Source organism: Uranotaenia lowii, chromosome 2 (genome assembly GCF_029784155.1).
Source record: "Uranotaenia lowii strain MFRU-FL chromosome 2, ASM2978415v1, whole genome shotgun sequence".
Lineage (NCBI taxonomy): Eukaryota > Metazoa > Arthropoda > Insecta > Diptera > Culicidae > Uranotaenia > Uranotaenia lowii.
Window position 1 is genome coordinate 225803997 of NC_073692.1, and position 143198 is coordinate 225947194.

General features: G+C 39.4%; 9 protein-coding genes across 19 annotated transcripts; 4 read left to right on the forward strand and 5 right to left on the reverse strand.

Moving 5' to 3' along the window:
* Window positions 1-822: 822 nt before the first annotated feature.
* On the forward strand, window positions 823-65355 carry LOC129744031 (E3 ubiquitin-protein ligase lubel). 8 transcript variants are annotated; one of them, XM_055736347.1, is made up of 22 exons: window positions 823-1161; window positions 13625-13720; window positions 13796-13952; window positions 22372-22520; window positions 23042-23215; window positions 32184-32343; window positions 32412-32626; window positions 32773-33219; window positions 37762-37960; window positions 38022-39476; window positions 39884-40248; window positions 40329-40616; window positions 40803-40880; window positions 55269-55667; window positions 55742-55855; window positions 55917-56397; window positions 56528-61590; window positions 61650-62222; window positions 62285-62632; window positions 62697-62869; window positions 64184-64352; window positions 64969-65355. In XM_055736347.1, exons 1-22 carry the CDS (start codon window positions 1156-1158, stop codon window positions 64996-64998), a joined length of 11139 nt encoding a protein of 3712 aa, XP_055592322.1. In that variant the 5' UTR covers window positions 823-1155; the 3' UTR covers window positions 64999-65355. The 8 variants fall into 8 exon arrangements, with proteins under 8 accessions (XP_055592322.1, XP_055592321.1, XP_055592324.1 ...); XM_055736346.1 differs by lacking the exon at window positions 64184-64352 and adding an exon at window positions 64453-64621 and having other exon boundaries at window positions 64969-65354; XM_055736349.1 differs by lacking the exon at window positions 64184-64352 and adding an exon at window positions 64453-64621 and having other exon boundaries at window positions 55269-55664; window positions 64969-65354.
* LOC129744032 (uncharacterized) lies at window positions 65102-77917 on the reverse strand. 2 transcript variants are annotated; one of them, XM_055736355.1, is made up of 3 exons: window positions 77783-77917; window positions 77540-77714; window positions 65102-65724 (listed from the first exon to the last, which is right to left on the reverse strand). In XM_055736355.1, the coding sequence occupies exons 1-3, from the start codon at window positions 77860-77862 to the stop codon at window positions 65374-65376; spliced, it is 606 nt and encodes a 201-aa protein (XP_055592330.1). In that variant the 5' UTR covers window positions 77863-77917; the 3' UTR covers window positions 65102-65373. The 2 variants fall into 2 exon arrangements, with proteins under 2 accessions (XP_055592330.1, XP_055592331.1); XM_055736356.1 differs by lacking the exon at window positions 65102-65724 and adding an exon at window positions 73023-73090.
* A 166-nt stretch (window positions 77918-78083) lies between these two features.
* On the forward strand, window positions 78084-80445 carry LOC129744694 (isocitrate dehydrogenase [NAD] subunit beta, mitochondrial). The gene is made up of 5 exons (XM_055737345.1): window positions 78084-78303; window positions 78439-78486; window positions 78548-79132; window positions 79202-79411; window positions 79906-80445. Exons 1-5 carry the CDS (start codon window positions 78262-78264, stop codon window positions 80134-80136), a joined length of 1116 nt encoding a protein of 371 aa, XP_055593320.1. The 5' UTR covers window positions 78084-78261; the 3' UTR covers window positions 80137-80445.
* On the reverse strand, window positions 80361-81715 carry LOC129744695 (uncharacterized). The gene is made up of 3 exons (XM_055737346.1): window positions 81151-81715; window positions 80748-81088; window positions 80361-80684 (listed from the first exon to the last, which is right to left on the reverse strand). The coding sequence occupies exons 1-3, from the start codon at window positions 81597-81599 to the stop codon at window positions 80530-80532; spliced, it is 945 nt and encodes a 314-aa protein (XP_055593321.1). The 5' UTR covers window positions 81600-81715; the 3' UTR covers window positions 80361-80529.
* Window positions 81716-81848: 133 nt separating this feature from the next.
* Window positions 81849-94234, reverse strand: LOC129744693 (trifunctional enzyme subunit alpha, mitochondrial). 3 transcript variants are annotated; one of them, XM_055737344.1, is made up of 7 exons: window positions 94137-94234; window positions 94007-94053; window positions 93839-93938; window positions 83629-84476; window positions 83389-83568; window positions 82742-83331; window positions 81849-82685 (listed from the first exon to the last, which is right to left on the reverse strand). In XM_055737344.1, the coding sequence occupies exons 3-7, from the start codon at window positions 93909-93911 to the stop codon at window positions 82064-82066; spliced, it is 2313 nt and encodes a 770-aa protein (XP_055593319.1). In that variant the 5' UTR covers window positions 93912-93938; window positions 94007-94053; window positions 94137-94234; the 3' UTR covers window positions 81849-82063. The 3 variants fall into 3 exon arrangements, with proteins under 3 accessions (XP_055593319.1, XP_055593318.1, XP_055593317.1); XM_055737343.1 differs by having other exon boundaries at window positions 94007-94078; window positions 94137-94196; XM_055737342.1 differs by having other exon boundaries at window positions 94007-94181.
* On the forward strand, window positions 94084-107965 carry LOC129742365 (uncharacterized). Its single transcript, XM_055734258.1, has 3 exons — window positions 94084-94183; window positions 101125-101391; window positions 107409-107965. Exons 1-3 carry the CDS (start codon window positions 94084-94086, stop codon window positions 107789-107791), a joined length of 750 nt encoding a protein of 249 aa, XP_055590233.1. The 3' UTR covers window positions 107792-107965.
* Window positions 107966-108232: 267 nt separating this feature from the next.
* Window positions 108233-110875, reverse strand: LOC129746642 (conserved oligomeric Golgi complex subunit 4). Its single transcript, XM_055740434.1, has 4 exons — window positions 110695-110875; window positions 109600-110622; window positions 108413-109545; window positions 108233-108355 (listed from the first exon to the last, which is right to left on the reverse strand). The coding sequence occupies exons 1-4, from the start codon at window positions 110782-110784 to the stop codon at window positions 108313-108315; spliced, it is 2289 nt and encodes a 762-aa protein (XP_055596409.1). The 5' UTR covers window positions 110785-110875; the 3' UTR covers window positions 108233-108312.
* Window positions 110876-111291: 416 nt separating this feature from the next.
* On the forward strand, window positions 111292-113494 carry LOC129746643 (uncharacterized). Its single transcript, XM_055740435.1, has 2 exons — window positions 111292-111849; window positions 111962-113494. Exons 1-2 carry the CDS (start codon window positions 111435-111437, stop codon window positions 113461-113463), a joined length of 1917 nt encoding a protein of 638 aa, XP_055596410.1. The 5' UTR covers window positions 111292-111434; the 3' UTR covers window positions 113464-113494.
* Window positions 113495-113596: 102 nt separating this feature from the next.
* LOC129746644 (ATP synthase mitochondrial F1 complex assembly factor 2) lies at window positions 113597-114744 on the reverse strand. Its single transcript, XM_055740436.1, has 4 exons — window positions 114551-114744; window positions 114282-114478; window positions 114111-114221; window positions 113597-114049 (listed from the first exon to the last, which is right to left on the reverse strand). The coding sequence occupies exons 1-4, from the start codon at window positions 114621-114623 to the stop codon at window positions 113618-113620; spliced, it is 813 nt and encodes a 270-aa protein (XP_055596411.1). The 5' UTR covers window positions 114624-114744; the 3' UTR covers window positions 113597-113617.
* Between the last annotated feature and the right edge of the window lie 28454 nt (window positions 114745-143198).

Below are 143198 nucleotides of genomic sequence, written 5' to 3' on the forward strand. Positions count from 1 at the left end.
AGATAAACAACGAAGTTGGTTAGCTCCTTTGGCACATTTTCGAAAACATGTGATCTTCATAACACTCTTTTGCTGTAATTGTTATTTTACAGGCAGGCAAGCAAATTCAAGATATAAATATGCGCTAAGCACGTATTAAACTGCGCACTTTATTTGTGGCTAGTGTCAAATAAGTGTAATTTCTGTCATTAAGCTACACGCTAACCAACTTTTGGTTGAACTTTGTACGGATAACTGTGCCTGCAAAACATTGCACAAAATCAATCTTTCAACGCAACGGACAATAATATCGAACATATCAGTACTACCTCTACCAATGGTCGATATGGGATTCTTTTTAACGATCGATCAGTTTTAAATTATCCCATTCAAAAATAGCAACTTAATATTATGCAATAAGTGTTTCGAAATCCTGTACAACCACTGTACATCTTATCTTTTTTCCTCTTTTCTTTTCTGCATTGTGCAACCTGACCAACCATACCTATAAACTCTCAGATTGAAGATCATGAACGACCACAACGACCATTCGGATGTGAATAACAAAATCGCAAAAAGACACGCTTTCGAGGAAAACAAAACTGAACGAAAAATACCGATCGTAGCAATGTCAGAATTTCCTTCCGATCGACCGGGAAAAGCGAGTGCAAAAAGAGAAAGCGGAAAATCCGATCCGAGGGGTAGCCCGATCGTTCAAAACCAGAAGACGACAGCTTCATGTCCAACCCTAGAGAAAATTTAACCGACTGATCAACTGACTGACTGATCGGGAAAACGTTGTCGCTTTTCTTTGAGACACACGGTGTCAGTCCGCTTCGAGACGTCCGGCTGTGTGCGCGCGAAATTTCCTGCGTTTCTCGGTTGCGTTCTTGGTGAAGTTATATAAAAAAAATAGTCCTGATTCATCCCAAGAGGAAAAAGTTCTTTGGTGGAAATATTTCGACCTCCAGTCCTGGATCCGCGGGCCAGGCATTGGTAAATTGTTCCGTCGAAGGGATTTCAACATTTTGCAAGTGTTTCGGCAGCGAAATCGAGTGCAGATCCAGAGATTTTGGAAGATTTTCCTTCAAATCATTGTGACGACCAGTGGCGAAAATCGGAAAAAGTTATTTTTATTAATATAGTGCTCCCGGGAATGTACTGCGGGTTAATAAGATGAGTGTAAGTGTGTGCATACGGGGGTTTATATAAATAGAAAGGCGATCTCTTCATCGCCAAAAAGATCTTCAGTGTCGTTTTTAGAGAGCAAGAATCAGTCGCCGTTAGAATTGAAGAAACCTACAGATTGAGCCGTGTACTCGTGTTTAGTGGAAAACGCATTCGAAGTGCTTTTGGGGAGGTTTGAGGTTTTTCAAGAAGGCAAATCGCGTGCTCGTGTGGCGATTTTCGCCTAGCTGGAATGGAGGTAGAATCTGGTGTGTGGTTATGCAAAACCATGCGAACGAGAGGCGCCGCCGGATGATTTTCGATCGTAATTTTCGTCGACATAAAGCAAGGGAATGCGGAAAATTGGTCGTGCTTTCGAAATGTCAACCGGGTGCTCGCAGGCAAATCAGAAGTGTGTTGGATTATGACTTCATCGGACAGTGAAAAAGTGATCGGATTTCGTTGATTGGTATTAGCAATGACTTAAAAAGCTGATTCTTCTATAAGTGCCATCAAGGATGGTTAATATAATTAATATATTGAAGATTTTTACATGAAACCAGTTATAAGTTAAGAAAATCAACAGGTTTTAAAGTCTATTTTTTTCAAGTTGTTAAAATATGAGTATTGATTTTAATTAATTTAATTGCTAACCGCTTTAATTATAAACCAAAAATAACCTCGGTGATTTCGTTAAGTTAAAAGGTTTTGCAATTTCAACCAAATTGTAGGGTTTAATTCAATCCTAAACATCACTTTAAACTTTAAAACGTCTCTCTGGTATGTCAGCAATACTATGATGGACTTTTCTACTGAGCTTAATCGAAATTGTGTTACTTTATTTATTTGAAGCCTTGCTAACTAGAATATTTAAAATAAATATATTTGATTTAAATCTGATTAATATTAGAACTTCCTAACGCCATACCATCATAACTAGAGGTGATAGACAAAATTTTAAAGAAGAATTTAACTCAGGACACAAACTTCACGAGAACCAGTTCTTAAAGCATACACAGACTCAAAAATGCTATTCCCTGAGTGAAAGTACGTCAATGCTTGTAGCAAAAAAAGGCATAGCAAACATACGTGCTGATGGACAGATATGCAGTCAATGGAGTTCATTTGTTTCAATTATATCATAACCGGCTCATACTTTTTTGATTAGAATTGTATCTATAGTAGGGGAAGGTCTTCCATACAAAAGAAGTTTATATGATCATTTGAGATCCATTCTAGTAGGGGGATAGGGAAAACAAATCAAGCAAATGGAACCAAATTTGGCATGGTAAAATATTTGGAAACGAAAAATGTTTACATTAGAAACACCGCCCTTTTCCTGGGAATGGAGAAGAATTTTTCGGATAACTTTTTAAAAATTCGTTTATTTGAAACGGCTCGTACCGGATAACTTGAGAACTTATCAAGCAAATGGAACCACATTTATGTCAAGGTATTCACATACGAGAAACGTGTCTATGATAATTTTGATCTCTTCCTTCTTGCAGTAAATAAATAAGCAGATTGTAAAGGACTTCTAAACATTTTCCATTTTTTTTCATAAAATGAGAACTAATCAAGCACATTGGACGGATAAAGCGCAAATGGGAGGAGATGGATTCAACAAAAAAAAAAGCTCAATTCTATATGACTGTACCACTCCAAAACCTTGATCCATGATGAATAAAGTGATGACATGTGATGAAAATGCTTCTAAAAAAATACTACTCTCTGGTAATCAACATCTATTAATTTCTTTATATTTTCTATAATTTTCATAATTTTGGAATGTTCTTACTGGAAGAATATAAGTTTCACCGATAAGCCAAATAAATTGAATAAAAATTTTAATAACTTAAAAAAAATGACATAAAAATAAATAATAATTGACAAAATTTTCTCACATATCATGCAGTTTTGGAAGGTGTATCAAAGCACACCGGGTTAGTTAGTAAGTGTTGATAAATGGAAGATAACAGAATAGATTTTGATAAATATTGATAAACTTATACAGAATGTAGTCATTGATATTCAAAACTTATCATATACTTTTGTTGATTTTCATTGTAGGAATATTTCACTTTATGAAGAGTTGACAAGCTTATTTTAAGTTATTGGGTAGTTTCGACCAATCATCATCTAGCAGTAAATTTAGACCAAACCAATGATTCCGATTGCTGATTAAATTCAACAAAAGTAAAGCAATCTTTTGTTATTTTTTTTCTTAACCTGCCAACCTTCAGTTTTTATCATATTTAATTGATTTCATAGATCAATTAAAAATAATGCAAAATTGCAAATTATTTTCGTCATTTTAAGGTAATTTTTTAATAATTGTCGCGTGAGCTTTCATTACGTCGTATAAAACAAGTGGAAACAAAGAGTTTTATTACGAAAACTGACATAACTTAGTCGCAACTTCATTGCATTTAGAATAGTTGTAGCTTGGACAACATATTCTATATGTGAGATACAAATTTTAAAGCTGTTTTGATAAGTTTTGCAGCAGTTTTCTGTGAATTCTTGAGCTTTCTTTAACTCGTATGAAAGACTTAAGGGGGGGGGCTTAGGGTCTAACACTTTCAAAAATTCGATTTTTTTATTTTTTTATTTTCTTATTGTAAAACATTTCAAGAATATTGTGTCAAATTTTCAAGTCAATTGAAGCAAAACTGTAGAAATTATAGGCCTTTATCTCCTCCTATCTAATACTGCAAGAAAGCAAGAGCAGAAGCTTCAAACGCGTTTTTCTCGAAAGCACATTTTTAAAGTCCGTGGACATCGTCATTTGAAAACTACTTATCCGATTCTTTTCAAATTTGGAACACATTTTCTACATATAAAATTAACATAGAATTATAACAAAGAACAAGAAATATCAGCTAAAGTAGGGGAAAGTGGGGAACCGTAGGCCACTTTTTCTTTGATCCGTATCTTCTTCATCATATAAGATGAAATTAAAAAGGTAAATGGCATGGTTTTCTACGTTTTTAAACGTATCATAATAATATTCATTTTTTAAAAAACTTCATGCCTTCAGTTCTGACTGCTTAAAATTTTTCCAAAAAGGGGTGAAAATTTTAGGCTACTATGCCCAAAATAACCAAACAACATGCAAAGTTTGTGAGTTAACGCAAAACTGTAATTGCATTACTCATTTTGTTATGTATAAGCAATTTCTAATGAAGAAATAAAAAGGTGATCCAAAAGTTTCAAAAACCTGTCGCGAACGTTATGGCGAAATTCCTTATTAAGTATTTATGTTTGTTTCTATCGCATTCATTATTTATTTTTAATTTTCTTAATATTCCGTCTCACGACATAAACATAATTCCTAAAACTCACTCGGTCCATGGCAACCGTTCTTCAATTTCTCGGACATCCTACATACGCAAGATTGGTTTAACTACACCAAAAATAATCTGCACGTAGCGGCTACGTGAAAAACTACATAATTTTTATCCAATTGATTTTCACGTAGATGCTACGAAATAAACAAGCAAACGCTTTCCTATAGGAATTGGTACCTCATTTAAGTCATCTAAAATTTACGTGAATTTCTAGTGAGTTCAACGCGATGCGTTTATGAACGCTACTGGAAATGTTTTTGGTATCGAAATGAAATTTTGGTTGATTTTTTTATTTGTTTTCATTTTTTGTTGATATTTATTGATAAAGATAAAAATGAAACAAAATTAATTGTGAATAACATTTATTACCACAATTTTCACAATCATATTGAACCGTTCGTCAAATTCGCAGCAAATTTAACATCATCAACAGGCTGCGTTAGGATCGAAAACTGAACGGGTTCCGAGAATTAACTTGGAGCTGGAGCATTTTTGAATTATTGTGCCGCTCTCCTAAAAAGAAAGATTACAATGACTTGGATCCACCCTCTTTAATCTGAGACAATTAAATTTACCGGGATATGCGACGAAGACGCCATATCCGAAATTTTTCCGTTGACTCGCTTACCTTGAGAATCGGCGGAACTTCTAGGAACTTTCTCCGAAGCTGGAAACAACACAATTCACAGCTTAAGTGAAATTAAATTTTGAGGGGGAAATAGGTACACTTACCTCCATACTCTCGACGTTCGGATTTGTGTTAGAATGTCCAGAGAGGTCTTTTGCTCGTCCTCCGACGCTGGATGTTCTTGAGCTGCAGCATCTAATCACCGCATTTTCACAGCATAAAGAAAACAAAAAGTTAGCTAACTGACATCAATTCCTTTTTCCAATAAGAATTTGCTTCCACCACTTAGACTTTACGTGAAATTCATGTGTCAGTTACATGGAATTACAAAGCACACGTAGAATCGATGAGATGCATCAAAAGCTTAGTTTACGTGAAAAATTCCGTATATTTAATTTCAAAATTATTTTGGGTGTACCTCTCTCGTTTCGCTTCTGCTCTACTCGTTACTACCGGATTGGCAGCGAACACCTGTTTTGCAGGACAGTCGTCCGCCATTCTCGCAACATGTCCTGCCCAGCGTATTCGGCCAGCCTTCACCCCCTTCTAGATACTGGGTTCGCCGTAGGATCTCACGGCTGGTGTTATTGTCTGCGGTCACCAGTGAGCCGAGATAGATGAATAGATGGTGCGTAGAGACTTGATGTTCAAAGATGCCCATTTATCAACAGTTTCGAACTGGATTGCGCATAAATACGCCTCAGCAATTCTACTAAACGCGAATTCATTCCCAAGCGTACCATCGTGTTGAAGGAATAACCGTGGTCTATTCTGTCGAACGCATGGTCTAGGTCACATGAAATTTTTGGACCAAAAAATTTTTTTTCCTTGAAAATAGCTTGCTAGTTTTACATTTTGATACAAATTTGGTTCATTTTGTATTTTTTACGTGTAGTTTTTAACACAAACAAAATTAAAAAAATATAAAATATATAAATTTTATGAAAATTTTTGGACCCAGAATTTATTTAAAATCAAATCTTTTGAAAGTGGACTTTTTTTAAAGATCGCGCTTGCGGAACCTCTAAACATGATTTTTTTAGTCAGCTCCATACAAAAGTTTGTTCTGCACATCCTAATCTACCATTTGGAGGGTGAGTCCCCAGATTCCCAGAAGTAATGCAATTTTGGGACACCCTAATGTACAGCCCCTGCTGTTCGCAATGTAAACTTTGCTTGTCTAGATTTCAATTTGAAGAACGATGCCAGCAATTCCGGAAATCTTCGGTCAAAAGATTAGGACGTAGTGACCAAAATCCTCGGCCGGGGAATGAGTGAGGGAGCCGGATTGCAAATTCGAACTGTAGCGGCCATGTGATCTTTTTTTTATTAGTTGATCACCCAGTTGGTAAACCCTGTTCACGGATTGCATTCCAAGGCACGGCGAACCACCGCGTCCTCCCAGTTTGCTACTCTGGGTCAATGTGTGCAATTGGTGACTCACACCCAAAATAATCTGCACGTCGTGGCTACGTGAAAAACTACATAATTTTTATCCAATTGATTTTCACGTAAATGCTACGAAATAGATAAGTAAACGCGCCCCTATTGGAATTGGTACTCACATCTAATTTACGTGAATTTTTAATGCTTGCAACATGGTTTGACGCTGAAAGTTACGAGAAATTTTTATACAATCGAGGTTCCATTATAGTCAGCTATATCGTTCCTTTTAATTATTATGATATTTGAATTATCAATCGTATGACCTTTTTTCCATAATAAAGAAGTCATTCCAAAATTTATTTTTCATTGTTTATTACACAATCTACTAAACATACAATAGTCACTGCTTTAGAATCCAATCTACTTAAAAATATGAAAACTTACTGTTTGAGTAACTCCTGCTTCTAGCCACCAAGCCCTTGTTGTTCCGGATTTCCTCCTTATTCGTCACCACCAATTTCTGGCTCGAACCTTTGTTCAAGCGGGGGTGAAGGTTGCGCATTTGCCAAGTTGCTTTTCCGGAAACATCTGTTGTTTTTCCTGCTGCTGTTGTAGAGTGAACTTGGTACGGTTGTTGCAGTCTCTGTAAAAGCAGAAAAAACCTCGATTGACATAACTTTTCCTCTCCTGTAATTTTGAATTACCGATAGTTGCATTTTAAGATTTTCCCAAGCATGTTGCTGTGTTGCTGTGTTGAAAAAGGAAATGTGTCTTACAAGTCACTGTGATTGTATCTGGAAAATAATTATACAAGTAATCAATAATAATAAAAATAATTAATACTCACCTGAATATGTTCTGGCTTCTGGCGTGTTGGGTTTTCCGGATGCTCATCAGAAGGACGATTTTGTCGACGGTGGGCCTCCCACCGAACCCAACAACGTCAACGGTCGTCGTCATTATCGTCGTCGAAATATTCAATGTGCATTGAATAAAAACACCTTCACTAAATAAACGACTCAAAACGTTTTTATGAGAAACTTAAACAAGCTGGTGCTTTTTGATTCCACCACGTAAAATAAAAAAAAGTGCCATTGCGGGTTTCGCGTTCAACGGCGCGCCGGTTTGCTGTGGCGCTTATCGAGATTTTTTTTGGGCTACAAAAATAAAAATTCTAATCTAAGTTTGTGGCATATCGGCAAATTGATAATCTAATTAGAGAGCAATTATGATAGATATGAAAATTGATAGGTGGAAAGGTCAAAGCTAGAGCGCTTTGGGTAGAAGAAACGAATAAAAACAACGAACGAACAAAAAACAATAAGTAGCAACCATCTGATGTACCTGAACAAGTAGCACGCATCGATAGAATTGGTTCAGCAATCAAAACAGCACTTGTGAGCGCTGCTTGTGTGATTTTTTGCCCGGTCGGACGCAACCTCATGTGTTCGACCCATCTGGGCTGGTTGTGGGTAGCAATGTGGCTTCTTCGTCACTTACTACAAACAGCCAGCAGATGCCGGGTAAAGAATCACACATTCAGTTTCATGCTGTCGATAAGAAACAATGCCCTAAGCTCACAATTTCACCATCTATTCGTTTCTTCTACCCAAAGCGCTCTAGCTTTGACCTTTCCACCTATCAATTTTCATATCTATCATAATTGCTCTCTAATTAGATTTTCAATTTGCCGATATGCCACAAACTTAGATTAGAATATATCCCAGCGGCGATCAAAATAAGATAATAAAAAAATAAAAATTAAACAGATTCGAAAGGCTGCCTTTTATTCTTATAAGAAAAATGATCACACGCACGAAAAAGTTGATCAAAACGTAATTCAAGACACCCACTTAGAATTTACGTGAATTTCATGTATCAGTTAAGGGTTGATATGTGTTAGTTACGGGGAAGTAATGTGGTTGCTACAGGACGTACGTAGAATCGATGGGATGCATCAAAAACTTAGTTTACGTGAAAAATCCCGTAAAATTAATTTCTTTATTATTTTGGGTGCATGATACTCCCCCTTATTCTGCGCCGCGCGTGAGGTGACGATAGTCGAGTCACCCGATTCCAGTAGTCGCTTTAGGTGAGAAACGTCTTTTAGAATTTACTTTTTGAGTTATTATCCTAATCTAGTAGTCACCGTGAGTGACAAATCGTATGCTCTGTCACATCGGTTTTGGGAATAAGGTGACAAGACTCACGCGACTCCGACTCGACTCGACTATCGTCACCTCACGCGCGGCGCAGAATAAGGGGGACTATGTACCCCTACACCATAAAGTCCACCTGGGGCCTGGGGGCAGGACATGCTACGAAGGCTATACCCATGATGGGAGACCATACTCGCGCAAAGCTCTTCACAGCAATACTCATTTATTCGTACTTCTTCAGCAAATTTTAATCCCCCCCCCTACTGTCACGGGTTGGAAATCCGTTCGCCGATACTCGTTACCCGAGGCCCAATTCGGCCTCTTGTCACAATTTGAGGCTTAAGGATCGGCGCCTCTCCTCTTGACTCGAGACCTTCTTACGCTCATCCCTCTTGACACAATTCGAGACGATAACAACTTGCCTCTCCTCGTGTCTTGAGGGCCCTTTTTCGATCCGTCTCTTGACCCAATTCGAGACGAGAACTACTCGCCTCTCCTCGAGTCTGTAGATACTCACATCACCTAAACGTGTTTTCCGTCTCAACTCTCGATCTCCACATGTTTACGGCTCAAGGTCCTCTGCCCGTCGTGAGTCAATCATATCCGCGAATCGGGACCAGGAACCTCCCCAAAAACAGACCGATCAAAACCCGCTCGAACACTTGGTCGTCCCGCATATCGGGGTCGCGACTGCCCGATACGCGTGACGACCCCTCCCACTTGCAACTGGGCACTGGTACTAGGACACCTAGTCGCACCACGTTTGTGCCGAACTCGGTACGCAGGCTGTCATCGAAGCCTGACAGTACCAAGTGTGACGTGTAGTTCGCTTAACAGTACACCTGCAGGTGACGAGTCTGCAGACACGTTTCCACGGGGAGGTGAAACTACTTCGCAGAGCTCGGCCATGTAGTCTGAAACACAGCAGACGTGCAGATCAGCTGTTCTCAGCTGGTTCAGGAGGAGTGCTGACGTAAAAACGATTGAGCCTGTATGTGGCATTGTGTGCAATATAGGTGTGTCCTGGGATGCCGGATCGTACTGCTAGCTACACATCTTGTAGCTGAAGCTGTTGGATTGTACCCGTGTGTACGAATTCCCCGCAATGATCGCTGGTATGCCGCTAGCCTTTGTAGATCAGAGCAGTTGTTTCTCTACCAATTGAAACATGTCATGGTATGTTTCTCAACACTACCATGCGAACCGAACGAGTTCCTGTCGGCATACCACCAAAAAACATCTTTTCGTCCCAAAATACATCTCGGATTGTGTGAACTTCACCGTAGGCTTGCAAGAAGTCAGCAACTCGCTGGTTGGTGATGGAGCGAGTAAAATCTAACAGTCTTACTTCCACTGCTTCATCCTCCATTTCGATACGTACTTTGTACAATTACGCTTTGTAAACAAGGGATTGTTTGTCATCGTGATCTTGTACGACACGCTGAGCGAGTTCGAGGTCATCGACCCCCACTTAAAAACAACCAAGACCCCGCCAAGGGCGGTTTGGTTGTATTAGAAGGACGTTTTCGCACTTCAATCCAAGTTCATGAGCAATGAATTTATGCACGTCTTCGTGGGTAGGCGACTTTGGGCCAATGAAAAGTCTATACGGAATGTGTTCTCGCGACGCCCCATCGCGAAAACACCATGCGGATTTCCGATAGTAAAATGTCTTTTAAAAGAAGTCCGTGCTCGACTTCCGAAAGCAACGATAGAAAAACCACATCAATTTGATAGAAAATATCAAAATCGGGATAAATAGGAAATTCATCTCTTGTCAACCCCTCAACAAACCCCATTTTTTTGTATTCGATATTTTTTCAAGTTTTCTAGATTTCTCGATTTTGTGCAATAGATATAGGTCGTATCCAGTTTTGTTGCATACTACGTTTTGTTCAAATTGTTCTTATTTATCCTACCTCCCTCGTGATGTCTCAACTCCAAGTGAAGAAAGAAGGATTTCAATTTTTTTTCGGCTTGAATTTCTTTAATTTCAGGAAATTGAATAGTTCCACTGAGACTTCATCCCGTGATGGAAACTCGTATTAATTTGTCTAAGTGCGCGAAAATGAATAAGGATCAATCTCAATGAGGACGGTTGTTATCACTGAGTAGAATAGAAAGTAATAATGTGTTTTACCTTTCTTAGAGACTCTTTAAACACTGAGCGCTCATTCATATATTTAATGTACATTTTATACTGGAGTTACTGGGCACGTTTTTATATATCTAATGCTTTTGTTTTGACTTTTTGTTTTAACTTTTTCTGAGTTTTTTTTTTATTGAACGACTTTAATAACTTTTGCAACTCTGTTGAAGATTGTAAATTGTTTTGATTTACGCATTAAAAACACCAAAAAATTGGATGAACGAATTAGAACCCCAAAATAAGTAAAACACATAGGGGGAAGTGTTCCTAAATGCGCATATTGAGTAATATGCGCATACAGCCGATTGACGATATGGCTGGAGATTCTTCATATCTAATCAGTGCAGTTTGAGAGTTATATGCTTTTAAAACATGGCATGAAGAAATTAAATTGTTATATAAAGTCGAAAAAATTTAAAAATTCAAACAAGATTTTTGTCAGTTTTGTTATAATATATCGAACTTTAATTATCGTGCGTACAGATTCTGTGAACAAAAATTTTAATGGGTTTTCTTTCTTATTCATTTGGAAATTAGAAATTCAACAAATTGAAGTTTTTTGCAAAGTTGTAAATGATAAGATTTTGGAATAAGAGACAGTTTCTGAATGCCCATATCAAGGCAGGTTAAATGCCTATGTCAAGAAAAATAGATTAGTTCTATAAATTTTTTACTTTTTACCATTGAAACATTAAATCTACGCTCAAATCACGATCATACAGCGAAAAACGAAGAATTTCATACTGATCCGATAAAAATACGATATGAACAAAATATTACCATGAAATATGGCCATATGGCATACCTACCTATGATTCATGCAAGAGAACTAGTGATGTAAAAAATTTCACCAAAATTTCAGCCTTGACGTATGCTCTACATTCGTTTCTACCACTTTCAATTAAATAATATCAAAATATTGCAAGTGTTAATGAAATATAGCTAAAAACATAAATATGCGCATTTAGCCCGCCAGTTTCGGAAATCGGCTATTTTGACTTCTTTTATTATAAAATTATTTTCACAAAAACTATAAGAGATTTTAACAGAAAAATTGCTCTAACGTATATAAAACAGATATCCGCTCATGTGTATATAGTTTTCAGACTTCTATCTATTGGAATATGGGAGAAAATGAGTGCTTTCCTTAATATGCGCATATAGCCCCCCTCTCCCCTACAGCTCTAAAGTTCTTGGTATCACAGAAGAATGAACATTTTGTTATCCTGTGCTATGTTCAACAATTCTTTCCCTTATGAAATATTGTTGAAAAGGAAATTTTTCAAAAATTACATGTCTGTGTTGAAGTCGTCAGTCTCTGAGCTACTAGCATTTGCGTTTCACCTTATGCCAAAGCATACCTTTAAACGGTTGAACAAATATAACACCAGACGGACCACAAGGAAACGAATAAAGTTGCGATGAGCTAAAGAAGAAAATTGTCGCGACAGTTTAATGATGTGCAAGTGAAATTATATGCCAAGATGTCCAATGAAATCGTTAACATACTCTGATTGTTGTATGCAAGTAGAGAGTATTAAGTTAAGACAGAGAACGTTACGCCTTTGCCTCCTGAGTTTTGCTGTTACAGTAGAGCTAAAAGCCATTGACCAGCCATTGAGGAGTAGAACTATTGAATATGATGTAATATTTGATTTAATTGAGAAAACCAAAATGTGTCCGTATCCCAACCTAACTGTTTTCTAAATTCAACTTTCTTACCATGTATTAAATGTTCTTAATTTTTTTCCTTTGAAGTTGCACAAAAATTTCAACATAGTGATTAGTTTTAGAAATATGAATGGTTGTCATAGAATAATACAATTATTATATAAAAAAAGCATAATAGTTTCAAAAACTACTCGATGATAAAGTTATATTCAAGCAATTACTTAAAACAAACACACCAAACTTCAAAAGAAAAATGTTCCCAGTCGGAAAAGTCAAACAATGTAGGTCACGTTTGAACGAGCATCAAGCGGCAACGTTACAGATTCGTACTTTATAGTATCGCAATAAGATTATCTAATTTTGTACGTACGCTCGCCGGTAGTTGATTTTAGAAGTCAAACGCGAAATAAATTAAACACAAAGAGATGGAGGAAGAGAAACGCCACAAATAGATCGGTCAACCAAGGCGTAAAGAATAAGGAGCAACTTCACTGACGGCAGCTTTTCGCTTTTCTTCTTCTACGAACGAAATGCATTGGTGTGAAGGTTTTAAGTTAGTGTGATTTTTTATGTTCTTCATGAGCCGGCTTTTCCGATCGAGTGCAACGTTAAGCGAGAAAAATGGCACGAGATCAAAAAGTTTCGTTAAGTTTTTTTTGGCCTCTGGGAATTTCCGCCAACCGGCGGCGGTGGCGTCAACATATTCGATGTTTATTTTTTATGTTTTCCTCCTTTTTCTCTCAATCTGGTGGCGAAAATTGTAAATAAATGAGCAATTGACACACACCCACATCTAGCCGAGTAAACAATCTCGAACAACTTGTGGTTCTTTTGGCCAGACGGCTCGATTCAGATGCTGTGGTTTCAATTTACGCAATCCGGTGTTTCGTCTCGTGAAAAAGTATAATTAGCTTGTGTACAGCTTACAATGAACAACGAACGATAAGCATTGCTAAAACACGCCGCGGCTGAGAAGTATTTTGTTGACCCATGTAAATAAAAAGTAACGACTGCGTTTTCCACTTGATACTTGATCGACTCAAGCGGCGAGGATCCTTGAAAAGCAGCACCGGTTCGCGCCTAGATGATTATCACTTTCTTTATCTATTTTTCCGATATATTTTTTTCGAACCAGGGTAACGTACCGCTAAGATCTTCAACTCCGACCAATATGTCTAACTCGAATCTGGCCTCAAAATTCCGCTCCGGTCGATCGATGCCTTCGTGGGTGGTAAGAAGCAAAACAAACAAAATGGATCAGACCATCCCAGTGGATAATCGTGAAATCGATCATTTTCTCTTGCAGACCAATAGCAGTGATCGGGTTGGCCCAGCACCACCACCCCCACCAAATAATATGAACAAAAATTTTAACAATGCTGATCCCGAGTACGAAGTCATCGACGTTGTCAACCAGCAACAGTACTCCAATTCTCCACCGCCGATTCCATTGAAGTCACAGGGTAAGTCAATAAAATACTTTCAATTACCTACCGATTTAACTGGATTTGTTAACCTCAGACTCAACCTTAACATTATGGACTTCAACCTTCTCGAAATGATTTCTAAGGAATAGATACATAGCATAGCATAGCATAGCATGGGGTGACTACACACATCTTGATACACATGGTACAACCAATGATCAGAAACCAGCAATGCCAAAATGAGAATCTGGATTCAATTCTCATTTCAAATGTTGATTTTGAAGATTATTGTGGTACCATAATGCACACCGTGACAAGTCAATGTAATCATGGTAGGAAAGATCTGAAACAGCAAATTAAATCTTTAGGTGCAGAGAACTCATAAGACCCATGAAGTTGTTTCAGATAGGAATCGGAAGGGTGCAATTGAGGAAATCCTACTTGGCAGATAGGATTTATGAATGATAGAATGAATGAAACATGAAACAATCTCACCAAAAGTCCCTCGTCGTCCAGGACTGTTATTATGACATAATAAACGATTTGTCATCCGTTGCGGTACGTTCTTCTCAAATTTTTCAATCGAAGCAACTCAATTCTTCCTCCCGAGTGCCAATTCGTAAACATTTGCCCCGTCCAAAAACCTTTGGAGTCGAGTTGACGATTATCACCGTTGTTTTCACATTTTTTAGCAGTTCAGCTTATCATTGAAGTCGTGGGATTTAACAAGATCAACACATGTTTGAAAAATATCACTTTCAGGTCCATTGAGTGAAAAACAAAGTCCAAGTACTGGCGCGAAAAACAAAACCGAAATCAAGCAAGGCTCTTACAACTCCATGAGGCAAATTTTAAAACCTTCTGTAAGACACTTTCCTTAAGTTTGGAGCACTTTTTTAGTAGACATCTCTACTGTGGAAATCCATCCACACGTTGATACCACTTAAATTCAGTTTATGAAGATTCACTCAATTAAATTACAATTAATTATTGGAATTATCAGCGAAGCTAAACAAAAATGCGTGCGATGTCAATCTGTCACCGCCTACTCCTCCATGATTTCTAAGGAATAGATACACACAAAAATTTATGAGTTTTTCTGTACTGAAAAGTTTCACAGTATCTAATTCTAAAATTGTTAAATAGGGCTATCAGAGTCTAAGACATAACTAGTTATGAATAAGAAATAATTATTAAAAAAATTACATAATTCTGCGGAATCATAGCCCTTTATCTAATGTAGTTTATGTAAAGGGTGTCCACGATGAAATTGCCACACACAAAATTGATTCATTTTCATCCGATTGCCATGAAACCTTCAGGGATTGAAAAATAACTAGAAAACTTCATTTTACCATTTTACACGTATTTTATTTATAGTCCATACGCCAATGCCCGCACCTTGGCCTTAGGGCAGAAACACAGTGCACGTGAGCGAGCGAGCGAGCGATTTTTGAATGAACCTGAAATGAATTTCGCGTGAACATTTTTCAGGATCGTTCACAGTGCACGCGACGAACGGGATGCGATTTACACTGAGAAAAAACTTTATGGATAGGAAGGAAAATAATATTTATGTGAATCAATTTATAGGGAATTGAAAGAATAATTTTTAAGAGGTTAGTTTTGTTTAAATCATTATGAAATAATTCGTATGTGACATTCAATTAAAATTTTTAACAGCGTCATAAAACCATTCAATTATTTTTATTGCCGAATCCACAAACCGGAGTTTTCATCGCTATCAGCGCCGGCGACTTTCACTGACGTCAAATCATGTTGACCCGACAAATCCACGTCACGTGACTCGCAGAATAAGCACCAAAGATTTTATTTCAAAAGCACTTTAATGTAAGATAAATTTGTTCTAGAGTCATATTTATTATTTAATCCTTGCTCATGTTACAGATTGAACAAGTAAAATTTACCTTTTTCTAAATATAAATGTTCTGTGCACAGCAGTTGAGTGTTTTCTTTGGTTACAGATGTTAGGATGCTATAATTTTTTCTAGGAGTTTTCATTGTGAGTCCAAGCAACTGATTATGATCTGGCAGCTGCGTTTCTTTTCCAGTCGACATATTTTGAACTGTATAATCATGATTATAGTAATTTAAGATGAAGTTCCCTTCATGATAAATAACCATTTTTGCAGCTAGTACTCAAAATATTTTTCAGCTAATCTACTCTTGTTTTAAATATTTGAAACAATATCCATATATCAATTTCTCTAGGAGAAGTTATTTTATTTGTTCTTAAAGAAAAGGAGTATTTGTTTTTCGAAGAAAATTATTTTTTATAAACCATCTTATTTATTTTCAGACCCGAATGACCCGGGTGGTTAAAAGGTCTCTAATAAATAATAATAATAATAATAATAATCTTATTTATTTTGGCATCAAAACTTCACGTTCTTAAATTATTCAAGCAATTAAAAATGGAATGAAAAAATTTTGGATCGTGCGAGACCTGATGACCACGCAATTTGTCACCGGAATCTCCAAAGGTTTCAAATAATTAGAGAAAAAAAAACGCGCGCCGGTATATGGAATATGCATCTTATGCAGCTTGGTGAAAAAAATAAATTCACAGTGTTTAAATTTTCCCGCGAAGTAATGTGTTTTTTACAGCACAAAGAGCACAAATTCACCGTGCCGCAAAATAATACGAATTTCTCTTCAGAATTTGCTGGTCACCATTTCGTCCATATAGTGGACAAACGACAGGTATATGCTGGAAAAACTTTGTCATAGTTGAAATTGACCTCTGCTTCGAATTTATTTAAAAAGTTAGTCGAGGAAAATCGTTTCTTTTACTATTTAAAAATAACGCGATATATTTACAAATAAAACTGCCGAGAAATAATCTCAGTGCAGGTTCATATGAAGTTTGGGTGAACCAAAACAAATTATTCACGCGACTGCTGCGACGGATAATTTTCCGAATGGTATTTCGCGCGATAGTACGAATCGCGTCGCTTGCACTGTGAACGGTCTCACAGTTTTCAACGTTTTCAAATGAGGTGCGATTCTTCGCGCGAATCGCTCGCTCGCTCGCTCGTGTGCACTGTGTTTCTGCCCTTAACGTACGTAGGGGGAAGTGTTCCTAAACGCGCATGTTGGGTAATTTGCGCATACAGCCGATAGACGATATGGCTAGAAATTCATCATATCTAATCAGTGCAGTTTGAGGGTAATAAGCTTTTAACGCATGGCATGAAAAAATTAAATTGTTATAGAAAGGCGAAAAAATTTAAAAATTCAAACAAGATTTTTGTCAGTTTTGTTAGAATATATTGAACTTTAATTATCGTGCGTGCAGATTCTGTGAATAAAAGTTTCGATGGATTTTCTTTCTTATTCATCTGGAAACCGGAAATTCAACAAGTTGAAGCTTTTTGGAAAGTTGTAGATGATAAGATATTGGAATAAGAGACAGGTTATGAATGCCCATATCAAGGCAGGTTAAATGCCTTTATCATGAAAAAAAGTTTAGTCTTATAATTTTTTTACTTTCTATTGTTTAAACATTAAATCTACGCTCAAATCACGATCTTACAGCGAAAAAAGAAGAACTTCATACTGATCCGATAAAAATACAATATGAACAAAATTTTACCATGAAATATGGCCATATTGCATACTTAACTATGTTTCATGCAAAAGAACTAGTGATGTAAAAAATTTCGCCAAAATTTCAGTCTTGACGTATGCTTAACACCCGTTTCTAGCATTTTCAATTAAATAATTTCAAAATATTGCAAGTGTAAATGAAATATAGCTTAACACATAAATATGCGCATTTAGCCCGCTGGTTTCGAAAATCGGCTATTTTGACTTCTTTTGTTATAAAATTATTTTCACAAAAAGTGTAAGAGATTTTTACAGAAAAATGGCTCTAACGTAAAGAAAACAGATGTCCACTCATGTGCATATAGTTTTAAGAATCCTATCTATTGGAATATGGGAGAAAATGAGTGCTTTCCTTAATATGCGCATATAGCCCGCCTCTCCCCTACACCTTGTACCTCTCGTACCTTCTACACACTTAATCTTTTCTCCTGTGGTCGGGAAAATTTTGTCCTGTATTTTCAACAGCTGAAATTACAGGACGATTTCAGGACACAAAAACAGCTCAGGAAAACAACTGTCAAAAGCACCTGTAGGTGCGAAACAGTATTATCCTGTAATTTGCAGGGAGTTTTGCAAAACACCTGTAAGTTCGTAAGAATTTCCCCCTGTGATTTTAAATGAATTCTGCTATCCTCTACCCTTTCTCTTTTAATTTTAAAATTCAACCAAATCGCTGTTAAATAAAAGAAACGTTCATAGCGTTCAAAACAACATGAATTTATTTTCATTAGGTAAATTAAAAAAACACATTTTCTCGCAAAGTTAACACATTTTCACCATCACAATTTACACCACACAATCAAAACAGGTGATCTGTAATTAAAAAAAAAACAAATTAAATTATTTTCAATGAAGCACTGGATGGCAGTGAAACTTACCGATGCTTTATGCGAATTTGGTTTTTGAATCCTTGCGTTTCGTGGTCATGTCAGCAAACTGATGCAAGTCGAACCGGCCAAACACGATCCAAACCGGGACAAGCGGCTCGTCCAAAAATAAGTCATCAAACTATCTATGGGTTCCATCACGAGTTTTGCCGGAATCGGGCTGGCATCAACTTCATTTAAAATAAACAAAACGAACTCAATCGAAATAATTTTCACTTCGCGCGAATAGCGTCCACCGAACAATACGAACAACAAAAAACGGCAACCGAAAAATGGATGAACGGTTGAAAATTTTTCGCGGTTAAAATTTTCTGAAGTGGCGGAAAAGAGAAAGGAGATTTGACAACCAATATGTTTAACGTGATTCAGAAAAACACTGTCCTGAATTAATGGCGTTTGTTGGGGTTCCTGTGGGCACGTAGAAGTTTCATCAAAAATCACAGGAAAAATGATGTTCCGCGTGAATCGGGTGGGTGTTCATTCGAATTTCGGGAAAATTAAACTATTCCCCTGTGATTCGAAGAATCAATATCCCGAGGGGAATATTTGCAATCTTAGTGTGTACGTCTCGGTGGTCGAGTGGTTAGCTCGGTAAGATGGTAATCACTGGTCCACTGATGGCATGGGTTCGACTTCCATCTCGGTACTGGGTGTTAAATGTTAATCTTAAGTTGTCCACATCATTTATGCAGTCTGAAAAGCCTAAATCGGCTAAGACGGTGTACAGTACCGTTCATAATTGTATAGAAAATGGAAGCACGCACTTTGTCACTTCGACTTTGAACTTCCATAACTTTTTATTCTGAAAGTATTTTTCGATCAAATTTTTCTGCGTTAGATAGATCAATTATCACACTATTATATCACAAAATGAGCTTTCTGGAGTTTGTGTGCTGAGATACAGCAATTCTACGAAAATCGGGCTTTTTGGACTTTTACCATTCAAACTGCAATATCTCAGAAACTACGGTACATTTTTTATTGAAATTTTGCAGAGTGATTGTTGGAATATTAATCTCGCATGTCTGAAGTTTTTGAAAAGTTCTATCAATGTGATCAAAAGTTACGAGAGGTACAATATTTCAGGCATGAACCTAGAAATGCGATTTCTATAGAATTTTGAACGAATGTTTCCATAAGAAAATCTTATTTTATGTTTAACAACAATCTATTTCAACCAAAAAATCAAAACATTATCGCGAGATTCTGTTTTCAAAACACAAATGGATCATTTATTCCATTTTTTCTTTTCTGCATTCCTTTTTCCAGACATTTTTTTGACTAAACTGTGGATGGAAACGATATTGTTCTCATAAATCGTCAAAAACTGTATAGAAATCGCATTTTTAGGTACATGCCTGAAATATTGTAACTCACGTAACTTTTTATCCCACCGATAGAACTTTTCAAAAACTTCAGACATGCTAACTTAATATTTCAACAATCACTCAACAAAATTTCAATAAAAAATGTACCGTAGTTTCTGAGATATTGCAGTTTGAATGGTGAAAGTCCAATAAGTCCGATTTTCGTAGAATTACTGTATCTCAGGCCACACTAGTGTAATAGTTTATCTATCTAACTCAAAATTTGATCGAAAAATACCATCAGAGTAAAAAGTTATGGAAGTTCAAATTCGAAGTGACAAAGTGTGTGCTTCCATTTTCTATACAATTTATGAACGGTACTGTATGTCTAAAAAAAAACCGGCCATAAGATTCTTCACAACCTGTGAATCAACCGTTTTTTGCATGTAAACCCATACTTTCTCCAGTTCCTCGACTGGAGTTAATCGCCAGTTAATCGCCCTGTACTTCTCGATGGGGTGGAGCTCCGGAGTGTTGGGAGGGTTGAACATTTTCTTCACGAATTGACCTTATTGTCCCCATACCACTTCAGCACTTCCTTGGAGTAGTGGCATGAGGCCAAATCCGGCCAGAAGATTGTTGGGACGTTTTGGGCCTTTATTAGAGGAAACAGCACTCTTTCATGTACACCTGTCCGTTCATCGTGTTTTGGGTCACGAAAGGAGCACTCCTCTTCCCACACGTGCAGATGGATTGTCAAACCAGGAATTTATTCGCAAATTTGGACATCTTCTGAGTGCGGACATGCTTCGGAACGCTGAACTTATCCTTGGCCGTGAAAAACAGGTTGCCGTGGATCTGTTCGAAGTCGGCCTTCACATATGTTTTGTCGTCCATGATGCAGCATTCAACTTTCGTCAGCATGTTAAGGTACAACTTCCTAGCACGGGTTTTGGCGGACTTATTCTGCTTCTCGTCGCGATTGGGGGCCTTTACCTTGAACGTTCGAAGCCCAGCCTTAGTTTTGGCCTTCTGAACAAAACTTCGGCATATTTAGGTACAGCTTCTTAGCCACATCCCGAACGGAGGCGTTTGGGTTTCAGCCCCAACTACGCGGTTGTAATTTTTGGTGTTATACGGAATACTTTTTCCTTCACTTCTGGGCTTCCGATAAGTGGACAATCGTTCCGCATGGAATTCACGATTCCCAACGTTTAAGCGATAGAACGATGCGAGAGATCCTTATTCTCGAGATGAATGTGCAAGATTTTATCACGCACGAGCTATTCTTTCGACTCCAATTCCGCGAGTTTTGATAACAGGACTTTAAAACTTGCAGGATGTAAACAATGCACTATGAGCCAAATCCGCCAAATTTTTGGTAAATTCTACCCAACGGTTGAAAGTTAGAGCAATTTCATAGTGTGGTCATTTCATCGTGGACACTCTTTATTATGTCAAATACGATTTTTGATTTGCAAAAAGGACCTTATTCTGCACAAGATGAAGAAACTTTGCTACCATTTTCGCTTTGGAAGTATTTTTTCTGATCGTGTTGATGTTTAAGCTATAGCTATGCGTAAATTATTTCAACCGTTTAATCTGCGTACATACGTATCCTTTTATTGAACGCTACCAATCTCCGATGCAAAAAGTTCCAACACCTCAAAATTTGAACAACAAAAAAGACAACTACAGGGTGTCCCGTTATGTTTAAGCACGATTAATGAACAGCATAAACACAATTTAGGAGCAAATCATATTTTTTCACTTTTATGTTTTCTATAGTCTTTTTTTACATTGATTCAATAACAAATAGATTTCAGTAAATCGTAGGCTAGTGATCGAATTTTTTATCGAAAACTGCTCTTTAGCTTCAGCACAGACTTATTAGCGATGATTTTGACCAGTTTTAGTCAGTTTTTTGCGAAGTTTTCGTAGAATCTGCAGGCTTCACATGTTTGTAGAAAACTGATGGAAAATCAGGCCTTAACAGTAGGATAAATTATCTTGAGCCGAACGAAATGGCTCAATTCGACGCAAATCTGAACAGTTGATCAAACGGTATGGATATGGGTTATATCCAAACGATTTTTGTTTAGTTTAGCGGGAAGATCTTGGTTTCTGCTTGGTTCTACTTCCAACACAACATACTTCCAACTTTCTTTCCCCTCTCAAACACATCTTAAAAATTTTTTGGAAGCAAATTTGCGATCTTCCTTGTGCACAGACATACACAGTCTTTTTTTTCCAAATTGCCCAGATTTTCTATCCTCAAAACCTGGCATCCCTGCTTGCTAATAAATATTAAATAATCGAGATAAGCTAAATCTTGCCAGGATGCCAGGATTCTTGAAGTAGATCTTATGCATTACACTTCTGGTTCTAAATAATGAACTCTAAAACATGAAGGGCATTTGGATGGTAGAAATAGAAGGAATTTGAAGCTTTCTTTTTTTTCTCTAAAAATTCGACAATATATTCGACCAAACATTCGGTCAAATTTTGGTTTCACCGAATTTGTAAAAAGTTTCGAGATTCGGCAGTTTGCCGAATACTACTATTCGGTACATCTTTACGTTATATTGTAGTAAACATTTTATAAAATTCACCCTTTCCATCTCATTTCAGATATAAAACGCATGACTGTGACGAAGTGCGACTTATGCGGTTCTCTGTCACCGGTTGTCCGCTGCCAGCAGTGCGATCAGAATACGTTCTGTGCATCCTGCGACGATCGCTATCATCGTCATCCCAAACGTCAAACTCACATCAGAACGGTAAGTTTCATCTAGAGTTAGTTTTGTGTATCTATAAGCTTTCCATCATGGTTGAAAACAAAAATCCCTAATGTAAAAGGGAGAAAAACGCTTGACATTGCCATCGCCAGAACACATCACAGTACTTCCTCGTTCTCTCATACCGGCTTTTCGAACGACACAAGAAAATGCCCCGAAAATTTGGCAAATTGAAATGCACCAACGTCAGCAACACCACAAATTGGCATCGTCAACGTCAACTCATGACCATATTGCGTTTAAAATAAATCAAGCTGCATGAACTATTTTCGGAAGGGTCCATCTTGCCATCAAAGGACATAAATCATGTCAACCACGTTTCAATGAACATTCCGCCACGAGGGTTTTTTCTATGTTTCATTAGTAATGTCTCGTGTTTATGCTGAAAGCGCCCAAAGTACATACAACATCAAAATCATCACCGTAGAAGCTTTTCTAGTCATATCGTTCTTGTTGTTCTTCTTCTTCTACTTTCCGTCACTTGCCACCTCATCGCCTCGCAGCCCGTAGAACCGCAGCAATCGGTTGCCGCTCCTGTCGAGAAGCCACCACTGCCCCCGAAAGGCGAGGGAGGCCCAGGTGGTGGCCCTCTGCCGCCACCCCGGAAAAACAAACGTCCCGGAAGTTTCCATTTTCCCAGTCCCTTGTTGGGGCGCAGAGATCAGGACCAGGACCAGGTACGCTGCTGTAGCATATCTTGAGACGTTTCGAACTACTTGTTATGTACTACATCTTGCTGCAATTTTTTGTTTTTTGGTTTTTGAAATTTGTTCACGATTAGTTGATTCTGCATTCGATAATTGGCTCTATATGTTGTAGATAAACGAAAAATCACCGTTTGCCATACTTTGCGAAGCATAATATTTGCCAAATTAGGAAACTCCCTTTACAGTTAACTTAATGCTTCCGCGCAGCAGTTTGCATCTTGAAGAGAATAATACTACAAAAGCTGATTTTATATTTTGATCCATAACAAAATCTAATGAATCCTTACACATTTTCAATCATCATTTATTAGGAAAAATGTAATTTTTAAGAATTCGAATTATTGTTCATTAATTTCTTCACCCCAGAATTTTGTAATTACCAGCATTGATGAATACAACAACTATGTTCCAAACTTAACCAGCATGTGTTTTATTTATCAATGCTCACATCCCTTTTATTTTTTTTAAAGCATTTTTTCATGAAAAACGTCTTGCTTTTGCACTAACCCAGTAATGCATTTTACGCAACCATTATATTGTACGAGTGATAGCATTTGTGAATGAAAAGTTTAAAACATGGATAATAGAGTGCCCCAAATTTGTATGGGAAATTTAAAACTTGTGGAATGCGCTGCGGGCTAAAATTGATCCTCGGCCTAGTACAAGATTCCATGCCAAATTTGGGCGAGATCGGATCACGGGAAGGGTTCGCTCAACGAGCCTAAAGTTTGTATGGGATTTTGAGACATTTTGTTCGAGAGGAACATGAAAAAACAGTTTTTTTATTAATAACTCTGGTTCCCTTCGGCCGATTGCTTTTGAAAACGGGTCAAACGGGACAAATATTTCAACCCAGAACTGCATTTCGATCAAAGTTTACATAAAAAAGTTATCAGGCTTCAAAAATGAGCTGAAATTTTTAAGGATGATATTCATCACTCGACCGGAACACTCCATTTGAAATACATGCCATTGTGTCAAATCATGACTGATTTAGATTGTTGTTTTTTTGTGTAATATTGTAAACTCTAAGATTTTTCAAATATTTGGTCGTGGTTGTGGATAATATTCACGTGATAGCACAGATGAAGTGATAGTTCGGGGAGAAGTTCAGGTGAAACTTTAGGGAATTACTTGATCCCCATTTCTTATTTTCATCATATTTTCAAGTGAAAATAACATCCCAGAACCCCGTTTTCGCTGTAAAGTACGCGTAGCTAAACAAAAAAATTCATCGTTGAGGACAAATTTTTGACCGTTTTTTTTATTTGCATAACCACAGGAGCTAAGGAACATGACTTTCAGTACTTTTTCGGTTATAGGACTGACTCAAGGCTACATTTCTTTATAATTCTTGTTAAAATTGTTTCACAAATAACTGAGAATTTTTTATTTTCGAAGCATGCTCGGTAGCATTTATCGATTCATTTAAACGTAATACATTCATTAAATCAGCAATTCCAAACATCAACACAATTTAAACCCTTTTTTCAATCAACAGCCAATAACATAATTAAACCTTTATTCTTGATTCAAAAAATGCTATCGCTAGAAGAATCTTAAAAACGAAAGAAAACTATAAATGGAATTATTTTTCGAAAAATTAACATTTTGGCAGCATTAGAAATCCTTGGTCCATGTGTTTTTCGATCTGGTGGTTCTGATTCCATCCATTCTGTATTGATTTAAAAAAAAATCTAAGCTAGGTAGAAGAGTTGAAACATGAACCTCGCCAAAAGGTGTACAAATATGTACAATATTTACTTTTCGTATAAGTTGAGTTATTTCAGTTATATGAGAAACAATTTCAAAAAGAGCTATTAACAAATGTAGCCTTGAGTCAGTCTACGATGTTTCCAAATTAAGGAAAAATTGGTTAAAGTGTGGCATGCCTTACAACCGAAAAAAGTCATGTTCCTTAGCCCTAGTGGTTATGCAATTTAAGAAAAAAACGGTCAAAACTTTTATCCTCAACGATGGAGTTAGGGAACATCCATAAATGACGTAGCTTTTTTTGAGTTTTTATACCCCCCCCTCCTCCCCTCTCGTAGCATTTCGTCACAAAGTCATAGACCCCCCCTAGATAAAAACGTAGCTTTAATAACCCCCCCCCCCCCCCCATTTTTAAAAATCGGTTTTTAATTTTTACTTTTATTATCAGCATTTTGCAAGAATAATACAAAAATAACAAAAAAAGCGAAAGAAGTTATAAATGGAAGTTTAAAAAAGCATATCAATCAGTCAAAAAAAATCAAGCTACCTTTCAACAAACAGGATAGCTAGTAAGTATTCAATAAGTTGCGTCGGTCCAAATTATCTCCATTCGGGATTCCAATGAAATCGTTGGGCAGCTTTCCTCCATCGTCTGTTCGGCTGGAATAATTGCATCTGCGATGTCAGCTGCCTCCACCCACTCTCTATCGTCCTCAGGAGTGATGACCAGCACTTCTTGTCCTCTTTTGCCTACAATTCGCTTTGGACGAATCTTTCTATCCGAGGCTGGGGCCTTGTAGATTTTGCTATGCTCCTTTTGGAGAACATTTGAAGCAAAATATAAATTGCATTTCTTGCATGTACGCTCCTTGATACGCTTGAAAACAGTCGGGCATTAGGAGTCAAAAGCTACATGTTCAGACTGGATTAAATTAGGCATAATTTTGCTCAATTTTGATTTTTTTTTCGATATTTAATTAAAGCTACGTAGCTTTACTTGAACCCCTACCCCCCTCTCGTCACACATCGTCACACAAAGTCAAACTCCCCCCCTCCCCCTCAAATGCTACGTCATTTATGGATGTTCCCTTATGTAAACTTTAATCGAAATGCAGTTTTGCGATGAAATATTTGTTATAGTTTAGGCTGTGGTTTAGGCTTTAAGAAACCCCGTTTTTAAAAGCAAACGGCCGAAGGGGATCAGAGTTATTGATTAAAACTGGTTTATGATGTTCCTCCCGAACAAAATGTCTCAAAATCCTATACAAACTTCAGGCTCATTGAGCAACCTCTCCCGTGGTCCGATCTGGCCCAATTTTGGCATGGAATCTTGTACTAGGCCTAGGATCAATATTAGCCTGCAGCGCATAACTTTCTCAAAAGTCGGGTCATTTGAGCACTCTAATGGATAAGCATCCTGCGGCCCACTGACAGCACCCATTTCTTAAAACTGGCTCTACCTTTCTGTTGCACCAAAATTTCCTTAAATAGAAACTTATTAAAAATCAATAAATTATGAGGTAGTTTTACTAAATTATCGTCATGCAAGAAAAAATGCTTATGCGTACGTTATGCTTATGATACTTACACAGCCAGCTTTTGTCAGCGTCCCGGTGAGTAGTAAAAGTACATTTACTAACCATCTTCAATCGGCCGGGCCCTCTGTGCAGTTTGGTTTGGAGGAAGATTTGAAAATAATGCATGAATAAAAAAAAACTTTAAAAAGCAAGTTTTATTCGATACCCATAATAAGGCACAAAAGAAAACTCATTTGTCATCAAAAGCTTGGACTGATTTTATGTAAAAACAAACATTAAATAGTAATTTAAACCTTAATAAAACGGTTAGCTTCATTTGTATAATGAAAGCCTCAGTTACAATGTAGAAACTTATTTTTAGAGATGGTTAAAATATTTGAAATTTTTCAAGAATCTGGTAGATTTTGAGTATCGATTAAGTTTGTTTTAAGAAAATCTTTAATTTCTTACAAAAGAATTCACATCGATAAAAATAAATCAAACTATCAAAGATAAAATAAAAGATTAAAATTTTGTTGCTAGCTTGATTCAAATCGAAAATTTTAATTTGAAATTTGGCTTTTGAGAAGACTGTGATAAATAGTATACAATACATTAAAAAAATATGGAAGTCCCTGCAGATTGGATGTGGATAATTTTTTTTTTTTGCATTATACGAAAATTGTAAAATAAACTCGAAATCTACTTTAAATTTGAAATTTTCAGCTGAATTGTGACATTGATTCAAAAAAATTGAATTGTAGAATTTAATCCACAAGTTTGCGAACTCCTGCGATTTTCATCCGCAATGAAATACTTTCTTGATATTTTTAAATTGATTTAAAAAAATTGAACGACTTGAATATGAATATCTATTAATTTAGAATGTTGATTTTGCATCCTAATTTTGAACCTTGAATTCAATATTTGAATTATAAATCTGTTTCCGAATGTCAACATTATTTCTAAAATGTAAAAACACGATTTCTAAATCTTAATTCCAGGTCAGAATTTCAAATACAGTTGATAGCGTTACTTGACGTTTATCAAAAAAAAATGTACCAACAACTGAAATTTGTGTCGTAGCCTTCAATCATAAATTCAAATTCTGATATTTTGAGGATTCGATCTGAGCTCACTAATTGAATTATTTATTCTGAATCCGATTATTGAATCTGAATTGAAATACAAATTTTGAATGATGACCCTGATTCTAATTTTCTAATCCTGAATCAAGGTTTTAAAGCTTTGTTATATTTAAACTCCTCATACAAAGTAAGTCGAAGAACTTCGAATCAAAATATGAAACAAAAACTCAGGATGATTCCTAGTTTTCTTTTATTTATTCTAACAAAATAATTATTTTCCAAAAATTGAAAATGAACATGAGTTTTTGAAATCATGAGTCAAATTTTGAATGAAATGCAAAATCAAATTTGAATCAGGATTTCAAAACACCAACTATTTTCTAATGATGATTCTTACTGAAAATGAAGAATCAAGAAATATATAAATAGAAAATAATTTTGATTTTGGAAATATGAAACCACAACCTCCAAAATTTTTTTCTTTATTTTTAAAAACTCATCTAATTTCCAACCCCAAATTTGTTTGATACCCTTTTTCTTTTCCATCTTAGAAAGACTTTCTTTGAATCAGGCACCAATCAATTCAGAATATTTTCATAGTGATCAGAGTGAGGGTGAGAAACCAAAGTGAGAAACTACTGGACAATTTCAGCCATCTTAAGAAAAAAAAATTGTATCGCCGCGTGCTTCCGTTACGGCTGTCTTATTTAAAATTAAGTAGGCTGAAACGTTAAGAGATTGATATTTTTTGGCTCAACAACCACCGAAAAATATCAACTTAAAAAGATAACAAACAATAATTATGTCCGTTATTGAAAGTTTGTTCAAAATTTGCTTTTGGTAAATATTGGCTGCAGGCATCACACTTGAAATTTTATGTGTGTTAAAAGATTCAAAGTTGTACTTTTTTGTCAATTACATACAATTAAATTATTTAAAAAAAAAACTTGTTCGGGGTGTAAAGGTCAATTTGGTTATTGATTACAAGTATTTAAGATTAAGTTTTCAAATCGATTTTCAGAAACTATCTCCATTCTCAATTGTTATTCGAGTTTGAAAAGCTGTAAAACTATAATTGGTAACTATCAATTCTTAGTTTTAGAACTTTGTATTTGAATTTCATGTATCTATAAACTTTTTAATCCGTAATTTATTAAGTCAGCTTTCCAGATTTTTTTTCTGTACGTATGCAGCCTGCCGGACAAATCCGGGCTTGGTTTTTTAATTTTAAACTCAAAACCAAGTAATATTTGGGCAAATCAAGCCAAAATCAAGCTATTATCAATAAAAATGCAAGAGAAAAGCTGAAAAATAAACACATGAAAAATTATTTTTAACAAGACACATCAGCGGTGTTCAAATATTATCTCACGAGCCCAAAAAAATGCATGCGAATTTATTTTGCTAAAACAAGTTGATTTTTTTTTCTCGATATCGGGCCCGAACCGGAAGTTTCTCAATTTTCACTTTGAAAATCCGGGCAAACCTGGTTAAAACCGGGAAATCAGGAATGTAAATGACGTACCGTAATTCGGGGTAGGATTGATCACTTTTTTTTTAAATATTTTTCGATAAGTTTTTCTGATAAGAGGAATGTGGCATGTTTTATATTTTTAAAACCATGAACGTAAAACATGGTTGCAGAAATTCATTAGACTACTTTAAATTTTATTCAATAATCGATTTCGTCTTTGTTAATAATTTGAGGCTTTGAAGTAACAATGATCAGTCTCTATTTTGACGGTTTCAACGAGTTTTTTTCATCATAAAGGATACAAAACACCTTCATTATATTTACAAATGCTAGTTTATCAATTGCTAAGGCAGTTCGGAACAAACTCAAATGATATAAAACTAATCATGAAACTCTGAAATTTGTTGGTTAAAACGTCTCTAATAAAAAAAAATAAATAAATAAATAAAAAATCTGAAATTGAAAACAACACTTTCGGTGGCTCAATATACTAAATTTTTAATTTTTGGTCCAATGAATTCTGAGATAAACCATACTGAATTTCGGTGTTTCTTGGTTCAGATTTCTTCGCGGTCCAAAAACAACAACGGTCCTTAGGCCGAACAACAATTTAAATCTAAAGATTGACAATGATGCTGCATAAATTAAGGGGCTAATTTTTTTTAAATATTTAAACTTATAAAATTTTAACTACAAAAAAAATTTGATTTCATTCAATTCTCTAGGCCCTCGCACTATTTCTCTTTTATTATTTTCCATCAAACTTTACCATTTGATGAGGTTTTTATTTAATTAACTGATCAAAATGTGTGGCTAGCGTGAATATTTTTAATTCCAATTCCATCTAAAGATGCGAATTTATGTGCTCTTAAACTTTGTTAAACAAAGGTTGTTTTTCTGTATCAGCGTGTGAAAAACTATTTACGATTCAATATCTATTTAAAAATCACAATTTAGGTTAGGAGTCTCAGAATCCCTTTCATATGTATTTGAGAATCAGTGCAACTTCCTCCCGTTGTCAGATTAAGCTCAGATTTGGCACATGGCTTTCTGATGATTCCATTTAATCATCTGAGTCTTTATTGCACGGATTTTGATTTTCAAGTAGGTATTCATTAAGTCGATAAATTATACTCAAAATATCCTAAATTGTGATTTTAAACGAGGATTGAATCATAAATAGTTCTTCACGCGATAATACAAACGACATACTTTGAAAAGTGGATTTTTTTCAAAGATCGCGTTTGCGGAAACTCTCAAAAGAACATTTTTTAAGTTGTTCCAACAAAAGTTTGTTCTCCACACCTTAATCTATCATTTGGAGGCTAAGTCCTCAGATTCCCAGGTATTACGCACTTTTGGAACATTCTAATACACAGATTTTGGAAATAAATAATTTGATTTTAGTTTTTGTTGTTTAAGGGGGGGTAGGGTCTAACACTTTCAAACAATCGATTTTTTTATTTTTTTATTTTATTATTGTAAAACATTTCAAGAATGTTGTGTCAAATTTTCAAGTCAATTGAAGCAAAACTGTAGAAGTTATAGGCCTTTATCTCCTCCTATCTAATACTGCAAAAAAGCAAGAGCAGAAACTTCAAACGCGTTTTTCTCGAAAGCACATTTTTGAAGTCCGTGGACATCGTCATTTGAAAACTACTTATCCGATTCTTTTCAAATTTGGAACATATTTTCTACATATAAAATACCAGACCCCAACGTTTTTCTTTTTTGATTTTTCTACTTTGGGGCGATTTTAGAGGTGAAAAATGGCGGATTTTAAAGTGAAAAATCGTAGTTTTTACTTCAAACAGCCACAAAAATTTCATAAAAATATTTTTAAGTTAAGTAAAAACGTTGGGGTCCAGAAAAACATCTATTAAAAATATTTTGCTCTGATTTTTTGACTTCAGACGATTCTGTGCTGAGATACGGCATCCTCGAAAGTGCTCCGTCACCGGCTCATTTTTCAATATTTTTCTACGAAAAAAATACTAAATGTTCTTTTAACAATGCTTTGTATAATGCAAAAAAATTGAATACATTTGTTTGAACGATAGCTCTAGAAAAAAATCGTGAAAATGGTGTTTTTTTATACCCGTTAGACCCTTCCCCCCCCCCCCCCCTCCCCTTAAAACAGTTTTTCTGTCTGATGTGTCAAAAACAGTGAAAAGCTAAAAACTGTAAAATTAGGCTTCAAAAATGCTACTTTGCTATATATTATGCTATATATAATCCCTACCGCTTATTCCTTCAGTATATGCAATTTTAAATTTTTCTTCTGGACCAATGAAATTCCGTGAGCCAGGTCACAAGATTCAATTATCGGTTTAGCACGATTTTATGAATTTTATTCAAAAAAATTATGTAATATTTGCGCAGTGAGCTAAAGAGCCGCAGCTTTATACCCAAAAAGCAGCAGCATGTGACTCGCGAGCCGCAGGTTTTCGACCTATGGCCTAGAGGATAGTATCTTTGTCTTCTAAGCCAACGGTCATGAGATAAAATCCCGGTCGTGAAATAGCTTGGCACACATGAAGATTGGCGGTTTTAGCATTAGTAGAATGCTAGCCGTGTATACCTTGGAATTGTACGCCTCAATGATGCAGCACATGCATGTGGATGGATCATTTCAAGGGAACTTAGATTGCACTTGGAGGTTCTACCTAGAAATGTGTGTGCTCGTAGTGCTACCGGTAAACAATAGCTACTTCAACAATTCATAGCAAAGTAAAAATAGTAACGCGGGGTAATACCATAATAGATCAACTAAATGGTCGCAGTGAATTCTCTCCTCAACAGAAAAAAGGACGAGTGTATGTGCAAAATCAAATAATTTGATTATTGTTATTGCCACGCTTTAAAGCATGTTACTAGTTGTTCTTCTGGTTCGATTTCATTTTGTCAAAAGCTGTTAAAAGTTGTTAACAAAAATTGCCAAAGTATATTCTCCCTTATAAATCGTATAATGTACAAATTTAGGAGTCTCAAGAATAATCGTAACGCATGGCTCGTTTTGGCTGAGTTCCAACTATTTTTTTTAATTACGAGAGCCAAAGTAACAATCTTTAATAGCAACGAGCCTAATGTGGGTTTTACTTAAGTGTGCATCGTGATTCTATTAAAAAAATACTTCATTTTCACAGAGCATCCCTACCACAGTATCTCAAGGAATGACCTCCCAGAAGCCACCACAACCTCCGCCTAGTCCGGCTTTGTCGCTGCGAGAGAAGATGAATTCGCTCAAGCGATTCATCCACCCCTCAAATAGACCACTGCCAGACCCCCCGGAGAACAAAATACACTGTGAGTTTATTCTTGTGACCCACCATAAAGGAACAATTCAAAAATTTAGTTTTTTTACCTACTTGTAGCCTCGAATTCATCGTTGGACACAATTTCAAAGCAAACCGCCTCTATGGGAATAAAATCCGTTTCAAGTACCATGGAAAAGATTAAAAACAACACGGCGGCCACTCTGGACCGAATGAACATGCTACAGCAACGCTATCGTCAGCACCAGGAAGCAATGAAGGCCGATAGCGACCGTAGTCGTAGGGCCAGTCTATCCTCAAATATTGATATGCAGGTATTGGTTTGTTGGGATTCATCACTTGAATTTATTTCTACGATTTATTTGTGGTTTAAGCTTTATCTAATGATTTACTTGCTTTTTATTATGTTTTTGTGAATTCATCAAATATTCTCACCATGGTTCTGCTGTCATCAACGCAGAATATTCGTACAAAACCGCCAAGCGTATCATCAACACTCCATCATTACCAACAACAGCAATTTCATCATCAGCCCCAGCAACCGTTCCAAACGCGCTGGATGGAAACGCCGACACCCAGAATGAGATCTGGCAGTGTGGCCTCGGGTATCAATCTGCTTCCCAACACTACTAGCAGTACGATCAACAGATTTAGTAGTAACGCTTCTTCGCCGATTCCACCGTCGGTTGTCGTGTCGTCCAGTGAGACCAACACCAGTGCCGCCAATTCTGCTAATAATCCTTCTTCCTCGCAACAGCGTGCAGACTTCAACGCTAGTCCCGATTCAGCGGCCATGTCCCCAGGAAATCCCCGAAGCACTTCGGTGTTCAATCTCAACAGCTTTCAGCAACAAGGGCAGCAGAATCCGCAGCAGCCCAACATGTGGGGATTCAGTCCACTGCACCAGGTAAGTTAAGCGTTGAACGCAAAACATCATCATCATAATATGCAAAAGTTTCATTTACACTCCCGGCGAAAGTTGTGCTTTTGATAACTGTAGAGATATCTATTAAAACAGAGTACTAATTGTATCGGAAATTGAAAATATAATCACATTTATTCTCGTCAAGTTATGTAGAAAAGGTCAGGTTACAATAGTTGGATTGGATTATCCATCCGTCATATTGACAACATTTTCCTAATGATTTCTTATCTGTTCAACTGCCAACAATTCCAGTGAGCACTACGAATTCACTCTTCGTCGATTCTAGAACAACAGGGAATTGACGTTCACTCTCACTTGCGACTCTCTGTTATTGCCTACATTTGATACGCGGTTCGTCAGTCCGGATCAACCGCCGCGGAGTAACCATTATCGATGTTCAGTCGATAGTTTCTAACAAAAAAAGGTTGATCGTATTCGTGCCATACTCATACGACTTATCCTTCCAACGACTGAACGACTCATCTAGTGACTCGATGCCCGACCTGCTGCTTAGAAAGACTACTTTTTGTCAACCGTTTCATACGTAAAGGACGACACTCCTAGTTATCATACTACGTACACGACGTAACCCTAAGATCCACTTTGTAGAAGGTCTACTTAGTCTTATATCTCTATAGCACGCAACTTGTGTTCCTCTGTTGCGCAAGTAGACTCTAAACCGAACGGAGACTCCATCAGCACGAATCCTCTTCTGAGAGAGTAAGGCGAGAAACACAGTTGATGCGGTTACGTGACTTTTCGCATAAACGATCATTTGGAATAAATTTTGCATGAAAAAGATCATGCGTTTTTGTAATGCAATGTTACTTTGTAATGTATTAACAAAGTTTCTTCTCTTGCTTTTTTATTTTATTTTTATTCTCGGACAGGGAAAGCTCTCTGGAATAAAGCTCTTTCCAAGCCTTTTCTCTAAAAGGCACAGCACCGTATCAAAACAGTTTAACAATTTGTTTACAATGTTGTTTTCACAGAACGTAAGAATATTACAGGGAGCAAATTATCGCCCTTTGAAGGGATGCTTGGGGTAATTAATTTTTCACAATTTTCTAAAAATATATTGAAAATATTTGCATTTCTTTTTAGCGTAAAAGGTTTGGAAGCATTGTGGTTGTGGCGGGGTGTTAAGGTGATCGGTGGGTGCGGCTGGTTGAGAAGGTTTGAGGCAATGGTGGCTAGGTGGAGGGGCTATAGTAAAAGATAACATTTTTTTACCAATGTGGTGCAGGGATGCTAATGAAGAAAGTGATTGATGTTATGCTTGCAAATTGATAATAGTTGGTATTTGAAGCGGTGGATGAATACGAGGGTTCGAAATTTCTTAGCACCTCGTATGGGAAGCACTGAGTTGACCATGTCATACGGCAATCTAAATACAGCCTTAAGCGCTCTATATATTTTGCATAGTCTGCAGCTCTCTTAGACGACTGTTGCTGGCTTTGCCCCATAGTGATACAAAGTATTGCAACCTCGAATGACAGCCAATGGGTTGGAATAAACGCAGAAATTTTCCAAATAGCCGCACAGACTGGAGTCAATGTTCTTTTGAGGTGCTCTATGTGGGCTGTCCAGCTTAAAGTATCGTCCAAATGCAATCCTAAATATTTGAACTCGCGTACACGTTCAATTATCGTGTTGCCTGTACTTATCGACGGCAGCTGTGGTATACAGCAACTTCCGAAATTGAATAGCATGTACGCAGACTTAAGTTGAAGTTTTGATGGAGGGCTTCCAAATCATTTCCAATCCATTTCACTATCTGAAGTTGATTGCTGTACGAGATTAGGGTATCTCGTACAGCCATACAGATTCATCAGTGTGAGATCGTTGATAAATACCAAGAACATCAGTGGGCCCAGGTTGCTACCCTGTGGTACTCCTGCCGTTATGGGTCTTTTGGCGCTTGATGCTCCTTTTAAGGACACATTTTGTCGACGAGCTGTTAAATAGCTTTCGATTAACCGTAGGGGCTGTCCCCGTATCCCATGGTCGATCTCCATGACAGATCCCTAAGCCATCCTTTTCGGAGAACTAGCACAGGGGAACCCTTTGATGCTAAGTGTCATCGCGGTAAGGCGTCCAAAGCCTGCCAACTTTGGATGATCAGTCCAGAGAAGGACAGCAAAGCTTCCTCAACAGACTCGGAAGATTGTTACCGAAACGGTACCGTTTCAGCTGGATTTTACTTTCTTTATGGATGCCGCCAGCTACACTTCTTTCCACAAACAGCAGCTCTTGGGGCAGTGGAAAGGAAGTACTTGGACTTGGAATAACTCGAAACCATCTCTATGGCTAAGTTAATAATTGTTCACTTATGATGTGTGTGTTGTTATGAGAGCCTCATCGTTTGCTACGATGAGACAAATCTCAACACCTATCCTAAACACACACAAACATCTGCAGTGTCCTAACTATATTCGGCGACTCCTTTTGATGATGGGGCTGCTCCTCTTCAACGACACACACCGAACCTCAATCGTCTCCTTCATCTGCACGATGCTCTCGCCCATGTTGCAGCTTGACTACCCACCAATGCACCGGTCCGACGACCTCCTTATTGATCTGGCTTGACGACTTTCCATTGCAATCTCGACGCTCTTCCTGCGGCTAGAAGCGTACCTTCCACCTCGATGCCTCCCAGTGGTTCCAGCCCGACGACCTCCATTTGGCTTCCATGACATCGGCTTGACGACTTTTCGTGTTATCCTGCTCGTAAGTCCTTCAATGGTCTCCGGTCCGACGACCTTCCAGTGGCTCTGGCTTTATGACCGCGTCGTGGCCCCAGCCCAGCGATCTTCCATGGCACCGGACCGGACCGATAACCTCCCAGTAGTGGCTTCTGGTTCGTCAACCTTCACGTTTCCTGTTTCGACTTCCTACCAGTTGATTCCCGGTCCAACATAACCTTCCACGGTTCCGGCTCGACGATCTTCCTATGGTTTTCCGAATCGTTTTTCTCCATTGGCTTCTCTGCTGGATGAATATCCAATGCCCTACATGCTTGTAGAACTCATTCAATTTTATTCTATACATTCTTGTTTATACTAATACTAAACCATCTCTATGGTTAAACTAATAATTGCTTAGTTCTGATGTGTTCTTCGTCTTATCGATTGCTACGGTGAGACAAATCTCAACAAACTTTGTCCCTAGGTTATCGCTAGGTCTATGTGAGCGCCTGCTGGTTAATTCAGCGTCGCGTTCTCTATCATCATTTAGATGGCGTCTAAGTCTTTTCAGAAACTAAATTGTTTGTTCGTCTTTCATCCTCTCCTTATCGGTTGAAGAGTCTCTTCTCCGACACTCCATCGTTAACTGAGATATTGTTAAAACTTACAATGATCCCGCGTCGATTTTTGGCGCAAAGGGCATTAGTGAAGACTTCCACCGTTGACGATCCGGAGCCAGCGTCTCCACTTAGTCCCAGTCAAGACTCTCGTCGACAGTTCGGTTTTGGACGGCTAGGCTTTGCCGCCTCCAGTTTCTGGGTCTGTCTCTCTTTCGATGTTCTTTTGGATTCCATTCAAACATCTCTCTGCAAATCTCGTTCTCATCTCTTCGCCGCGTGTGTCCAATCCATCTCCACTTACGTTCCTTAATCTCGATTTCTAGCACCTTTTGATGACACTGGCGATGTAGTTCCACGTTTGAGATTCAATTGCTAGGCCATCAAGCACGGATGATATTTCGCAGACAGCGATTCGCAAATACTTGCAAATTTTCGCGTCGTTATCGCATATGGGCACCAAGTTACGCACCCGTTCAGCAATACGGATTTGACGTTTGAGTGGAAGATTCGAATTTTCGTTCGTAGAAATATCTGTCGTGAGCGCCAGATGTTACGGAGACTTGCAAATACAAATCGGGCATTTCTTATCCGGGATTCGATATCTTTCTTGGTACCACCATCAAGCGTTATCTGGCTACCAAGATACTGGAAGTATTCCACTTTCTCAACTTGTTGCTCAGCTACCATGAAACTGGAGGAATTTTCTGTGTTGATCTCCATCGATTTGATATTTCCGACGTGGACTTTGAGACCTGCTGCCTTAAAGCTTTCGATGTGGTCGTCGAGTTAGCTCTGCATATCCGTTTGTGTTTGGGCGAGCAAAACAATATCGTCAAGGTCGTTTAGTTGCTCCGTTGTTGAAGGATTCCACGGCAATTCTCGGTTCGGGGCACAGTCTATCGACCTACTCAGAATCTCATCCATGACGATGAGAAAAAGAAGCGGGGATAAGATACATCCCTGTCTCACTCCAGCAGTAACTGGGATTGGAACAAACACCGTCGTGCAGGACCTTGCACGAAAATGCCTCGCACTGTGCTTTGATGAAATGGACTAAATTCTCTGGAACTCCTCTACGTCTAAGTGCATCCCAGATGTTTTCATGGTTAGTTCGGTCGAATGCTTTTTCGACTGATAGAGCTGTTATTTTTTTCTGCTCAATCAATTAATACAAAGTACATTGAACATACAACATTGTTTTGTTTTTTTCCCAATAGGCTCAATCAATGGCTCACTTCAGCCCGATGCACTGGAACCAAATGAACCAATGGATGCCAAACCAGTCACAGAATGGCTCGAACATGAGTCTCAATTTACCGTCCTCGGCGCACGATCAATCCGGTTATCCCCCGGGATGGAACAACCCTTGGGGCGGAATGTACCCCTACCCGATGGGAATGATGCCGATGATGCCTGGTAAGATTTGGTATTGATGTTTTGAAGAATTTGGTTTAACAGAGATGTTTTCTTTCAACAGGAATGGCAATACCTCCACCCCGTTCTCGTGCCCATTCGCGATCACGTGCAGCTTCGCCGGCGTTGAGCATCAAATCAAGAAAGTCGACTATGTCGATGCGAAATTTGAACAATCGAGGTTCCTACATTAACGATCTCACTGATGACGAAGATTCGGAAGAGGAGTTCATGAGGTCTCGCGGAAGACGAGATCGTCGTCAAAGAGTCGATTCCAATAGTAGCCTGGACTTTGACGATCCCGAGCCGAATGCTTTTATGCGAGCTTCAAGCGCTAAACACTCACGTTTCAATAGAGATCGTCGGGGAGCTTCCTCAGCGAGGTCTTTGATAGACTTTCCGACTTCGAACAAAAGGGACGGTCATCGGTCCAAATACGATCGTGAAGAATCGTTCAGAGATCGATTCGAGAAGATATCGATGTCTTCGCCGCGTAAAGTAACTTCCGATTCGTTTACTAATGATTCCGATGGTGAATCAAATCGACGTTCGAACAAGAGTCGGTCAAACAACGAAAGTTTCAGTTCACCGCGAAAAATAACGTCCGATTCCATGACTAACGATTCGGATGCTGATTTGGAGAGACGTCGTATTGCTAGACATCAAAAAGCACCAACGCATCAGCAAATACCAAGAAAGATAGCTTCAGACTCTTTCACAAACGATTCGGACGCAGAGTTCGAACGACGCAAGCAACAGAAGTTGAAGACTACGATGAAACGTGTAGAATCGGACTCTGCGACAGGTGATTCCGAAGCATTGCGTGAGAAAACCAAGGCCACACGCAAAATATCCGACACGGAAAAACCTAAACTAACAAAATCCAAGACTACTAAATCTGCTCCTAAAAAGATCGGATCTGACTCTCTAACTCCCGATACAGATGGCGAACAGAAGCGGCGATTTACGGTTAAGAAGACAGTCAAGAAAAATTCCAGCACCGAGTTCATTCCGAATGATTCGGATATTGAGTTCGAGCGACGTAAGGAACAGAAGAGAAAGAATTCAGCTTACAGCAATAGATCTCCTCCGTCTGTTGCGTCACCGAAAAAATCTGAGGAAGATGAAGAAGAAGAAACGCACCAGAAAACGGTAGAGATCAAGAATCACATCAATGATACTAAAATTGAACCCCTGAATTTCGCCGTCGAAGAATCTCCTCCTCCACCAGCTCCTATCGTTGCACCTGATCGCGATTGGGAGTGCGAGTTCTGCACCTACATGAACGAAGCAGGGGTCAAAGTCTGCGCTATTTGTTGTAAAACCGCCACCATTGCCATCGTAGCTTCGAAGCAGGATTCGGAAATGCCTCGATCACCTCCTCCGGATGTAGTTCAGGAACCTCTGATCGAGAAGCAATCGGTCAAACCACCACACCTAGCCCTGGCCAGCGATGTAAACAAACCAGCACCGATTGTGGCCACCACTCCAACGAAAGAAGTCGATAACAAGAAGAAAGGTAGGATTCGCAAAATATCCTTTTGGCCCGGCACTAAAGCGAAGTAGTTGTTGTTGCACCCAGTTAGTCCAGATAATCAAACAAAACCTATACTAGATATACCCTGAAGAACCCATGATTCACGTTGTAGATACCAAATAAAAATAAAAACTAATCACATTCAACAAAATAGAAGCATTTTGTAGCACCGATCAAAATAATAGAAATCAGAAACCGTTCCAATTGTCTAATTATTCGGAAGTTTAAGCCTAGAAAGCGTGTTTGTGTTTCATTGAGTATAACAATTGCATTTGTTTAGTTTTGTATTTTGAACCCGATGAGTTGCCAATAAAATACCGTTTTCCAAAATCCAAAACCCGAAGTTCAGAGTTTTAATGTGCCCTGTTTTTTCTATGTTCTCGTTATAGACTGTAATCGTGATGAAGAGCAAATCGGTGTTGATGAAGTTGTTGAAAGATTGGAAAAGAGTTTCGAAAGTCTTGTTGAGGAAAATCAGTATGAAAACCATGAAATTCGAAGAGAACCTCCCATCCCAATTCGCAGCCAGTGTCCGAAAGGTGGTAGTGGTGAAATAAAACAGAATTTAGAAAGTGAAGTAGTGAAGGATGTGAAAATGATCAGCAAAGACAAAGTGTCCACCGGTTGTGGACCATCTCCACCGAGAGATGCTTCCATGGAGAAGTCATCACCCGTATCAGAGACCAATCGTCGAGTTTACACAGTTCACAGCTCAATCGGAACATCCCCACCACCCCAAGATATGTCGACACAGGTAAGTTTCCTAGCAAACTCATTCTATCGAAAGATCATGCTCGCAACATAGCCCATTTCCCTTCTCTTGACAACACTCAGACATACGACACAGTCGAAAATCTCCGCGAAAACATTCAACCGCCACCTACAAAAACGAAGGCCGATAGTCAAGGGCAACCCCAAGGACGGGAAACTACAACTGCCGACCCTGACCTGACCCTTCAGCAGCGATCGATGCATCAAGACGAGGATGCTCCTGGTACGACAACTGCACCGACAACGATCTACCAGCGATCTCATTCGGTTGCAGCAACACCTCAACTATTGCAAGTTCAAATCGGTTCTGGTCCCGGTAGTCTGCAGAGTTTCCCGAGCGACGAGCCACAGGTTCGAATTGTGACACACAATCTATTTTTGCCATCGTCGCAAGCCACGCTAGATTTCCTTTACTCGATCTCGAAAGAAAAAAAATCACACACCGCTTCTCCTCCTTTACTCCTTTTTTCTATTTTCGCTATTATGTCATCGCATCGCATCGTATCGCACCTTGGCTTTCGAACGGCTGCCCACTAGAATCTACCGCTTCTTCCCGCTGATAGACCACTAACCGCAGAAGATATTAGACAATTCGTCATTTGGCAGAGGCGACAAGTAACGACTGCCGAATTAATTAATTACATATCTACCTCGGCTAATGTTTCGTTACATTTTTGCGTCGTATTTCGTCAATTGCTAATTATACAACCTTCGACGAGAGTATGTCCCCAACAAACGCGTAGCTAATCGCATGTCGCCTTTCCTGTTGACTCACACGTCATTAAAAATCGTTTGGCTTTAAACAATCAAGATGAGTGTTATAACTTCTAGCCTAACGTAACTAAAGGTGGAAGCGAAAGAAAATTACAGAAAACTATCCGTAACATTGGATTTCATTGATATTTCTTGATACTAGAGACATTTATCGAACTTTTGTATGACTTTAAAATACCTTTAAAATACATTTATATTAAGCGTTGGTGATTTTTTTTTGTTTTGGCTAATTTTTGTTCAATATGAGCCTTGAAGCCAAATACAAAACCCTCGGTTTCTTACTCTCTGGAGCCACAGTTTATAACGTTGAAAGACTTTCTATCAACGAACTGTGCTAAACCGCTTAAAACAAATGAAAATATTTATGATTGATATGCCACCGATGATTGTTGTTTAATTGAGAATTTAATTTAAATAGGGAAAAACTGTACAAGTATGGCCCATACATTCTTTCTCAGAAATACTCAAACCTATGACTTCGAATCACATTTATCTTCATTTATACTGAAGCAAACAAACTTTTTCATCAATTATAAGATAAAAAGTTCACAAAAACGACTTTAGTTCTTAAAAACAGAAGAATTAATTGAATCAGCGTGAAACCTGTTATTTTTCATGTTTAAGTTTTTATGGTAAACTGGCCAGGGCAATCTGATGAAACTACAGCTTATGGTTTTTCCACTCGCATGCACTTTCGGAAGTCTATAAATATTTTGATGTTGTTTTACCTTATACAAATTTTAACTAAAATCAATCATATCGAAATTGGGGCAGAAAACCTACAAGACAACGTGTTTTAGGCTCAAATTTTGAAAGCTATTAACATTTGAGGATCAGTTCACTCTCTGCCTTCGAGCCGACCAGTCGCATTTTAAGAGTGTGCTTATTTCGGATCTAAAAGGCAACTGATTTTTATTTGTTGGATGCGTGAGTCAGTGAAGCGGTGATGAGTCCTTCACCAGGAGACCATCCTGGGCGGACTGTCCCAGAATGGATGGACACGGAAAACCTGCGGGGGAGACTTTATTATATGTTTTTACGTGCTAAACCAGGTTATACGCTTCCCAAAAACCCGTTCGTGATTGGGAAATCAGTAGAGGAACACGCAGGAAAGGTGGAAGGAGGCTACTATGAAAAACGCAAATCATGGTATGTCATCAAAATTCGTAGCAAGGACCAAGGTAGGAAGTTATTCACTCTAACTGCGTTGAAAGATGGTACGCCCATCGAAATTGGTCGCCATCCAGAGCTTAATTCGCGAAAATTTGTGGTTTTGTGTAACGAAGTGGATGATATGACTGAAAAAGAAATAGAGGTTGAGCTTGCTCCCCAGAAAATAACAAATGTTCGTCGTATCACTAAGAAGACTGCTAGTGGCATCGTTAACACACCAACTCTGGTGTTGACGATTAATTGTACTGTTGTACCGGAATTCATAAATTTTGGATTACTAAGAGTTCGAACAAGGCCCTACTATCCGCAACCGATGTTGTGCCGGCAGTGCCTTACTTACGGCCACACTAAAGCAAGATGTCTTTATCAGATGGCGTGTGCAATTTGCTCTTCTAACCACGGAAGCGCAAATTGTACCTCAAAGGTGAAATTTTGCCGAAATTGCAAACAAAACCATTCTCCTACCGATAGGTCCTGTCCAATATGGGTTTTTGAATCTGCTGCTTTAAAACTCCAAACCGAAAAGGGAATAACGCTAACAGCCGCACGCAAAATAGTTGACAATAATAATTCCAACTCATCGTATGCCGACATCGTAAAGAAACAAATTGAAGCACACAATCTGCACCGAACAAAACAACCAGACCAGCAAGCGCCACAACGAGAAGTTCCGATCCAACAAGAAGAAAATCAACAGCAGCAGCAAACAAGCAAGGAGATAGCGAAGAGAGATCGCTTCACTGCAGCCACCGCAAACCCAATTCCCGTGTTGGATGCTGATTCCCCCCCTAGGAAAAGAATCACATCACAGCCGCCCCCTCCCGTGCCGACAGAAAATGTGGAAGACAATCGTCTACCCACAGTTGGAGACAACTGTCCAATTCTGACCCGTTCACGGAGTGCAAATCGCATCAAAACTCATCCTCATTCCTCATCCCTTCCTAAATCCTGACCTTCCGTCGATCCTCCCCCCACTTTTGCTTTGTATAATTGACCCCCGGCCCTATGAAACTTGTAAAAGTAAATGGCCTTCAATAAAGAACTATTTGAATTAAAAAAAAAAAAACATTTGAGAAAACCCAAAGATCAAAACATAATGCCATTCTTTTTATTTGCTGACTCCCAAATTACGATATCAATGCATAATTATAACAAATTTCGTCCTTGTTCGAGTTAAAAAGGTGCACCAATATTAGACTCGAAAAAATTATCTGTTTGCCGTGATATCAGGCAAGAAATTGAACTTCGTTGCCTACCTTAAGGCGGTTTATCAGTAAGGCTATAAAAAGTGCATTTAGAAAGCGAAATTTTCGATAAGTTTAGCAATAGTATGATGCCAAAGTATGTTTAGTTCACAGAAATACGATGAACATGTAATTAAACATTTTATGTTTCAATCATTACATTCCTTATAATCAATGTTTCATTTCTTAGGGGCCGTTCAAATATTACGTAACGCAATTTTCGAGCATTTTCAACCCCCCCCCCCTCCCCCCTACGTAACACATTCGTCTCAGAATTTCTGAGGAAAATCCACAAAGCGTAACAAGTTGCTATACCCCCTCCCCCCCCCCCCCCTTAAAAGCGTTACGTAATATTTGAATGGTCCCTTACCACCCTTTCAGTATAGTGCGTTCTGTGCACTAGTTTTGGCATTCTGCCCTGCGGTTTGTTTTCTGGCTGTTCAAATTTTTTACAAAAATATAGTGTTTTTATCATATTTTTTCTTTTTGATAAAACGTGAATCTGATCCCTGAAACGTCGTCAACTTTCAATTTGGTTCTTAGGTGATTGGTATCGCTGTAAATATCGATTATGCTTAACTGCTGTACAGTTTTCCCCTATCTATTATTTTAAAAAAACAGAAACTTTACTCAACGTCCGACGTTTCGGATATGATCTTGCTATTATCAGAGAATCTATAATTTTTGAAAATCGGATGAATAATTGGTGTTTTACAATACGTTTGACAGAGTGTGTACTTGATAATGTGCTAGATGAAAATATATTTCTGAAATTCTAACAACATTACAAATGCAATATTTAGTTAAAAGTTATGCTATAAAATATTTATAAACAGGAACATGATTGTCATAAGATAAGATGATGCACATGGTGTCTCTGGGACAAAAATTTAATTTTCGAAAATTAGCAACGATTTTTGTCAATTTTTGCACCATTCAAAAGTCCTTTCATTTTGTAGTCGGTGCTGCTCTGACTTTGATACTGTGCGGCTTAAAAGCGCCACTCCGGAAGGGAGATCGCACAGCTAGGTTTGCCCGGATGAGACTCCTTTGAACGAGTCGTATGCATTGCTCCCCAAATCGAGGAGGGTCAGGACAGCTAGACTACGGAAATCTCCGAAACGACCAAACTCAAACCTCCGCCTAAAAGTAGCGAACGTTTGCCAACTAGAAGCGTGACTAGCAACGCCTCAAACCGACCCAGGACTCACGATGGTTCGACGACACCCATACCCGAAGATTCTCATCATTGGACAATCTAACGTTCATCCCAGAAATTCTCCCGAGCCTGGAAGCGTGGTGGACTCAGAATTCTAATGCGCAAAGCGCAGAGCGAGCAAACGAAATGAACAACGACCGAAGCGAAGTAAACATCTCTTATCAAATTCAAAACTCAATTCTGGCTAGGGTTTTGGATCCATTGTATTTTAACCAATTACTAAAGGGTACATTTGGTAATTATAATTATATTGGACTTATAAACATACTTTGTGTAACAGACATTTGAACATTTTCTGCTATCCTGTTCGATACCTAGCCGTGTGCCATTCTACTACCTAACTCTCAGTGCTCTTGCTCGTCTTCTCCCCGGGGTGATATTTAGTTTGAAGAGGTTGGGGCGGTCATAGAAAGGGCTTATCGACCGATGTGCCTCGACAACCTTATTTCGAGGAACGGACCATTTGTCAACCGTTCAGATTGCAAATCAGATTTTTATGATCGATGAATTATCATTGAAAGGTATCCTCCTTTAAGGACGGACCCTCATGGAAAGCACCTACTTGTTTTGCTGCTGCTGCTGCCGATGATTGGGACGACGGTGATGCTGATTGGCTGCTCTCGCTTCCAATGAGTGGTTGGTGGAGCGGTTAGTCGGTGACTCTACCGGATGTATTTGACGTTGCCGGGGTTGCAAATACACCGGATATGCTTCCAGTGTGACCAGAAGTTCCCAGCCTTCTTCTAGTCGATAGGGTGACGGATCGAGCTTGCCGGTTTTTTGACTCCAGCGAAGAAGTTTAGCCCAACGGGCTGGTGTCTCGGGGTGAAGTGTGCAGCAGGGGCTTGCCGATGATTATAATGGGATCGTTTGCTTTTTGTCAGGCACTAATAATTAACTGCTTGGCACACTACAAATGGCTTATTTCTAACGGAAATCTACGAAAAGAACTTTAAAATTAAACAAGAAACTCTTCCTTCACTTAATAAATTAACATACAAAATGAAACCCGAACAAAACGCGCACAACCAAACTCGTGGGCAAACTGGGGCTGAATGATCGGTTGTTAACCCTCAGTTCAGAGAAGGCGCCATCAGACCTAGCTCCCCGGAACTTCGTCATTACACGAAACCCTTTGGGAGATTCGGGTTTTGTGAGCACGATCTAGTTGCTCATTTTTGCTCCCAGACCCCCATATTTCACTATCCTGCTCCCACAAGACCGGGGAGATACATCCCGAACTCGACCTCGGGAAATTCTCAATCCAGGCCGTAACTCTATGAGAAAGGTCAACTATCATTGATGATCAACGTTATTTCTAATTGCAGCGCTCTATCAAATTCGACTCTACTGATTAACTGATCTATTTTTAGAAGAAGTTAATTATTTTATATCTAAATATTAATTAATAAATAGTAACAAACTAACAATAATATTGACGTTCATGAATAAATAACAACTCATTTAATAAATAACAAATAATGTATTGCATAACAAATAAACTTTACAAATGAAACATGTAAGTACCTTGTCACATGTTTCATTTGTAAAGTTTATTTGTTACAATTTATGCCCATTGCGAAGCAGTGGAAAGTTATAATAATACCCGGTATTAACCCAGATACTTCCAAGGAAAAATTCTGAAATGTTTATCATAAAGCTTCTCACTTAGCTTACTTTGCGAAATTGGATGTTATTTTGGTGCAGTAACCATTACTTGGAAAGTTAACAAAATAATAAACATTATCATTATGCAAGACGTTTGTATGTAATAAAAATGAGGAGACGATTTTCTCTATTTTACCTGTTCTGTACATAATATCCTGCCTGACTTACATGTTTCGATAAAAAAAATTAAATTTGTGGGTGTTTATCCTCATATTCTTCTTATTTTTTTTCGAATTCGGTTTACATTATTTTTGTCCACCCCAAAGGTGATAAGTTTGAAATTCAATACCAAGATTTAGATATTTTAAGCCCGAAAAATGTGAGAGAATTTCTTCACTGCCAACTCTCACCACTGAACTTATGTAAGAGAAAAACTAAAAACTATTCTAGATATTATTTCACAGGGCCCCTTTAGTTGTAATATTTTAAGTTTTCATTCCGATTTTCTAGTTTTGATTTCTTTTTAAAGATCTTAAAAATTCTATATTTTCCCCCGGGGGCCCGGGGCAATTGACCTGCCTTCGCTCCACACTAGCTAACTATACATGAGAAACTCAGAAAGAGTTTATAGCGAGCCCAGTGGTTTGAGAGCGTGGTTTTACACACACTTCAAACGAGCAAAAAACGTAACAACCCATGAACCTACTGAGCTTTCCTTATACGAGAACAGTTCTAAATAGCGACGTTGCCATGGGATTCATCAACATGCTCTCTAGCCTAAAATTTCAACACCTATCAAGCTTTCTCCTATTGGCGCAATAATGCCTGTCTATCCACCTTTCTTTCAAATTTCTATAAAATAAATAAAAATTCTCTCTAGTTTTCATTCAGCCAAACATGCCATTAAAATTATAATCATTAAAATAACGGCGATTAAAATCTTATAACAAACTTTTTATGCTTCGTATAATCTTTATTTAAGGTGGCTGTATCCTCCTCCTTCAATCTAATGCCCTATTTTTGGTCATATACTTCTCTTTTAAAAGAAACTGGGGGCAATTTAGTGGATACAGCTGTTTCGAAATTAACAAAACTTGATTATTTTTGAGCAACTTAAAAGCAGTTTGATGGAATTTCTGCAGGCAAAACTGACAATAACGAAGTAAAACCATCATGAGATTAAACTTAAAGTATAATCGGTTAGTATGGATAGTAGGTTGCGAAGGGTACATACAAGATCATATTTTAAGGCTTTTAAAAACAGCGAAAACCAAAGTTTTTGTTTTGAAAATGGTTGTTTTTTTTTACACAGTAGCAGAATCTTGGCAAATTATAAATAAAATACGAGTAAAATGGCAAAATGAAATTTAATAGCTATTTTTCAATTTGATGGCAATCGGATGAAAACATGAATTTTGCGAATCAATTTTGTGTGTGGCAATTTCATCGTGGACACCTTTTATGATCATGCAAGGAAAATAAAAAAAAGGAAAAAAATTCTCTTTTTGCGAGGTGATTTTTTCCCACCCAGCTTTTTAAGTAAATTTTACCTTTTTTTCATTCAATCCTTTTACCTTTTTACCTTTTTACCCAATTTTACCTTTTTTCAATTCACCTAGCAAAAAGGTAAATTTTACCTTTGTCGCATTCACCTAGAAAAATAGTAATTAAAACCGATTTAAACTGATTTGAAAGGTAAATGTTAGCTGGTTTGGTTGGTTTCTTCAATAGAAATAAAACTAAATTCGTTCGAAAATTGGTATTTATTTAAGATAATAGGGACTTTAACTTTTATAATTAATGTTGGAATGCATTGCCGTGTTAATAGAAAATTATTGTTGAGCCAAGTGTAGGCTAACTTTCTATGCCAGGTTCGTGGCAATTTGACTCAGTGATCTTCGTTTTGCTTCGTTGTCGGACAAATACTTTTGCTTCCTCACGGTTACCTTCTTAGAGTCCTTCCGAGGAACCTTGGCCGCTGAATCCTCTTGCATTGCGTTGAAATTCATATCCTTTTCCTTCGATTGATACGGTTAGGTCCCGCTTTTCCTGAATGATCTGTGAGTAAGCTACGAGGTAAGTTTTACCTTTTTTGGATTCACCTTATTATAAAAGGCTTACCGTAGGCAAAGCTACGAATAAATGTTTCTCAAAACTTTAAATTTAATTTTGATTTATGATTTAGGCAACATTTTACCCCACATTTCCCTATTACATTGCGATCAGATTTTTATATTCACTTACGGCATCCTCCATGAAAGCGCTGCAGCGCACTGTGTGGCCACGGTTCCGCTTCATCCTCTGCCCTGATGTGGGCAAGCTTTCCTTCGCCGCCTTCGGTGCTAGTTTCGGATCTGCTGCCGCTTTCGTTTTGCCCAAGTGGCCGATGCCACTGATGGATAGCAGCTTGCGCTGCTGATGACGTTCGCTGGGCAACGCCAATGCTGATGCTGTGGTGCAAACCGGAAAGCAGCTTGTGCTGCTGGAGCTGATGCGTCTGGGTACCACCGTCGTTGCTGCTAGCTGACCTATTGAGTGAGCGCGGTTTACGCTTCCGTTGAAGTTGTGCGGCCGACCAGGCCACGGATGCCACAGCTGACAGTGCGGCATGGGAAATTCTGCTGACGTAGTAACCGACCGATAGCACTTGGGCCACGGAAATGATGGTCGAACCGAAAAACCACGATTGATGCTGATGTAGCGAGAAAATTCCTGCTGAAGCTGCTTTAATCTGACGACACCAATCACCTCAACTGATGCTGCTGCGGACGCAGCGGATTGCGAGCACCTCGGGGACCGATTTCCCAATTGATTCGATCGACAATGGGATCGAAGACGTGCAGCTGGCACCGCATGTGGCGATTGTCCTGCCGAAACCGCCTTAAATTGTGCTGCTAAGGCACCGGAATAATCCCAAACAGGACGCTGTACAATGCTGAAACTGCTGGCGCAGTGGGGACGAAACTGGAGATGATGATATTTGGTTGGTGGCCACCCTTGTGCTGCCACTGGTACAGCCAATTGGCTGCTGAGAAGCTGTCAATTCGCCCTGTGGACGATTCCACGTCGTTTCTGCTGGCACTCAGTTTTGGCCACCACTTTGGCCTGTCTGCCGATATTTTCCTTCGGAGTTTCTCTCCGCCGGAAGCAAATCGCCGTGTGGGAGCGATGTGATGATGAAAAACTGGGGTAGAAATAAAAAAGGGGCCCTGCGAATGCGGGACACAATTTGGTCACTTCCTTTCCTGACCGATATTTAGAGATTTCGAGGGTACTCACTTTCTAGACCCCTTTTCTTGCGTCAAATATTTCCCCGATGCCAATCGTTCCAGACGTGGCGGAGGATTTATTCTTGGTTTCCCCTATCGGATCGGCGTCGATCTTTGCTCGGCCGTTGGTGGACCTCAGAAACGGATTAGATAAGCGGTGTGGATCCGCTTTTTTTTCCCGTTCCTGGCGCTCTGTAGCGGATCGCGAGCTTCTTTCTCCCACTTTATGCCCGATACTCGGCGCACACGCGTTTTTTCCGACAGCAAGCACGCTGTCACAACTTTTCGTCCGAAGCTATTAAATTTCTCCCGGAACTGGATCTGTCAAACGGAATTTTTTCCTTTTTTCGTCCCTGTAGGAATTTGCCGTCTTTTGCTCGAATTCTGTCAAACCGTGCTGGTTTGTGTTCGAATTTTTTCCGATCAGGGATGAGATCGGTTTATGTTGTACGCTTAATGTAATTTAGTTAAGGGATGGGTTTTATCAAAAATTTTGTTGCCATTCGCTCATACCGTATCGGAAGTTTCACGACTAATGCATAATAATAAAACTTTTATGTAACAACCTTTTTTCTAGGTGGATTGTACCTTTTTATTTCGCTCAATTAAGACGAACTCCACCTCACTACGAGGGAAGATTCACCTTTTTTTAATTCATCTTTTTTCTCGGTGAGTTGTATTTTTTTTCACATTGATTCAGGTAAACTTTACCTCGCTGTGAGGTGAGTTTAACCTCGAAGAGGTAGAGGTTACCTTTTTGGCTTTCACGAGCGTTCACCTTGCTATCTCGGCAAATTTTATCTTTTTATTATTTTCCGTGTACAGCCGAAGCCAAGTGCCGAGCAAAACCGGTTCCCAAATAGCAACACTACTGTGTAAGCAGAAGAAATCCCGAAACGCACAACTGAAGTGCATTTTTTTCCCTTCTCTTCCTACCACAGTAGGCAAACAAACAGCACGAAACGATATTGCTTCTTCTTCTCCCTTTTCTTGTTGGGAAAGAACCAAGCCTACTGAGTTGCTTTAGCGCTGCTCCCCTACACTTAATATGTGATGATTTTTATCTCTTGCTCTCACCCTGGCGAAGCGTTCTTTGCTCTTTGATTGGGTGTACGCCCGGCGTCTTAACAGAGCAGGGCAAGTGTTTCAGAACGAAAAGTTCACTGAGTTGCATTTTTCAAGCCGCTCGGGGAGAAATGGGCAACCATGGGAATAACTTTGACATTTTTCCACAAAATAGGAAACTTCGAGGTTAAAATAATGGTATCAAAGAGATTAATGATTAATTAAGGACAGAATCGAGTACAGGACTATCTTTACGAATTTTTTCGGTATTTTCTTGCGGTAATTTCAATTTCAGAAGGCATTTGTCTTGATTAAGTTTAGCTTTCGAAATCAAAGACGTCACTGTGTTTCTTTATACCTAAAATTGGTTGCGTTCTGCTAAAATTCGTGAACGTTTCCATGCTCTGTATGCAAAGTCTCTTTTTATGATTGCCATACCTCTATTGAACCAGCTGTTAAAGCAGAACTTACTTAATTTGAAGGGAAATTCAATATCGTGAATTTAAGTGAGGAAATTAATAAGTATCTTAACATCGGGGTCATTTGTGCTAAAAAAGTGTCACTTTGCACATTAAATAGATATTCGTAAAGCTCATGCGTGTAAAAATGCTTGCAGTTGCGAAACCAGAAACCATTCTACTCCTCATTTTTTTTTTTGGTTATTTTAAGCAACGAGTCTGATTTTTTTTGACATTTTTAAACGTTTACTTGAAAGCAGCATGACAAACTGGGCAAAAGGCTACCAAAAATCATATTTTTTCTTCAGGTGGCTCCAGAGAGTCATAAGTCTCATGTCATGTCAACTTTTCTGACTAAGGAGTGTATTAGAAAAAAAATGCAATACTTTATTTTGTGAATAACTTTTGTGGCCTGGATGGAAATTGATGAAATGTAATGTAATGTTTACATGTGCAAATTTTTGTGACGTTCTATTAAGTGGATTTTGAAGAAGTTTATGTCCTATGAATAAGTTTATCGACTTTTATTTTTGAGCACCACTCGCGCCATCTATAATGTATACTAGGAGCTACCTCTGATTACGTTTTCTATTTCCTGAAGCTTGACTTGTAAAATAACTCAATTTTTTTTTTTAGTTTGGTCGAAGTTATGACAAATTAAGCATTATATTTGACTTTCTATCGATCCCCATAATTTTTTTTGCGTAATTTCACGATTCCAGATCCAAATAAAATAGTGTATAAACTTTGTGGGGCCTATTGAAGTGCTATGTAGGAAAAACGGTTGCACTTAGTGGTAGTCTTCTTTGTATATTTAGAAAATCGTTCTGTCAATTGTTATAAAACATTGATTGATTTGCAGCATCCACAAATCGTCGGCCTCTTCGTGTACTAGACATCATTTTTTTTCATTTTATCTCCTTTTTAACTCCGGAAAATACAGGAGAGATTTGTCAGCGAAAAGTTTCTGGCTGGAAACCTGACAGGTGCCCGCTCAAGAGTTCGTTTTGCTGTCCATAACGATTTTTTTCTTTCAGAATATCTCCCCACTAGTGGTTCTTATATTTTGTGCACGATTTGACCACCGCATTTTGTTTATTTTACCGGTTAGCAGCTTTTGCCTTTTAGAAATGAAGTCAGGCTTGTTTATTAGTCAGCTAGATAAACCAGTCAGAAAAATTAACCTTTTTTTGTAAATTCCTCCATTGAAAGGTTCGGATTCCGCTTAATAAAACCTTTAACATTCTCTAACTTTATGGAATCAATCATCTTCACTTTTATTCCAATTCTAGCTCACTGTTAGATCCTCTAGAACTCCTTCATCGATTCACCATATGAACTTTGGTTGAAAAGTTTACTTCCAGCTGTTTTTGGGTCTTCCACTGAAACTTTCCTAGATTTTTCTTTTTCTTGCCCAAAAAATTTTGTCAATAAGTTTCTGTATTGAACGGTATCTCAAAAACCACTTGACAGATTGTCACAAAATTTTGCACATGTACACTAGACTGAGTCGATTTGGGGTCATTTTTTAATTTCTCAAACCCTGGGGTCTTAAAAGCTTCGTCTTGATCCAAAACTCATCCACGATTTTTTGCAGAATTTTTAAGTAACGTTTACATGAGTAAATTTGAACTTTAAGGTTTGTATGGGAAAATTTAATATTTTGCACTGAAAAATCAACATCGTTTCTGTTTCATTTGTGGAGCCGAGCCAGCGGATGGTTTTTGTGCCAATTTATCAAATTCCTAAGGGAAATTTTCCGCTGAACAACTTTGTCGAAGACCTTAACTTTGTATCTCATTAGGCAAAAAAGTTATAAGCTGTTTAACAGGGTAATGTCTTTTGGCATTGATGAACCATTAATTCAATTGACATCACTGCTGGAGCCTCGCGAAGTATAGCATGGAGAGTAATCATGCAATATCTCGATAGGTACCCTGCAGTGATGTCAATTGAATTTCATGTTTATCAATGCGAAAAGACATACCCCTATCAAACTGCTAATAACTTTTTTGCCTAAAAAGATACGAAGTTCTGGTCTTCGACAAAGTTGTTCAACGGAAAATTTCCCTTAGGAATTTTATAAATTGGCACAAAAACCATCAGCTGGCTCGGCTCCACAAAAGAAACAGAAACGATGTTGATTTTTCAGTACAAAATATTCATTTTTCCCATACAAACATAAAAGTTCAAATTTACTCATGTAAACGTTACTTAAAAATTTTGCAAAAAATCGTGGATGAGTTTTGGACCCGGACGAAGCTTTTAAGACCCCAGGGTTTAAGAAATTCAAAAATGACCCCAAATCGACTCAGTCTAATGTACACGTTACATTACAAGATAGCTTTACTGCAAGTTTAATCAATTTCTCTCCATGGATTTAAAAGTTATTCACAAAACTAAGTGTTGCATTTTTTTTTTCGAATACACTCCTTATCGGTTTGCATGCTATACAGAAGTAATCAAGAAAATAAAGTATTCGTTTTTTGTGAAATTTTCAAACTGTGCAAACAGAATGAGAAAAGTAATAGCGTCAAACGGGGCATCATACAAAAGCAGGGTTAGATGTAACATTTGTATACCACAACACTCATTCAATTTTTATTTCAATTTACTGAAATATAGTTATAATTGAATGATAACAAATTGATGATGACATAGTTTTTAACATCGTGAAAGAGTTTTTAGAAGTTTTTGATTCTCATAAAAATTAAAAAAATCGAGAAATAGATGTACACATTTTTACATTTTTCGATGCTGTAGAAAACTTTACCTCGTATGACGGATTGGTTTAATGATATCACATACAAACTTTATATTGCTTTCATTATCCAATACCGACACTGTTAATGTATAAATATTTTTCGAACAATCACCAAATTTTTTTAAAAAAATATTTCTATAATTCAGTTAGCTGACTGGGGCAAAATGCAACAAAATGCAAATCAGAACTAAATCTCATAAATCGCGTTCTCATATGCTGGGATATGATTGTTTTGCATTATGCGTTTGTTAACATTAAAATTTCATCAACCCCAAGATTTATTTACATGATTTAAGATAATAGAATGTTTTGAAGTATTTTTTACCCCTAAATGTATGCTGCAGAATAACACTTTTTTCGTCAAAACATTTTTGACTGAAAAAATATAAAATTTAATTCGAACAAAACCAAAAATTACTGCAATTAGTGCTTTATTCGTTACGACATCACAAATGTATCAAAAACTTTAAATTTTTAAACCTTTTTATTTGATTTTTCATTAATTACAGAGTTTGTTGCAACTAACCCCTTTTTCTTAGTAGGGTGAAAATCGCATGTTTTTGTAAATTAAAAAATAACTGGTAAAACCAATAATTTTTCTAACTACGTCAGTTTGGTGTCCCATCAACCTTAAAACTTTTGATGTACAAGAGGTATGATTATCTGTAAGCATTAAGATTTTAGAAGCCATTGAAATTGAAAAGTGTTGCATGTTGCCCCAGTTGACGGTATTGAAATAAATTTCGAATACATACATACGTACATGACTGACTTTTCAGTTCATTTTCCTTCAAAATGCGGAATTATGGAAATATAAAGATATAATCATAATTTAAAATTACATTAAAAATGATTAATGTACTCAAATTATTAAGATTATAAACTTTTCCTTTCAAATAATGTTATATTGTTGGCATGTACCTAATTTTCTCGCATTTATGTTTGATGTACATTAATGCGCATTGATATAACACTATCACGCAACAAATAGTAAAATAAAACTAGTGCCAACAAATGAGGCCCTTTTGGCGTCAAGTGCGTAATACAACAATCAAAGAGGCTTGTCAAGAGATGAATGAACTATTTCGTAAACAGTGACGAAATCAGTTTGATTGCAAACTATGAATAGATGTTTTTGTAGGCGTGCCCGTTACAGATAGTTAACAGTTTATAAAACCGTTGCTTACAACTGTTTCATTTTAGTTGTCCTTCAATCGATGAAGAGATTCATTACATACAAAGTGAACAAAAATAGCTTAGGATATTTTAAGACAGGTAACGAATTAATATGTTTTGTGTTCATCAGCTTTGCAAAGGATTCTTATCAACAACGCGTCACTAATAATGTTGTTCATAAAGTTGTGACTCATAACATTTGCCTAACAACAGTGGAACTATACGATCACTTTAGAACTGATTCATCTTGCAGAGTCTTCCACCGACTCCGCACAATTTTAACCCACAAACGCGGGATGCGTTCGAGCAAAGCGCACCGTACTCATTGACATCTGTATCGCACACACCATTATCGTCGAACCAGTACACTCAAAACGACGATGGCATGTCCTACCTGGACCGTGCCATTCATCAGATCATTCAAACAGCCTCGGCCAGAACCAGTAACTTCAGTTCGACTTGTCCACTGGATCAACACAAGTACCGAGCGATGACTGACCTGAGCCAAATCGATATGAACATGAAGCCAAAGCCTCATCAATCGACACCTTCACCCTCAAGCAACGTTCATCATCAACAACAACGATCATCGACATCCGTTATGAATGATCCCTTCCAGCAACGGAATGTGGGAAATCTTAGACAGGCGGTAGTAAATCTTTAATTATTTTTTTAATTATTGGTTTTTGTTGATGTGCTTTGATAACATTGTGCTTTGATTCGCAGACTGCCAACAACATGAGTGAGGGACCGGAAGACGCTACTGCCCGTCTAATGGAGTCACTAGGAATTGAAGAGCAAAATCAACAAGGAGGTACAGAATGGATTGCTCTTTTGAAGGTACGTTTTTGGTCCTCCTAGTTGAGTTTTTAATTTATTAAAGATTGAACAACATTTTCAGGAAGCGGATCGCTACAAATTTACGGCTGATGAACTCAAGGCGGCTTTGCTTCACTGCAGAGATAAACATCCAGTTCATTGGCTCCGAGACAATTGGTTGAAGTTGATCGACACCGTCCAGACGTTGGCAACTAAATATGGGCACGAAAAGCGGGAAAATACAATCGGTACCATCTCGACTTCAGAGGCTCGCGAAGCTCTCAGACTTCATAAAGGTAACATTTGGCATGCCATAACCGAATGTATCGAGCAACGGCAGCGCAAATACAACGAAATAGCGTCGAAAGGCAATTTTACACGTGAGGATATTGTAACAAGTCTAACGGCACATCACGGAAACTTGGAGTTGGCTCTTTTAGAGCTTAGCAAAACTCAGTTGAAACCGTTTCTCATGCGCATTTGGGGTCCACCGAACGGAGTGGACAACGATTCTGGCAATACGTTGCTACAGCTGGCACTGAATGAGGATCGGAGTGGAATCAGTAAGAGAACTCATAAACACCAACCTTAATAATCCATATTGATCAAATTATTTTCTTTCCCCATATTTCTTCCCTTAATTGGTACTCCATACACGAAACCTCCTCGACATCCTTGCCCGGACCCTTCCAGGCACTGAAATACAGGAGTTTATAAGTGCCCATGTAGAGAAACAGCTGCTATCAAATAACGAACCTGAACCTGAAACAAAAAATGTGCCAAATTTGTGTAACGGAACTAGCGCAAACAGTCAAGAAACTGCAGATACTCGCGAAACCAATGGCAATCAAACCAATGGCACTGAAACTCCAGAAGCATCTAACAACGTTGAACAGATCCCTTCCAATACTGTTATCCTGCGAGACATCGAGAAGCTCATCGATCAGATGGAAAAGAACCAGGCTAATCAGAACGAAGAAGTTTTGAAAAACATCCAACACCTGCTGACTCGACTAGTTCAGCACAACGAATCTCGACCGGGATCGCGAGCATCGGTACGTTCTGATTCATGTGAACGTGTATTCGTCAAGAGTCCCATACCACTTCCTCGACAAAACCAATCATCGATCGTCGACGAAACGAAACCCATCTACGAAGACGTGCGAGACTTTATGGCAGAGAACATACAGGAAATACTGCCCAGTCTTGTGAGCCAAGTTCGACAAGAGCTGGAGACAGTACCAATACGTAAAGAGAAGACACTTGAAGACGATATCCGTGAGACATTAATAAACGCCGAATACTCTGAAGCAGAATACTCGACCATCCATGATTTTCCATTCAAAAGAGACATCGAAACCACTGACGACTTCCCACAACAGAAGAATGGAACACGTTCGACAGCATCCCAGGAGTACGATATAGAATACGCGAACATACAAGACTTTTTATCGAGAGCAGTACGCACCGAGAAACTCACCAACGAATTCGAAAGATTCCGTTCCCAAAACTACATCTTTGACAGCAGTTCGGACGAAGCAAGACATACTGCGGAGTCTGACTATTACGATATTGTAGCAGTAAACCAGCGAATTCAAGATTTACTTGACAAAACTAGATCCAGAGAGAACTTACAAAGCCAACAGGAAACCTTGAGCCAACCAGCTCAAGCCGTACCTCAAGTGGAACCTGTTCAAGAGCCCATTTACATGAACACGGCCGAAGTGGCTGCGATTATGGCAGCTGCGGCACCAGAAACTATCGATAAGAAGCAAGGAAAAACAAAGCGTCGCGTGTCAAGAATACCGGCAAACAAAGACAACCATTTCCAGCGGAGACCAATCAAAAGTTCTTCTGAGAGTGACTTCGAAACTGCGATGCTAAGGCATAGGTCTCCGGTGCCCGTAACCCACATAGACCACGTGGAAGAACTTCGACATGTCGTGGACAATCTGGAGAAAATACAACACGAACTTGAAACGACTGCAAATGATGCAGAAACACCCCAGATAGAAACTGAACAACCTGCCTTTGAAATAATTGCTCCTGTGATTGAAACTGCTGCTGTAGAATCTGAAATAGTTGAACGAGTTGAAGCTAAACTTGGTTTTAATCAACCGGATGATTTAAAGCTGGAAGAAACACTTTCGACACCTGAAGTGGTTGTTGAAGATGAAAGATCCGAACCCGTTGCTGAATTGAGCCAACATGTTCAAACAATTAGTATCGAGACAGAAAAAGTAAATGAAGTAAATGAAGCTTCCAAAGAGCCTAGAATAGATGAAAGATCTGAACCCGTTGCTGAATTGAGCCAACATGTTCAAACAACTAGTATCGAGACAGAAAAAGTAAATGAAGCAACCAAAGAGCCTAGAATAGATGAACCGGAACACCAAGTAGCTGCTGCTCCCTTTAATCCTATCGTAGACGAAACTAATCTGGTTCCAAGCCAACCACAAGCGTTACAACAAGCTGAAGAAATTCCCAAAGCTTCTGAAAATCAACCCGTCACTCCAAGCCCTATTATAGAAACTCCCGAAAATACTTCAAGTGCTAACCAACCTGAAACACCCGACACCATTCCATTAGAAAGTGCCTCGCAATCCCCTCCTAAGAGTCCTACAGCACCGACAAACAACCAAGACCAAACCCGGGAAGACCTGTCCAGTTCATCGCTAACCAAACAATCTAACAATCTGTCGGATTTGGTGCTGGATACCAAACGGCTGATCCAACAGATGAAAGATGAGATTGCCTCGGACATGGCTACCATGGAAGACGAAGACGAAATTTACGACGACGAGGAATACTTCGAGGGCGATGAGTACGAAGAGTGGAGCGAGGGAGATGAAAACGTCGAAGAGTGGGATTCGAACGAAGAGTACGACGTGGATGAGAACGGTGATTTTTACGAGTACGAAGACGAAGACGATGATGGCTCAGTGATGTTCAGCGAAATAGCTCCGGAAGATGTTGTTCATCCGGCGTCGGTGGAGTTGATTTCGGATGAAAAACCGGAACTACCGAAGATAAGTGCTGCACTGATCCGAGAGATTGAACGGAACAGTGCATCCGAAGTCAGTGACTTGCCGTTGGATAGTGATTTCAATGATGCAATAAGTGTGATAGATGATTCGGCTGAGGAGATTTCGGAAATTTTGAATTTGGCAGTTGGGGCACTCGAGGGACCTCTGAGTGTTGAACCGGAGGAATTATCGGAAGCTGAAACGGTCCATAATAGTCCCGAGGCAAGCGAGATTAGTGAAATAACTGTGTCATCGGAAATAACGGATGCCACTGATAAAACGTTGGTAGCGGAAGAAAATTTGAACCTCACTATGAAGAATGTGCAGTCTCTGATGAATGCCAAAGCCGTCATTGGAGGGTTTATTCGAACGGCGCAGATACACGAAGGTCAACTTCCAGTTGAGCCGGAGATTCCAATCGAAACGAAAGAGACTCCTGGAGCTGTTATTAACAGTAGTAATGATACAGAAGCTGTACAGACTAGTTCAGCAGAAGTTGTTCAAGAAGGCAAAGATATACAGACTGTAAGGCCTGAACCTGAAATCCAGGTTTTGGAACAACATATCCAGAAAGATCATACGCCTGCTGACCAACAAATTCAGGGAGCTCCCAATCCAACCCATGAACTTGATGCAACAATTGAAATGTTAAACAATGTAGCTAGAGATTTAAGTGCACAACTAGAGCAAGTTTCTCCGACGCCACCAGAAGAAGAACCTAAAGAAAGAGTTGAAAACCAGACAATTGCTGTTGTGCCAGAGTATGCTACCGTAAACAAAAACAACAAAACAGGCTCCCTTGACGAACCAAAAGAGTCTCTGCAACCCTCCAATGAAGCACCAGAATATGTAAACGTAAAGGAGTTGCAAGCGATGTTGGCAGAATCGGACGAAACAAACGACGCGGAACAATACATGATCAGCGGATATGAAGAAACTCCAGAACAAACAAATGAGCCTACCGATACAAAAGTTCCGAATCAAGCACCTTCTATAGTAGTGGATGCTTCAGACCCAATTATTGAGGGGATCAATCAACCGCAGACGGCAACGAGTCTTCCATTGCGTAGAGGCTCTGAGAAACTTGACGTTTCTATTGTTTCTGAGATCACAGAAACGGCTTCCATTGCGAACCTTGAATCTTCAAGCTCATCGGCTGTCACCGTTGTCATTTCAGCTGATCAAACACCGAGTGTACCTCAAGTTGATTCAAAAGACATTACAGCTCTAAAACCAGAAAGCGTTGAAGGAGAAAATGTCGAAGAAATGGCAGGTTCAACACCAGACATTATTGGTGAAGAACCAAAACCACTGGAGGCGGATCTCAAAAAACAGCAATCCAATACAGTCTCTCTAGAAAGAGGACAAATTGAAGCAACCAATAATGTTGAAATTGAAAGTCAACCTGCTGTAGCATCATTGGAACAAAATGCCAGTACGTCTTCAGAATCTATTCCTGGTACGAGTCAAGTTCACACAGTTCAAGAGACTCAAGACGTCCAGACTTCCCAACCTAATACTATATTGGAACAAGTGACTATAACTCAAGTAACAGATGTTGCGATTTCGTCGACACAAATAGCTCCTGAAAGTCCCGGAATCCATCAAACGAACCAAAATGAGCTAAAAACAAGCGAACCCGCTATAAAATCCATCGAGCCGACAGAAGCTACTTCATCACCAACCTCATCAACTATTCAAGACAATTTGCCGTCCCCTCGAATAGCAGATAGTGCTAAGAGAGAGACCAATGAATCCCCGGTAGTTCAGAATTCATCTGACCAGACAGAGCAATCTCAAATCATCACCAATGGAGTTGTTCATGCGACCAGTCCAAGTGCAACAACATCTAGGGAGCCATCTGAAGAGCCTTCAAGTTTCATAGAGATAAACCCATCCCAAGTCATCATTCATGACCCAGCTAAGCAAACATCTGCATCTCAAACATCAAACATTTATGAAAACGTAGAAATAACACCTTCTACTAAACCGGCTTCTTTGAAGGCATCGAAACTAGCTTTGAAGATTCCACCTTCCAGCACCTCTAATGAATCATCAAGCAAAAAGTCTTCATCCTCTCCATCAACACCGCCAACTCCGTCCAGCAAAAAGATCACCACTAAAACCACAAAATCCAAAACCAAAACAACAACAGCCTCAGATACCACAAAATCGAAAACATCCACCACATCCGATTCCTCCAGTCGCAGAAACTCTCTTCGCAAAAATTCGATCGGTACACCGTTTGGCCCCGTGCTGACCAATACCGTCAAGAACATGCAGAAAGAGTTCCTCAGCAAAGCTCAGAAAGAACCATCAAAGACAGTCACCGCAGGGCCATCGAAACCAAAACCATCCAAGCTGGTCCAACCGAAAGCATTCACTAATAATAAGCTTACTAAACCTGTACCACCCACGCAGCAAAACGGCGTGAAGGCATCTACTAGCACAGCCACTAACAGCAAGGAGTCTACGCCCGGCTCGCTGGATCCCGAATCGGGACCAAGTTCTAGCAAGGGAACACCCGGAACTTCTCGGGAAGGTTCCCTAACGTCGGAACAGCGTAAGAAACTACGCAAAAAGTACATGGAAACCTGCTTCAGCGATGACTACATCACCTCGGATGATGACGATGATCCAACTATGACAGTGACCGAAAGCGTTACCGAGAGTTGGACGATCATTCGATCTCTGGTAAAGCCCTATGAACCCAATGAAGAACCACTAGAGGTAGATTGTCTGTTTTTGTTTCAAATTGAGATATTTTAAAGGCTTTTTCAAATTTGTAGATTCAAGCTCAACGTCTACTGGAAGAAGGTCAGGTGCAGTCCTATCAGCAGGCCGAACTTGCAGTTCAGTTGATTGAAATGCGATACGCTCAGGATAATGCTATCTGGGCAGCTACTCAGTGCCACACCATTGAAGAGGCCAAACATCTACTTCAGAAAGAATGCGAACTCTGTCTCGGTACCTTCCCGATGAACGAGATCATTTCGATGCTGAAGTGTACTCATACCTGTTGTTTAGACTGCGCGAAGGTTTATTTCACCGAAGAGATCATGCATCGTTCGATCACCAATTGCAACTGTCCGTACTGCAAAGAACCGGACCTCAACAACTCAGCCGTCACCGAAGACGATGTTCTGGAGTACTTCTCCAATTTGGATATTCTACTGAAGAACATCGTCGACGAGGAGGTTCACGATCTATTCCAGCGAAAACTACGGGATCGTACACTAATGCAAGATCCCAACTTCAAATGGTGTGTCGATTGCTCGTCCGGGTTCTTCGCACGACCAAGACAGAAGCGACTGATCTGCCCGGATTGCGGATCCATCACATGTGCTTCCTGTCGCAAACCTGTGAGTTACACTTCAATTTTTTCTGTAAAGATTTTCCTTTAATAAACGTCATAAATTTCTAGTGGGAATCCCAGCACGAGGGCCTCTCGTGCGACCAGTTCACCGCCTGGAAGGAGGCCAATGATCCGGAACTCCAGGCCCAGGGTGTAGCGCGACACCTGCAGGCCCACGGTATCAGCTGCCCGAACTGCAAGTTCAAGTATTCGTTGTCCCGTGGTGGGTGTATGCATTTCACTTGTACCCAGTGCAAGTTCGAGTTCTGCTTCGGCTGCAACAAACCGTTCATGATGGGCGCCAAGTGTGACGTATCGCCGTACTGTGCCAAGTTGGGTCTGCACGCACATCATCCGCGGAACTGTCTGTTCTATTTGCGAGACAAGGATCCTAGGGATCTGCAGACACTGCTGACGGTATGTTACATTGAGAATGTACACCGAAATTTCAAAAGTTCATCATTTGTTTCGAACCTCACAGATGCACAGCGTGACGTTCGATACGGAACCGTCGGAAATTTTCAAGCGGGAGTTGCTGGCAAACGAAGGCAGTATGATGAAATGTCCCATTCCATTGCAAAAGGAAACGCCAGCCGGGCTGATGGATACAATCTGCAACGGAGAGGTTCCGGAAGGTTACGCCGGACTGTGCAGGTATTTTGATGTTGTTTCCGTGACAAAATGGCTTAGTTAAAGTTGATGGAACAGTCACAAAATACATAATCCGAATTTTGAGATTGGTAGCAATGCAGTAATCGCTCCTGGTTATAATCTAATGGTCAAAATCTTAAGTAGCTTTCTATCCACACATGATTATGTATTTTGCGAATGTCTGCTCCATTGTCCGTTAGATTCCGTTCATTGAGTTGGGAGCGATGAAGATTTTCTTGCTGGATGTTGAACAAGGTAAACCTTAACAACGTGTCTGAAAATTCATAGAAACTAAAAAATGATGACATCACAATTTGAATTCATGTCCGATCCTCCACTGTCTTAACCATTCTGGAAGGTTAGGTAATGTTAGAAAAGTTGGGGAACTAAAACCATTAACCACCAACAATCAAAAATTGGGAAACTACAACCATTGCACAATGGGCATACAAAAACAATCTCTTATTCCACTTTCTAATAATTATGAAACCTTCGTAAAAGCTAAAATTTGTTTCACTTCTTAAGTTTATTTGAATAAGAAACAAACACCACCCAACTTTATGTAAAATTCTTTCTAACTTTCTAGCTCTCGAAATGCATTGATAAGATATGTTGTCTTGTCAGCCATTTCGTCAAACGGCCGTAGGCACATTAAGGAATACGTTTCCCTACTGTAATTTCATGTATGCCCTATTTACACAAGAAAAGGCAAACAGTACATAAGTTAATTGATTCCTTATTTGATTTCTCACTACCTAAACACGAGTTTTGGCAAAGAGAAAATAAGATATTTAGTATGCTAGAATGCCCTTCGAACTAAACAATGTACCTGTAAGTTTCCAACGCATGATGAAGACGATTTAACCCAGTTGCAACAAAAAATGTATGAAAAAAAAAATGAAAATCGCATTTAATTTTTTTTTTTCTTGATTTACATCACTTCCTACTGTTTAAAATGATTTTTAGGGGGAAATAAAAAATCATAAAATGAAGAGTTAAGATAAATTTAAGATTTTTTCAGACAATTTATCGGAATTGCAGTCGGGCTTAAGCAGTTCTAACGAGCTAAAAGAGCGTATGAGAGAATGTGAAGCAACGACAATAGCAATCGCTAGCACAACTGTCTTCTAAAGTATCTCTATCTAGATCCTTATCAAACTGATGGGCGTACCTTAGGAAAATTTCCCCAGTTAGTTTTATTTAGAATTTGTTGGAGATATAAATAAGTATTGTAAGAACAAAACGTAAACTTAACCACTCATTCTGATCGAGATCCCCTCTCTTGCCATTCTTTGCCCATTCGTTTTTTTTCTCTAGCGCTCATTACATTGAATACTTAAGCCTCCTGATAACCCAAAACTGCATCGATCCGCTTTCGATCCTGAACACCGATGATCTTGAGTCGCTGGTCAAGCGGGCCAACAAACGGATGCCCCCGCGACCATTCGGACTCTTGGATGGAATCTATCGGGATTATTTGGCGCAGGTGAGCTTGGGCTAAAGGCCGGCCATTACTAAGAGTGTGTTTTCTTTTCTTTTTTCTTCCTTCTTGGTCTCGTCTCCGCCCGGGTGCCCCTCCTTTCCAGAACGCATTACGTCGAGTATCTGGTAGGGGTGGTGTCCAAGGCACAAATTGACCCGCTACCAATACTGGACCTGACCGATTGTGTCCAGGAATTGCGTAGGAGGGGCATAGCGCTGCCGGAACGCGGTCCCTGGGATACTGACGAAATCTACCGCGAAATGTGTCAGAAGGTGAGACGGCGTCATCCGAAGGTTTTAGACCTTCAACTAGCACCCGTTCATTTCTAAAAGATACTAACCTAATTAACCCGAAAGCGAATTGGTTCAAAACTTATACTAGCATTACGCCATGAATGATATGCATGTACTGCATTTGAGACTTAGTTCTAGCTATACAACTACTAACAGAACTCAATCGCACTGGACATGAAGCGAACGCAACCCGACAAGTAAGTCGATTGACGACTTTTGCATCATTCTCTAGGATCTAGAAACTTTTTGCATTACCCATTAGATGAAAAGAAACCACAGACGAAGCAAAAATCTATGATGAACTGACATCTTTTCTCTACTTCCAGATCGTAAAGGATCAAATCCCACTGAATTAAAAAATACTTCAGTATCATCATTACGAGGCACCAACAGAGAAAAATTAACAAGAGAAAATAATCGAATGCTGTCATCGTAAGAAAATACACATAATTTCCACCATCGAGCACATGTTGCCGGAAAAGCACATCTTATTGTTAAGTTTACTGTTGAATCCATTCTCACAAAAGCCAACAAATAAACTGTTACACTTTTCTTTATGCGAGACCTACTTCATAAGTCTTTTTCTTATCGTTAATCATCGCACATGTTACACACTTCATTTACTCTTTATCAGTGATTATTAGCAAGTAATTACACTCTCTTACTCTTATTGAATAAAAACAAAAAAGGTAATACAGTTTGGTAAGAACCATAAGAAAAAATCTCTAGACTTACTTGAGCAAAAGTTTTAATCGTTCGCTCGCCGTTTGTTCCTTCTGCCCTGATGATGACATCCCTTCTGATCGTTGCTTCAACAGATTGGCCAAAGCAGTAAGCCTGTTGGTGTTCTGGAGTCCGGAAAGTTGGTTGGTCTTTTTCTTACCTTGTGGTATTGCTTTCCCTAGCGCGTTTTTGTGCTTCGGTTTGGTTTGATGAGGTTTTTTCTTTCCGGTTGAGGAACCTGATTGAGATTTTTGCGAAACGTTTGATTTGAAATTGTTTTCAGGTTTTGGTTCCACCGAACGTTTTTTCTCCGTAATTGGAACATGTGTTTCGTGTGAGCATAACGTGCAGGTATATTTCTGAAATGAATATAATGAAATAAATTTGAAACTTTTTTCAGTCTTCTGTGGAAAAAATGTGCTTTTCCACGATAATCAGTTATAAAAAAACTTTGATGAATGTTACAAAAGATCCCGAAATAACTCGTTGTCACTGTTTATGGTTGATACATTGTTTGCCAGTAACACATCCCCAGTAATCAAAAGTTTGATGAAACGAGCTCTTGAAAGCTTATTAAGCCTTTGTTAGGACACTTGAAAACGCTTAACTTAAATCAAAATGAAAACGCAACATCAGCAAAGTTATCTAAAAGTGATGCCAAATGGAACCAAAAAGCATGCAGATAACGGAAATATTCCCTAGGTGGAATACGTACGTGCTTGAATTCCCTCGGGTACTTCCCTTTTACTAAGCCAAATGTGAACTTCGAAGGATACTTTTTTTTGTAAATCGTTTATTTGAAACGGCTCATACCTTAAGGTTTTAAGGAGCCAAACTCGTTTTTTTACAAATTATTTCTTAGCTTAACACTTTTATTTAAGAGGAAAAGAAAGATAGAAAGGGAAACATTAAAAGAAAAGAATCATAGGCGAAGATCGATAGCTTTAAGGAAAAGGTACATTTTGACAAAATCGACGGGAATCGACAAAAACATTGGCTCGTTGAACATCACCAGTTGACAGAAACCAGTTGAAACCTATTTTACCAACGATTGAACGAGCCAGCATAAAGCTTGCTTTTTACTCTTTCACAGATTACTATATGAATGGCAGCGGCAGCTAACCGGAGTGAAATTGGAGTGAAGGCTACTGTTTTCTCTGTTTAGCACATGAGAAATCCTACACCGGGATTGCAAGCATCGCCAATGAACAACGACCTGACTAGTTAATACAAGGAATTAAAACCAGAGCACCGTCAAATAGGCAATTCCTCCAAACTTTCAGTATTTAGGTACTCCAAACTTTCAGTATTTATAAATCGTTAGGAAACCTTTGGGACTGAAAAGCATGCCTGAAACTTTCCAACGCATGATGAATAGGCATACATATCAGCACCACCCAAGCAACCAAAAGTCGCGTTTTTACTTAACGCCAAACTCTTAAGTTCACATTTGGCTGAAAAAATGTTTTACGGGAACTCCAGGTGACTCTTGTCGCGTAAAAGTTACTCAGGAACTTCTATCGCCCTTTGAAAGAATAAACTATCGATAACGGAACTTCTAAGTGCATTTAATGGAAATTCCCTCAAGAAGGTCGATAACGTTCTCGTAACATTCTAAAACGCACCATTAAGATACTTGAAGTTATTTTGAAGAACCTATATGGGAATTCTAAGCGACATGTCAAAAATGTCTTTCGAGAAGGTCGATAACGTTCGCGTAACATCCTAAAACGCACCATTAGGATACTTGAAGGTGTTTTAAAGAACCTATATGGGAATTCTAAGCGACATGTCAAAAATGTCAGTCAATTTCTTGTCATGGTATTTGTTTTGTTTATATCTGTACTGATATTTACAAATGGAATTCAAGATTTTTTCGAATTTTTCTTATAAATGTTAAGATATTCGAATAAATTTTCGATAATGCGAATTATTGTTATTATTCATATTGTGTACTGAAAGTCCTTCAAACGACAGAAGGAACAAACTATTGACCATCAACCTATTCAATCATCTCAAATGATATTGAATTTAAATACTAATTATTACAATGGCAATGAACTATTGCTGGATTGGTCGAGAGGCTGGTGAGTTTCATTGCAATCTAGAGAGCAGCGGTTCAATTCCCTACACAGCAAATTTTTTTTTGCTGGAAACCAGCAAAATTTTGCTGGTTTTTGTCCCGCTGACTTTCCAGCAAATTTTCCAGCAATTTAAAGTGCTGGAAAAAACAGCAAACGTTAATGCTGGTTTCCAGCAATTCAAATTGCTGGAAAATCAGCAATCCAGATTGCTGGAAACCAGCTATTTCTTTCAACACAACCGGCTGTATTTAGTATCAAATTTATATTTCAATTCAAATTTAAATTTTGATTACTGGCTGTACATAAAATGAGCAATAAAAACAATTATTTTCTCCCAATTTTTAATAAAGGGATACATTTGTTTCCAGAAACACGATTTTTTTTTCAATATTCTGTATATAGCATCGGCTTTGGGGAGGCAGCTTTGTGTCAAAGTGTTGATCATCCGCCACCTGTAAGAATAATTTTGATTAGAATCTTTTGTAGAATATCTACCTGTCCAATAAAAACTCACGCTTGACTTGATATCTTGTTGCTAGAATATAGAGGAAAATAAAATAATTATATTAATCTAACCAAATTTCATAAAATAGAGTCTCACCTTGCTTCAGCGCAAGGTTCTTAGATATACTAGGTTCTCCGACTTTCACAGTAAGTAGGCGAGGAGTGAGCGGGGCTCTCAATGAGTTTGTTTACTTTTTGCTCAGCTTTTCTGTGGTTTGTTGGTAAACACACTTCATGAGTTCCGCTTAGTTGCATAGCCTACATAGCCAAAATGGCTGAATCGGGAATTCGTTATTCGGGAACACCTCCTGAATATATACCCACCTTGCTTCAGCGTACGGAAACAAACAGACTCCAATTTGACAACTCGATTGCTGATTTTCCAGCAAACTAAATCAATTGCTGGAAAGTCCAGCAATTTGAAAACCGATTGCTGATTTTTCAGCAAAAATGACAAGAACACAATCGAATGCTGAAACATCCAGCAATTCGAAAACCGATTGCTGGTTTACAGCAAAAATTTGGATTGCTGAACGTTTCCAGCAAATTTTTTTGCTGGAAATCGAGGCAAAAATTTACAGTGTAGGCATGTAAGCAGCTTTTGTAATCAAAACAATATAATTAAAACCAATGAGATAGACCATGATAGACCGGCAACCTAGCAATCTGACATCTGGTTGTCAGAGCAATCTGTCAATCGGATTTTTTTTTCGGCGCGTAGAAGTTTCTTGACATTCTCTTAGCAGCTGAATAGCGGTCTCTACAGCTACCCAAACGAACTTGAAAGTAGCTTTAAGAACTTAAATTTTGGGCTGATTAGCATTCCTTCAGACACAAACGAGAGCTGATTAAGCTTCTATGGAACCTTTTTAAGGGAATTATGGTTGCTTGGGCCAACACGTGAAAAGGGTCTATGTTCATTTATGACGTTTCGAGAAAAACGCGTTTTAAAATTTTGCATTTTTTTTTAAATCGCTAATTAAATTTCACGAGGAATCGTGTAAGTCTATTTGGTCAAAACGGTGCGTAGGATCATTCTAAATATGTTTCTATCGATACGACGGTGTAATCATGAACAAAAAGCTCGCAATTGTTTATAGACCCTAGCTGGAGTATGAAATTCGTCTAAATGTTTTGTAATATATTTCTGAGTTACGTCCTGATCGAAATAGTATGTCCGTTAAATCCCTTGCCATAACAGACTCAAGCTTAAAGTTTCAAAAGCTATCTTTTCGACGCTTGACGCGACATCTCTCAGTCTCTAGAGGCAACCGCGCTAGGCTTCCGAGCTTCTTAGTTGAGTTCCACAGGCGATCTCATTCAATTTTGCAACCGACTAAACGAGTTTGCAAAAAGAGGCTACGTGGTAAAAAAATTGCAAGTACCACCAATGTCCTTGAGAAAAAAAAAAAAAGAAACGGACAAAAGCCCATGAGTTAGGGATTCTGGAATGCGATGTGACACACACAACTGCCGAGGGCTCTGCCCTCGATTGCAGCGACTTAGCTTGGGGTAGGGGTTAGCTAATCGTCGTCGATTATCGCAGCCTCATTTGGTAGAACTCGCTCGGCGGTGAAGATCAGGGCTCAGCACTGTGCCAGTTAGCCATTGCACGAAACTGTAAGTGCAATCACGTGCAAATATAAGCCAGTCTGAACATGTGGAGTGCTTAAACTAATTATATTTGTTTTATTCTAAATATGTGCTTAGGTTGATTAGTTGTCTGCAAGTACGTTCGTAGGCAAATAAGTGTTGCTCCGATCTTGAGCGCATGGCAGAAGCCCAGATTAAGTAAGGTCTAAGTTCCATCCGTCTTTCAAATTGAAACTAAATTATTAAAATGTTTAGGTGACCACGTGTGTGATTCGAAAAATTTCACAAATCCGCCGAAGGGTGGAGATAAAGAGTATAGCCAGCAGGTAATATTCTAGGTGTATAATATTACCATTTGTCGAACTAATTAACCCGTTGAACACAGCCATCCCATCGTTCAACGTGGGCGTTTGCTGGGAGCTGAAGGTCACATTTATCGCTCAGACTGTGGCGATGTTGATCCTGAGAAGTTGGCAAACAGCATCCTGAGTCAACTGTGGAACACGTGTTTCTACTAATAAAGCATCGACCGAGCTATCGCTACCAATAGCTGGAGAGCCGTCAAAAGGTGGTAGGAAAAACCGCTACTCTCCCTGTGGTCCATTGTAGAAACCGGGTTCTCTTGGTCACTTCCGGCGAGTCTTCAAGCCAATTGTCGCCACGTGCTGCTCGCTACAGTTTCTTCGAAACAATCAACCATCCAGCGTTACGGTTTAGCCAAGATCACAACCACCTCGCGCATGCGGTGGCTTGGCTAGTTGTTCTGATTCTGGAGCCGAAGAATCAGCAGGTTTGGAACCAACGGCACACCACATCACAAGGTCAGATTAGATATAAGGAAATTGTATTTAACCATTAAGAGCTAATAGTTTTCGTGACGTCACATAGGGAATGAGGATCCGTTTGAATACAGCTGTTAAAATCATTCCAAATTTTGTTATGCTCTAGAGTGTTTTGGTTTTGTTTGAATCCGTTGACAATTATACCATTTTGGGGTTGTGTGGGAGTAAGGCTTGATTGTGTCGCAGGGTTTTGGGTGTCGCATCAATTTCCAGAAATTTTGAAGTTTAGGGCCGCAACTCGGTTGGTCGGTTGGATTATTGAATGTTGATCTAGTAGTTCTTAACTGTAAGCCCGCCTTGAACTGAGTCTCAAGCCGGGACGGAAGACACGCATCGACAGCCTCTTGGGTTTCTGAGAGTGGCGCTTAAGCTGTTGACAGCTCGGGTACAAACACATTCGTTACAGTTTTATACACCCTTTGCTTTGTACTGTACACGGACACTCAGAAAAATACTATTATGTATGCCATAAGATTCTCTTATGAGGTGGCGCCATAAGAAAAATTAATGAAATTCATAAGATTGTCTTATGACGCGAATGAATTCTGAAGATGAACGCCTACTTCAATGAGAGGTTGTTGCTTTTCATAAGAGATTCTTATGGAAACAGTATATCACTTTCTAATAAGAAAAATTCTCGATACTTCGTGCTGAAAACATTCACTTTATTGTTTGCCAAATTCGTTTAAAATTAAATCCTGCATTGTCTCCATCAGCAGCGCATCAACAGACAGCTCCATCAAAGTTTTTTTTTGCCGCATCTAAATCTTCGACCTTTCGTTTTTTGCCGATCAGCTTGCTGAAAAGTAAACAAATAATGTATTTTAGTTTACTAATATATTCAACGTTCACACCAAAAACATCAAATCGAACTTACCATTCCGGAGATAACAATAACATTTAACATTAAAGGAAAACTATAATAACTATGAACTGGCGATTGCTTCGTACTGTTAGATGATGAAAAAAAACTGATGCTATGAATGAATGTGTTCATCATTTTTTCACAATGCCGTTTCTTCTATTTTTCATAAGAACATCGTATGAGAATTGAAAGAATTTCATAAGACTCTTATGAACAATTAGTTTGGGCGCAAAAAAGTGGTTCATAAGATGTATCTTATGAAATTTATAATAAGATTTCCTCTGAGTGGACAAAAGCAAACAACCCACTGTACTACACCGAAAAAACTTTTCACATTAACGCTACGTGAAAATGTACATGGATTTTGCCATCATGAAAATCACGTGGAACCTACGTGAATTTCAGGTATCAATCAGAGCTCGCACAGCAAGCAAAATTCACGTAATTTTCATATGCGCTGTAGGTGAGTTCTATTTGAAGGGTGTGTGGAAATAACGCAGATCGAATGCTTCTTCTGCTACATGCCTTTCACATAAATTTTGTTAAAGATGAACGTACACGCAGCGAAAAGATTTTTTATTTCAAAGGAAAGTGCCGCAAAAACAAAGAATTTTTTCCTTTGATTTTGGGATAAATAAAAATTCCTTTGATTCAAAGGCATTTTTCTTTGTTTCAAAGAATTTTTCTTTTGAAAAATCTTTGAATCAAAATATTAATGCTTTGAAACAAAAAACAGTTTCATTTGATGCAAAGTTGTTTTCGTTTGCTACAATGTAATTTAGATTTAGATTTAAAAGGATTTGTTCATTGAATCCTTTTCCTTTTATTCCAATTGGAAGAAATATTTTCTGTTGTCCCGAAGTTTTTATTAGGAATTTTGAATGATAAAAAGAAATAATTTGCATCTTAAATTCATTCTTATTCGCAAAATTAACACAAACACTGGTTCACTATAATTGAATCATCCGGTCCTAATTTTGGCCTGAGGGCATTCTTCTTCGGCCGCTTAATATACTACCGGAAGCAGCTCCGGTTGCTAGCTTTAGTGGTCATCCAATTGGTGATTACCGCTGAAGATCGGGCCGAAGATAATCAGACCGCTGGATTTGGGACGGAATCAGCCGTGGTCCTGTAACAATGCAAGAGTTTATATAAAATCTTAAACATTCACTTTTTGATTAATGGATTAACACACACTTACCATTTTTCATCCTGAAGCCTCCTAAAAAGCTATCTCAGATCCACTGGTTTTGATTTTCAACACAGCCGGACAAAATTTATTCGAAATTCGGTTCTTGCTCACTCCAAAAAATCTTCTAAGTTTAATGTTTTAATTTAAAGAAATTATCCCTTTCTTTTAAAAATAATTTTCTTTGGTTGAAAGAAAATTTACTTTGTTTTAAACGAAATGTGCAATTGAACAAATTTCTTTTGAATCAAAGAATTTGAATAAAATCAAAGTCCAAAATTATTCAGTTAAAAAAATTAATTCTTTCTTTCAAAAATTATTCATTTGAATCAGAACGATAATTCATGGATTCAAAGAAAACAGAAGTTTGATTCAAAAAACTGAATGTTTTGAGTCAAAGTCAGTTTTGTTTTGTATCAAAATCCAAGTTTTCTCTGCGTGTAGGTTAATGTAGTTCGAACAAATAAATAAAAATGATTTGATTTTGTAGACACATTTTATTTTCTGGAATAATTGATATAACACCAAGCACGCACTGTACACTTCACTTATTAACTTTTTTTTATTTAAAAATATTTCGCCGCGACAATTTCATTGATGTCCCTTCTTAGCCGTTGCCTGTTCGTCCCAGCTGTCCAATTCCAAATTCTGTTGAAAAGGGCAAAGATGTTAACAAAAATCACACAACAAAATTTTTAGCTATGGGGGATTTTTTTTTATTATCTGACGGGTTTGCGCCGGGGGTCTTCAGATTTTCCCCAAAATTGAAAATGTGGTTCATTTTTGCGACTTAAAAACACATGTATTTTTTCAGATTTCTAACACTTTTATTTTTTGAGTTAGCTTCGGTTAGATTTTTTTGTAAATAAAAAATAACCATTTTTCAAAGCTACATAACTCTGTTGTTTCTCAACGAAAATTATAAAATAGCACATCAAAATGCATTGAAATTTTATCAGCTTTCCAAATAGAATAGTTGAAAAAAATAAAATAATGACCTTCAACATGAAAAGTTGTAAATAAACTTTAAATGGCGTCTAAAAGTACCGTCTGCACCACCGAATATTTTGCGAAAAATACCATTGGGCGGCATCCATAAATTACGTAACGCAAAAAATGCACTTTTTTGACCCCCTCCCCCCCGTATGTCACAAATCGTAACGCTTCGACATACCCCCCTATGAAAATTACGTAACGATGACTATAACCCCCCCCCCTCCGTCTTCCCATGATTTTAAACACTGATTTTCGAATAAAAAAAATAAGTAACATAATTTTTTAAATGTTCTTCAAATCGGAATTATTATCCATCCAAATCGCTTCTTAATACTCATTGGTGATACCTCTCTGATAAAATAAATTAATTGTCTTATTAAGAGTTGTTCGTGCTTGTTAACTGGTGATCTACCTTGTTTACTTTATTTTGTTCAAGCAGCATTACTTGTTATGCAAAATATACGCAACTTCATAATATTCGTCGGAATAATCCGAATCAATGGAGAAAAAATAGTAAAATTTCCTTCTAAAGATTGGCTTGAGTTCTTGGGGGTGAATGTACCTAATATTCGGTTTTCCAACGGTTATTTCACGGATATCCTATACACGTTTAGTCTATCTTAGAATCTTAGAATAGGAATGGTTACTAACCAGTTTAAATCTTGTTAAAGCTTACAAATTTTAAGCTGATTTTGGTTTGCTTATCATTCAGAAAAAATTGCATGATATCAAAAAACCTGCGGTTAAACTGAAATTGTTTTAGGAAAAAAATCGTTACGTAACGATGAGCATACCTCCCCCCCTCCCCTATGTCACAATTTGTAACGCTAGAGCTTACTCCCTCCCCCCCCTAGGAGCGTTACGTAATTTATGGATGCCCCCTTGTGTAACTCGATTCATGATGCAACTTTCATCTGAAGACACCAAAGTGGGCCATTAACACCTTGAAGAGTTATGAAAGAAATAATGGCAATAAATCTCTTTTTTTGCATCAAAAACAAACAATGGTCGAACAACTGCACTCACATATGGAAATAGCAAGCACTTCTAACAACATGGAAACAAAAGAACTTATCAAAGCTGGTAAAAAACACTATTTTTTCGTCCTTTTCAGACTGCCCCTACTCGCATAACAGTCCCATAAGAATTTTCGTCATTTTAGGTCAACATAAGGCTTCAACATAAAAGACTAAAAAAGAGGTTTTGTTCTTGAAATTTCGAAAAAAAAATCAATTCGTGGCTGTCCTATATGAAATATACCTGAATAACAGTCCCATATGTGAAATGCCACGGATTTGGTTACTTTTCAATGTTTCTTTCGGTGAAATAGTCTTTGGTTTATTGCTTTGAATCATTTAAACATTTTTTAACTCACTTGATGTCGAATGATGCACACTAGTTTTCGAAGGCAGGTCTGATTTTCTTAGGAATGACTTCCTGAGCGAAAAACTATCGGATGCAATCAAAAATCGTAAAAAAATTCAACTTACAATGTGGAATTCATGATATTTTTTTTTTGCAAAAGTATGTTTCTTTTTCTGACAATTGCATTTAGAAGTTCAAAAATGATCAAATTTAAGTCTTAGAAAGTAGCTTGGTGAGAAAAATATATTTTGTATGGGACTGTTATGCTAGTAGATTCGAAAAAGGTTTCAAATATGGTCGATTAACAGTCCCATAATGAACATAAATGGTGCTCTCGACCTTACCAATAACCCAATTTCGAAAATTTCAGGACTAACGATTTATTTTGACAACCTAGAAACGATTTTCGTTTATGCTGAAAGTAATTTAAAAATATATTCCAAAACAGAAAAAGCTGATTGTCTCGCTTGCTTATTTTTGTATGTGGGACTGTTATGAAAGAAGGGGCGGTAGATTGTTGCAGCTTAACTGACTTCATGTTATACCCAAAAATCTAATAACGTATTCCTTTCTACCCAGTTTTGCACCAGGTCACAACAAGTTATACACATTTTACTGTCATTTTTAGAAGTTTGTGCGCTAAGTTTTGCATCCGTAATTCCCCAGATTTGATTTAAAATGGACGGTGGAACACTGAAGATTCGTTTGTGAGCGATCGAGGTAGCAAAACACTGACGACGAATTATGTTCGTTCTAGTATGGTAAACCTCAAAACTGGGCGAATGTAGAAAACGAATACGGTAAAAGTATCATATTTTAATCATTTTACAGCTTTACAGCCGATATAAAAACTATGTAAAGCACGTCTATATTTCATTTTTTTAATTACATTTTTGTGATCCCAAACACAGGGACTGAACCTGGACTGAAATTGGCATTGATTATGCTTCACAATGATCTTTGATCGAAAAATTAATAAGTTATATAGTATATGACCAGGTTGTAAAAGCAACATTCCCATTATTAGTTATATCACTTAAACAAGTAAAGTCAGTTTTGCTGCAAACACTCTACAAAGTACAAAAAAGTAGTGTTTTTTACCAGCTTTGGTAAGTTCTTTTGTTTCCATGTTGTTAGAAGTGCTTGCTATCTCCATATGTGAGTGCAGTTGTTCGACCATTGTTTGTTTTCGATGCAAAAAAAAGAGATTTATTGTCATTATTTCTTTCATAACTCTTCAAGGTGTTAATGGCCCACTTTGGTGTCTTCAGATGAAAGTTACATCATGAATCGAGTTACACAATGGTATTTTTTGCAAAATATTCGGTGGTGCAGACGGTACTTTTAGACGCCATTTAAAGTTTATTTACAACTTTTCATGTTGAAGGTCATTATTTTATTTTTTTCAACTATTCTATTTGGAAAGCTGATAAAATTTCAATGCATTTTGATGTGCTATTTTATAATTTTCGTTGAGAAACAACAGAGTTATGTAGCTTTGAAAAATGGTTATTTTTTATTTACAAAAAAATCTAACCGAAGCTAACTCAAAAAATAAAAGTGTTAGAAATCTTAAAAAATACATGTGTCTTTAAGTCGCAAAAATGAACCAAATTTTCAATTTTGGGGAAAATCTGAAGACCCCCGGCGCAAATTGTCAGATAATAAAAAAAAATCCCCTATGTACTTACGAAAAATCAGTTCCATCACCCGTAATTTCTCTAACTGCCTGCAATAACTTTTGAATGGAAGCCATATTGAGAACTGGTGTTCTTTCACATAGATTTTATATGAGTAAGTTATTTAGAGCTACGTGAACCTCACATAAAATGCACCAAATCCGTTTGTGCTTGGCGGATCACTGGATTTTCATGTAAATCGAATGTGCCCTTGTGTTGACAGCAAACGGCTATGTGAATTTCACGTACGGATCAAGTGAATTTGTATTAACATTCAAATGATTCACGTAAGTCAAGCAAAAATTCACGTAATCAGCGCCTACGTGAAAATCCAGGTGAATTCAACGTTTGCTTTTCGGATGAGTGTACCCACTACTGGGTTGATTTGGCATTTAGCCCAAAGTACGTTATAGTTTTGGGTGGGTGAAATTGATGTACTCAGGGTCAGGGTCAAAGAGGGACCGAGTGTCCCCCCGAGACCCCCGGTGTCTCCGGATCAGGGCACACTTGGTTGTTCAAATTCTTAGGTAAAAAGAAATACAATAATTTACCTGACAATGCCCAAAAACGGGTAGAAAATAATTTAGCACAACCAGAAAACACCCGGAATAGGGTAGGTAGACCCAAAAAAACAGACAACGGCACAACTGCCGAGCATTCGGAGGTTTTTGCTACCTAGTAGTAGCTTACCAAACCCGGACAATATAAGGGAGGGAAACGATACACATTCATCAATCGAAAACGTTCGCTGAAGCAGGTAGTAAGTTGCTATCGAAATACTGGTATATGAACTTTTCATTTACCGTGGTTGAATTAAAAGGAATCTTTCGATTGCTTTGATTCAGTTGAATCATTCAACCAAGTAGGCTCATACCACAACAGAGAATATTGACTTCTGAATCTGATTCAGAGATTTTTGAAAAAAAAAAATCTGCAGGATTATTTGTAACTGATTCTGCTAATTTTGAAACTTAAATTTTGAAGCTTGAACCAGGGCGTTTAGAAAAAAATAGTACCTAGATAATAAAAAATAAAAAAAAACATTGATAGAACTTACCACAAAATAGGTGTTCGATGAAGCCGGCACCGTTGATATGGTTTTCCGTTTCGACTGTTTTCCTCGGGATACCTCACCGGCTCGGAAGTATCCGTGCATCCAGAGCGTCTTACACTTTCTGCACATCCATTTGTCGTTGGTCTTGTCAATATCCGCTCCTTTCGATGCCGTTAAGCTGTAATTGATGGTTTTCAATGATTAAATTTCAAAGAAAATAAGTTGTGGTGATTTGTTTTAACTTACGCCAGAGCAGATTTCAGCACCATTTGGAAACCATTCTCGTTCGGTAATTTCTGAGCAAATTCCCACAAGTATTCATTCATTTTCGGAAAAAATCACCGGTCGAACGCGCACTCGTTATTTTAAACTTGATTTGTTTACAAACAAAGCGCACGTGCAGCTAGCAAACAAAAAAACCTCCCAAGAAATATTTCACCACCCCCAGCTTTCGGTTGAAAAATTTCCCGCTACAGCTGTTTCGCTTCGCGGCTGTCAGTTTGACAGCGGCGCGCTTGCGTGCAGCAAATTTGCGCAAACTTTTTTACTGTGCAGCAGCACAGGTCTTGTGTGCGTTTTTTCGTCGCGCGAGCTTGCGAAAAGTTTTGTGATAGCACTCATAACGTTCCGCCGAAAAGGTTTTAGAATTTCTCGATTTGGAACGGAAATTGTGCTTCCCAAGCTTCGTGTGACCCTTCTGATTGTGGTTTGCCACCGGTGGAATCATGTCGTTCATAGCACGGAACGTGGCCCGCACCTTTGTCCAGGTAAGAGCGGATTTTGTTGAAATGGGTTAAAAATGTTTATGTAACCACTCGGTTGTTCGGCTGATTTTTTCCACAATAAATCGTCCTTGTAGATTGATAGTTTCGATATTTTTACTGATCGTCTCTTATTTCCAGGCATCATGTCGTGGATTACACTCCACGGGAGCTGCTCAGACACCTGCGGTAATTGACGCGCGTACGCTATAAAATTTTCTTGCTCATAGTAATTTTTGTTTACTTCCAGCAAGGGTCAAGCAAGGAAGGTCGCATCACTTGTACAATGATTCCTGGTGACGGCGTTGGACCGGAATTGATGTATTCGGTTTCTGAGGTCTTCAAAGCTGCCGATGTGCCGGTGGATTTCGAGACATTCTTCCTGTCGGAAGTTAACCCGATTCTGAGCTCTCCGCTGGAGGATGTCGTACGTTCGATCGATAAGAACAAGGTCTGCCTGAAGGGTATCCTGACGACACCAGATTACAGTCGTACCGGAGAGCTGGAAACGTTGAACATGAAGCTGCGCCACGAGCTGGACTTGTACGCTAATGTGGTCCATGTGGTCAGCCTGGAAGGTGTCAACACCCGCCATAAGGGAATCGATACCGTTATCATTCGTGAGCAAACGGAGGGCGAATACTCGGCTCTTGAACACGAAACCATCCCGGGGGTGATTGAATGTTTGAAGGTGGTCACGGCTCAGAAATCTCTAAGGATCGCCAAGTTCGCATTCGATTATGCCGTCAAGCACAACCGCAAGAAGGTCACCTGCGTTCACAAGGCCAACATCATGAAGTTGGGCGATGGTCTCTTCATGAAGAAATGCGAACAGGTTAGCAGTAACATTTTACCAAAAGATATTTCAAGTTAGGTACTTATCAATTTCTATTAAACCTTTCAGATCGGTAAATTGTACCCACGCATCAACTTCGAGAAGATGATTGTGGACAACACCACGATGCAATTGGTGAGCAACCCGAATCAGTTCGACGTGATGGTTGCCCCGAATCTGTACGGCAACATTATCGACAATATCGCTTCCGGTTTAGTTGGCGGTGCTGGTGTCGTTGCTGGTGCTTCCTACTCGGCCGAGCATGCCGTTTTTGAACCGGTAAGAGGAAAAGACTATGCCACTTTTGAGGGGTCTCCCTTCTCCCAAATTTCATCGCTTGAACTGGAACTTGCAATAGAAAGCTTCAACCGAGTTAGCCAAAAAATCTTCTGTCCGATAAGAGCGCTAAACAAGTGCTTCAATTCATCCATCAGTGATAGTACAAATTAACATAACATCGGCCTATCTACCTTGATTCTTATAAAATCAAAAGTTATTTTTTTCTTGGCTGTGGCGTAATGTTTCTGAATCATGAAATTCTTTCCAAGACCTCACAGGAAACTTTTTTTTACAAGAAATTTTAGATAATTGTTATTTTGATTTGTTTTTTTTTTCAATGGGTCACCTTTAAAGACTCCTTGCTCTTGAAAACCAGTGCATTTCCTAATTGCAAACTTAAAACTTAAGAAACTAATAAATTAATACTTACCTTAATGAATTTTAAGAAATTTTACACTTCCTTAAAATATTCAAAACAATCTTCCATCTTCTAGGGTGCGCGTCACACCTTCGCCGAAGGCGTTGGCAAGAACATCGCCAACCCGACAGCCATGCTGCTGTGCTCTTCCAAGATGTTGCGCCACGTGAACCTGATGCACTACAGCCAGATGATTTTCCAAGCCGTCCAGAACGTGCTTAAGTCCGGCAAGGTTCGCACCAAGGATCTGGGAGGTCAATCCACCACCAACGACTTTACCCAGGCTGTTATCCACAATTTGCGATAAGCGAAAATGGCTTTTGTGCAACGACTGGTGGAATTTTGTTTCCGCAGTTTCTTTTTTTCAAAGTCAACACAAAATGCAACGTTAAATTTCTAAAGGTATTCAATCTGTATTGCGGACAGCATCCTACTTAATCGAAAGTAATCAGACACCAGTTAGCCGTGCAAATTCGAATTTTTAACCGCTAAGAAAACCAGTTGATCCTGACATAAGCAAAAAGTAAGTAATTTAAACTAAAACCAAATATTTATTCAGTTAGCCAATCAAAAGCAGTCTGTTGATAATACATTTCAACCAATCGACAACTAAAAATTTGCAATATTTATTCCTCCGAAAGATAGTCCAGGCTTATTGATCGCGTAAGATTAAACTGTTGATTAAAATTTATTTTTGGTCCTACTTTCTTTTCTTTGGTTTAGCCAACTCAAGGATGCGATCGGATGCTTTAGCCTTCAGGGCACGTGGCTCCACCGAAAACGGATTGTCCTTGAAGAAGTTCCGCACATTGCGGTACACTTTATGCTGAGCTAGTTCGACCACTCTCGAGGAAGCTGATAACCAATAATTATGTTAAAATCAAAGAAAATCTTTAGCTTTTAAAAATCTTGTCTTACCGACGGCTTTCAGCACTTCCTCCGGTAGGCCGGTTGGCTCTTTGATACGACCCTTCTCGCGACGGTGCCTTTCCTTAGGAATGCACAGATTCCGCACATGGTCACTGGTCGGGGCCTTAAGAGCGGCCGGTTTAACGTACTGCGGTTTCGGTGGACCGGCAAATTTGGTGCGTGGAGCTCGCGGCACCGATAGCAGAACAATTCGAACCCACAGGTCGTCTATGGTCATCTTCTTTCGCGCTTTAATTTTTGGTTTTTTCGCTACCTTTGCAAGGGCATTTTTCGCTAGCCACTGTTGGTGCTTTTTCCACTGCTCCGGACTCATTTTAACAGGTTTTGGCCTTTGAAGAGAAACAGGTTTAGAAAATTTAGTAGAAAATTTAACGCCCCAATAGAAACAAACCTCTCCGGCGGCAACTGTACGTTAGCCAACCGACTGTAAACCGTGAACATGCTTCGTTTGATCCGCTTCCCGAATCGGTCGAACCAACATTTCCTGATGAACTTGCGGTACTCATCCCGGGCAGCGATCAGCTTCCGAACCTTTGGTAGGGCAAGCTGTTGAAGCCTGGTCGAAGCATACGGTTCTTTGTAGGCTTGGATACGCTCGATTGTCCGCCCATACTGAGTGACGGGTCTAGGATGGAATTTTCGGGTACATTGTTTGGGTTTAGCTAGTCGACGAATCCGCCTGGTCGTCCGGTAGCTGCGCGGTTTCCGTTCCGGCTGCTGGACATCCGAGAATTCGCAATTAACCACCGGACAGTTGCACGGGGTGTAAAGAAATGATTTTCGAAAGTGGCTGAAATTTGGAATTTTCACCGGAGACTGTTCACTAAAACAATTGACCATTGTTTCTGGTGTGCTCTAGGAGCGGTAAGCTCGGGCTTAAGATTTTACGACGTATACCTGTAGATTTTTTGATTTTTTATGACGTTTTGCGCCTTCCAGGTTACTAGGATTTAGAAAAAGTGTTTAGCTTGTGGTGATTAGGTATTTCGATTCTTCACACATAAAAAGCAAAACGTGATTGATTGGTTTCTTGTAGGTACCTTCATATTTCGGTATGCTCCATAGAAGTGAACCAATAACAGTGAAAACTAGTTTTTTATGAATATATTTAATTTCATTTTACAAAAATGCATAGCGTCTAACGAAGAAAAAACAACAAAACAAAAGGGGAAATTACATTAAAAACAAACCTAATCGTTATAATCTTCCAAAAAAATAGGATTACTTATAAAAGGGCAGACTTTTCTATCGGAAACCAAACCGCCATAAACGGATACTTTTTAACTTATTGTATAAGAAGGTTTCTATTTGCTAGGGTGAAACTTTTTGCTCGAGTCCTTGGCCATGTCCAGCAATGTTTGTGCCGGCTTGAATGGAGCACCGTACAGATCGGCGTACTGGTTCATCTTGTCCACCAATTTATCGGCACCGTACTGGTCAACCCATCGGAATGGTCCTCCGGTGAATGGTGGGAATCCAAGTCCGAAAACTGCACCAACGTCTCCCTCCAGAGGGTTATCCAAAATCTTCTCCTCAAGGCACAGCACGGCTTCGTTCACAAACCGCGAAACCATCCTCAGTTGCATATCTTCCACGCTGTTGGCACCACGAGACTGCAGGGCGTACTTCTGACGAACGATAGCCAGGGCATCCTGATTGACCTCTCGGCTCTTGCTCTTTCCGCTGCCATAGATGAAGATACCTTTGCCCGATTTCCGGCCCATGAATCCAGCCTTCACCATATCGTCCATCAAACTGAAGTTTCCTCCACTCAGACGTTCTCCGAAGGCCTTGGAAAGGTCAGCAGCAATGTGAGAGCCAACATCGATACCGACCTCATCGGCCAACGTGGCTGCACCAACAGGGAACCCAAACTTCTTGGTCATTTTATCCAGATCCTTGGGATCTACACCCTCCTGTAGTAGCCTACAAAACATGAAAGAGTAAATAAGGGTTGAATATTATGCGCCAATCATAACTACCTTATAGCTTCAGACAGCATAGTTGATAGAATCCGAGTGGTGTAGAATCCTGGTCCATCTCCGACCGTGATCACAACTTTACCCTGCTTCAGGCCCACTTCAACGGCAGCCGCCGAAGTTTCCTTCGACGTTCCTGGATGAGTTATAATTTCCAGCAGTTGCATCTTGTCTACCGGTGAGAAGTAATGCATTCCGACAACATTCTCTGGCCGTGAACTACCCGCAGCAATTTTCGTAATCGGAATAGCCGACGTGTTGGTGGCAATGATGCAATGGCTCGGAATAACCTGTTCCAATTCCTTGATCACTCTGTGTTTGATGTCGATATTTTCGAATACTGCTTCGATGACGATATCGGTATTTTTGAATGGTTCGTAGCTTAGCGTGGAATTCAAATTCGATAGAATTTGATCCCGCTCAATGGCGCTGATGCGCTTACGCCTCATGGCGTTCTGCAGACCACCTTGAATTTGTCCGATACCACGACCAAGTCCAGCCTCTGTTGTGTCCTTCATAACTACGTGATAACCCTTGTCGATGCTGACTTGTACGATACCGGCACCCATCAATCCAGCGCCCAGAACACCAATCTAAAAAAGAACTTCTGTTAACATTTACTTATGTTACCACTACAACAATGAAGTTACCGTTTTCGGCGATTTAGCAGGCTTCCCAAAGCGATTCTTTTTGCATTCGGTCTGTCCCCGGAACAATCCAATCAGACCCTTCGATTGGGGTGTTTGAGACAGTTCACCGAATCCTTTGCGTTCCGCCTCCGAACCAGCCTCGAAGCCCTTATCGACACCAACGCGAATGACGTCCAAAATCTACGGTGAGTTATTTTTCTTTAAGACAACCATTTGCAACTCCTACCGAAACACAATTACCTTAAGCGGAGCGGGATACAATCCGCCGGAGAGCTTCATCACCTGCTCCCGAGCCTTTGCAAATACCTTTTCCTTAACCCAATCGATCGAAAAAGCAAACTCCGTAATCGAATTAACCAATCCTGATTTCTTCCGGTTGATCTTCATTTTTTCAGTGGCCAGATCCTTAGCCACTTGGATGGCTGTCTTCTCCAAATATTCAATGGTGTTTTGTTCCGCAGTTTTCAATCCCGGTCCCAATGGATTCACCAGCAAATCGACCAGTCCTAGCTTTTTGGCTTTATCTGCTTTGATGTTCTTACCAGTGAGCGCCATATCCAATGCCGTAGGTATCGACGTCAGCTTCGGTAGCCGTTGAGTGCCACCTGCACCTGGCAGCAACCCTAGCATCACCTCCGGTAATGCCAAGTTTGTTCGCTTGTCCTTGACCGCTACCCGGTAATGACAAGCCAACGCCAGTTCCAATCCTCCACCCAAGCAAACTCCATTAATAGCAGCAACAATAGGCTTCCTAGACTTCTCAATCCGGTTGAACTGCAGCTGTCCCTCGTGCGACACTTTGGTGGCTTCTTCGACAGTTTTGCATTTTTCCAGCATGCTAATATCGGCACCCGCTACAAAACATCCTGGCTTTGCGGAGATGATAACTGCCGAATTTACGGCTGAGTTGGTTTCCAGATCTTGGATTAGAGCATTGAATTCTGCCGAAACTTCCTCGCCCAACGAGTTGACCTTTGCGTTGGGGGAGTCCAGGGTAGCTACCAGGACTCCATCAACAATTTTGGTCTTGATGTGTTTTCCGGTTGGAGCGCTAGCTAAAAATCGGCCGTTCACCATCGGAGCTGCACCTGTAACAGAAAACGATTTCGAGGGGATAAGCAGGTTTTCGGGTGTCTGTAAATCCGTTGCATTTCTGTTGCGAGCTTATAGTGCTACACTGTTGAATAAACCAAATCTTATCAAGTAAGGCGATATTTTCATCTTTTCGTTGTCCAGAGCGGAAAGATATCTGCAAACTTTTACAGCTTTTTTTTTCCGGGAATTTAACACCACGGTCATTCTTCCCAGCATTCTCCCCTCCCATATTTGGATGAACATTGGCTAACGTATTTGTTCCAGCCTTAGAAGGGAGTTGAGCCTTAGAAGGGAGTTTACCTGCAATGACAAGTGGTTTAGGGGGTGGATGTCTAGCCACAAATCAAGTCTAACAGCAGCTCGAAAGATACCGATGAGGCGAGGGAAACAGCTGTAATCGTCAAAGAGTCCGGATCATCTAAAATCAAGTGATGGGAGCCCACGAAACTTTCGGCGTGGACTGTCCGGCATACAAACAAGCAAAGGCAATCAGTAAAATTGGATGTTATTTTTCTAAACCTGAATCGTTAAGAAGCATAACCAGGGTGGCCACTCAAAATCAATTTTTGATTTCCCGCATTTTTCCCGTTTTTTTTTTCCTGCATGGTCTCACGAAATTCCCGGTTTTATACAACAGAAAACCAAACAAAATTCCGAATATTCGGGCATACTGAATGAACGATTTCGTTACCGTTATAGCTGTAACTCCCCCTGACATGTTGATTCCGTCGTGTACGATACGTTGGGCTGTCAGACTCTCGGTTTGGTTTTCAACTAGGCATTTCGCGTTAACGCCGGAAAAGCCTCTTTCCACCATCGCGTTGCCATGAGGCAAAATTAGAATTTTCTTCTATAAGGTCGTCAAATTGAAAAACTCCTTTTACGGTTCGCCAATAAGTTCCTTTCAAAAAATGTCCAATGGTTGTGTTTTCTTCGATATCCCGAAATGATGTTTTTATTGAAGGTATTGCACATAATTGTCCGAAGTCGTCTTTAATTTTATCGGCACAAGCTCTACTTAAGTGTTGCTTATCAACAAGTACTTCTATACACAGGTCTAAACCTTTTTTTTTGCTATTTCTAGATAGTGTGCAAAAGGCTGCTCCAAATTTCTATGGGAAATTTCAAGCTTGTGCAATCTTATGCGCTGCAGGCTTAAATTGATCCGAGGCCTAGTAGAAGGTCTCATGCCAAACTTGAGCCAGATCGGATCACGGGAACTTTTTTATTTTAACTCGAATCGAAATGCAGTCTTGGGATGAAATATTTTTCATAGTTTAGGCTTTAAGAAAAACCGTTTTCAAAAGAAATCGGCCGAAGGGGACCAAAGTTATTCAAGAAAAACTGGATTTTCGTGTTCCTCCCGAACAAATTGTCTCAAAATCCCATACAAACTTTAGGCTCGTTGAGCGACCCCTTCCCGTGATCCGATCTGACCCAAATTTGACATGAGACAGTGTACTAGGCCTAGGATCAATTTAAGCCTGCAGCGCATAACTTTTTCAAATGTCAGGGCACTCTAGTGTGCAATCACATCGGGATTAACGCTCAATAAATACCGAGTGATTGGACAAGACAAGGGAGATGGTATAGCCATTTTATTCAAAAATCCACAGTAAAACGAACGACAGCTATATACAAGGAAATTCTTGTCGGAAACATGACCAGACTCTTTTGCTTTCTTAATTGCCGATTTAGTTGAGAATCCAATTTCTACGCTTCCAGGAGAAAGAAGATTTATTTCTGAGAGTTCAATTCCAATAAGTATTTTTGATTTTATGTTTAGTCGTTAAAGCTTTACAACTTTCTCCATCAATGCTCTTACAAGCCCAGTTAAATCATCGAAGAGAAAAGGAACCATCGGTGCTTCTGTCTGATACTCGCGTAAAAAGGACTTAACAGTCGAAGCGGCCGTTAAACAAAAAAAAACTCATTTTTGGTCCCAGCAAATTATTATCTACACAGCTTTAGCAACAATGTCGAATACCTTCGACCGGGAAATCGATGGAAAAGTCCGCTTAAAAAAACGCTTAAATTTTCCTTAATCTTTTTCTCCTCTTGTTTTTTTTTTACCTCGTCGACAAACCGTTTGAATGTTCTTGAACAGGCTATACAACGTCCTCAAAAATTTATCCAATTTCCATCGGATTCGAAACAAGTTCTTGAATCTCGCTAGTTAGTTCCTTGAGCATTTTCCAATTTACTGCTGGACTATCCATGGAATACTGCATCACTCGTTTTAGTAGATCAGGATTTTTCGAAAAACATAGTTTCACGCCATTCAGAAGGTCAACCAAAATACCTTGCTTCAACTAGGTTTGTGTTTCGATTCCAGAAGCGAATCCATTTGTTGCTTCTGTACAATCTTATTTAACATTTCGTCAAATCCTAATACGAACTCGCTGCAATTCTGTAGTAAATTGAAAACTGAATTAAAAAAATAGAGAGCAATTTAGTCTTCCCAAAATCAATCATTTTCACCGAGTAATGCTTGACTACATTCAGAGCCAAAAAATCAAAGCAGTCAAATTTTCCTTCTTCAACCAAATCATACAAACAATCATGCATGACAACGACGCTTCCGTATTTGAAACACTTTTGCGATACATGATGAGGTAAAAAAGGACGCAGACTATCAGCAACGAACGTCTCTATGCTGATTTCTTTCCCTTGACGACGTTCAACCTTTAGGATCATAACTGATATGTATCCGTTCTGAGCGATCTATGTAGGCTATCAGATGATTTTTTATTTTTCGCTTTGCCTAGAAGGACAAAAACATGACTAGGTAACCGCAATGAACTGTCCAGCATGTGCTACAGCTTTTTTGAACATGTAGTCCTGGTATTTATTCAGATTTTTCCTTTTGAAACATTAATGATCGTCTATCAATAACGAGCATTATCAACAATGATGCGAGGATAGACGTTCGGGAATGATTGAGGGAGCGACGTTCAAAATGTATCACCAAGTATGTCGATTACCGTCGATAAGCCACGTGACGAATAGCAACGGTAGCCTCCGATGGGGCATGGTATATCTTCTTGTATCAAGTTAGTGTTGATTTTCGACATATGTTCAATGGGTACTTTTACCACGTGCGTATCACAGCACTCGGAGGAAGCATCATTCTAGCTAGAAACCATTCCTGATTGCTTTTCTTGAGCGATTTTCCAACCATAGCAATACCGTGTGGAATCAAAAGCTTATTTTTTTTCTTCCCATTTCTATACGATTAGCAATCTGGTTGTTCGGGAACAATTGTAATTTTGTGATTTATTGATTATCAACTTCAACGCAGCCTGTTAGTTACAATTAACTTTATAGTCAGGTTAAGGAAAGACACTTCTTAATAATATCCTACTTATTGAGTGTTAATAATTAAAAGAAAATGTTCCTTTTGTTGTTCAATGAAACAAGTTCAAACTAATCGAAACCGATCTAGCTCTGCAGGAGAATTCGTTTTGACCTGGTAGAAATCGGTCGAAGTCAATTGGAAAGAGACCGGTGATCAACTGTCAATCCATTTCCACTTGTTTCGACCTATTTCGATCAAACTTCATTGAACAAACTATCACTGAGCCAAAAATTCCCGAGTTTTCGAAAAAATTCCCGGTTTTTTCCCGCTTTTCCCGTTTTTCCCGAATGGGTGGCCACCCCGCATAACTCATTTGCTGGAGAAAACGGTAGACGAAAAGAAATGCGATGTTGTGTTATTGTCGGTTTCGATAGAATGCAGTTTGGACACAGGTTTGGATGCCCATGAAGAAAGCAGTGCTAGAGGCTGGCGAATGGTTGGTAATAGGAAGGTCGTCATGAAGCCAGAACCACCCTCAAAACCCAAACCTCAACAGGTGATGCCCTTATAGTGGAAGCGAAAGTTATCTGCCCTTGGCGAGAGCGTCACCAAGAGAAGAAGCACCCAAAAAGGCGAATTGCTCTTCGAGCTAAAAAAAGACACGGCGTGGAGTTCAAGGAGCATGTTGAAAATACCCTAGGCGATGAAGCGACTGTCCGAGCGCTATCGCAGGTCGCATCTATTGAATGCAAAGTCTTGGACGAGTTTACCACTGCAGAGGAGCTCGAGAAAGCACTCTCCAGCATACCGGGCATGAGTAGCGAATCAGCAGCTATAAAAATAAGAAAGGCGTACGGTGGAATGAAGATTGCAACGAATCGCCTCTCACCAACAGCGGCCAACACGCTACTGACGGTAGGGAGTGTAAGAGTTAGATGGTCAATAGGGCATTATAGAACCGCGCCCAGGATACAGAAACAAATGCAACGCTGCTTCAATTGCTGGGATTTTGGTTTTCTATCCCGAAGCTGCAACGGACCTGACCGGTCACGATGCTGTCGAAGATGCGGTGAAGAGGGAAACTTCGCTCGAGAATCCAAAAATCCGCCGAAATGTATGCTATGCAAACAGGCAGATGGCAATGTCCATGACGCTGGTGGCTTGGACTGCCCGTTATATATAAAGGCAAAGGCAAGCCAGTAAAACTGGAAATAATCCAGCTAAACCTCAACCATAGCGAGGTTGCACAGCTTCTGTTGGAGCAAACGGTAGTCGAAAGGAAGTGTGATTTTGCGCTTTTATCGGAACCATACAGATTTCTGTTTGGAAACGGTAATTGGACAGCGGACAGGTTTGGCTTAGCTGCTGCTGTCTACACCACGGGACGTTTTCATTTCCTGGAGATAGTAATAGATTCCCGGGACGGATTCGTGTTGCAGCTGCTACGCTCCACCAAGAGTGACGATCGGGGAGTTCAACACAATGTTGGGTGAACTCACTCACACAGCTATAATAAGACCCAAAATCTCTTATGCCTCCTTATACCGTATTTGTTTATGCCGAGTGTTGCACTAGTGTTGCACTGGTGCACCACTAGGTGCTGTCAAACTGTTTGTTTATTCGGACGGTGTTGCACTGGTTTTGACCTGTCGGAGTTCTGCTTACGGACGGTGGCCCACCGATAATTTTGCCAGTGTTGCGAGAGAGCGTGTGAGTGAGCGAGGTAGCAATACACTGGCGAGGATTTGTGTTTGTTTTTATCGGGTACGGTGGAACACTCCACGAGTGGAGAAAACAAATACAGTATTAGTATGGTGGACCAAAACTGTGCAAGCTACGGCCCGGAAGAAACTAGCGAAGCTTCAAAGAATAGCAACGCTAGCTATAACTGGCGCCATGCGGAGCACATCAAACGAGGCCCTTTATGCACTACTAAATATTCTGCCACTACATTCATTGAGTTACAGGCAGAACGTAGTGCCGTGAGACTCTCCAAAAACAAAACTCTCTATGAGGGGGATCTTACAGGACCCTAAAAATCCTGAAGATATTTAAAATTAACTCACTCATTGTAAAGAACGATGACTGGATGGAACCCGTTTTCAATCTAGACATATCATACAATGTAACTATCAACGATAGGGACGTGTGGGAGTCAGGTGGGCCTGCGATTCCTTTCGAATCGATAAAATTCTTTACTGATGGGTCAAAAATGGATAATAGAACTGGGGCAGGGGTGTACGGACCTAGACTCAGGATCTCAATTCCTATGGGAAACTGGCCAACAGTATTCCAAGCAGAAGTTCATGCAATTCTAGAATGCACTTTAGCCTGTTTGAAAAGAAGTTATAGGTACACAAATATCTATATATTCTTTGACAGCCATGCCGCTCTCCGAGCACTAAGTACGTTCACATGTTACTCCAAGCTTGTATGGGAGTGTATTGTTGCACTAATAAACCTGGCCATACGGAACAGAGTATTTTTATTCTGGGTTCCAGGCCACTGCGGTATCCCAGGGAACGAAGAAGCAGACCAGCTAGCTAGGGAAGGATCTCAGGGCCTGTTAATTGGACCTGAGCCTTTCTGTGGAGTATCGAGGAGTGCCTTGTATATGGAACTTAAGAACTGGGAAAGCACCACTATTGTCTCCAAATGGAGAACAGCAGAGGGAGCAGCACAGGCGAAAAGATTCATTGAACCAAGCGCACAACTCTCCGAAAACATGTTGAACCTAAGTAAGCACGAGTTAAGTACTTACACAGATCTCTTGACCGGACATTGTCCAACAAAACAACATCTCAAACGGATAAACATTGTTCAAAACGATGACTGTCGGTTCTGCGGGTTCGAAAAAGTAACTGCAGAGCATCTTCTATGCAACTGCTGCGCCCTCCTGAATAGGAGAGAGCGTGTACTTGGGGCAAAGTTAATAATCGCACAAGAAATATGGTTGCATATCAGCCCTAAGAAGGTTATATCATTCATCTTTGATATCATACCCGATTGGGATAAAATGCTTAGTCAGCAATCAACTGTCACTTCAACCCATAGTGCAGGTGAGCCTGATAGCATATATTAACGCGGGGTAATTACCACAATAGATCAACTACTGGTCGCAGTGGGCTCTCCCCTACAAGGAAAAAAACTCACTCACGAACTGACAGGAAGGGCCCATGTAGTAATAGGACGAGACTTCAACGCTTGGGCGGTTAACTAGGGTAGTAGGTGCAACAATCCTAGAAGCCACAGTCTACTAGAGTCCTTCGCGAGACCAGCTTACTGGTGGATCTCAGATATTGCTGAGCTTCGCACTAGCTGCCTAAAAGCCAGACGACGGCTCAACGGGCAGGCAACGAAGCCGATAGACAAACGAAAGGGGCCGTTTACCGAGGAGCCAGGGTGGCCCTTAAGCGAGATATTAAAACAAGCAATTAGGTAGAACTGTTACAGGGCGTTATGCCAGAGCCTAGATGATAACCCATGGCGCCAAGCCTATAGAGTAGCACTGGCGAGACTGAAAAGTGTCCAGAAAAACTGAAAGAGATCGTTGCACATCTTTTCCCGCAGCATGGCCCGACGCAGTGGCCACTTACTTCATACGACGCGGGTGCCCACGACATCGAGCTAGTAACGAACGAGGAACTTGTGGCTATCGCTAAGAAACTTGCGGAGGTTTCAGAGTGGATTTGCTGACGATATCGTGCTCATGATCACCGGCGAAACAATCGAGGAGGTAGAAGACCTTGCAACAGTGTCCGTAGAAAGGGTTGGCATCTTGATGAAGGGAGTTGAGCTTCAGATAGCTCACCATGAAACCGAAGTTCTGCTCGTGACCAATAAAAGAGATGTGCCGCACATGATGATTTCTGTTCGAGGACACACGACATCTTCGAAACAGCAGCTGAAATATCTTGGAGTAATGGTCAACAATCGCTTAAGTTTTGGTGCGCATGTCAAAAACTGTTGTGAAAGTGCATCGAAAGTCATAGATTAATTGGCCTGGATTATGCCGAACTGCCATGGTCCAAAGAGTAGAAAGAGACGTCTCCTTGCGAGCATAGCACTGTCGAAACTTTCACAAAACATCTTATAGATGTGTGCATAAATTGGGGGGAAAATCAGCTGCTTCCAGACTAGATAAAAATAGAGTATGGGTACTTTCAGCAATATCTACACCGAATTCATGCTTTTAAGATCGCCATATTGTAAGGAATGCGTAGATACGGAAGACGACAAAATATGCAGTCCTTATGTTCCCCTGTTCAGACCAAGGCATAGAGACCTTACAAGTTAAAACTTGGAAGGCCGCTATCACCGAAGAAACTAACAGATCATGTGAGATCTGCAACGGATAAAGAAACGAGGAGGTCTGAGAGAGATATTTTGAAGGCGTCAGCTTATCGATACTGATCTCGGGACTCGGGGTCTTCTGGCTGCTATCTGCAGTTCGCGGAAGAGAAATAGAAAAGGTTGTGATGTATAAGTACAAGACCACAGCCTTCATTCGATATATCGAAGAAATGCGGAAAAAATCACACATTCAATTGCGGATAACTCATCTCAGTCAACTCGTAGCGCGTCACAATCTTCTACAAACTTGTTTGTCATTGTTTGAACTACAATTCCTGGAATTCTGAAAAAATGAGCTTTCTAGCACACTGGAAACATATTTTAGAACACAAAGAGTGAAAGTAAGGCGATTTTTCATACATTTTGCCGAAAATCTCCATGCAAATTTCAAGTCCTTTGCGCCAGCTCGTGCTTCTGCCAAATGACCTGAAACTTTCATAAAGTCATTTTTTCACTTAAAAGCGCCAACCTAGGGGGAGCCGCGTGGAATTGAAGGATTCTTTTTGTTATGAGCCAGTCTAAAAGACACTATAATTAGTGTCTATAGGTAATAGGATATTATGGAAACTTCATGTTTCTTTGAAGAGATCACAAACACAAGACGCATCTTTTAAGGATATTATGACAAGCATCTTATAAATGCTAAAACCACAAGCCAATAGAAAAAGTACTATATGCCGTGACCGAGATCCGATCTCATAACTGCTGGCTTAGAAAAATTGAACGCTATCCTATCGGTTGACGTTATTAACGACATCAATAAGCCTTACGTTGCTACAATAGTTTGTGAAAAAGAATAAACATTCAATTCAATCCAACGTGGGTGACGAAGTTGTTAGATACCTCATCACTCAATACGTCATTATCGTCATTCTGGAATCCCAGAACAGCACGTGCATTTTGGTGATTCCCACGATAACGGTGAATTTTTTCTCCAACTAGATTTTTTAATGATAATTTCTAAGCAATAATTTTTATCGAAACTTGGAAACAAACTTTTCATAAGTTTTTTTTCCGATTGAGAGAACCGGAACATATTCACGTTTGCGCTGAATGGGCATCCAAAGTTTGTTATTGAAGAAATCTTTTCAAAATATCGCTATTGCAAAAGCGATTTCATAACAAGCGTCCTGCTATCAGTAGTCGAAGATTAGCATATCAACAAGTCAAAATATAATCAGATTCGAAAAGTCTAGCTCACATGGTCACTTTATCTCTGTGTTTAGTGGAGTTACTTGTCTCGATGAATCACATAAGAAGCTGAAATATTTTCCTTCTTTAGTCTGTTTTACTAGCAAGTTGTTCAAAATTGATTCTAATTAGGTCAGGATTCAATGAGACAAAACAGAAATCCTCCTGTCATTTCATAACGAGAAGACTATACCTTTATACCTATATAGATACACATCATCTCCACCGGCTTTGGTCTTTCCGATACACCCTTGCATTTATTTCTTCAACCGCTTCAACCCCTTCGCACTATAGTTGAAGCGCCTTCATGCCGTCATGATTGTGTACTGCTCGAGAGATCAAAGTCCAACTTGGATTACAACACAGCGAGCTGCTCGAACTAGTGATAGCTACTACACATTTCATAGCTACAGAAATGACTCGGCACATCGCCTACCTGATAAGGCTCAACTTTTACTTTGTCTGCTAAATTTGGTCCTGGCTAGTTCCGAAAACGATAAATGCGAGACTTACCCCTGAAATTGATCGACCGGGCAAAGGTCAAATTTCGATGCATCGAAGTTCCAATCAGTCGTAAGCTGGCCATTTTATTTTCGTCCCAGTGCAATCAGCGCTGCAAGAAATAGATTGTCTTCGTTAATTGTCACGAGATTTTCTAGATTGATCCATCGAGCAACTTACCAGAAATAATAGACTTCCAAAAACGCTCGAGGCCAACTAAATAACCACTAAATTAAAAAATAAGCTATCAAACTGCAATGAAACGTAATCACTTCAATGGAGATCGCGACGATCTGGGACAGTTACCTACCTATGGAAATCTACTTTACTTGTCGAGCAGAGAGTTCCGTATATGCGGTATATGCACTCTCCGTTGATGACTGTGAATCTCCTCTAGCTTCCTCTAGCGGTCGGTGACGTGAAGCTACCCTGATGGATGAACCACCGATTGACTTGTCTCGTTCTTCCGTTCGGTGTCTTTCTCACTCACTCTTGAAGAGAACTGCCTAAAGCATGAGAGGAGAAATGCTGACTGCATCTCACTCTTGCCCGCTGAAATCCAAAATTACGAGTGTGCGATCCCAAGAATGTGCAGAAGTGAGATGCATAAAAAGCATGACAGTTCCTTGCGCAATTTTATGAAAGAGTAACCGAAAAAGCAAAACGATCTAGATAAAAATGAACCTGACTGTTAAAGATGTAGCCAGCGATGCCACACATACCGATTTTCCGGTATTTATACCGATTTTTGAGCAAAATTTTGACCAAGAATCGGTATATACCGATTACAGATTTTTGGCAAAACATACCGATTTCATACCGATTTTTAAGATTTTAACTGAAACTCCATTCCACTTCCACATTCCCACTTAATTCAACCTATCCTCGTAAAGGTCCCGTAGAAAGGAAACAAAGTGCGGTAGCTGGCGTGGCGTAACTTTGATCTGTACAACTTTTAAAGTACCCTGCAAAGATATCCACGGTTCACTCTCATAATTCGTTCAGTTTTTCGCGCTGTTTTGTTCCTATGTTCTGTCAAATGATGCACTATTATAGTGCTCAACCTCACAGCCAATGGACTCAGCTCAAGGCTGATATTTGACCTTCTGCGACTGCCAGCAAAGGTAGAAGTTTCTAAAGACATTGACCATTGAAAATGCTCTTGTCTCCTGAGATGCTAACTTTTCAAGGGAAAATATATACCGTTGGAATAAAATCCTTGTTCAACTTGTCGCCAGATGTGGTATGTCAAGATTTGAAGTGCAATCAGATACACGGTTTGTCATATCATCTGTATAATCTTCAATCCTTCTCCATCTTGTTAGCCAAGTAAATGATATCACAGAGAACCAGAGAACGGGCCCCGAACAAATATGTGGCGAATCCGTGTGTAAGAATTTGAACCGTCGGCCATTTTAAAACCGTTAAAATTGGCCTAAAAACAGCACCATCTAGTGGCTCTTAGCTAAGTGACTCAGCTGTTGTTGTTGGTTTTGTTTGTCAACAGTTGAGAACACTCAGAACATAAATAACCCAAAATTTACTTCCAGGTCGCACCAAAACAGAATTCAGCTAGTTTTCTTTTTTTGCGGTGTAAAAAAAGTAACATAATGAAATTTGCAGCAGGAACTGCTTTTTAAACGAAATCTTGTCTTTAACAATGTTGCCTTTGGTACTCGTTTTGAGTTGAGCCACTGATTTTGTTTGGGGAAAAACAGCAAACATTATTCAATTGTTAGACGGGTAAGGTAATATAACAGTTCAATTATGTGTCTGGTTTAATGTGAATTATAATTTCAAAAATAGTTAAGTTTACATTTGCTGCAGGATTTCTGTATGATGTGTTAATTGATGATAGATACTCCTCGATTGGATAAATAAACTAAACTTTTCATTTAGGATCAGATTATTAAAACAAATTTCACTCATAACGAAGCATTTCAAATATAATCAATTGAAAGTTTCACCACCCATCTTCGTTCGAACACTGCAAAATTATAACACGTTAACATCGCGTCATTCCTGCGCCAGGATAGGACTTCAGTACATACTTCCGAAAATATTCGAAAATTGGAACAGTTTTCCAAATACCGAATTTTGCCTCTTAGTCGGATCAGAGTATTAATAGCATGGAGGTTACCCGGACACTTCCTAAGAATTTAAGGGAAAAGAAAAAAGGCATTTGAAAGCAACTCGATATCAAAGTTTAATAAATTCTTCAAATATTCCTCCCTTCCATTACACTCATTACAGATATCCGATAACAAAATGCGCCAAGTTTTTACCAATGCTACCGAGATAACAATTTTGTGAAAAAAAATAATACTGAACGAATTTTGAAATTTGTGTTCATCATGGAAATATATTCTAAATTATGACTTTTTTCATTTTAGGCTTGATGTAGTATTTTTTTATGTTTGACAAAACAAACACAGCCAAAAACCGAAAAACATACAATTATTTTCATACCCGATTGGTTGACAGAAAATGCATTTGGCGTTGAGTGCATTTTTCATTCGTTGAAGGTGCTATTTTCTGAGCGTGTAGAAAAAATGGAAAAAAATAAAAGTACCGGTAACGACATCTGGTGGCTCTTAGCTAAGTTGCAAAAATGGCGTCGTTTATTTTGAAATCACGGTTGGTATTTTTACACACGGTTGGGGCTCCAGCCCGAACTCTGGTTCTCTGTGATGATATCACATGGCAAAATGGGTATTTTCAATTTTAGAAAAACTATGTGTTTTAAAATATTTTTCTTGGGAACACCTTGTTTTAGAACACGTTTCTCATTTATTTCCGCATAAAATTCTTGGGTTTTCATATGACTAATGCGTGATTTTTCAAAAAATAAAATTAATTTTCCATTGCCTGAAAAAAAAATTGAAGCAACAACTCTCTCAACTTTCTGCAATCATTTCTTTTTTTAATCGCTAGAACTCTTATCTAATACTTAAGGCTTTGAAAGCTGAAATGGCCAGTTTGGCAAAAAAAAAAACATCAACCAAACGAAGAACATCAACTTGGGTCCATGTTTACCTCGAACATCAAAAAGCCATTAGATTTGTAAGTGCTTACTAAATTAAAATTTACTTTAGGTTGACCTGGTTCTATTGCCTTATCTAATTTATCAAATTTACACCCCACTTTAGCTAAACATCAATTAAAGTACCAAGTTTTTACTTCAATAATATGCCTAAACCACGTGTAACCTGAAGGAGATCGCCATGCCCTTATTTTTCTTATCAAACGGTAGCTTTTGAATTAGATTTCCATTCAATTATGAGTACTGGAAAGAAATGTTTTCATTTATGATTTTTACTTTTCGTCTGCAAAAGCAGATAGTTTAAAAATGAAAAAAAATGTATAAGTCGTAACAATCATAAAGTTCTGTTAAAATTTAAAAACTGTCTTTTTATGTAAACTTGCGTTACTTAGAACCAAGTTACGGAAAAAATGGAATAATATATGCTAAAACACACTTAGTCAGCTAGTTTTATACTAAAAATTAACATCCATGAGAGTTCTTAGACTTGCTTTTTATTGCAAGCTTCCATTTATATTAAAAATACGCTAGGAAGTTGAAAATGTAAATATTTTTGAATATCCACCTCAAATACTGATTTTCATACCGATTTTTGGGATTTCCATACCGATAAAAGATTTTTTTGGGTTCCAAAATACCGATGAAAATGTGGCATCACTGGATGTAGCCGATGTAGCTTCGTTCAATCCGTTTATTCATCTCGATAAAAAAGTTATGACAAAACTACGACAAATGACACAAAAATTAAAATCATAAAAGGTTATAGCGAAAATTACAAAAAGGATCGAAATTCTGCAAAATTTATGACGAAATTATCACAATAATAAAAAAATGTGACAGAGTTTTGAAAAAATCAAAATATAAAAATGAAAAACTGAAAATGACAAAATTTAAGCAAAATGATGGCAACATTAGGACAGAATTCAACACGTTTCGAAAATTTTTTATGTTTACAAATTTGTCATAATTATGTTTTTTTTTATAATTCTTTATTTGAAACGGCTCATACGTTTAAGTTTTAAGGAGCCACACTCGTTTTTTGTTTTTCACAATCATTTTCTTAGTCTAGCACTTTTTTTTAAAGAAAAAAGAAGATAGAAAGGGAAATATGAAAATAAAATAGGGTTATAGACGGAGATCGATAGCTTTTAGATAGAAGTAGATTTCGAACATGTAGTCCAAATCTAGCACAGCTAGCACGTCTCTCACTGGAACGTTAGGTGGTTTTCCTCGGGCCCGAAGGGAATCTATGAAAGTCGTTCTGGCGACAAGATGGACCTCACACGACCAAACAATATGCTCGATGTCGTGATAACCTTGGCCGCAACTGCACAAATTGCTGCCAGCAATACCCAAACGAAAGAGTACCACGTCTAAGGGATAATGATTGGACATGAGACGGGAAAATATACGAATAAAATCCCGACTCAGGTCCAACCTATTAAACCAGGGTTTGAGGCTTACCTTTGGGATAATCGAGTGAAGCCACCGACCCAACTCATCCTCGTCCCATTTGCGCTGCCAGTTGACAAGAGAGTTTCTTCGAACCAAAAAGTAAAATTCGTTGAAGACGATTTCACGCTGAAACGTGTCGCCTTCCATTGCCCCCACCTTTGCTAGCGAGTCTGCTCTCTCATTGCCCACTATCGAACAATGTGAGGGGACCCAAACAAAGGTGACGACAAAGCATCGACTTGATAAAGCACTCAAAACATCCCGTATCTTCCCGAGGAAATACGGTGAGTGCTTTCCTGGTCTTATCGAACGGATAGCTTCAACAGAGCTGAGACTGTCAGTTACAATATAGTAATGTTCAACGGGTCGTGAGGCTACATTTTCTAGTGCCCAATAAATCGCTGCTAACTCCGCAATGTATACTGAGCATGGAGATTGAAGACAGTACGAAGCACTAGTAATCTGGTTGAACACTCCAAATCCCGTTGATTCTTCGATAAGGGACCCGTCGGTAAAGTACATTTTGTCAGCATCGACGTGTCTATATTTAGCATCGAAAATTCTTGGAATCATAAGTGGACGATGCGAATCAGGGATTCCACGAATTTCTTGCTGCATAGACAAATCAAACTGGACAGAAGAGTTGTCGTAGTTTGGGATGTAAACACGAGTTGGAGAATACAAAGAAGGATTTACCTGCATGGACATGAAGACATGGTATATAGACATAAATCTGGTTTGAAGATTTTGCTCAAGTAGCCTTTCAAAATTAGCGATCACCAATGGATTCATGACCTCACATCTGGTGAGGAACCGGAGTGATAATAAGCTGAATCGATCTTTTAATGGGAGTATGCCTGCCAAAACTTCAAGGCTCATGTTATGCGTTGAGGGCATGCAACCCAAAGCAATGCGGAGGCAACGATATTGAATACGTTCGAGTTTTATCAGGTGTGTTTTGGCAGCCGATTGGAAACAAAAACTGCCATACTCCATCACTGAGAGAACAGTGGTTCTATATAACCTTATTAAATCTTCCGGATGAGCTCCCCACCAGGTGCCGGTAATTGAACGTAGAAAATTGATTCTTTGCTGGCATTTTCCTTTCAGATACTCAATGTGAGCTCGCCAAGTGCCTTTGGAATCAAACCAAACTCCAAGATACTTGAAACATCTCGATTGAGTGATCGTTCTGCCTAGGAGTTGAAGCTTAGGTTGAGCAGGTCGGCGTTTCTTGGAGAAAACAACCATCTCCGTTTTCTGTGGGGAAAACTCAATCCCAAGTCCCAACGCCCAGGAAGATAATCTGTCTAAAGTATCTTGTAAAGGTCTGTGCAGATGCGACTCAGTAGATCCTGTGACAGACACCACGCTGTCATCTGCAAGTTGTCTTATAGTGCAGCCTTCAGAGAGACAACAATCGATGTCACTTACGTAAAAGTTGTACAAAAGTGGGCTCAAACATGAACCCTGCGGGAGGCCCATGTAAGAGGTTCTTCTGATTGCAATATCTCCGTGAGCAAAGTTCAGATGTTTCTCACAAAGCAAGCTGTATAAGATGTTGTTCAAAAGAGGAGGCAGACCCCGGGAGTGCAACTTGTCTGCCAAAACCTCTATTGAAACTGCATCAAAAGCTCCCTTTATGTCTAGAAACACTGAAGCCATTTGCTCACGTTTCGCGTACGCCATTTGTATCTCTGAAGACAGCAAAGCCAGGCAATCGTTTGTCCCTTTGCCCCTGCGAAACCCAAATTGAGTATCTGAAAGGAGACCATTTGTTTCCACCCACTTATCCAAACGGAACAAAATCATTTTCTCCATCAATTTCCGAATGCAAGACAACATCGCTATTGGTCGGTACGAATTAAAATCGGACGCAGGTTTCCCAGGCTTTTGAATAGCAATAACTCTCACTTGTCTCCAATCTTCGGGAACAATGTTAAGCTCCAAGAATTGATTAAATAAATTCAACAAGCGAAATTTGGCAGCATCCGGAAGGTTTTTCAACAAGTTGAATTTTATTTTATCAACTCCCGGAGCTGAATTGTTACAAGAAAGGAGAGCAAGTGAGAATTCCACCATTGAAAAGCTAGAATCCAGATCGCATCTATTCGGAGGCACACTTCGGACAATTTTTTGCACAGGTGTGGAATCTGGACAGATTTTCCGTGCGAAATTGAAAATCCATTTATGCGAATGTTCTTCACTTTCGTTCGTGGAAGAACGATTACGCATGCTCCGTGCCACATTCCACAAAGTGCCTAAGGACGTTTCCCGCGACAAACCTTCAACAAAATTTCGCCAATGCGCACGTTTTTTCCCCTTGATTAGGTTTTTGAATTGCTGCTCAAGAGAAAAATACGTGTTGAAATTATCAAGGGTACCGTGTTTCCGAAATATTTTGAAAGCATTCGATTTGTCCACGTATAGTTTAGTACATTGACTATCCCACCATGGATTGGGAGGCCTTCGACGAACAGATGGATCTGGGATGGGTTTCGTTTGAGATTGAACTGCACTTTCATAAATCAAGCGAGCAAGAAAGGTATATTCCTCCATCGGAGGTAAAATATCAACGGAATGGATGGCTGAGACAATTGTGTCTGAGTACTTTTTCCAGTCGATGTGTCTAGTGAGGTCATATGCTATATTTGTTGAGTTTGAAGAGTTGACTCCATTGGTGATTGTAATTTTGATAGGCAAGTGGTCACTACCATTGGTGTGGAGTGCTGTATTTCCATGCACTTTGAAACAGTCTAATAATTTAGGTATTCACACGATAAGCAAGCTCTACCAGCAGGTAACCCCTCGTCAGTCAACAGAATCGCCCATCCCTCTTTCGGACATTCTCCATTCGAGCACTCGCTCGCCCGGCTTCCCCCCGATAGCTCGCGCAGAGCAGACGCGAGTTCTCAGGTAACAAAATGGTGCATCGTATCGTTGAACCCTCGGCCAGGTAGGAACCCAAAAGTTAACCGGATAATCCTTCCGCGGTCCGCCCCTGCAGCCACAATTGGCGATCCTGCCAGGTTTTTCCCATTTTCCACGGGAAAACAAATTTTAATCGGTGAGTGAAATTTGATAAATTTTGTGGTAGCCATTTTGACTGATGAGCGTTATTGGATGCCGTGGGTGGGTTTCCCAGCTAATACTGAGGAAGTGCTTAAGCCAACAGAGTTTGAAAAAAAATCAAATTGCGAAACGAAGGCCTTCAGCTGGTAAGACATAGATTTTTAAACGCTTTACAAAGATTGTTTATTGGAGGAGGTAGTGATTCTAATTTATGAGGTGATTGGTGATTATCCCCGCTGTTTCCGTAAGGTTTGTAGATGGACTGATAGGCACGACGCAAACATAACCACCTGATGTGCAAACGTTGGTTTTGTGGATTATTTTTTGGTTTTGATGGGACGTGATGTGAACTTCCGTCTCCATGAAGCTTGCTGGCCATCTGTCGATAGATTTGAGATGAAAAAGGGGAATGATTTGCATGACGAAGACTTTCGCCAGAAATAAAACTTAGAATTCTAAGTTGAACTGATTTTTGTCATATTAGTCGTTTGATTTGAAGCAATGAGGACTTCCTTCGAAGTTTCTATTTTGGTGCCACTCAACAAGTTTGAGAAGTGAGGCGCGATGCAAACTTCAGCCTGGCTGAATTGGATGATTGATTGTTTGCTTCTGCCAGTCGGATGGCGCAATGTAGACTTCCGCCTAGAGAGTGTGACGCGATGAAGACTTCCGTCATATGTTTGAAGTTGCGAGGCATGATGCATATCAGCCGCAAGGCGTGATGCAGACTTCCGCCTAGAGAGAATGACGCGATGAAGACTTCCGTCAAATGTTTGAAACTGTGCAAGTGGCTTAATTACGAGGCGCGATGCAGACTTCCGCCTAAGAGGATGACGTGATGAAGACTTCCGTCGATTTTCTTGAAATTGTGCGACCCGATATTATTGGCCAGGCGCGATGGAGACTTCCGCCGGATTGAGTCGAGTGTTTTGAATTATTTGATTTTGAAGTTCCATGCTAAATGTTTGCTTATATAAGCTTATTGGCGCGATGAGGACTTCCATATAAAGTGATTGACGCTATGAGAATGGTTGCAAACATAAAGAAGTTGTGGTTTGATGGAAATGAATTGTTGGGCGCGATGCTGACTTCCACCCGGCTGAATTTTGTGCTTGGGATAAGCTGACTAAATGAGGATTTCTGACTTGTTTGTGTCTTACAGTGTTTTATTGGGCTGACCTGATGATTAAGGTCAGCTACGAATGATGACTTGATCAGTTCAAATTAGAAAGCAAGTATTTGAAAAATGTTAAATATGGGTGGCTTACGCTTTAGTCTGAGCTATGTGCAAATTTGCATAAGCATTAGTTGATTGAATGTCATTTGAATCGTGTAGACTTCGGTCGAGCAAAAATGAAGACTTTTTAAGTATTGATCAATTTTCATTTTGAGAGTTTTTGTAGAATATAATGTGTGAAACGAAAGACCAAATGATAAACCTGGTCATCAGCACGATGAGGTAAAAAGGACTTAAAACGTATGAAATTAGTTCTAAATCTTCTAAACCAAAGTCTGACCATTGATAGACATCTAAAAAGAAGACATCTATAACTCCCAAGACTGAAAGAATAATAGATATAATGCAATAGTAGCGAATAGCTATAGTCCCTCACCTTCCTGATATGTAGTAAAATCTTAGCGATAAAAGATTTGATTTGATTTTCTTTTCGGTACCACCGCCTAACTTAATGGCCTTACCTGTCAAGGTATTAAATCAAGTCGGATTGATGATTTTTTTTAAATAAAAGGGAAACAGATGAAGATTGGCAATAGAAGGACGATGCTCAAAAATTACAGAAGTTTGCTGTAAATGGTCGTCGCGAATGGCGTTATTAGAAGGCGTTAGGCCTTCATTAGGTAAAACAGCATTAAGTTAAACTGGATCCGTCCCAGACGTCTATTAAGGTGCAACAGAGATCAGCAATAACTTAGACTTGTCTGAAGCAATGTGCAAGACAAGTGGAAACAGTTCTGCAATTCAGATCAGAACGATTTTAAATCTTACATCTTACATGTATTGATCTTTTAATTGATTTGGATTACAAGCATCTTTGTCTTAATGTGGAAAAGAGGTGCGAACACATTATGCAGTGTTGTTCGATCTGTAATTACTTACAGAACTCTAAAAGGGTTTAATTTGAAAGCTACAAAGTGGGAATAGTTCAAGAGTTGTTGATCGCCATCGATTTCTGTCTATTCAGACAACAGCTCGGTACGCCTATGTTTGATCACAGTTGTAACAGATTGTTTGCAGCATGCAATTCCATGGTAATGTGTGCCCTAGCGACGTGCATAACGATGTGCAGCTTTTGAGTGCTGAACATGATAAAGACCTGAAGTTTACATGGATCTGTGTTTATCAGTTTCAGGGGCTCTTTCTTCCTCCAACCAGCCAGAAGGTCCATGTTTGCTGTATGCAAGGGATGTGCGCAGTTCCAAATGATGAAAAGAGTTATGGAGAATGGATGCATGTCAGAGGTTGTGGCACTAACGTTGGTTCGCATAAGCACTTCAAGCACATATTAATCTTGGCAACGGGATCATCCTTGGTCTCAGGGAGACACAAAACTAAAATACCGTTCACTTTGTCAATCTAATGTTACGTTAAGTACGAAAAAAATTACAAAAAGAGCAGAAGGCGCGACGGACATAGTTGTTGACACTGTACAGTCGTGGGTCTTTTGAATGTTGATGTAGGTGATTGGTTGGTCCAGTGCATGGCAGTTTGCTTGAGATGGTCGCGAATTGGTTTGACTCCTACTAAAGCGTCGACTGTTGATCTCATCGTTCTCATGCCTTCGTGCTGTAAATGGAAAAATTAATTCAATCACTGAGATCGACAAAAGCTGCTACATCGAATTGGGAACTGCTTGAATTGTTTCGAATATGTCTAGTAAGTCCAATAAGAGTGGTTTTCCATCCTCTATGAGCTGGTTCGGCTAGAATGTAAAAAGTATTAGACGCCAGCAACATGTTGAGAAGTTAGGATGGATTGATTTGTGTATGCTTGACTGTTGGTTTGCACTCGCCAGATAACCCAACCAGGATTTGGCTCCAGAAACGGTTTATTCGGGTAGATCAGCTACAACTGTCGATGTTTTAAGCCGGACTTCGCATTATGAACTGAGATTCTTCTAGCTCCGACATATCAATCCAGAAATAATTTGAGATTCATTGATGGCACTGAGAGGAGCGGCAACTTCAGCAATAAAAATCAAAGTCAATCAATTTGTTTATATTTTGTTTGTTTACTTTTTAATACACGCTCAAAATGTATTCTAACGAATTTGCAAAAACTGACGCAACCATAGTGTTAACAGGGCTGAACATATTGGACTCTCGCTCGAGTCAGGAATATCATTTGTGGAAGGTGTAAATACATTGCAACTGAATTTCAATTTAATATTGCAGTATTCTGTTTAAAAATATATTAATGTTAAAAATTTCGGATTTCATAACAATTTTTTTTCGAGAGTAGAAGGGGGATGTGGAGTGCTGTATTTCCATGCACTTTGAAACAGTCTAATAATTTAGGTATTCACACGATAAGCAAGCTCTACCAGCAGGTAACCCCTCGTCAGTCAACAGAATCGCCCATCCCTCTTTCGGACATTCTCCATTCGAGCACTCGCTCGCCCGGCTTCCCCCCGATAGCTCGCGCAGAGCAGACGCGAGTTCTCAGGTAACAAAATGGTGCATCGTATCGTTGAACCCTCGGCCAGGTAGGAACCCAAAAGTTAACCGGATAATCCTTCCGCGGTCCGCCCCTGCAGCCACAATTGGGATCAGGAATTACCTTCCACTGGCAATCCAATGATAGTGAGTTTGAGCAGAGTGAGAGGTCAATTGCACTTGGTCTTGCAGGAGGTTTGGGTACTCGTGTTTTTTCACCCGTGTTCAAAATTGTTAAATTGAAACTGTCACAAATGTCATAGATAAGAGAAGAACGACTATCGTCAATTTGTTCTCCCCAGACAGTTCCATGAGAATTGAAGTCACCCAGGATCAACCTTGGCTCAGGGAGCACTGAGCACAGGTCCTCTAGGTGACTTCGATCCACTGCAACTCTCTGAGGCCAGTACAAACTGACAATGCTTAAGTCCTTACCTCTTATAGTTGTATGACAAGCAACAGCTTCAATTCCGCCTGATAATGGAAGGTGAATTCTATAAAAGGAGTGGCGCTTATTGATCCCCAAAAGCACCCCTCCGTAAGAATCGTCACGATCCAGACGGATGATATTAAAATCGTGGAAAGAGATGATAGAATGAGAAGCAAGCCAAGTTTCGGATAACGCAAAAATATCGCAATTTGTTTCATGAAGAAGAAATTTGAACGGATCCAATTTAGGGATTATACTACGACAATTCCACTGTAGAACAGTGATATCTCCGACCTCTCGGCTTAAATTAGCCATCGAGAGAGATAAACACTGAAAGAAGGGGCCAAGTTTGCATCAATTGCTTTAAAAATGTCTTTACTACAGGAAGCAACGCGGAAACGATGCCTCTTATCGATTCAGATACGTTGAAGAACGATAATATTCCATTTAAGATGTCGCTCAACTTAAAAATTCCCGATTGAGTTGATGGCTCAGCCGAAACTGTGTTAGATTTTGGGGGTTCCGAAGTCTCCGCTGATTTTGGTTTATTTCGGGTAACAAAATTAATGGGAAATCCTGGCGGAATTGATTTTTCTTTTCCCGAAGTAGATGGTTTTTGTCCATCATCGATTGAAGAGCTAAATGTAGGAATTTTTTTTGGAATTTGCCGGTTCTTCGGAGCTGGTTTAGAACGTTTTCGAGAGTTCGCAACAAAAACAATAGGATGTTCTTCATCAGTCGTGTCAGTATCTCCATTGTCAACTGGCAGCACTGAGAAAATGTTACTTATCGGAGGCTGAATCGGGGGAGAAGCGCTCTTTAAAATAGCGGCGTAAGAGCGATTGGATCGTTCTTTCAAAGAGCGCCTCTCCTTATCCCAGCGACTCTTAAATGCCTCGCACACAGAGATATCATGAGGAGAGCCCCCGCAATAGATACATTTCTGCTCTATTGCTGAGCACGCTCCTTCCTCATGATCCTCTCCGCAACGAGCGCACCGTGCTTTATTGCAACAATGGGACTCGGTATGGCCCAATTTGATGCACCTTTTGCAACTCATTGGGCGAGGCACAAAGAGTCGCACAGGAAGCCTCAACATTCCGTCAATCAAGACGTAGTGAGGGAGGGCGGTTCCCGCGAAGGTAACACGAAATGAGGCTGAAGGCGAATACCCTTTAACTCCATTTATGACGTTGGCAGTTTTAAGTTGACGACAATCCAAGATTTCGACCGAAGCCGAATCAAGGCCTTTAAACTTACCAACGCCCTTGGATTTAATGTAGTCTTCCTCCAGACTCATTTCCGTTATCACGCCCTCGATCTCTACGTTTCGAGACGGAATGAAAATGTTGTACTCTAGCCTAAAGAAATTGCTGACAACAATTTCATTGGCAGCTTTCCGGTCAGCCACAACAACGCGCAACTTGTCTGGTCGCACCTTAGTTATGCTGGTCACGGAGGTCCATCTCGCCAGATCTTTAGTTATCTGAATCAAATTAAGTCGTTTTCCACCGGTTTTGGGCCGGATGAAAACCACCCAAGGCCCATTGAAAGTTGAACCATCTGTGTAGGTTCGGAGCCGGGTGGGTCTACTATTAACTGTGGGTGATATAAGATTATCCTCCATCAGAGCATGGGAAGCATTTGATGGACCAGCAACAGCCGATTCCTCCAAATACTCCTCATCCTCGTAGGTGACACTTTCGTCATCCACAGTTAACGGGTAAAGCCCCCCGCCTTCGCTCATATTTTCCAACGGGGACACGAATGCCTTCCGTGTGGAAAATATAAGCAAAGCTTACAACTGTTGAAATCAACTAAAGGGAAAAAGATAGAGGAGAAAAAGATAAAAAAGAATAAAAAGAACTCACAGTTATTTTTTTTAGACTTAAGCGAGTGTTTTTCTTCAGTTTCGGCACCGGCTCTACCACGCTGTCGTCCTTCGTTGGTTGAAGGTGGCGACGATCAATCAATTGCTGGGTCCTCCCTGTATCCCGATTACGGCAATCAGAACCAGAATCCTCGGTACGCCCTCCTCGGTATGCAAACCCGTATGTTCAGAGCGAACAAAGAGCACCCTTTTGATGATGATGATGATGGCCTTGGCGATGTTGGTGACAATGGCGAAAAACAATCCGCAGCTTCCGACCAAATTGGCGACTGCACCCTCGCACCGGTTGTTTGTTGGCGGTGTACGGCAATTGACAACCGTACCAGCAGGAAAAACTCTGTGGCAAACTGCAGGAAAACCACCGTTCGTGGCAAATTCAGCCAAATTTCGATTTTGCGATAGAAAAAATTCACTTCGAGACGGTCGTGAAAAAATGACATCCGCACTAGTCGAGCTACTTGGATGGAGTCATAATTATGTCAAAATTGTAACAAGTTACAAAATAATGGTAAAACTATGACAAAGTTATGACATAAAGCGTGAAATAATTATCGAAATCAATTCTAAGAACAATAAAGAGCTACGAGAATCATTTAAATTTTTATCCAAATTTTCACAAACTGTTTTTTGTTGTATTCCACACGGTGAAATTATATTCAAATAATCGAAACCGAGGGTTGTTCAAAAATCAGTTTTAAAATTATCCTTTTTTTAAACGTTTATGGTATCGAATAATGGAGCTTTTAAGTTTATTGGTCATGAACCTTTACTGGTATTCTAATTTTCAAACGTTGTTTGATAAACCAAAGGACATTCGGATGTTTTAGCAGGCAATCCACAGCCTCAACTTTATATGGTCGAAATATATTAATGAATTTAGTTCTGGAATATACATAACAAGCACTGTGTTCTACTTACCCAACCTAGAGTTTTAACTTTTTAATGTCCTCCATCCGGAAATCGATCCTAAAAATAAAATATCTGTTGAAGGATTCATAATAAAGCTATCAACAGCTTCCATACCTCAGTGCTAAAATTGTTCGCACCTCTGTGGGCGTCAATCTCCAAGTGGCCGAGGAGGAATCCCAATATTCCGGTAGCTCTGAGACGCTCTCCAAATTCAAAATCGTCGCCATTTGTATCAGTTTGGCTAGTTTGTCTCTGACTGACCAGGAAGTTGCTCCAGTGAGGAATGAGGACAGCGCCCGCACTTCTTGATCTAGCACCAAGCCACCCAACCGATTGAAGGTGGATTTCTTTATAGCACGCTCCAGACGCGTTGTGATTTCGCTGGTCACGATGCTGACCAAAGCGTCATAGTTTCGTGGTGTTAAGGAAGTTCTGAAGTTAGTGAGTAAACCGTCTATTTGAACGATTAGAAATTGTATGAATGTTTCACCAGCTTCGTAGTTAGCGAGCTCTTCTTCAGTCATATTGTGGTTGTGGGTAATGAACTGATCGACCCAAGGATGTAGTCGAGGTTTGATTGCTGAGGCACGCAGTTGTTGCATACCGTAGTCCACAAGGGCTTTCAGAGAATCGCCAACAGATTTTAACCCAGATAGACAGCTGTCGAGCTTCTCTTTTTCTCTAGATGTCATAGAGGGAAAGTTCATCTTGATCTCATCGGCCATCATCGACCAGAGGGTTTCAATGAATTCCGTAGACATGTCGGCATTATTCAGGGCGGTTATAAATTTAGTCCGAGACTGATCTACGTCACTGGTTTGGAGACGACCTTGCTGTAACGAGCTTTGGAATGCCGATTGGGCTAAATCCATGTATCCAGAAGGATAACCAGCTTTCAGGGTAGATTTAAGTGCATTCAAAAAGTCCTGCTCCAAACAGCTAGCGGCATTATTGATGACAGCACAAACACCGTCCAACGATTGGGTTCCATTCGAGCGTCGTATGCATTTGCGAATAATGAAAAATACATCGTCCAGCATGCTCGAGCATTGTTGACCTTGTTCCAGATTATCCAAGGCAATAGCTTTCAGCACGCTTTCCTCCATGAAGTAGCGTTCGAACAACAGGTATGTCCCGAGAAGTTCTTGCATTTGCGTGTTCAAACGAGATTTTTGAATCAATTCGTTAAGCTCGTCCAGTTTTGCTTGTCTCTGTGTTGGGTCCAAGGAGCTTTTTTCCAAGTCGTTCTAAAACAAAAAATCTTGTAAAAAGGGAACTACAAAATTTACTGAAATACCTACCGCACATCTCCTTTTAATGAACTTTACGTACAGCTCTGCCCTCGAATGTATGATGGTAATTTCTCCAATCAGGGCATCAATGTCCTTGGCGTTCAGCTTATCAACCGAGCCCCCGCCAGAAGCCTTTCGGTAATGACCCATAGTGGTGTTGCCCGCATTTTTTATGTAGTCATTGATTTGTGAAACCCGTCGACCGATCTGGCGATTCCGGTTGAATTCCTGTACCAATTTAACCACCTCATCGTCACATTCTCGCTGCAAAATTTTAACGACCTGAACCAAACGCCCAGCGCCGTAACAATTTTCTATAATGGCTTGATTAACTTCCACAACCCGAGCAATATTCTCCAGCTGCACAGTCAAGGTATCAGAATAGGCAACCGTCGTTCTCTTCTCGGCCTTAGCAATATCCATCGAGGAGCGTAGCTCTTTTTGTGCCTTGGCTTGCAGTTTGGAACAAATGTAGATCATAAACTTTTCCAAACCCTGATCGTGCATTCCCAAAAGAGGGAATATTTTGAAGAATCGCTCTACCGATGCCATATCATCTTTTCTGACAGCTTCGTCAAACTTCTGATTGACGACTTGCCTAATTTGGGTGGCCGCCTGTTCGAGCGTTGAAACCGCCTTGCTAACGGAAGTTATTGAACCGGACACATCATCCGCAGTTTTCTGCAGCAAATTTTTGTCCATTGCTAGGAACCGATTGACGTGGGCTGCTCCTTTTTCAAAATCTTCCTCCTTGATGGCCGTTATAACCCCCTGGCTGCATAGTTGCAGATCGATAAGGTCATGGACACGTTGCTGGCATTCCGACACCCGGCTTCGAGCTTCATCTAGACGGCGCACCTTGGCGCTAACATTTTCAGCCAGTTGAGCTGTGTGACCAATCATATCGGACAGTTTCCGGCTTTTATCCGATACCAGGGACAGGCTGCTCAAGGCATGTCCGATGTTTCTCATTTTGCCCTCTAGCTGGCATTGTTGGGACAAAATATCTTCCAGCCGGGTATCAATTTCTTTCTAGAAAACAAGAATGTTCATTCAATATTCATGTTGCAATGGAAATGTCGGAAATGTTGTCTTGTTATTTACCTCCTTGGTCGATATCCTGCGGCAGGCTTCGTCGATGCCTTCCTGAGTGCTGATATCGCAATCAGCGGTTAACGGGTTCATCTTAAACATTTTGCACCACAATTTTCTAAAGGAACCCCAATAAATTACATAAAAATTCCATTAATTAATGAGTACAGTTTGTTTACGAAATGGACGAAATGTTGCGGACTGGGTGAATATGAAGTGTTGGCAAAAATGAACACAGAAACTGATCGAATGAACGCATTCCCCCACTTTTTCAAAACTCAAATCAAAACAAACTCATGTCAAAGACAGCTGTTTGATGACGTCATCGTTATAGGGCAAACGCGATTTGAAAAGTGAACACTGAAAAAATAACATTTTTTAGTTTTTGAACTTCCCTTGCTCTCAACAATTTATAACTAAAATGTGTCGATTGATTTCGATTTCGAAATCCATAAACTGAAAATTGGGTCTCATTTTTTTGCAACACTCAAAATTTCGGTCACACATGTTTTCATTTTTATTATTTTTATCAAGCAGTTTCAAAAACAAACGAGATAAAGTTAACTCTTTTCACCAGGACATTTTTTCCAGTGTGCTGTTTGATAATCACATTGAACTCATTTATTAAAAAAACTTCGAAGTTAAATCGTATTTTGTGGCGTAAATCTAAAATAATCACACACAGTATTACACAGATTAAACAGCGGTTTACCTTAAAACATGTGAAAATCTGCAAAAAACAAGAGACAAAAATGTTAAAGTTACTTAGAAGCAACCATTCTGTAAGCCGGCTATTTTCGGAACTAACACTTCGGAGCCGGCCGGTTACCCGGGTCCCTCGACCGTTTCCGATTCCTGTGAGGGCCCGTTTCCATTGTAACCCGATATTATCCTATCGGGAAGATGATACCTGCGAGACGGCTAGTGATCTTCGTGAAATGCAGAAGGCAACTGCCATCTGGAGTAAGGAGGAATTGCTCGGTCGCATTAGCGCCCTGCTGAATAACCCCAAACGGGAGGAATTGGAGCGGATTTACAAGGCCAACAAAAAGGCTCTCAAAGTAATTTTACCAAGGCTTCTGACCGAAAATGTCCAGCTGCTGTTGCAGGAAGGCGTTAATGAGCGGTCAATTTTGAACCATCCTAGAATTCTGTCCATTGATTCCGGTGAGATAAAATAATGTCTTGTTTTGAATGGAATGATCTATAAAATATGATTTTTCATTTAAATATTCCTAAGATAATTGAAAGAAAAATTAAAATATTCCTTGAATTTCAGATGAGATCGTGGCAAAGATAAACACGCTGAAAAAGTTTAAAGGTCTTCAGGATCTGAACCATATGATACCATTCCTCAAACTGGATCAAGCGGTTTTGGAGGACATGGTAAATATTTCGCAACAGGAGAATATCGAACATGGCAACCGTATCTATTATCTGGAGGCCCAAACGGGAGTCGACGTGGAAGTAATAGCACACTACTTTGCCAATAGCATTCGAGTGTACAGTCGGGTGGGGCTAGAAAAGTTCCTAGACAATCTGGAGTACTGTTTGCAGAACTTGGAACCGCTGGATGTGGTTAGGCATTTGTCTATTCTGGCCTACGCTAGATCCTCGATAGAAGAACGTTTGAGGATGCTGAAAAGTTCGCCATTGGAGAAAGTGAAACCATGGATGATTCGAGTGCCCAATTTGGCTCTTGAGCGTTCGTTTGAAGAAATTATCGACAAAGGTCGAACTCCTTCATTCAAAGATCCGCTGACTGGTGTTTGGTTTGAGAACCATGTGTCAAGAAGAATTATGGCACTCATAGACTGTACCGAGGAAGAAGCCAAAAGCGTTTACAAGGATAGCAAAGGTTCTGTTTCAGTGATTGACAACATTGAAGAGTTGCAGGAGTGGAAAATTTCTCAAAAAACAATACTGAACAATAGAAGCTTACTAGGTATGATGAATCACGAGCTGAAGAAAAAAATTGGTGCTCTAAATGGCCTCGTAGGCGTGCGAGATTTAAACGATTTGATTCCGTTATGTGCGCTGAAGCCTTTTCAGGTTATTAAGTTGGTCAGAGCCATGAACAACGACGAGCTATCTGGTAATACAAACCGCATTTATCATTTCGCCGATCGAACGGGAATTGCACCGTCAGAGGTGGCCAATCAGTTTGCCAGGCGAACCTTCATGTTTCGTATTCCAAAAGAAAGTTTTCTGGAAAATTTAGAACAGTTTATAGCGCACATGGATCCGGAAGATGTCCTCGCTGATTTGTGGGCCTTCAAATATTCGCCAGCCGTTGTGCATGAGCGTCTTGCCCGGGCCAAAGAAGTTCGAGGCAGAAAGCTTATGCCATGGATGGTTCGCTGTCCAGATGTAGTACTGGAAAAGTCGCTGCAGCTGACTAAAGAAAATGGAGCTCTTCTCGGAGAGAATGAAACCATCGTGGAATATTTCCAACGTCGACTTGGTTTCGATCGAGAAATTACGAATTCAATTTTTCTTAAGCTACCTTCAGTTAAAAATATCCGTATTACCAAAGTCAAGAAAGTTATCGACTATCTGCTCGAGGAACTCGACTATTTGCCCCAGGATATAGCGCTGAATCCACGGATTTTGATGCACAGCTTAACAACAACTCGGAAGCGAATGGCCCAACTTCAGGAGCTTGGCTGCCGACCGAGTTCCTTGGTAGTTGTCTGCAAGAGCCAAGTCCAGTACGAGAAGTTCATTAAGGATTGGATTGAGGCAAAAGATCGGAAGAAAAAGATACAAGTGATGAGATGATAATTGTATGATCCTTTTACAGTAAGTACTTAAAATTTGTTCATTTATAAACTTTTTTTTGATGACAGCCTTGAAATGGTTGCATGCGGGGTTTATTTAGTTAGGGAATTGACTTTAAAAAAACAACCAAACCTTCATCAACTTATCTAATATATTAACCAGCTATTTTGTGCTTTACAAAAGCACTACTAGAATTAAAATATACGAACAAAACAGCTGCCGCTAGTCGGGATTGTGAGTCCAGCTGTTGCACATCGTGAGCCCATTCGACCCTGTTCCAGTGCCCTATTTGGTACTCTTCCTCCAGTCGAGCCAGCAGGGTGGCCTTTTCGACACTCACAAATCGGTCAACGCAAGCACAGGTCAGAATCAACGATTTGATCGTATCAACCGCAAAAACAAACCCATGGAGGGCTGCCTCGTTGTAGGACGACAAGTATCGGCTCAGGTTCATGGCCGTTCCAGGTGCAAATGCTGGCACTTCCAGCCCGTCCGTAGCCTCCAGATTGACATCGTACCGTTCATTGAACCATTTAATAACTGGATCCCACTCGGCTTGTTGCAATTCCTTTAAGCCTTTTTCATCCTTTTAATAGAAATAGCTTTATAAAAATTATTTAAAATTGCAAAGTAAAAAAACTACTAACATTTGACTGATACAGCACAGCATCGGTGTTGATATAGTTGACCAAATAATTTACCAAGTCCGGTTTCTTGAGGTTATTCGGATTATCAATAACCGTACTGCTGAGAGCTGTCTATAAAAACAAAAAATCTGTGAAATTCAGGGTACACCTTAAAACTTGATCCCGACTTACCAGATGCATCTTGGATCGGTCTATCACTTCCTTCTGGGCGTCCCATTCGGTGGCGATGGCAATGGCCAAAGGCTCACTTTCTACGAAGAAGGGAGAACCCTTCGGTGTTTTTAACTTGCGTTGGTCCAACGTGATCTCGTACTTCCCATTGCTGGTAATGATTCCGGTTTGACGGTAGAAACGCTTTACCGGGGCAGCTATGGGTATAAGGATTGAAGTTAGAACACTGAAACGTTACATAATTTTGACTTTTTCAAAACAAAACTTACGATAACTGCGAACAGTGACGAAGTAAGTAAGACTTGACAATTTCGTCAATAAATTTGTGGTTTTCTTAAACATTTTGCACGATTTTTTAACGAGATTGGCTAACAAAACGTTCGATATCAACCGGTAAAAATGCTTTTCCGACTCACAAATTCAACATAAACAAACCAACTTATGACGTCATTGCGTCACTGAATCGAACACGTGGTACACTGAATAAAAATCATTGTTTAGAAATTGAAAAATTCAGGCAATTAAAATATACGGCACCGTTCCTGGTTTTCTGTGGAAATAAAAAAAAAAAACCCTGTAGCGAAAAATGGGGTTGCTTGATCCCTTCAACTTCGCTATCCCCTAGGGCCGTGGTTAACAGACCTCCACTGTTGATGATCCGGAGCCAGCATCCTTACTTGGTCCCAGTCAAGATTCCCGTCGACAGTTCGGATTTCGGCGGCGAGGCTTCGCCGCCACGAGTTTCTGGGTCTGCCTCTCCTTCGATGGATTCCATTCAAGCGCCTCCCTGAAAATCTCGTTCTCATCTCTTCGCAGCATGAACCCAATCCATTTCCACTAACGTTCCCGAATCTCGATTTCTAGCGCCCTTTGATGACACCGGCGATGTAGTTCCTTATTTGAGATCCAGTTGCCAGGCCACCAAGCGCGGATGATATTCCGCATGCAGCGGTTTACAAATATGTACTTGCAGTTTTCGCGTCGTTACCGCATATGTGCACCATGTTTCGCACCCGTAAAGCAATACGGATTTGACGTTTGAGTTAAAGATTCGAATTTTCGTTCGTAGAGATATCTGACGTGAGCGCCAGATGTTCCGGAGACTCGCAAATGTAAATCGGGCTTTTCTGATCCGGGTTTCGATGTCTTTCCTGGTACCACCATCAGGCGTTATCTAGCTTCCAAGATACTGTAAGCACTCCATTTTCTCAACTTGTATCCCAGCTACCTTGAAACTTGAGGGATTTCTTGAGTTGATCTCCATCGACTTGATCTTTCCGATATTGACTTTGAGACCTGCTGCCTTGGAGCTTTCGGTGAGGTCGTCGAGTTTACTCTGCATATCCGGTTGTGTTTGGGCGAGCAAAACAATATCGCCAGCCAGGTCAAGATCCTTCAGTTGCTCCATTGTTGAAAGATTCCACGGCAATCCTCGGTTCGGTGCACAGTCGATCGATCCAGTCAGAATCTCATCCATTACGATTAGAAATAGTAGCGTTGATAAGATACATCCTTGTCTCACTCCAGCAGTTACCGGGATTTGATCGGACAAGACACCTTAGTGCAAGGCGTTGCACGAGAATGCATCGTACTGTGCTTCGATGAGATGGACTAGTTTCTCGGGTACTCCTCGTCGCCTTAGAGCCGCCCAGATGTTTTCGTGGTTCAGTCGGTCAAATGCTTTTTCGAAATCAACGAAGACCAGACTGCCACTCATAGCAAGTCCGTCCCATTTGCATTTTCATCATTTCTGAGTTTATCCGTGGAATCACCTTAAAATTATCGGTAGTTTAAGGAGAAAAAAAATTTTTGAGTACTTTGTTCTGATGAACATTGAAAAAAAACCTCAAGTAAATTTGTCCCATCGTGAAATTGATCGCAAGTCGGTCCCATCGAAAAAATCATCACAAGTCGGTCCCAAAGTCAATAATTATAGTGATAGACGACCATGTAGTGTGCTTTGAAATATAACGTTGCTACTGTAACAATTGTGCAGCCTGCAGTTCATATTGGATATGATACAGATCAACCCGGTTGTTACAGCAATTTCTCGCATGTTATTAAAAAAAGTGAAATATTTTTGCTATTTTTCCGAACATTCTACATAAAATTTTAATTGTATAAAATAATAACGCAAAAAGGTCTTAACCTCAAGTTCTCTTCATACTTTATATTAAGCTTTCTAAGCTTATTTCGGATGTATCCGGCCGGGAAAATTCGATAATTTTCACCCAAAAATAAGGCAATCTCCTGGGCAATGAATTTCTAAATGTTAAACTCAAAAACCGGGCCATAACCGGTCGAATCTGGTCAAAATCCAGGTATTTTCCTATAAATGGCAAGAGAAAAGGTAAAAAATAACACACATAAAAACTAATTTTTTTTCCTCGATATCCGGGCAACCGGACCAGACCGGGTATTCCCCATTTATTCTTTAAAGATCCGGTAGCCTGGTTAAAAATGGGCAATCTGAAATGCTTATCGTAGGTTGTTCAAGAAATAGGTTCCGATAGACCGGGACAAGCTCTCTTCTAGCCTTGTTTTTTCATCAGCGTTAGTAGTTGGCTATGGAATGGGACTGACTTGCTATCATTTTTGCTAGATACCTACCCTGAAAATAATCGCATATGCGTCCCAGAGCATAATTTTCATCACAAACAAACCAAATTTTGGTATTTTTGAACGAGCAATGATGCAAAAGTATTTTTTTGTCACGTTAGTAACAAATGCTGTTGATTGCCGCCATCAAAACCGCGGGAAAATACGAAAATTCTCAAAACAACTAACAAAATTCAATTGCTGTTTTTTCAACTCAACAAAAACGCAAATGGGATGGACTTGCTATGAGCGGCAGAGTAGAAGAGAGTCCTGGAATTCGTTGATTTGTTCCAGTATGATCGTCCGGATCGAAATCCAGCTTGTTGCCGTCGGAGGGTAGCGTCAATTTTCTCCTGGATCCTGTTCAGGATCACTTTTCAGAGTACTCTGAGGGTTTTACAGATCAACGTTATGCTTCGCCAGTTACCGCACTCTGTAATGTCTCCTTTCTTCAGGACCTTTACGAGGATACCTTGCATCCAGTCAACAAATCAACGAATTCCAGGACTCTCTTCTGCTGGTGTTCGTTGATTTCGAAAAAGCATTTGACCGACTGAACCACGAAAACATCTGGGCTGCTCTTAGACGAAGAGGGGTCCCAGAGAAACTAGTCCATCTCATCGAAGCACAGTACGAGGCATTTTCGCGCAAGGTCTTGCACGACGGTGTCTTGTCCGAACCAATCCCGGAAACTGCTGGAGTGAGACAAGGATGTATTTTATCACCGCTACTTTTTATCATCGTAATGGATGAGATCTTGACTGGATCGATTGACTGTAGACCAAACCGAGGATTGCCGTGGAATCCTTCAACCATGGAGCAACTGAACGACCTTGACCTGGCAGACGATATTGTTTTGCTCGCCCAAACACAACAAGACATGCAGAGCAAACTCGATGACCTCACCGAAAGCTCCAAGGCAGCAGGTCTCAAAATCAATGTCGGAAAGACCAAGTCGATGGAAATCAATACAGGAAATCGTTCCAATTTCGTGGTAGCTGGACAACAGGTTGAGACAGTGGAGTGCTTCCAGTATCTTGGTAGCCAGATTACGCCTGATGGTGGTACCAAGAAGGACATCGAAACCCGGATCAGAAAAGCCCGATTTGCGTTTGCGAGTTTCCGAAACATCTGGCGGTCACGCCAGATCTCTCTACGAACTAAGATCCGAATCTTCAACTCAAACGTCAAATCCGTATTGCTGTACGGGTGTGAGACTTGGTACACATATGCGGTGACGACGCGAAAACTGCAAGTTTTTGTGAATCGGTGCCTGCGGAACATCATCCGCGCTTGGTGGCCTGGCAACTGGATCTCAAACGTTGAACTTAATCGCCGGTGTCATCAAAAGGCGCTAGAAATCGAGATTCGGGAACGTAAGTGGAGATGGATTGGGCACACGCTGCGAAGAGATGAAAACGAGATTTGCAGAGAGGCGCTTGACTGGAATCCAGATGGGCATCGAAGAAGAGGCAGGTCCAAAAGCTCGTGGCGACGAAGTCTAGCCGCTGAAATCCGCACAGTTGACGAGAACCTTGGCTGGCAGCAAGTGAAGACGCTGGCTCCGGATCGCCAGCAGTGGAGATCTTTTATCTCAGCCCTATGCGGCGGTCAATCGGCGCTGGACCCTTAGGTAGGTAGGGTAGGTTGCATCCAGTCAGCCGGGAATGTTGCAGTATACCAAATGCGCTTCGAGCTGCGGGTTCTGTTGGCCATCGCTATTCGTGACTCGGAAGAGTTGTTCGAAGTGCTCAGCCCATCGTTTGAAAAAAGGGTTTGTGATATAGTCCAGTTGGCAAGTCAGTTGCTTTCTAAGCCGATGTCCGTGAGTTCGAGCCCAAGAGTAAACATCGATAACAGTTGTACCGGATAAGTTTTTCAATGACTTGTCCGCCAACTTCATCGTTGATATAAGTCGCGAATGACATAAAGATGTTAAAACGACTATAATCGAAACAAAAAAAAAAAAAAAAAAAATCGTTTGAAAAATTGACAGCCATTTTTGACATGTCGCTTAGAATTCCCATAAAGGTTCTTTAAAACACCTTCAAGTATCTTAATGGTGCGTTTTAGAATGTTAAGCGAACGTTATCGACCTTCTTGAAAGACATTTTTGACATTCTCTTAGAAGCTGAATAACGTTCTCTTCAGCCACCTAAACGAACTTGAAAGTAGCTTTAAGAACTTAAATTTTGGGCTGATTAGCATTCTCTTCAGACACAAACGAGAGCTGATTAAGCTTCTATGGAACCTTTTTAAGAATTCTGGTTGCTTGGGCGGTCTTTTAGCGGCACTCTCAATGGAATATCTCCATTGGCGGCGGTTCTTTCTCCCTCTTTGTCCAGGCTCTCATGTCTCGTCTACAAACTCGTTTAACAGCCTTTTCCAGCTCCGCATATCGTAAGCGGGCGGCTGCTTTGGCTGACCCGGTACATGCCTGCTCAATTCAGACTTTCGCCTTTCTCCGATCAGCGACCATCCTCCAACTTTCATCCGACACCCATTGACTTCTTCTTTCACAAACTTTATCGAGAGTTTCATGGCTCGTCGTGATAAAAGCATTCTTGATTCCACACCACTGTTCGGGATTCAAGCTGTTCAACGTATGCCCTTTTCTGCTCGCGCCGTTAGACGCGCGCAACTCTCAGTTGTATCTAGCCAAGGACGAGGTGATAGTCACATTCAATGTGTGTGCTACGTTTGTTGTGGTCATCAAGAAGGCTCTTCTCAATTTTCGGCTGATGCAGATAGAGTCAATTTGAGAATGGAACAGTAGGCGTCGGTTGAAACTGTCAGACGCGTTTTTCAGAGCTGAAAATTTTCTATTTGGAAATTTAAATAAATTTATAGTTTTTACTCAAGAAACAAGTGCAAGAAAGTTCTTTAAGTGGACAACCGGAAGTGTATGTGTGTGAGTTTGAAGGAGGTCCATAGTTTTCGGCTTTGTTTGGCGTTTTCCCTGGTCAACTGGACAATTTCGAGAAATTTTGAAAGGCTTTCTACAACGATTTTATTCCTGGAATATCTACACGGGAAAAAATAATTGTATGCAGAAAACCGAAGCTAAGTATTTTTAATTTATAGCTCATTTTTCATAATATGGAAAAAGATATTTTGCGATGGATTGCAATGCAAACTGAGTGCGTTAATTTGGGTATAACTTTGAGATCTTAAATCATTCAATCATCAGGTACTTTAACGAGATTAAAGCTCAAAACTATGCTTAGATTTAAAAAAATAAGAATACTGATGTCAAAAGAAGGTATATATTTATTTCATTACATTGAACTTTAATGTGAAAGTCGATGATGTATCTAGATCCAAATTGTTATTTCCATACTTTTCTGATGTTTTTTTTTTCCATTTTTTTTTTTTCAATGAACAGTGATAACTTGTTAAGTTTGTGCCAAATTTTAATAAATTTGCAGTTCAAATCGTAAGGTATTTCTCCAGAAAGAGTTATTTTTATTTATTGAAGACATTTCCACTTTTCACATATTTTCACGGGGTGTTTATATTTCTGTAAATCAGCTTTCCAGGACGAAGAACTATGTAGGTAATCAGAGCATCAAGCGTCTGCACATAACGACCGTAGAATGTGAAATCAAGAAACTGATAGAGAACAAGCGCCAAACTTAGGAAGTTTCGGGTGAGATCTATCCTATTTTTCTTATTTTAACTGTATACATCAAACATTGCACTTTATAACCTAACCTTCATAATCCTTCATCCCTCCCTTGTTCCTGTATCTTTTGCGTTTTCATCACATGGTTGGCCTGGCCGTAGTGGTATCTGCAATGCATGTTCTATGTATCAGATACCATGTTGAAAAGAAAAATGTGAAACGCAAGTTTTTCATTTTCCAGGATGCATACAAGTTTTGGCCATGTTGGTGTTAGAAGAAGAAGAAGAAGAAGATGCAGATAGAGTCAATTTGATTTTCTGTTCGGCCATCTCGGGATACCTAAGTGATTTTATGTGCTGGCCAATAAGGGAAGAGCGATCACCATGTTGTTGTTGCCACAAAATTCTATAAACAGCTCTCCGTTTCCGCTCATCTGTCCTAGACCATGGTGCCCCATAATGCGCTTAAGGGGCTCAAGGTCTTGGTTGTCGGAACCAATTTTTGCATTGAAGTCACCTAAGTGGATTTGAATGTCACTCATCGAAATTTTCTCAACCACGCTGTTCAGTTGACTGTAAAACTGCTCTTTCTCCTTTCTTTCGGATTCCGTAACAATTTTATAAATCGGGAGCAGTAAGTTGTTAGCCTTAGGTCCCTATCCTGCGATGGGGCTGCCATCTTGGACTTAGCTGGAGGGAGCCGCATTTCATGAATTAAGCCGCATTTCATGAATTAAGCCGCTCGCTGTGATACAGACGCTGTTTGAGCCGCCCCTGACCTGGAGAACAGACGCGTGCGGCCACCTTCTCAGTCTGCATGCGACCAAAGCATCCATCGGGGTTAGGTACCCGATCTCCGCTTAGGTTACTCGCACCCCAGCCGGTACCGCGGGGGAGGTCGAGAAAGGAGTTGTGAATTGTCGCTGGCAACGGGTTGTATGCATTGAGAGCAAAACTTGCGCTCTCTCGCATACTTTCAGGATGTACGAACAAGGTGTTGAAATTTTGACTTGTTCAACTCTGTTCTACTTTGAGAAGAAAACACCATAAATCTCTCTCGATGGATAGAAAAAAAAAGAAAAAGATTCTAGCTTCCAACCGGATACGAAATTAACGTCTTAAGTAAGTGAACTCGATCCAGTGATGGAAAGCACTTATTATAAGTTTTTGGTATGTTTAACACTAGAAAGACCGCACCAGTCAAAATGACTGGTTGGACACTTTGTTTGTTGAATATCTTTTGCATACTTCGCTTTAAAAATTCGCAAAAAATACGACTTTTCATGAATTTTGAATCTCTACAAAACTATGTATTTTTTATTTCACTAGCACTTTTAATAAGCGAGAAAAATTTCGCCATGGACACTCGGACCGTGACCAGTCAATATGACTGTTAAAATTCACAACCCTATAACTCAAACAAGATAAATTTTTTTCGCTTGCTTTTGGTTTCGTTTGCAAGCTACATTCAAGACGATGAGTCCTAGTTGATTTATGGTGAGCAGAAGTGTGTCATTTTTCAAATCTCTTTTTTGTCGTATTAATCAATAAAAAATCTATTTTTCAGGTTAATGTCTTGGTTCCTGAAGGCTTCAAGTCAAAATTAAATTCCAATTTCAATTCAATTCACTATAGTTTTTATTTCAGAAGCTTTATGTTCATTGGAAATTGACGAAAATTTTAATTCTAGAGTTTTAGAGCTTAGAGTTATGAGTTTTGTAGTGAAAAAAATCAGGTACATAATACATATTATCGGTGTATAAAGTCTGAAAACTATCTCCAATTTCAGAGTCTCAATCTCATAGCCATTTTTGAATCAACATTGTGAAAAGTAAACTTTAACCTTTTTCTGATTGCAATTTGTATTAAATGCTTCGTTGATTTTTGGTTTCATATAAAAAAAACTGTAAAATAAAAATAGTCAGAAAATTGCTGGTCTTTCTGTGTCCTTCTTGAGACTTTCCTTCTCATTCTCTTCTGAACGCTAAGGCGCGTCTCGTTTTTTCCACCATGTGGTAGGAAGGAAATGGGCGGTTAGAGAATGTAAACATAATCTTTAAATATTTATTGGACTTTGAGAAGGCAGTTTTTTTTGCTGTTTGTATGCGATTATCTTCGGTATTTGGGCGATTTTTTTTATTCCACATCCTGTTTTCGTGTTGCTTTGAATCTTGCTCGAACTATAGAGCAAACCTTTTAGATACAGACCATTGATTTTTGATCCCATTAAATTGGAGAGCTCTTGCTTCCTGCTTAAATTCATGGACTCCGTCTCGATTGATACTGCTACGGAAATATATTACCAAGTTTCCTCATGAGCGAGGGTGTGCTTCCGCTTGCTTACGAGGCATGATTACTGCTGCTTCATAAATTAACCTTGAGGGAATACTGCAGCGTCAATATTAATGTAAGATCCACCGCCATCAAACCATGTCTTAGTACGTACCCCGCAGAAGCATTAGGGTTGCAATTTTTCCAATCCATTTGACGAGACGTTGCATACTGGCCACCATCATCAGCATCGTCATTTTTCGCATCATTAGTTGTGAATATTGCATAAGGCTCAGAATTGCGGTCACATCCAGTGGGAAAACTGGCCCCGTTATTATTGGTGGAAGCTCAATGAAATAGCCGATGCGACTCATTTGAATGTACATAATATTGCATCGGCTTTAAGGATATTGGTATATTCGCGGAAGTAACGAACTGAATTTTATTCATTTTTTTTTTCGAAATTGAGGAGCATTCGGAGAAAACTTGGTGTTTGAATCAAAACAAAACTGATGTTGGTTCCAAAAACTATTCTATTGAAACAGACTCCTTTATTTGAAACAATGTAATATGAGTTTGATTCTAAAGAAATTCTTTTGAAAAATGCATTTGTTCTTTAAACTAAAAAAATCTCTGAGTCAAAGAATTTGTTTTAATGTCAAAGGTGAAAAATTTTTTGAAGTAAAGGAAAACAGATAAGAAACAATTTTCAGTGAACCTACTTGGTAATGTAATGTTTATCAAAGCAAATTTTTGTGGTGTTTTGTCAAGTGGTTTTTGACATAGCGTTCAATGAAAAAGTTTTTTCTACTTCATTTTTTGGGCAACTCATGCACCATATATAGTGCATACTATGAACCAACCATTTTTCAAATCAAGGCTATTTTTGATAACGTTTTCTGTCTCCTGAAGCCTGACCTTCAAAATAATTCAATTTTTTTATTTTGTCGAATTCTAACAAATTTAACAAATAGTTCTCCTTCGGCATAAAACAACATTTTTGACTTTTTATCACTCCAACAAAGTTTTTGTCAGGTGCCCGCTAAAGAGTTCGTTATTGCTGTCCATTTAGAAATTTTTCAAAATGTTTCCCAACAAGCTGTCCTAATATTTTGCCCACGATTTAACCACCGTATTTTGTTTATTAACCGGGGGGCAGCTTTTCTATCTTGTAGAAATGAAATCAGGCCTTGTTTTTTAGTCAGCTAGATAAACCAGTCAGAAAAAAAAATCTTTTTTATTATTCCCTCTATTGATATTTTCGGATAGAGCTTGAAGAAACTCTCACATTCCTTCACTTTATGGAATCAATAATCTTCACTTTTATCCGAATTTCCAGCTGTTTTTGAGTCTCCCACTTGGACTTTCCTGTATTTTTCTCGATCCTGCTCAAGAAATTTTGTCTATGAACTTCAGTATTGGACGGTATTATAAAAATCACTTGACAGATTGTCACTAAATTTCATACATGTACACATTACACGTACACATCACACATACCTAGGTAGCTTCACTGAAAATTTCGTCAAATTCCATTCATGGTCTTCTTACGGCTTTGCTTAACTATCGTCCAATATTTGGCGATTGGGAGAAGTTCTGGTGTGTTGGGAGGGTTCCTTGGGGACAACCTGAATGTTGTTAGCGGCATACCACTCCATGACCTTTTTTCATAATGGCAGGGTGCCAAATCCGGCCAAAACAGACAGAAAACCCAAGCAACCAGAATTCCTTAAAAAGGTTTCATAGGAGCTTAGTCAGCTCTCGTTTTTGTCAGAAATGCTAATCAGCTCAAAATTAAAGTTCTAAAAGCTACTGAAGTTTGTTTAGGTGGCTAAAGAGAATGCTTTTCAGCTTCTAAGAGAATATCAAAAAACTTCTACGCCCCGGAAAAAAAACCGGTTGACAGATTGCTCTGACTACTAGAAGACTATTTCTAGAGTTTGTTTTGATTAGGTCGTATGAGCCAATATAAACAAAATGGAGTTATTGGCTGCAAACGATTGATAAATACATGCTCTATGTTATGTAGAAATTTGGTTTTATTCAAACAATAAATAACATGAAAAAAATTGATTTGAATTTAAGACGTATAATGACTAAAATATTTTTGCGTGCGAATTGGTTTTAACGACGTTTTGCGCTGCATTGAATTGCCGTGCAACCAAAGGTCGCAAAAACACTTTTCGGCGAAGTGGTTTTTACGACAAAATGCATTTCCGCAGAAAGCGCGTCGCTGAGTGTCCAAAAGTTGTAACTTTGTACGAAAATGGTGTGTGAGAGTGATTAAAGTAGAACTTCTTCATTGCTGTTACTTGGTAAGTTCAAAAAACGCTTCTATCATGGTTGGACAAGTTTTCAGCCTCGTATTTTTGTTTTGAATTACAGAGGCAGTGGGTATTACCGCAATTATCGGGGTCATAGAGAGTAACCAGCTGTCCAGTCGGATAGATATATTCCTGATGCACGCAGTCCCTCGCAGCACCGATTCCAGACTGCTGGAGCGAGGAAGAGGATATTTTCCACTGGTAGAGAAATGTAAGCGAAGCAGATTTAAATACATTGGCAAGACCCGCTTCACAATTATTGTGCAATTCGGATAATCTGTAGACAGCATATCACCCGTGGGGATCCTGATAACACTCCAGATCTTCAAAAGTAAGTCCTCTTTCTTTTATTCTCCATATTGAGGTACTTTGAAAATTGTCACACCAAAAGTTTCTTCTAATCACATGATAGTAATTGTGCAGATCTCCATAAGAATATTAATCATGGTACTTTGTAGTACTTGAAGATAGTTAGCAGGAATTAGTGAAGTTTTAGACAAATGAAATCGGATTTTAAGAGAAAATTCATCAACCTACAAAACGACGTTTCAACCAAATATGCAACGCAAAAGGTTGTATGTGCATGTTTACAGAAACAACCAAATCTATGCCTGTATTTAATACACGAGCGTATATCTAATCTTTTTCTGCATCGCATATGAAATTTTGCAACAATTCTGAGCGATATTATTAAGATAAGAATTAAATATGTTTAGTAAATCTTCAACAGCGATTTTCTCGAAACACGCGAAGTGGCTCATACGACCTAATCAAGACAAACTCTAGATTTAATTGTTAGGTTGCCGGTCTATCTTATTAATTTTAATTATCTATATTGTTTCGATTACAAAAGCTACTTACGCTTAGAGAATTGAACCGCTGCTCTCTAGGTTCTCGCTAACTTTCAGCTACTCAGTTCAGAGTGACGGTTACTCAGTTGTCGCCAAAACCGCACCTACTCAGTTCTGACTAAACGGCTTTTACTCAGAAATGACTAACAGCCCTTTTCGCGACAACTGAGTCATGGTTACTCAGAATGCGCGAATAGTTCTGAAGCGGTTTCTTGCCGCTTTTTTCATGTTAGAATAGTTAAAACCTGTATTATTATTCATACTAATTATGGATTTGTTGATTTGATAAATATCAAAAGTAAAAATAATGTCCATACACCTTTATTTTAAAAAAATCCACAAACTTGTTGAAATTTTTTTTCACCCGTCGGGTTTCGTCTCTCGGGCCAGGACCCAGTATGCCGTACCAGATTCAGCTTTGGACCATCATCGTTTCGTCATTACAGGGATAAATAAAATCGAATTAATACCTAGAAATTACCTTTAAAATGAATATTCACCATGTAAGTTTTCTAGTTTTGCCGCAGAAAAACAAACCAAGTCCGACCACCTCGCACAAACTGATCAACATTTACTCAGTTGTCGCCTTCAAGCACTCGAGTTCTCTGAGTGCCGAATTTTCTGACATCTGAGTAATTTTTCCGCTGATATCTGAGTTCATTAAAATCAGCCGTCGGCTGCTTCATACATGTGGCGACGTATGAGTAAAAGGTAGGCGGGCTCTGGGTATTTCAAATTTAGAGAGTTACAATGAAACTCACTAGTCTCTCGACCAATCCAGCAATAGTTCATTGCCACTGTAATAATTAGTATTTAAACTTAATGTCATTTGAGATGATTGAATGGGTTGGTCAATAGTTTGTACCTTATTTCGTTTAGAGGACTTTCAGTATATTCAATAAAAAATAACAAAAATTCTCATCACCAAAAATTTATTCGAATATCTTAATATTGATAAGATAAGTTTGAAAAATTCTTAAATTCCATTTGTAAATATCAGTAGTGGTATAAACACAACAAATACCAAGACAAGAAATTGACAGACATTTTTAACATGTCGCTTGGTATTCCCATATGGGTTTTTTAAACCACCTATAAGTATCTTAACGGTGCGTTAGAATGTGTTAAGCGAACGTTATCGACCTTCTTGAAAGAAGTTGCATTAAAAGCGCTTAAAAGTTCCGTTATTTAAACCATTCAAAAGGCGACGGAAGTTCCTGAGTAACTTTTATGTGACAAGAGTCACCTGAAGCTCCCGTAAAACTCTTTTCAGCCAAATGTGAACTTTGGAGTTCTATCTATAAGTAAAAACGCGACTTTTGGTTGCTTGGGAAGTCATGTTTCTTCATCAAAGGCAGCAAACGCTTTTTAAGACACTCTTTTACGTAAATTACCTGGTTGACGGTACCGGCTGGAATGAAAATGTCACTTTACAAGCTTCAGGTACAGATAGCTTCTCAAACGAGATATTTCTTGACAACCTTTGATAGTTTAATATGCTTTTAAATGTTTAAAATGTCTGTCACCTTTCCCCGTTCGGTTGCTGAATGAAATTATTGTCTCGGAAGCAGTCTGAAGTCTGCTTTGGCGTGGGTTTCGCCGCCCACTACCACGCAATCAAACTTTATCAACAATGTCGTATACAGCTTCCGAGATCTTGTTTTTGCCATAAGGTTTTGCTTTTGATTGCAATTAGCAGTCACTACCTTCTTATAAGTCGATAGTTCGGAACGTTTCCCTGATGAGTTTCTCATGTCGAAGGCGCTTTGCCATTGTTGCCAGTTTTCAACTTATTTTTACTGGTTCGTGCTAACGAGCCTATAGTAAACAAAGAGACGAAATGTCACGATTGGAATTATTGATTTTCTGTCATTGTCATTCCAATCGAGCAAAACCTAGCAGTCTTGAAGGTAACCCTACAGCAGGGTTGCAAGCTTATTACTATAATCTCTTTGTTTACTATAGTCTCTTTAGCTCGAGCCACCACATGTTATGGGTACTAAGTTGTGAGCCAAACCAAAAAATTCCTCGGGTGGACAGATGAGGTCGTTGACCCGCTTCCAAGCTACTTTTGTTATCCGTGTGGCACGTTCGCAAAGTGTTCATCAACCAACTATATAATCCACGTTTTTGGTTTTATAAATGTTGTTTATTCGCGGCACAAATAATAAATTCAACGTTTTTAGGGAAACACAAAGTAGATTAACACTATTTATTCTTATTTTAATAACTTTTGAACTTAAAATTAAATCATGCTAACTATACAAAAATACTATAAACTGGAGTGGCCGATTGCCTAACTTCGTGTATCGTCATGCATCGGAGATCCGAATCCAACTGCCGAATACCGCGAAATCCGCCGAATCGATACTGCTACCGCAAATTGTGAACTCTCCGGAGTTCCATCCGCGATGTTTTTCCTTATCAGAGAATCTTCGCCGTCATTATCACCCGTCCTTATCGGTGATGATACAGTCATGATGGATAATGATGCACTCGCTAAGAATGGGTGACGAAACAATAGATCGATAGGCTGGAGGGAGATCATGGTCTGGCTCAACTACTTTGTTTCACCCCAAAGCGCTTGTGTTTTTTCCCGCGTTGGGTGTTGGGTGCCAAATCTGTAGTACTCGAACGCTATCGCACTCATTAGCGATAGATATTGTGCTTATAGTGTGAGAATATCATTGCCCAAATTCAACTCAGCTACGCTAGATGATCTCCTGGGCATTGTGGAGGTTTGAACTTTTGATTCGGGTTCAGTTGTGGTACGATCGTTGAGTTGCATGCGTCATCATCGTACAGAGAACTTTCCTGTTTAAGGCATTTCACGTTTTGCAGCGATTTTTTTCAAGGAGAACGTTGGACTCCAGTTGTTTCCAACTCACACCTGATTTTAAAAGCGACTAAGATTAGTGGTGGCTCAACTGCTGATGCTAATCGGCGATGTCAGATCATTCTTGCCGACCTGATCTATTTCGGTGATAAATTTAAGTTTTTCTAATATTTTGAAGTTTTTTCGAAGCACTTGACAAAGGCGTCAGGCGGAGTAATTTCTAAATTTTCGCGGAACGGTCGTTTCAGGAGAAATGTATCAGAAGAAGGAAAAACTCTTATCGGCCGGGCAAACCATAACCAGGCTAACGATCTCCTCAGGGAGTGGTGCATTAAGCCGTTAGCAAAACTTTTTAAACTAAAACGTATAGGATTATCAACTTCACTTTTAAAATGGATCGAGTCATATTTGTCAGATCGAACGCAGGTAGTCCGTTTTAAAGGAAAAATCTCGACAGAAATACAGGTCACTTCTGGTGTTCCACAAGGATCTCACTTGGGCCCCTTGTAATTTATAATTTTTGTTGACGATATCAATTTAGTATTAAATAGCGTCAAAGTACTCATTTATGCCGACGATATGAAACGTAACAGAATGGATTTACAGCATTTTCAGGATGATATTGATATTTTCTACACTTGGTGTGCAAAAAGTCTGCTAGATCTCAATATTAAAAAGTGCAACATTATATCTTACTCTAGAAAACTGAACCATCATGATTTTAATTTTACTTTAGGGCAGCAGCAGATTGAAAGATGTAACAAAATTAGGGACCTAGGTGTAATACTGGACACCAAACTAACTTTTATTAGCATTTTAACACGATTATTAATAAAGCTTCCAGTATGTTAGGGTTTATCAAAAGATTCTGTTATCACTTTAAGGACCCTTATACAATAAAAACACATTTCATATCGTATGTAAGATCTATACTCGAATATTGTAGTGTAGTTTGGTTCCCGTATCAGCCCACTCATGTTACAAGAATAGAATCGGTTCAAAAACAATTTCTACTGTTTGCACTAAGAAAGCTGGGCTGGAGTTCCACTTTAATTCTTCCATCATATGAAGCACGATGCATGTTAATCAATATTGAAACGCTTGGAAAACGAAGAGACGTTGCTATGATTTCCTTTGTTAACGATATTATCTCCCAACGTGTAAAATCAGAATACTTGTTAGAAAACTTGAACTTTTACACACCCTCACGCATACTAAGAACCAGAAACTTATTTCAAGCTGAGTCTCAACGAACCATGTACGCTAGCAACAAACCTGTAAACCAGTGATGAAAACTTATAATCAATATTGTGTACATATTGACATAACCATGTCCAGAGCTGCAATAAGAAAAGTGTTAAACAGAAGACATTTACAAAATAGTGGTTAAGACAATTTTTGTATGAGCAAATTGTAAACGTAGTCTACAACTGATTGACGAAATAAATAAATAAATAAAAAACCTGCACAATCTTCCGAGGATATTTAGGTCTCGCCTTACAGCGTAATGTGCCGAATGTGGAATGTCCGAGAAATTGGAGAACGGTTGCCATGGACCGAGTGAATTTTAGGAATTATGCTCATCATTTTGCAGAGCGATTGTTGAAATATAAAGCTAGCATGTCTGAAGATTTTGAAAAGTTCTATCGATGGGACAAAAAGTTACTCGAAGTACAATTTTTAAGGGTGCACTATACTTTGAGTAATATGTTCCATATATGGTTTTGACTTGTTTTAAAGTCCTGTATTCGAGAAAGTTTTTGTGGTTTTACGAAATTATAACACGGTTATAAGTACCCAACAAACAAATGAAAAAATAATTTCAAAACATTCTTCTTCAAATTCTCCAAAACAATCATCAAGTTGAGCTCATACAAGCCCCTTATAAAATCACAAGTTTTTTTACCCCTTCCCTATTTTGAATTATTAATCTAATTATAAAATTGGAGGCGTTTTTTTTGTAACATCATCACGTATAAATGGACGATCGCAATGAAGCGAAATTTGGTATCCGAAGGATTTCCGGGTCAGAGATGGTTTGTACAATAGTTTCAAGAATATAACTTTTGATGGAAGCGGGCCCCCCATTTAAAATCAACTGATAATGGTACAATTTAAATACGATTTTCATGAAACAATATTCTCGTGCACGAAGAAGTTATGGACGTGTAGATGAGGTTGGTTAAACATGCATAGAGATTTATCAGGTTAAAGGTAAAACGAAGTTTTCTGTGTCAGCTAGTAGAAATTAAAAACAGTTTCGTTAATTTGTCTCTGGGAAAAAGTCAAACGGAGCCATAACTTTCTGCGGCGTTGGAAAGTATGCTTCATCAATGTGTCACCACCGAATTGATATCATCCTTATGGGATTCAATTTCCACATTTTTCCTATTATGTTTTATCTGGCAGCCGCCACCCATCCAATTCTTCCAAGTCAAAAAAACAAACCAAGGCAAGTTGCATTAGGTTCACACGGAAAGCTCCGTGCATGGAGCTCCTATTTCAGCGAGCCCATTTTCAACTGGTGGGTACCCCTAAACAGGATGACTTCCAGGACGGTAGGGTGGTTTCGGGAGGATGTTAGTCCTAGGAAGCACACTGTTTTAGCGTTGACAAACGGCCATCGTTCAGTGGCAATCCGCCTCCCTCCTTTAATGGGGCTGCCGTGTCGAAGAGACGTTTTTTTTCTGCTGCTGCTGCTGTCCAACCAAACCATCGACTTGACTGAGAGTTCTTGACTTTAGTTTGGATTTTGTATGTGTGCCGACACCACTCTCATGTATGTGTGTGTGTGTGTGTGTTTGTGTGCGGTTGTACGTGTTCAGAAGGTGTCTTCCAAGCGATAGTGGGAAAATATTATGCTGTTCAGTTTTACATTCTGCTTTCCGGTAAATCGTATCCCATTATACGTAAGACAATCTCACTAAAGAGGATTTCTCTGCTCCTATATCGGATTGAATAGTTGAAAAGTTGGATGGTCATTAGCAATCCAAATGAGACCGGGTTCATTGATTGGATATCTTTAGGAGTTCGCTTGAAAAATACGTACGATAACGTACGATCACATAAAAAATGACATTGGAAAATCAAGCTATTCTTCAACTTAAGTGAAGTAATGTAAAGTCTAACAACAATCCATAGAATAATGTTGCAGTCCTGTGTCTAAAACGTGCCGTTTTTAAACGAACTGGACACAAAACAATACGAGAACAAAGGATATAAGTGAATAACTTTACACGTCCTTGAGTTTGAAAGTGACCCCAACTTCTGGAAATTCTGAGAATATTCAGTGATTCTTAACCAGATCCAGCCAGAAGGCCTAAGAAGGGCCCTCATGTTTCTTCAACAGAGAAAGCAGACGCTTATTTACACTCCTTGCAGTAGGTCTTTCCAGCAAAAAGCGCTCTCTATTTGCCACATGTAGGGAACCTGGTTACGAAGAAAGGGCAAGATGCGCCACCATCAGTATTTCACAAATTAAACATTTTTCAACATTTCTGAAAATGCCAATTTGTTCTATTACTACTTTTTTGCGTTCATAAACATTTATGGAGCTTCTAAGTTTTTTATATCCCGTAAATTTGATGTGAAATGAAAGCAAAAATTTTTAGGATTTTTCTCTTGCAATTTGCAGCGCGCCATGTCTTAAAGCATGTTTCATATTTGTTTAAATTTATGTACAATTTTTATCACAATACTTTAAAAGAAATTTCTATGTGAAATTGGAAAACATAACTTTAATATAAACGGAAATATTTGAAATTCCTGAATTTCATAAAGATTTAGTTAACTTTATGAAGAGATTAACCACCGTAATTTATATTTGTAGCTTTTAATTTATCGGCCTTAGCGGTGAAAAGTGATGTCCTTTTTAGTAGGGACATCTAAAGATTATGAAATTTTTTATAAAGCTTAGTTCTTTTAGAAATGGGACAGTTACGAATGCATGTATCTCAAAAACCATTCGTTTGATCGAAATATTTTCTATGAAGAAAATGAAGGTAATTTTATAATATTTCATGAAAAAATAAGAAAAAAATTATTTATCGTTTTTTGTTAGAGAAATTTCCACTTTATTCTTGGTATCTCCCATTGGCCGGCGCACACTTTTTTCAGTCATGATATTGATCAGTTTCTCCAACTTATACTTCGTCAAATCTAAAATTTTAGGTGGCTTCACTCTCTTTCTTCAATTTCTGATACTTTTTGGTCCAACACTTCTCTTTTAAAAGAAACTGGAAGCATTTTAGTAAATACAGTTGTTGCGAAATGAATAAAATTTGATTATTTTTGACCGCAGTTTTGAACGTTTTTCATGTAAAAATCTGGCAAAATCTGACAAAATCGAAGTTAAACCATCATAAGATTGAACTTGAAGTACAATTGGTTAGTATAAATCGTAGGTTGTGGATGGTACATACAAGATTACTCTTTTAAGGCTTTTAAAAACAGCGAAAACCAAAGTTTTGTTTTAAAATTTTTTGTTTTTTATTTCGCAGGAGCAAAATTTTGGTAAATCGTTATATTTTTATACAAAATAACCAGCAAATAAATACTTTAATATACTCGGGATCTTGCAACGAGCAGACATGGTATAGGATTCAAACGCTGGAATTTGTTTAAAAAAGGGTATTTCATAAGTTTCGTCGTTCATCAGAAATCATCTGTCCCATAGCCTCGGTACCAGCTTTACAGCTTACGAGCTCTGAAACTAGCAAAAAATGGTTGTTTGAGGTTGGGTTTCAATGAGTCATCACTAAGCAACACTTTCAGCTTATCGAAGAAATTTTTTTGGACATTTCAGCGATCTACCCTTAGTTTTTCGCTTATTCAAAATTAAAAATGCTGGTATGAAACTTCACTTCCCTGATGACCCTGAACCGTAGTTGCCGATCATATGCTTCACTCCAATGCTTGATTTGAACTTTGTGGACAGTGACAGTGTTTACATACTTATCCATCACAAAAACTTAGTAATTCTTTGAATAATCAACGGTTTTGTCAGCTAACAATTTGATAATGACGAATTTTAAAGGAAACTGTGCAAAATTATTTTTTTCTTTTTCTCTTGCATCGTTCATATCTCAAAAACGCGTAAATTTTAAATTTTGAAAAAAATAGGTCGAATAGTACTTTTTACAGGCAACAAAATGCTGTCAAAATTTTGAATATCTGATAACTATGAAAGGAGCTAGAAGCAAATGAAAGTGTCCCATTTCTAAAAGAACTAAGCTTTATAGATGGATAGAAGGTTAGATAAAATGAAAGATGGTGAAAATGGGCGGGTCGAATTTATCTAGAATCATTATCATCACATATCAAATTTTTGTTGCTCACGGGCCTACTACTATGAAGTGGTGGATACAGATAGAATTGCATCTACCACCACACATTAGTAGGCCAAGTGTGGTCCGCCCCACAAGGAAAAACTTGCAGTGCGGACGAACAAAAAGATGATAAGCTCCCTTTAACTCAGAAACGCATCTATCGATGTATAATCTTCTCAGTTTGTTATCTTCGCATTCGTTACATCCGGGGTTTGGATGCGAAACGGTACGGTCGATTGTCTGATAGTGACCTACCACCGATGCTATGATGTCGTGTTTTTTATGTCTTTTTGGCCGAAATTCAAATTTAGCTTTAATAATAACAATACCAAAAAATACAATAAATAAGGAAATGGATTTCTAACATCATTTTTTTACTCATAATTATCACACAAGCTCAATAATAATAAATTTAACTGATAACATAAATAAAAACTATCAAACAAATCACACACTTTTATTGTCATCTTCGGTAACTCATTGATATTTTTTTCACAATGATTTTTCTTATTCTGAACTCGAAATTTGCTTCAAAATAATTTCCAAGCAGCCTAGTTTTAAAATTTGGAATAAATAAAAAAAAACAAAACACTGATTCCGAAAAAAATGATTTTAAATAAATGTCTCATCAGGTAAAAATTAACCATGATTAATTATTAGGAAAATGATAATAATTGGTAATTAGTTTCCATCTTAAATTTATTTCTTTTCTTCATTTTCAACTGAAGCGTTGATTAAAAAATTACGCTGACGTGTTTTGAATAAAAAAAAATCGCCTTCAAAAAATGTGATTTTTCGATAAGGAAAAAAGAAGGTTTATGGTTTTAGAACATCAAAAATTCAAAATTGAAAAACAAACGCAAATTTATCAAAAATATTCAAAAAAAAATGTTTGACTTTGAAATTCGGTAAATTTAATTAAAAGTTGAAAAACAACTGTACTATAAAATTCGGTAAATTCAATTGAAAATTAAAATATAATATTTTTTGGTCTTGGATTTCAAACCAACAACTTTCTTTTTGAAATTCCGAAAATGTCGGGCATTTAAAAAAGAAACTGATTTTCTTGAAATCCAAGACCGAAAAATAGCAAAAATAATACACTAAACATCAAAAACGGTCGATAACATAAACCTAACAGAAGATTGAGATAAAAAGATTGTTTTTTACCATTCAAAAAAGATTTTTTCAATAAACACGACTTACCTATATAAAAACTTATTTATATAATTAGATTGATAACTCAAGGGAGAACCATTTTGGTGCTTAAGTTTAAATAAATGATTCAGTTGATTTTAGCGTCCTCAACTCGAATCTTTTGTCAAACTTGGTCTGTAACCTTTAATTTTGGTGAAGTTTAAGGGAAATCAATCATTGATAACTGATTATCTAAAAAACATACATTTGAGAAAAAATCTGATTCTGATTTTGTTTACTATACTTCATTCAATTAAGGAATAATATTTTGACGAAGATGATGCATGATATTAAGAAGTAAAGTTGATTTCATTTTATAAATTTGTTGAAACCTGCAAAACCTTTCAACCTATTTTGGCATTCGAGTCCGTTGAAAGTTTTAAAAAATCGTTAAATGATATAACTTTTATCTCAGAACTCAAAATAACTTGCATCTTCAGGAAACTTGATAATTGATTTCAAACTTTTATTTTGAAATGTTTTGTTTTTGTTTAAAAGTGTTTTCAAAAAAGTGCAGAACTTTCTTAATTAGTTTTATCTGTTTTTTAAAGTTATTTCAATAGCAAAAGCTGGTAAAAATATACATATGAGGATTCAGGGCATCCAAATCAATCAAAATGACGTTTTAAATTCCTTGCGCCTCGAAAGGATGTAAATTTTTTGGCCTTGTATAATTTATCAAAACCTGTTTAAATGTGATTGAGCATTGAGAAGAAAAAGGAAAAAAAATAAAAGAGGCCGAAAATGGTTTCTTAAAGAATATTTCATATCAGCATAACATTTGTAAAGAAATTGAAGTAAAAATATTATATGAAATTGGCCCAAGTACACTGCTCTGAGGGACACCAGCTCAAATGGGTGTCCTTTCAGAGCATGAATTTTTACAGTTTATAGTTTATAGCTGCCGCCATTGAAAATATCCGATTACTATATGATATTTCTTGCCGCCTTAGTGGCGCAAAGTCAGGACAGATCGAACAAATCAGCTCAAGCGATGGACTGAGCATTTTGAACATCTTTTCCGAGCCACAAAAAGCGATGGCCATCAGAATCCGCAGCTCGAGACGCCAAGGAGACCTGACATAGTGCGGTAACTGGCGAGGCATAACGTTGATCTGTACAACCCTGAAAGTACTCTGCAAAGTGATCCTGAACAGGATCCAGGAGAAAATCGACGCTACACTCCGATGGCAACAAGCTGGATTCCGATCCGGACGATCATGTGTGGACCACATCACAACGCTACGAATCATACTGGAACAAATCAACGAATTCCAGGACACTCTTCTGCTGGTGTTCGTTGATTTCGAAAAAACATTTGACCGATTGAACCACGAAAACATCTGGGCTGCTCTAAGGCGACAAGGGGTCTCAGAGAAACTAGTCCATCTCATCGATGCACAGTACGAGGCTGGAGTGAGACAAGAATGTATTTTATCACCGCTGCTTTTTCTCATCGTAATGAGATCTTGACTGGATTAATTAACTGTAGACCAAACCGAGGATTGCGGTGGAATCCTTCGATAATGGAGCAGCTGAACGACCTTGACCTGGCAGACGATATTGTTTTGCTCGCCCAAAGACAACAAGACATGCAGATAAAACTCGACGAGCTCACCGAAAGCTCCGAGGCAGCAGGTCTCAAAATTGTTGATGTGGAATGACTTCCCCTTTTATTAGAACGAAAATGAAAACTGGCAACATTATTTTGTTATCTTGAAAGCTCTCCTTCTGAGTGCAAGTCAGTTAAACTTCCGCCTTTGTACACAACGGATCAATAAAAATTACTGTTATTCCCTACGCTGCGCATGTTCTTTATTCGGTTCTTCTCCCGACTTATCCGAGGATAATTTCGCTGGAACTCTGTTGGCTTTGCTCATCAGGTTATGGGCCCAGAGTCGGAAAGTTGGAAAAGTGAAAACATTTGAGAAAACTGCTAGAAGAAAGTTTTTTGTGGGCACGCGTGTTTTTAGCGAGAAAAGAAAAATGGCGGAAAGTGTAAAAGTGTCCTTCGCGAAATTGAGCTCCACGAATTACTCATCGTGGAAATTTCGCATGCAAGCAATGCTTGAGCGTGACGACTTGTGGGATGCAGTGGAGTCAATCAAACCGGAACCGGGCTATGGGCAGTGGATGCGAAGCGACAGAAAAGCTCGATCGGCAATAGCTTTAGATTAGCAATAGATTTAAAAGAAAAGCTGTTAGTGCACGGGAAATGTGGGAAAGTCTTCAATCTTACCACGAGAAGGCTTCGATTGGGAGCCAAGTGTTACTGCTTAAGCAGCTGTGTTCGCTGAATCTGCGCGAGGGAGGCGATGTGGAGAAGCACATCGAAGAGCTCGAATATCTTTTCGAGCGGTTGGACAGTGTTGGCATTCAGTTGGTGGAATTGCTCCGAGTTGCGATGGTGTTGCGAAGTTTCCCTGCGTCATATGATAGTTTCGTTACGTCACTGGAAAACCGTCCGGTTGGTTATTTAACGATGGATTTAATCGTGGAACGTTTGCGCGATGAAAGTTTGTAGCGGGAGGGCCAAACAGGGGCAACCATCAAGGAGGAGAAGGCCATGAAGGTGGATGTGAAAAAGTTTGTGAGAAAATGTCATTTTTGTCATAAACCGGGCCACTTTAAGAGTGTGTGTGCTGAATATTCGGAGTGGAAGAAAAAGAAGAAGCCGGAGGCGTATCAAGTTGTTGTGGAGCAGCAAGCTAAACAGGTTCAGGTGGAAAAACCAGTGTCATCAAAATTGGAAGTGTACAGTGAATCCTATGGTGGACAGATCTGTTTCATGGCGGGCGATGTGATTCCTGGTGCCTGGACGGTTGATAGCGGATGTACGTGCCACATGACGAATGATCGCCAGTTTTTTAATGAATTTAAACGCGATTACGTCATTGATGTCACTCTAGCTGACGGTACAGTGACAAAATCTGCTGGATGTGGAAGCGGGGTGTTTTGCGGTGTGGACGGAGATGGTAAGCGTGTGGCCATTGCGCTTGATTTTGTTTTGTATGTTCCTTCTTTGGAGGGCGGTTTGATCTCTGTTCGGAAATTGGCTATGAAAGGACTCAAAGTTGTTTTCACGGCTGAAAGATGTGAAGTTCGCGGTTCGAATGGCAAAGTGGTCGCCATTGGTGAAATCGTCGGAAGCCAATATAAGTTGAAGACAGTTGAAGCGTGTCTGGTTGCGGTGGGTAACCACCAAGGGAAATGTCAACATACCTGGCACAGGAAGCTCGGCCATCGTCATAGAAAAGAAACAGTTGGACAGTGGTTTGGATATTAAAGACTGTGGTGAGAAAATCGTGTGTGAGTGTTGCTTGAAAGGGAAAATCGTTCGCAAACCCTTTCCGTTAGTAACAGAGCGAAAATCAAACCAGCCATTGGACATAATCCACACTGACCTCTGTGGACCAGTAGACAATTCGAAGCCTAGTGGAAACAAATATATGATGACGATGATCGACGATTGGAGTCGATATTGCGTGGTATACCTACTCAAATCCAAAGATGAAGCGGCGATCAAAATAAAGGAGTATGTTCGATGGACCGAGAACATTTTTGGTCGGAAACCCCGTATCATCCGTTCTGACGGCGGTGGAAAGTACATTGGCGAGAATCTGCGGCAGTTCTATAAGTCTGAAGGTATCCAACCGCAGTTTAGTGCACCGTACTCCCAGCAACAAAATGGCATAGCGGAGAGAAAGAATCGTTCGTTGCAAGAAATGGCCACTTGCATGCTTTTAGACGCTGGTATGCCGAAGCGATATTGGGGCGAAGCTGTGATGACAGCAGTTTATCTACAAAATCGGCTCCCGTCACGAGCGGTTGAGCGAACGCCATTTGAATTGTGGACCGGTCGTATGCCTGATCTGAAGCATCTCCAGGTATTTGGTTGTGTTTCTTACGTTCGAATACCAAGTGCTAAACAGAAGAAATTCGAGAATAGAGGGCAAAGACTGATATTTGTGTTGGATATTCGGATGACCACAAGGCATATCGCTTCTTGGACCCCAGCACGGATCGAATTACTATAAGTCGAGATCACACACCCATCGAACTGGGAAATGGATCCGAGGCGCAGGAGGAGAAGTGGATTGAAGAAAAATCACCTGAACCTGTGGAAGAAGATGGTGATGAAGTGGAAGTGTCTGGCGTTCCAATGGCGGAGGAGCCTGAAGAGCCAAGTGAAAATTCAGTGTACGAAGATGCTAATGCATCATATGAAAGTTATTTTTTTGGATTTGAACGAGACGAAGAATTTGTGCGAAGGTCAAATCGGATAACTCGTGGAATACTTCCACAACGATTTGATGATTATGTGGTGGGACTCGTTTCTCACGAAGATGAACCAAAAGACTATAAAAGTGCTTTAAAAATTCCTGCGTGGAAAAGTGCAATGCAAGAAGAAATAGACGCTCACGAGAAAAATGGAACCTGGAAGCTCGTTGAATTACCTGCAAATAAGAAATTGATCGGTGCAAAGTGGGTGTTCAAATTGAAGAGGGATGAAACGGGAGCTATAGTGAAGAACAAAGCCAGAATAGTTGCCCAAGGCTATACCCAACAGTTTGGACTAGACTACAGTGAAGTGTTTGCACCAGTTGCGCGGCAGGCAGTTTTACGATTGATGCTTGCAATTGCTGGTAAACGGAAGATGGTACTCAGGCAGTACGACTGCAAAACGGCTTACTTGAACGGTACTGTCCAGGAAGAATTATACATGCGACAGCCCCCTGGCTTCGAAATCCCAGGCAAAGAAGATAAAGTGTGCAAATTAGAAAGGAGCATCTATGGTCTTCGACAATCGGCGCGGTGCTGGAACAAGGCATTGCACACTGCACTTCTAGAGTTAGGATTTGTGGAGTGTAATTCTGATTCTTGCCTTTACAAACGTGCCAATGAGTGTACTGAAGTTTATCTATTGGTGTACGTGGATGATTTGTTGCTGGGATCCCCTGAAGAGTCGGAAATAGACTGTGTTTTTGCTGGACTGCGTTCAAAGTTTGACGTCAAGTGCTTAGGACCTGTAAAGCATTTTTTGGGTCATGATATCCAGAAGGAAGACGGTTATTATACGCTACGATTATCATCTTACATCGAGACTATAATCGAAAAGTTTGGTATGCAGAACGCCCACCCTGTGAAAACGCCGATGGATGCCAGTGGGTATGCCAGTGTCAACGAAGACAGTTTGCGATTTATGGATACGACCCTGTATCGCAGTCTTGTTGGTGCATTATTGTACCTCGCTGTGAACACAAGACCCGATGTAGCGTTGAGCGTTGGATTGTTGGGCAGAAAAGTGAGTGAACCTAACAAATCTGACTGGAATGCGGCAAAACGAGTTGTACAATATTTGAAAAGTACCAAAGACTATCGACTTAAATTTGACCCTGGTGACGGTTGGAAGTTGATAGGGTACTCTGATGCGAATTGGGGAAGCGATATTCGCACACGACGTTCTACTACTGGATTTGTAGTCTTTTATGGAGGAGGGCCAATCAGCTGGACCAGCAGATATGTCAGGATTCTGTCGCGTTGTCATCCATGGAGGCAGAATACAACGCCCTCGCATTGACGTGCCAAGAAATTGTGTGGTTAAAGAGATTACTAGCAGACTTCGATGAACATCAAGAGGAAGCCACTACCGTGCTTGAGGACAACCAAGGTTGTTTATCTTTTGCTGTGTCAGAAAGAGTAAGCGGCAGAGTCAAACACATCGATACGATGGGTCACTTTATCCGCGATCTATGCGAACAGCGGATTATCAAGTTGATGTACTGTCCTACGACCGATATGTTGGCTGATGCTTTAACAAAACCTTTAGGGCCGGCCAGGCTGCGTAAATTTGTTGACGGAATTGGATTATCTGGTTAGGACCGTCCGGTAGTCATTCAGGAGGAGTGTTGATGTGGAATGACTACTCTATTATTAGAACGAAAATGAAAACTGGCAACATTATTTTGTAATCTTGAAAGCTCTCCTTCTGAGTGCAAGTCAGTTAAACTTCCGCCTTTGTACACAACGGATCAATAAAAATTACTGTTATTCCCTACGCTGCGCGTGTTCTTTATTCGGTTCTTTTCCCGACTTATCCGAGGATAATTTCGCTGGAACTCTGTTGGCTTTGCTCATCAAAAATCAATGTCGGAAAGACCAAGTCGATGGAAATCAACACAGAAAATCGTTCCAATTTCGTGATAGTTGGACAACAGGTTGAGAAAGTGGAGTGCTTCTAGTATCTTGGTAGTCAGATTACGCCTGATGGTGGTACCAAGAGTCTCCGAAACATCTGACGCTCACGCCAGAACTCTCTACGAACTAAGATCCGAATCTTCAACTCAAACGTCAAGTCCGTATTGTTGTACGGGTGTGAAATTTGGTTCTCATATGCGGTGACGACGCGAAAACTGTAAGTTTTTGTGAATCCGCGCTTGGGGGCCCGGCAATTGGATCTCAAACGTGGAACTTCATCGCCGGTGTCATCAAAAGGCGTTGGAGATGGATTGGGCACACGCTACGAAGAGATGAAAACTAGATTTGCAGAGAGGCGCTTGACTGGAATCTTGATGAGAATCGAAGAAGAGGCAGGCCCAGAAGCTCGTGGCTGCGTAGTCTAGCCGCTGAAACACGCACAGTTGACGAGAACCTTGGCTGGCAGCAAGTGAACACGCTGGCTCAGGATCGCCAGCTGTGGAGATCTTTTATCTCAGCCCTATGCGTCGGTCAATCGGCGCCGGACCCTTAGGTAGGTAGATAGGTTGCTTTCGGATGTATTCGGCTGCTAGGCGCGTATTGAATATACAGCGGCGCGTATTTGTAACACAGTTTTGTTCTGTGGCTATGAATATGGTTTTCAAAAATGAAGTTTTTTAAACAACTGAAAGAATTTGAGTAATTAAAAAATCATGAGCATTTGTAGAAAACACTTTTCTTTAACGATTAGACTCGTTTCAACACAAAATTTACATGGAATTCGTAGCAAATCAGCGATTTGCTTAGGTGGGGCATTATAGAACATGTTCCCCTACCCTCCGTGCGAACTGATTTTACGTCCAGTCAGGCAATAGAGTATTTCCTGAGACAGGTTGTGGTAGGGTAACTTTTTGTTTTTGTTTTAAAAAATGACTGAAAAAACTGATCGCCATTTTGATCTTTGATGATAAGCACTGTTCAATGCTTTCTTTTAAAAACTTCTTAAATTAAAAGCATCAACAAACCTTCATGTCTGAACTTGTTATCAATTTACAAATAATTAAATAAAAAATTTCTATGCTTCTCACCAAGGTGCGCTTGCAAAACCACTGCAATTGCATTGCCAATTTCAACCGTTACTATCTGGCCATTGAACATACGTAATGTTGTTGTCATGTTTACCCTACCACGATATGCCGAGAAAATGTAAACATGAGAAATCAGCTGTTCGTCTGACAAGTGGGGAAATGCCTTATTCCGGAAATAGCCAAGAAGAAATTTGCAGAAACCTAGGCGGTGGAGATGGCAATTTCGTGGTTGAACTTGACGAATCCGTGCTGATAGTTGGACAAATTATGCTTACAGTACCAGTTGACCAAAACTACCTATTCGAATAGTTTGGCTATCGCACATAAAGCCGAGATTCCACGGTAGTTGTTGGCATCTCTACTATCACCGTTTCATGCATCGGGAACAAGTAAGTTTCCTCCCACAGTGAAGGGAATGTAGATCTGTTAAGTGAAACTTAGAAAATAATCCTAACAGGAGTCTGCAATACAGACACCAAACGTTTTATAAAGTAGATAGTATCTCGTTTAAAGCCGTAGAGAAAACAAATTGTGAAGCTTAGCTACTGCTTTAGAGATAACTGTATCCTCAACTACAATGCTGTTAATAGAGAAGCCCAGTGA

Bases quoted from the DNA above. Each gene is read 5' to 3' on its own strand.
- LOC129744031 (XM_055736347.1), top strand. The intron at 13,721-13,795 runs GTAAGAAGCAAA...TTTCTCTTGCAG, and splicing joins GATCGATGCCTTCGTGGGTG to ACCAATAGCAGTGATCGGGT. The intron at 32,344-32,411 runs GTGAGTTTATTC...ACCTACTTGTAG, and splicing joins CCCGGAGAACAAAATACACT to CCTCGAATTCATCGTTGGAC.
- LOC129744032 (XM_055736355.1), bottom strand. From the start codon at position 77,862: ATGAATGAATACTTGTGGGAATTTGCTCAGAAATTACCGAACGAGAAT. The intron at 77,715-77,782 runs GTAAGTTAAAAC...CATCAATTACAG, and splicing joins GTGCTGAAATCTGCTCTGGC to CTTAACGGCATCGAAAGGAG. The intron at 65,725-77,539 runs GTAAGTTCTATC...TATTCATTTCAG, and splicing joins CATCGAACACCTATTTTGTG to AAATATACCTGCACGTTATG.
- LOC129744694 (XM_055737345.1), top strand. From the start codon at position 78,262: ATGTCGTTCATAGCACGGAACGTGGCCCGCACCTTTGTCCAG. The intron at 78,487-78,547 runs GTAATTGACGCG...GTTTACTTCCAG, and splicing joins GAGCTGCTCAGACACCTGCG to CAAGGGTCAAGCAAGGAAGG. The intron at 79,133-79,201 runs GTTAGCAGTAAC...TAAACCTTTCAG, and splicing joins TCATGAAGAAATGCGAACAG to ATCGGTAAATTGTACCCACG.
- LOC129744695 (XM_055737346.1), bottom strand. From the start codon at position 81,599: ATGGTCAATTGTTTTAGTGAACAGTCTCCGGTGAAAATTCCAAATTTC. The intron at 81,089-81,150 runs GTTTGTTTCTAT...TTCTCTTCAAAG, and splicing joins GTACAGTTGCCGCCGGAGAG to GCCAAAACCTGTTAAAATGA. The intron at 80,685-80,747 runs GTAAGACAAGAT...ATTGGTTATCAG, and splicing joins GGAAGTGCTGAAAGCCGTCG to CTTCCTCGAGAGTGGTCGAA.
- LOC129744693 (XM_055737344.1), bottom strand. From the start codon at position 93,911: ATGGCCAGCTTACGACTGATTGGAACTTCGATGCATCGAAATTTGACC. The intron at 83,569-83,628 runs GTAATTGTGTTT...AACTCACCGTAG, and splicing joins TGTATCCCGCTCCGCTTAAG to ATTTTGGACGTCATTCGCGT. The intron at 83,332-83,388 runs GTAACTTCATTG...GTTCTTTTTTAG, and splicing joins CTGCTAAATCGCCGAAAACG to ATTGGTGTTCTGGGCGCTGG.
- LOC129742365 (XM_055734258.1), top strand. From the start codon at position 94,084: ATGAAACGTAATCACTTCAATGGAGATCGCGACGATCTGGGACAGTTA. The intron at 94,184-101,124 runs GTATATGCACTC...CTCTACCAGCAG, and splicing joins CAGAGAGTTCCGTATATGCG to GTAACCCCTCGTCAGTCAAC. The intron at 101,392-107,408 runs GTGAGTGAAATT...GTTTTTCTTCAG, and splicing joins GGGAAAACAAATTTTAATCG to TTTCGGCACCGGCTCTACCA.
- LOC129746642 (XM_055740434.1), bottom strand. From the start codon at position 110,784: ATGTTTAAGATGAACCCGTTAACCGCTGATTGCGATATCAGCACTCAG. The intron at 110,623-110,694 runs GTAAATAACAAG...CTTGTTTTCTAG, and splicing joins GCAGGATATCGACCAAGGAG to AAAGAAATTGATACCCGGCT. The intron at 109,546-109,599 runs GTAGGTATTTCA...TTTTTGTTTTAG, and splicing joins TCATTAAAAGGAGATGTGCG to AACGACTTGGAAAAAAGCTC.
- LOC129746643 (XM_055740435.1), top strand. From the start codon at position 111,435: ATGTTAAAGTTACTTAGAAGCAACCATTCTGTAAGCCGGCTATTTTCG. The intron at 111,850-111,961 runs GTGAGATAAAAT...CTTGAATTTCAG, and splicing joins AATTCTGTCCATTGATTCCG to ATGAGATCGTGGCAAAGATA.
- LOC129746644 (XM_055740436.1), bottom strand. From the start codon at position 114,623: ATGTTTAAGAAAACCACAAATTTATTGACGAAATTGTCAAGTCTTACT. The intron at 114,479-114,550 runs GTAAGTTTTGTT...TTATACCCATAG, and splicing joins CGTCACTGTTCGCAGTTATC to CTGCCCCGGTAAAGCGTTTC. The intron at 114,222-114,281 runs GTAAGTCGGGAT...TTGTTTTTATAG, and splicing joins ACCGATCCAAGATGCATCTG to ACAGCTCTCAGCAGTACGGT.